This window comes from Danio rerio, chromosome 2 (genome assembly GCF_049306965.1).
Source record: "Danio rerio strain Tuebingen ecotype United States chromosome 2, GRCz12tu, whole genome shotgun sequence".
Lineage (NCBI taxonomy): Eukaryota > Metazoa > Chordata > Actinopteri > Cypriniformes > Danionidae > Danio > Danio rerio.
The window spans coordinates 30,337,585-30,481,763 of record NC_133177.1 but is presented as its reverse complement, the minus strand read 5'-3'; the positions used below and the strand labels follow the sequence as shown (position 1 = coordinate 30,481,763).

General features: G+C 35.7%; 1 protein-coding gene across 3 annotated transcripts; it reads right to left on the bottom strand.

Annotated features, from left to right (window-relative positions):
- Positions 1-46,152: 46,152 nt before the first annotated feature.
- On the bottom strand, positions 46,153-141,874 carry cdh7a (cadherin 7a). Of its 3 annotated transcripts, XM_005163402.5 has the most exons (12): positions 141,474-141,874; positions 131,581-132,041; positions 108,754-109,048; positions 97,041-97,160; positions 93,100-93,267; positions 92,450-92,637; positions 86,384-86,637; positions 84,823-84,959; positions 77,492-77,613; positions 66,520-66,637; positions 66,140-66,391; positions 46,153-47,966 (listed from the first exon to the last, which is right to left on the bottom strand). In XM_005163402.5, exons 2-12 carry the CDS (start codon positions 131,821-131,823, stop codon positions 47,458-47,460), a joined length of 2,406 nt encoding a protein of 801 aa, XP_005163459.1. In that variant the 5' UTR covers positions 131,824-132,041; positions 141,474-141,874; the 3' UTR covers positions 46,153-47,457. The 3 variants fall into 3 exon arrangements, with proteins under 3 accessions (XP_005163459.1, XP_073776113.1, NP_001070916.2); XM_073920012.1 differs by lacking the exon at positions 131,581-132,041; NM_001077448.2 differs by lacking the exon at positions 141,474-141,874 and having other exon boundaries at positions 47,366-47,966; positions 131,581-131,805.
- Between the last annotated feature and the right edge of the window lie 2,305 nt (positions 141,875-144,179).

The following is a 144,179-nucleotide window of genomic DNA, read 5'->3' as shown; positions in this document are numbered from 1 at the left end:
AGCGTATATATTTGAAAAGAAGCAACCATCAGTGAAGAAGAGACAGTTAGCGTGGGAAAACAGCTGCTCAAGTTAATGCCTAATTTCACTTTTTAAGTATTTAAATATTTAAGTATAATAAAATAAGTAATGTAATTTGTACTGTTTGTTTTTTTTTCTAAACTTTTTTTATACATTTATTAGTTTTAAATGATTTAACAGTGCACTTGTGTGCCTTTTTTATTGATCAAGTGATAGAGGTTAATATAACATTTAGAAGGTAAGCAGGACTAAAAATAATTTTTAGAAAGAATAATAATCCCATTAATCTAGTTACATGCATGTCGAAGGTGAATTTAATTTAATTATTTATTAAAAAAGGATAAGCCATTCTCGTACAGTTCTTCTGTGTGTGACTAAAATGTAGGCAATAGCTATGTTTCCATCCAAATATATTACATAAATGTATGTGCAAAACTGGAATATTCCATAAAAGATGCAAATAAAATTCCATCCAACGAGTCAAAGAGAAAAAAATCGTCACTTCCTGATTAAACTGGCACCAAATATTAACAGTAAAAACAGAATTTACAGTGGTAGAAGAAGCTGCGTCAATTAATTCTTTATTTAGCCTAATTAATGTACTTGAGCCTCGATGTCAGAAGACAATGCTGAAACACAATGAACACGTGGGGGCGTCTGAAGCCATGAGACGCGGAGACTCTTGACACGCACCAGACGTTCGGAGGTAATTAATAATATACAATAATACTGAAACAGTTAAGGCATTTTAGAATGACTAAAACAATATTTAAGACGTGTTACAGTGTGCTCAGCCTGCTGGTTTGTTCATTTACACACATTTTCATTATCATATGATCATGATCTTTTTTTTAATGTACATACTGTAATTTGTTCAGTAAAAGTGTTTCCATCGTAGTTTATGCGCACATTTTCTATTGAATAAAAGTTTATCCTACTCAGTTATGCGCGTTTTTTATGCATATTTTAAAAAGTTATGTGCATCATGACGTTTCTATCAATCGTTTTTATTCACGTATCCAAAATGAGCATTAAAATAGGTGGGTGGAAACGTAAGGCTAAGGCGAGAAATACCGCTTCATCTTTAAAAAAGGGGAGGAGACCGACAGAAACTCTGAGTTTAGAGAATAAAACCTGCTTCTGACCAGGTTAGATTCACAGAGTAAGTTACCACAGTAACTGACTCTGAGTTAAAGTTACCTTTATTTCAGAAACAGGCTTGACTTACCCTGCTTTCTCGAGTTTAACAAACCTGCCATTTTGAAACGGAAAACCCAGAGTTTCTTTCATTTCAGGGTTAAAATACTCTGAGTTTTCAGTTAACCTCCTTTCTGAAACACTATTTATTTACAATTGAGGAAAGTTATTATTTTTCCATGCCACACCCCCAGCAATGACGTGACACTGACCAATATTTGATTTTTTATTGTATGATATTTACATGTATATGATATTTAACTCTTCACGTACCTGTGGAAATGAGCGAACTTTTGCAGTTTTTCATGTTCTGTTGTGATTTGCACTTTTTCTTGCCCTCCTCAAGTTAAATGTCACCCATGGGCAAAACTCTTGCAATGGCTTCAATAGAGTTCATGATGTCAAATCCAAACAAATTTTCCAGTCATTGCCTCGAGATTTTCATATGGATTGTTACATGTATAATAGGGTTTTTCAATTTAACAGTAAAATAAGGTCTGTGGTTAGTGATATTTGCACTCGAGCATAATTTACATACACAAAAATGATTGTGTTGTGTATAAATATACTTCTAAAAGCCAACTACTATAATAATGCTTATGGTGTGTTAGTGACATCCAAATATTGCATTTATTTTTTTCATATGAAGAGTTCAGATGCAAAAACCTATAAATGCCATCTGAATTTTTTTTTACTAAAATTAGCATTTTTTGCAAGCTCCAGTGTGTATGTTTAGTAAATCCACTTTTATGGCAATAAATAAATAAATAAACAATAGGTTCTTTGCATGCTTTCAAGTGAAATATATAAAATAGCGGAGGCAGAGAAAAATGCTAATTTTAGAAGAAAATCTCAGATGGCACTCATTTATAATAACTGACTAATTATATCGATGATGACAGTAAATAATATTTGACTAGATAATAATATTAATATAATAATATTTTTCAAGACATTTCTTAAAGCTTAAAGTGATATTTAAAGGCTTAACTAGGTTAAATAAGTTAACTAGGCGGGTTAGGGTAATTAGGCAAGTTTTTGTATAACAATGGTTTTTGATAAAAACTGCTTTTATTCTAGCTGAAATAAGACTTTCTCCAGAAGAAACAATATTATGAGACATACTGTGGAAATGTCCTTTGCTCTGTTAAACATCATTTAGGAAATATTTAAAAATGAAAAAACAAATTCAAAGGGGGCTAATAATTCTGATTTCAACTGTACTACTAAACTTTAGTTGTAAATGTGAATGTTACAAAAATCCATATAAAAACTCGGAGTAATCTTTGGAGAAGTAGCCTTCTGGGTTTTTATGCCATGACTGCATCACCCAGAACTCTTGAATACTTCACTGTGGAGATTATTTATTATTTAAACTTTTTTTTGTCCCTTACCCACATCATTTACTGCATTACTGCTGTTCTTGCTATGCTTGGGCTTGATAGAAAAAAGGAGTTGTATTGGGGTAAATTTTTAACATAATCTGTGGTGACATCACAACATTTGTTTGTTTTTTAAATTTCTTTTTTAGAAATGCAATGAATAAACTGTTAAAAACATGCAGTTCCCAGATTAAAAGTTCACATTGTTTAATATATAATGGACTTGCATACTTCTCACATTTTAGACATTTTATTCAGTAAAATCTGCATTGTAGTATATCAAATCAGAATAAAACAAGTCATAATTGCGCAACTCAAAATATATTTCATATAAATGTTTTATACTTAAAATTTTGACTTTTCTGCAATTCCGAGTTTACCCCAGCTATTTTCATTTTAATTATCAGTAAAAAGCTTAAGATTGATGGCATGTTATATACCCTAACAGTATGCTCTCTGCATAGTGTGTATAAAAATAAAATCTTAATTTAAGAATTAACTCATTCACTCAACTGATTTGTCCAAATACACATTAACTTAATACATCCATACGCATAAATACATTGCACAAAAACTGACATTTACTGTCCAAAGTGTAAGTTGAAATAATAGGTTGATGGTCAGTGTTGGGAAGGTTACTATGGAAATGTAATAGATTACAGATTACAAATTACCCTATTTAAAATGTAATAAGTTACTGTAATTTTCGATTACTTTATAAAAGTAAAGTAACTAATTACATTTGATTACTTTTTGATTACTTTTAATTTTCTAATAAACATTTTCAACTAAATAATTTTCAAGCATTTATACAGAGCAGGAGTGAGCTTACAGTAGCTCTGTTTACTGTTAGAATCTCAAAAGCTTTCATCACTTAAATAAAATTAATTTAATTTATTTAAATTTAAAGTAGAGCCACCACAAAACCAGACCTTATCACAAAAACGTTTACTGTTGTTACAAAATCACAATGTTAGTTAGTTGTGCAGGTGATTTATGTGGCATTTGCAATAAAAAAATACATCTTATTTTTGAAATTTTCATTTTTAAATCGAAGCCACTTAAATCCAAATCAATCACATCTTAGTGATCAATAAAACTGCCAATGAAACATATGAGGCAGAACTGTTCATTTCAATTATTTACTGTAAATAATATGCTGTACCAAACAGAAATAAATTATAGTACATAACAGCAAAAACAAAACAATCCAATAAAACCAGGTGTTACACATTTTAAACAATATTGATCCGCGATCGGTAAATGTAGCTTGTGTGGACACTACTGCGCTACTTCACTAATAAAATAGCTTCGCTACTGTGAAAAGCTATTTGATTTTTTAGCGACGCTACCGTCACGCTACTGAGAAATGTAGTTAAGCTAGCTACACTGGTAATGTGATAACATCACTTTGGCCAGAGGAGTCTGCTGGTGCCCTGAAATTCACAAATCGATAACTTTATAAATCATAATATATCATTAGAAATTAAAGGGTCTGTTTTTATTTCTGTACACTCACGATAACGACAAAAACATTTGCTTTTATAAAACAAAGAAACGCTAGCTTACATACCTGCAGTCACTTCCTCATGCTTTTCAATGGCAAGGAGGATTAAACATGGTGCGCCCATGGCCATTAATTTGATTTAACAGTAGGGGGGACAATAAATATAACATTTCTTATGAGCAATTTTTAAAAGATTTTTTGAAGGAGACACAAATAATACAGCCGAATTGTACTTATATGTCTCCGCAGTTAAAAATGGTTTTATTGTTCATATTACAGCATGGAGACTACATCATTATGGTTATTTTCAAAGTTTTTCTCAGGTTCGATGACAGCAAATTTTTCTTCAAAACTATTTATTGCATTGTTTGTTGTGTTGTTTACACTCAACAGACTGACTGCTGAAGCCGAATAAATGCAGGAAAAGACATTTTCCATACTCATAATAACTAACTGGTTTACATTACACTTGTTAAACTAAGAGATCATATTGTAAATTGGTTAGCCTGTGAGGTTCATCTGCTAAACAGCCACAACTCAGAAAACATTAAAAAAAATTGTTCACCCCTAAAAGAATTGTCCTTATCCCTTCAATGAAGCACAACACCCTTACCTGACACTGTACATCTGACTGACCCTGCTCTGCCTGTTCCTCAATCAGTTCTTTCTCCTCTGCCTGTGATTGATAATGTGACATTAGTATTTTCATAAGCACTCATTCTGAAAGCCAAATTGCTTAATATGTGAACTTTTTGTACTTGGAGTTTTGCTGCAATGAAAAACTATCTTATGTCCATTTTCCTTTTCTCTGTCATTTTATCATTGAGGTAAAGTTGGTTTTATATTTGCACATTCAGTCTCTCATAATATAACCTCAGAAGAGTATTCATTGGAAATTCTAAATAGTAAAATTATATTAGCAGCCAACAACCATCAAAGTACAGCATTGTTTACAGTTAGTGTTAATATTATATTGGTTTACCTAAAGGTTCTATAAAGACGTTGCAACTGATACAAAATACAGCAGCCAGAGTTTTATTGAAATTAAAGACACAAGAACATATCACAGCAGCATTAATAGAATAAATTTTAGGATTCTTTTATTAGTTTATAAGGCACTACACAACATGACACCTTTCATACTTTTCTGACTGCTTATCAAAATATAATCCAAACCGTTTGCTACGCTCTTCTAGCACTCGACTTTTAGAATTTCACTTTGTAAATCTGATGCGATCTGGCGGCACTTCTTTTAGTCACTATGCTGCATTATCTTGGAATTGTCTCCCAAATTAAGTAAAAGAATCCCCCAAAATTTATTTTTAAAAAGCTTAAGAAGCACCTTTTTAAAATTGCGTATGAATTATAAGTTTGTGAAGTTTATGCAATTAATCTATATCGTGTAGGTTTATGTACATATGCATGTACGGTGTGTGTGCATGTAAAGAATATTGTGTGTGATTGTGTAGATGTATGCATATATGTGTGTGCTTTTATCTGAGTATATATTTTGCTTTAATTGTCTAATATACATTATTTTGTATTTGGTTTATTTTACAATGCCTGTTTGTTGTTTGTGAAGTGCCTTGAGTTCCATGTATGTAGGAAAAGTGCTATACAAATAAAATGTATTATTATTATTATTATTAATGTTGTTTTAAAGTCAAACTTGCATGAGATTTCAGTTCAAATATTTAAAGTACCATGGTAAACAATGGTTGGAGCTGTCACTGAATGAATGTGCGAATATAAAACCAACTTTACCTCAATCATTTTATCTAGTCCATGACACTGCAATGCAAGTTTATTTATACTGTAGCACATTTTATACACAATGCTAATTCAAAGTGCTTTACATAAAGAATGAAAAACTATCATAAAAATCATCACAACAATAAAAACAAGGACATTTTATATTTTAAATAAATTTAGTCACCTGAGAACAGAACTGAAATTGATTATACAAAAAATAAAGTGGGGCTAGTTTGGACGTAGCACAGTGCTCATTTAGCAAATCCACAGATAAACAATATGCTAACTGTGGCCGTTAATGTAAAGTTATGCCAAGTCGTCGCAAATGAAACAATGCACTTTGGCGTATTATTTTGCAGTGCGCCACTAACGTAAGCTAAACAAGCATACGATAACTACATGAGTAATTTTAACCGCTAATACAGCAGATTCATGGACATCGGTAATCTGCATTTTTGCCGCAACTAATTTATAAATGATTCTGCATTAACTTTGAAGAGAATCGGTTTATTTAATGTGATTAATACACCATACTTACTCAAATTTAACATTGACCTGTAACCACACACCTAACTTCTGCGTCTGTCTGTCTGTGACTGTGTTGACAGGCTGCGTGTACTTGAGGAGTAAGTGGATCAAACCACTATGAGGAAGCGGGGGTGAACTCTTTCTAAATGCATTTTAAATAATAAATGCGTTTTTTTTTCTACTTAGACAATTATTTTAGGTATACACACATATATTTTTCAAAATAGAGAGTGCGTTTATATATAAATATATATTTATATATTTTATTTGGTGAGGAGGACAATGAACATGTTCCCCCCGGGATTTACGGACGTGGTTGCGCCGCAAATCAAACACATCAGCGGTTGAATAAATGGCCTTAGCAGAAGCCATCGTGCATATCAAAAACAGGCAAAGCAATAGATTAATATTATTCAACATATCACAGAGATTTAAAGAAAATTATTAGATGTAACCCCATTTGTAATTTTTAACATTTTCAAAAGTAACTGTAATTTAATTACATATTTTTCTTAGTAACTGTAACTAATTACTGTTACTTTTATTTTGTAATTAAATTACGTAACGGCGTTACATGTAACTAGTTACTCCCCAACATTGTTGATGGTCCATTTGAGTATTTGTAGATTGTCTGCTTAATATCCAATGCAATCTCACGGCAATTCATAACTATTTGATTTAGTGGCTTATTTCTATGAATTAGTAATATAATAAATGGATAAATAAACAAATAATAATACAAGCAGCAAACCCATCACACCTGTCAAAAGTTTAGCTCGTAAAATATTATCCAATAACAGCTAATAATTGTTTGTCAAAGCTGCATACATTAGTGACAAACTGAACATTCCCTTTGACAAAAGAGACAGAACTGAACCCAAGATAAGAAAATAATTATGTGCTAGCATTTGACAAAATAGTATGACTTTAGAATAATCTTTGAGCTGAAAATAGTGCTCCGGGAATTCAAAACCGTGGGCAAAATATATCGTTTGTGTGTGTGTGTTTTCCCTCAGCGTTCCTCTTTATTGCTCTATGAGTATTTCAACCTCTTGTCCTTGAACAAGAAACTCATCTGCCTCACAGGAACGAAGTGGTTATTGTGAATTCTCCCTTCATACTAACTGTTTAAGGCCACGCATCTTCACTGTTGTGCAGCATGTTTCGCTTCTATTTTCTCTTCTAACCTTGAAGGTCCTTTCTTTGTGATCAAGCTCCAGCATCAACATGTCACTCATCTTTTAGCAACCATATGCTGCTGTACCGCTTAAGGGGAACATGTGAATATTGAGCCTGATTTTTGGATGAAGTTTGCCTTTGAAGTCATGGCAAATATTTGGATTTTAAAGACGTTAAGAGGGTGCCAACACTTTGTTCTTAATTTAAGATGAATGCTGGTACTGAAATACACTATTTATCTTTGAAGTTCCTGTTAAAAAGTGATTGATTCCCAAACAATAACATTTGTCTTTGAAAAATGTCTTGTTATAATTAATCATTCTTTAAATGTGTCTTGTTATTCAAGTGTTTGTCAGCTTTCGGCTTTAGCCCAGCAATCTCTGAAAAAAATAAAATAAATCAAAATATCATGGCGGAGCTTCAAGACAGCATTCCAAAAATATCAAAGTTATGAAGGGAATGTGTGATAGATACAACTATAGATTCAACTAAAGCAAACGCTGCTCTATATCAGTCAGGATAAGCATATGCTGATGGTATGCAGTCAGTTGTGCCTGTCGATCATTTCCTATCCACAGAGCTCAGAAATCCTTCAGATGTCACGGGCTGAGGCTTCAGCACAGAACCATGCAAATACAATATGTATAATTTAATGGCAGTGACTTAAATCAGTATAAACAGGCGTCTTGATGTTTGGGGCGGGTCAAAGAATCTCTCTGCTCTCAGTCGACCAGTGATGCTGTTCAAGAGAGACACCAAAGGCATCTGATTTTTTTTTTTTTTTTTTTTTTTTTTAGACTTGTGTGTGTAAACAGCACTACGGACTTTGATTTCACCTCAAAGCTGCTGTAAACACACACACACACACACACACACTTCTAGCCATACAAACAGATGAAGACCATAACGTTTCTCCTCTTCAACTCCCATGATGCTCTCAGGGTGGCATATTGACAGTTCAATTTGACGCTTCTTTGCTATAGTTAGTGCTGACACTCCCCACACCCCTCGGCTGTCCTAAAACTGATGACAGACCACCTTTGCATGTGGTTGTGCTTGCTTTCAAAAGTGTGCCTTAAGCAAAACCACCTCAAAAACTAAGGTGAAGTAGGTGATTGAAATTTAAAGGGATAACTCACCCAGAATGCCAAATAATGTTGTCATGTAGTCTTTTTTTATGACGAGCATGTTGCAATGCAGTAGGTTTAATTCATTATAAATGTATGTATAATCGACACCCTTGATAGTTAATTGATTATCACCATCTGAATTAGCAGATTTCCTTGTTAAATTTGATTCATAAATTAAATTAGGATTTAAAGGGCACCTAGGTTACCCCTTTATTCAGATTTAATGTAAGGCTTTTGTGTCCTCAGAATGTGTCTGTAAAGTTTCAGCTCAAAACACCCATCAGATTATTTATTATAGCTGTCTGAAGTGTCTGTATTATAGCTGGTAAAACCTGGTTGCTGTTTTTGTACTGGGCTTTTAAGGCTAGTCCTCCCCGCCCACCGTTCCCACGTGCCTGTCAGCAACATGCCTCAATCGTCATTCACTGCTGCCTCAGGAAGCAGATCTCACGTAACATTTGTGAGAAATAATACAGTAAGAGCTTTACCAATGAGAACTTGATGCATTTTTTTGTGGAGTTGCAACAATAAGTCACACACAATGTTATTACAAAGTTCACGCACACACACACAGCGAGGACACACACACATACAGAGAGAGAGACAGTGCGTGTTTAGCTTTGCACTCTTTTTGCACGCATATGTGACAGGATACAGGTTAATATACACTGCTGCATGGATATCTGTTATGTTAATGTAGAAAATAAACCTGATTTAACATCCACAAACCGGGATTAAATCGACTTCTTTTATAATTGTTCTGACACGCGGCTGTGGTGATAAAGTGAGTCTGAAGTAAATCGGTGTAATTTATTACACACATGCACTGTTTTAAAACATTTTAAACACGGAAACTCACTCTTGATCACATTTGATGATGATTGATGATTGTAGCAAACTGAACAGACCTTTAATTTCCGGTTGCTTTGCGCACGTCCTGTCTTGTTGATATGATTAAATGCGTTATTATGGAGACATGTTAATGCGCGCAACTGTCAATTAATATTGGTGCGCGGAGGAACTGCACTTCTACGACAAGTTGCGGTCGATCTGAAAACCGCTCCATTTGGTCCACCATTTTTTATGTCATTAAATTGAACAAAAAAGCTCTGGGTTTGTTTATATCACCCCGATATGACAGTATATTTACTGTACATACACACATGTCTGTCCAAACAGCTTTAAAAGTAGATTTTTCACCATTGGTGCCCTTTCAATTTGATACATTGCATTCACACCAACTGTAAAGCTGCGGTCACACTGCACTTTTCGCTCGAAAGACTTCCATTCTTACACATGCGAATGTGGCAGATCGGAAAATGTGGAGAGCATTTGCTCCAGTAAAGCAAATACTGTAAGTATTTTTATACATTCTCTGTCACCATCAGATGGTAGAATAATGTAACTGACAATCACAGTGCAGCAATTTACTGTTTAAAGTATGTTTATTAAATAAATAATGAAGCAAATGATTGGTCAATTTAGTTATTATGAAAGTCACCAAAAGCAAATGTCTTTGGACTGTGGGGGAAACCGAAGCACCTGGAGGAACTCATGCAAACATTGGGAGAACATGCAAACTCCACACAGAAAGGCCTCCTGGCCCAGTTGAGACTCGAACCAGGGACCTTCTTGTTGTGAAGCCTAATTTCACTGCAATGTAATGTGTATTTATACAGCACATTTATTGAGTAAGGTCATACACCCAAATTGCTTGACAAGGTCTCTTCGCACCACGATCAGTGTGCAGCATCCTCTTAGATGATGTGTGTGCTTTAGCTACAGGACAATGGTGCTAGTGCACTCACCACACACCAGCTGTTGGTGGACTGGAGAGACAGTGATAAAGTCATTTTGGTGGATGGGGATGATTGGGAGGCCATGATCAGTAAGCGCCAACGGAGGGATTTGGCCAGGACACTGGTGTTACACCCCTACTTTTTTATGTTTTTAATGACCACATAGAGCCGGGACTTCGGTTTAACGTCTCATCCAAACGACAATACAAATTAACAGTATAGTGCCCCCTTCACTTTACTGGGGCATTAGGACTTACACAGACTGCAGGATGAACGCCCCCTACTGGCCTCAGTAACACCACAATAAGTAGGCCTCAGGATGATCTCAGCAGTGAAACGAGAGAAAAGAACGGATGCTGATGTACTGGAACTCCCATCTCCGAAATCATTTAAACACATTTTCAGATAGGTGCTATCCTTAAAAATGGACCATATATTTGAAGTATAAACAACTAAATTCTATTCAACATTCTAGTCAAAATACATGATGTGCTCCAGCAGCAGAAGTATTTGTAAAACTGTCGTGAATGTATTCCTCAGCTTGACATTCACTGCAGGCAGAGTGATACACATAGGTGAAAAAGCTGAATCAGCACCAATACCAGTATATAGTATACCAGAATACTAAATAGCTTTCAGGCAATCAGATAAATAAAATACTGATTTGAAGAATTACTGTACACACACACACACAAATTGTTTTTTTGTATAAAAAAGTAAATAGTGCAATACAATTTTCAGATTTATTATGTATTTTTTTGTATTTAATAATATTTAGAAAGGGCTGCACAGTGACTCAGTGAATAGCACAGTCGCCTCACAGCAAGAAAGTCGCTGCTTCGAGTAACATGTTCTCCCCGTGTTCGCGTGGGTTTTCTGCAGGTGCTCTGGTTTCCCCCACAAGTTCAAAGACATGTGCTATAGGTGAGTTGGCTAAACTAAATTGCCCATAGTGTATGTATGTATGTGAATGAGTGTGTATGGATGTTTCCCAGTTCTGGGTTGCAGCTGAAAGGGCATCTGCTGGGTAAAACATATGCTGAATAAGTTGGCGGTTCATTTCACTGTGGCGACCTCTGATTAATAAAGGGACAAACTTTTGTTTTTTATATTTTTAGTTTTTATGGATTTGGAATTTGTTATTTACCCCTGTAACTTTTCCATAAGACCTTTTATTATATTTTTATTACAGCTTTAGTTTTAGTCATGGGTAGCATGGTGGCTCGGTGAATGTCACCGTTGCCTAACAGCAAGAAGGTTATTCTCCAGTCATGGCTGGAGTTTGCATTTTCTTTCGTATAAAATGTTGTTCTACTACCATGTTTCCCAGCATAGGGCTTCACAAATTAGAACAATCACAGAGCTGTGTTGTGGCAGGAATGGTATCCATTGGTAGTACATATTCCAGAGTAATTGGCAATTCATTCTGCTGTGGCAAACCTAGATAAAAAATGAGGACAAATGCTGAATAAAAATGAGTGAGTGAGTGAGTGAGTGAGATTCAATTATGTTTTTTTTTAAAACTAAGTTACATAGATATTTAAGTGTAAACTGGTAATATTCTCTGATTTTACACGATGAGCCGTTCTAAAGTGACTGAAACCCTCCAATCGCAGGATGTTTAGATGAAGGCCAGAGCAATTTCCTTTTCAGCCACAGCAAGAGAAGTTGGTCATTCCAAATCTGTCAATTCTAGAGAATTTCATATTTGCATTGTCACCAACTCATTTAAGTTCACCCAAAAAACCTGGTCGTCCATGAAAGACACATGCACAAGAGGACAGGATAAAGCAGAGAATTTCTATTGGATCAACCCTACTGCAGCTGAATTGCTCTCGAGTTCAGCAATCAACAATAAAGATCTGTCTCCGCAAACAGTGTCTCAATATTTAAACAAATAGACTGAAAGCCACTTACGCAATTATTAAAAATAAATTACTGAAATACTGATTCTGGGCTATTTAACTATTAAAGTATAATGCACACTTGAGGTATTGATGTGGTCATAATGTGAAATGGAGCAAAGCACAAATTTCTATCTACAAAACACTCCATGGTGCTGGTTTCTTACACATCTCATTCATCATCATCATCATCATCAGGCATCCTTTTGTTTTGATTTTTAGTTGTTTTTGCTGTTTAATTTGAAATAATTGAAATCATTCAGCTTGGTAAAAAAGAACTGCAGGAACTTATCAAGACCTGCCAGGAACTACTTTAGCTGTGCGTTTGTGTGAAAATAACCACATACCTCAGATTGTTCATCAGCCAATCAGAATCAAGCGTTTAACAGTGTTTACAAAAAATTTTCTAAGTTTGATCTTTACTGTCATTGGAAGAAATGTAACATGAAACATAAATATATGAATATTATATAACGGTTTGGGATGCATCACATGCATACAAAACATTAACTTTAAAATGTTCAAATGATAACACTATCAAACTCACACCACTGTGCCATAAAAAACTAACCTTTCCTTCACCCCACAGACTCTCTCTCAGAGTTTAACCAGACTTACCTCAGCCCACTTAGAGGGAATTGTGCGCTTTGCCCCGGGACGGAGAGATCCAGCCCTAGGCAGCCCAACCCCCTCACCGCCTGCCACAGGGCTCCACGCACCTGCATGAATGCTTCCTGGGGTAGAGAGCGCTTGGCACGGTCCACTGCAGCCCCGGCCTGTCAATCTCAATTGGGACAGGATCCTCTGCACAGATCATCTGCATGTTTGCTGGCTCCCGACGGCAAGCCTGGAACACCACAGGATGTGACTCAAGTGCCAGGAGGCAGAGAGGAGTAGGTAAACAAGTCAGACACAGAGAGGAGCAGCTAATGAGAGCTGATGTACTGTATGCACTCGCACAGTAGCTGCTATGCATGTGACAAAGAGATTGCACTGAATAATGTGAGGCTTTGGAGTTTGACAAACTGTTAAAAGCTGGTTTGAAAAAAAAAAAAAAACACATTACAATGGTGAGGGGAAATCTTACTGTTAAAATATTCAAACTCTCAAGGTAAAAACTGCTTTGTTCCCATGTTCTGGTTTAAATTCTTTTGTTTAATAAAATGGCTTTTTAATGCAGGCAACTTCAGACTCTATTGGAAATTTCTGTTTAATACAATGTGTCTCTCTTATTTCCTTTTCCTTGTATTTCCAGATGACGTCAAACAATGAGTAAATGACTACCTAAAGATAAGGCTTGTCTTTTTTTTGTTTTTTTTTAAAGCACTAAAGGAAAAAGGTTTGGCAACACTGATCAGCACAGCCTCAATGCTGATATTAATGACATATTGTAATGTATGAGAGCATGTACACTGATGCAAGGTTCCAAACACAGCTTTATTGGGGTAAAACAGGTGCAATCACAAGTATCAGAGGTGAACCAAAAATAGTGATACAATGAACAAGCAACAGATCAAGACAGGTAACAAACACTCATGCTGAATTATATTTTGTTAAAACTGTCCCGCATTTACCTGTATTTAGGGACTAGAAAGATACAAAATTGTACAAAAAAGAAAAGAAAATCTGAAATGAGTACTGAATTGTGTAATATCAATTGTAGATAGACAGCAGCAAAATTAATATGTAAGAACGTTATATGAAAACGTTGACCATTATTTTATTAATCATCTTCTATGAATAAAACAAAAACCACCTTTGGTTGATGAAAAAAACAACAACATTACTATTGCTAATTTCCTGTGCAGGGGTCCTATCTTCGTACGTAGATTACTCATTTAGCTGGATGTGGATATTGACAATTTGACACGATCCAGGATCGTTTCTTTCTTCAAAACTCATTTGAGATTTATTGTCATAGCAACATATAAATAAATAAAACTTATGCAATCTGCACTCTGAAATAAAAGTACAAAGACTGCCACCCGGTGGTTCAAAGAGAAAATTTTTCGATATGATCTCTTAGATACAAACGCATACATGCACAAAATTTGACTTAAAAAAAAAAAAAAGGATAATCATTTATGCAGCCATGCACGTGTTTTGACTTATGCAGTTATTCCTTATGCCGATTAAAAAACTTGAGTAGGCCTAGGCTACTATAATAAAAAAAAAATCTCTAAATACAGAACTAAATACATTGATATGCATTGAAATACATGATGAATACTCTTGACACATAAAAGTGTAAAGCCTGCAGTGTAAAAATCTGCCAAATCATCTTGGATCATTTAAGCGAGGTACGAAGAATGGAACCCAGAACAAATATCTACACAAAAATTAATGTATTTTCAACCAACTCACATTTTTGTCCATCCATGTTGATATTAAATTCATCTAATGTTGCTTGGCATTGTATCTCTGTCTAAAATTGAAGTTACACCTCTATTGACACAAATACAGTCATGTGTAGAGTACTTACTTTTTTATGGCTATTAGGATGTGAAGAGACTTTCAAACAGTACAATAAAAATATTTCTCACACATGAAAAATGCTGGGTTATTTCAACCTTAATTTGGGTCAAATATGGACATACCAAACCATTGGGTTCAGTTTTAAAAATTTTGGAAGTTTATTACAACAAAATTGTAGTGTCTTCTGACAGGACTCTTGTCACTTCGGTCTTGTCTATTCTTGTTTTTGTGGTGGAGTCCAAACAACAGTCCTGTCTTGTCTTAAAGGATGTAGTCGGTTTGAGTTTGGTTGACGTTGATAAAAAGTGTGATTGCTCCTTATTTTAAATTTCTGTACAGAGAAGTTTTATTTTGATCTTCTACTGGTCTTACACAGTCATGCGTGATGCGATTCCACAGGTCAACGTTCACCAAGCTTAAACTTTCAAACGCATCAACGTGTCTGCCACATGCATATGAATGAAAGTCTGAGGCGAAAAGTGAAGTGTGACTATGGCTTTATCTCTTTGTGCCATGAACTCTCCTGTCTATTGTCTAGTCCCTCCCATCTTGTTAATCCATTATTATGCCACAGTCACACTAGTTTAAGCTTGCGAAAATCTGTCGTACAACACTGAGAAAAGGAGCGAGATTAAACAAGATGATTAAACATTTAAAAAAGCGAGCGATTGGTCAATGTTTTAAATTTATGTCCAGAAAGGTCATGTTTTGATCCTTGATTGGTCTTACGCAGTCATGTGATGTGATTTCACAGGTCAGAGTTCACCAAGCTTGAACTTTCCATTGCAGCTTTCTGTGAAACTTGCCTCATGGCCTTGCGTTTTTGGTCTGACACATTCTCGAGCCTATAAATGGAAGTCTATAGGGAGAAAAGTCCAGTGTGACTGCAACTTTAGTTCTGTTTATAATTAATCTGATCACCTGTTATTTTCCCGGGGGAAACCGGAGCACCTGGAGGAAACCCACACGAACACAGGGAGAACATGCAAACTACACACAGAAACGCCAACTGACCCAGTCGAGGCTTGAACCATCGACCTTCTTGCTTTGAGCAACAGCACTACATACTGCACCACTGCATCACCACAATACAATACAATACAATACAATACAATACAGTACAATACAATACCCTTCTTGGCAAGATCAACACAATTTAAGACATACCCACTTCCTATAAGATGATATATTTACATTGATCTAAAGGAGACTCATAAAAATCCAGAGTAATGCTTCTCTCCAAAAAAATAATAAATAAATAAATAAACTTCTCAGAGTTGAATATAAACAAACTTTGAATAATGTGAAATTCTGCCAAGCAAGGCTGTATGTGACGCAAGAGGATTGCAGAAGAGACACAATATCACACAGTCCAGAGACTAGCCACTGTATAAATATTAATCCAGCTGTTTTTCCCTGGGTCCAGCAGGGCCTAGACACGATCACGAATGGTTCTATTCACACCTGCACAAGGTGAGGGTGATGGGATCAGCTTGTGAGAGCCGGTTAGGTGTGAGATGTGCGAATCCACAGGTACAGAGGAGCAAGGCATCGAGATTGCAGCCGAGCGCATCATTCTGGCCACTAAAGAGATTAAAATGCCATATATATGCCATATAGGAGCTATATATTTACTGACGTACGAAATGACCAATATCACGACTCAACCTGCTGTGTCAGGTGTGACTACACAGGTTAAAAAACTATAATTCCCTGTCCGCACCTTTAAAAGCAAATCTTTTGGCCTGCCGGTTTGAGCAAACTCTCTACTCCTAAAATTCCTTCTGTCAGCTTCAGCCTTGGATCCTTTTGATAAAAGGAAAAGCAGCAGCTTCGGTGTGTTTTTGGAGTCTGCCCAAGAAAAAATCTGCAGAGTACAGTAGAATAAACGCTATTTATTTGTGCATTTATTTATTTTCAGCTTAATATTTTATTTCAAGTCACAAAAATGATTTTAGTTTTATGGGTTGAGCGTTTGTTCTTGTAAACTAATAGCCCTAGTTAAAATACCTGTTTTTAAAAGTAGACACATAATATGAAGAATATGCTGTAAAAAAGTTGGGTTGTTCGACGGCACAGTGACTCAGTGGTTACAACTGGTCACCTTGTAGCAAGTAGGTTGCTGGTTCGAGCCCTGGCTGTGTCAGTTTCATTTCTGTGTAGAGTTTGCATGTTCTCCCCATTTTTGTGTGGGTTTCCTCCGGTTGCTCCGGTTTCCCCCACAGTTCAAAGACATGCGGTATAGGTGAATTGAACAAACTAAATTGGCCGCAGTGTATGTGTGTGAATGTAAGAGTGTATGGGTGTTTCCCAGTGATGGGTTGCAGCTGGAAAGGCATCTGCTGTGTAAAACACTGGTGGTTGATTCTGCTTTGGCGACCCCTGCTAAAATAAAGGGACTAAACTGAAAATGAATGAATAAATGAAGTCGGGTTGTTTTATTTCAACTTTGAGTCAAATATGGACTAACAGTTTGTTTAAGTTTTCTAATTTTCTGGGATTTCTAAATTACTTTTAACCCAACTGTTGAATTTGCCCATACATTACCCAAAGTTGGGTTAAAGATTAGAAACATTTTTAATTAACTTTAACAAAAAAATCACTTTATGTCTTTGGTACTATGTAAATATTGAGTAATATCACTGAACTAAATACTTGCATGGTTAAGGTTAAATGTTGGTTAGGGTTAGTTGCATGTAGTTATGCATACTTTACTGTTATTACTATGTACATGGAACAATTGTTACAAGGATACCTTAAAATGAAGTGTTACCAAATCTTTTTCAGCATCAGCTACTTCTATTTATTGTAGTATTTTTTTGTTTTGTTTATTTTTTTGCTGTGATCAACATTATTCCACAAAACAATCCTGGCCCCATAATATTCCTTAAATGTGAAATCGATCCATTTGATACAAGGAAAAGGAACAACCGCTGTGTGATTTTGGACTCTGCCCAAAGAAAAAGCCGCAGAGTCTAGTGGAATTTGCTTGGAATATTAGCTTTTTATGTTTCGGTGTTCAGCCTTAGTGGATGCTTTCCTCTCTCAAGCCCACGAGAGCTGTGAAGAATGCATTGAAGTTTATTATGTAACAGCTCAGAATCTTCAGAGGCCTTTTAGCAGAGACTAAGTTGACCCAACTCAATCTCTCCAACCGTATGAGCAATTGTATTCATTGATCTGATTGTCTTCAAGGGTGTCTTATTTCTTAAAATGATTTGTAAAGTCGCAGAGAGAAAAAGTCTGTTCAGTTCAGGTTAAGTTTCTGTTTCTCCCTTCAAAACAAGTAGAAGGTTTTACTGTATAATTACAGTCAGAGATTGAGTAATCTTAATTAATTCTGTCAAGTATAAGTTTGCTTTTATTCAATCAGAAACAAATGCAGTGTTTTGTCTGGTAAACCTTGAAACCAATCACATGTTGTAAAGGTGCAACATACAGTTAAAGAGCCCCTATAATGGGTTTTTGAAAATGACCTTCCATGCAGTGTAACACTCTAAGTGAAGTGAAATAAGACTTAAATCTGAAAGTGCACCATGTTTAAAACTATTGATTCATCTATAAAAGAGTCGACTCAGAGTGGTTTGAACGAATCGCTGCGGTAACGAGTCTTTAGCCGTGCCGGTGTGACGTTGACACAGAACTCAAGCCCTGCCCATTTGTTGCACGCCCAGACCTAAGAAAATTAAAACCCCTGGCCCCTCCCACAAGCACTGCAGAACAAAGAAGAAGACACTGATTCCGGTTGAATTATGTCGCGATGCTCTGAAGAGTGATTAAAAATTTGTTATTCTCCCTACCCAAAGATGAGGCTATTTATTTTTGCAAAAATACCTCAGCATTGTAGCCTCAGCCTTGTGCTGTGTACCTGTAATTTTTCTGATGAGTGCTTCAGCAATCTACATGCTTACAATGGGGGATTCATTGGCTGTTTGGTAAAGGAAGGATCAGAAAAGACTATTGATGTATGGGACTTTGTCAGAGCTTGACAGGAACTTTACAGTACACAGTTCATGGACCAGTTTCTTCCTCCATTTCACAAGTGTAGGTAAGCGTGATTAAAATGGTTTCCTCCTTGTTTTCTGTAGCTCACAAATTATGTGTTTAGGTGTGTTTTGTTACTTGTAACCACTTGTCCTGTATCTGGTTAACTTTTTTATACTCATATCACATCTAAATCCATGTTGAAAACGCGATGCATGCTGCTTTGTTTATGGATTTAAATGCGTTTGAGAGCTCGCGATCCTCTGCCGCTTGTCATTGGTAGGGCAACCATCAGCTTTTCCTACACTGTTTCTCTCTCTCTCAGGCTGAATGCAGTCCACCGATCTCAACAGACTGGGTCATCATACCAATCAGCACAATTTAGCCTCACACTAAGGAGGGGTTTGCAAACAAATGATTTGCTGAATAAATCATATGGGAGTCATTGGGATACTTAGGTAAAAATAAACGCATATTATAAGACAATGAAAGTGTTTTTGGACCTAGTATGCATATAAGACTGTTGTTGGAGACGTCTAAAACCAAAATATGACCTTTTATTATGCATAATATGGGCTTTTTAAACAGCTCAAGTTTGCTTTTTTTTTTTTTTTGAGTTTATTAATAGTCTCATTTCATCACTGTAAAAAAATTCCTTATTAATTAATTACTGTATGTAGTTTTAAATAAAATTATTACTCCAGCGATTATTGTTTATTTATTAGAGTGATTTCTGAAGGATCATATGATTAAAGACTTGAGTAATGAAGCTGGAAATTCATCTTTAAAATCACTGGAATAAATGATTAAAATAAATTATAAACTACTTTTGAACAGTTATAGTGCAATAACTCTTCACAATTTTTACAGTATTTTTTATTAAATAATTGCAGCCTTAGTAAGCAGGAAAAGCTTATTTTAAACATTTAAAAATCCTACTGACCCCAAACTTTTGACAGGTAGTGTAAGTAAATGCAATATTGCAAAATAATATTACAATTTATTAATGTTGGTTATTTTTAATGGAATATATGCAAATATATCAGAGAAAGCTGAATCATTTGCAATGATTACTTTGATCTTCAATGTCACAAGATGTATCAGAAAAATATTCTGCAATGGTGCTGAAAGGCAAGGGATAAATCACCCAAAAAATACAACTTGCTGTTAATTTCCTTTTCCCCAGGCCATTCAGGATAAATGTGTTTTGTTCTTTGTAGAAAATTATAAATGAGAATTTGTATGGTGGTTTTTTTTTTTGTTTGTTTTTTGTGGAAACTGTGAAACATATTTCAGGATTCTAAGGTGAATAGAAAGTTTTCTGAATAGAAAATAGCCTTTAGTCGAAAGAGAAATCTGTAACTGAAGCCAGTTTATTGTATCCATGCTGAATAAGTTTTCAAAAAAAAAAATCAATGTAGAAACCTACAACAAAATATAGCCTAACAAAAATGTTATAATCTCCATAACATTTACACACACACACATACACACACACACACACACACACACACACACACACACACACACACACACACACACAGGTTGCTTCTAAGAAACTCTGATCTTTAGATCCATACAGCACACACACACAGACTGATAACAGCCTTGACTGTCTCTGCGGGCTGTACTTTTTGTTCATAACACTGAAACTGATGAGGAATCAATTCTCCATGTCAGCAAGAGTTCTTTGTCCTACATCGAATGCCAACAATGTTCCATATGAATGTTGATAGTGGCGACGATGGCTCATCGAGTCCGCTGATGTGATGCAGCGCTCCATACAGAGGACAACTAATGTGGCAGAACTTATGTGGCTCGTGTCTGAACATGTTAGAGCAGCTGTATTTCACCCGGCGTGAGCACAGCCACACGCCTTAAGACCATCTCCCCATGCGCAGATTAACCTGATTATGGCTATTCTATGGCCGTGATAATCCTGTACGGTGGGTTAGGAGGATATAACCGCTCCGGGATGATAAACAGAGCTGCAGTCATTCGACAGCAGGAGCCCATTGGCAGACAATAGGGCGGTGATTGGTGCTACTCAGCATTAGCAGTGAGAAAGCCCTTGAGTATGACAGGCACTAAGAGGAACTGGAGAAAAAAGAAAAAAACTGACAGTGTATATTAAAGTCAATATTCATTCTCACCGAGGGCTAATGAAGGGCCGTTCTCTTTTTTTTCAATAGCCATCCAATCAAAGTGACTTTGCAGAGGGTCTTTTTCTCTCACAATGTCATTCGCACTGCGGATACAAGGTAAGATAGCTATCGAGCTTCAGGAAAAATACGTGCCTTTAGCAACATTTGTTTTTTTGCTGAAATTATATCAATTTCCTACTTACTGTGCACGGAAGGAAGCATGGAAAATAGTGCTTCACTTTTCCACAATTATTTATGTTACAGCCTTATTCCAAAATTGATTCAATTCATTTATTTCCTCAAAATTCTACACACAATGCCCCATAATGACAATGTAAAAAAAGATTTATTTAAATTGTTGCAAATTGAAAAAAAAACTACCTGAAAAATCACATGGTCAGAAGTATTCATAGCCTTTGCTCAATTCTTTGTTGATTTACCTTTGGTAGCAATTACAGCCTCAAGTCTTTTTGAATATGATACCACAAGCTTGGCACACCTTTCATTCCTCTTTGCCGTACCTCTTTAGCTCTATCAGGTTAGATGGGAAGCAACGGTGTACAGCCATTTTTAGACCTCTCCAGAGATGTTCAATAGGATTTAGATTTGGGCTCTGGCTGGGCCACTCAAGGACATTCACCAAACTGTCGTGAAGCCACTTCATTGATATTTTGACAGTTTCCTTTGTCATTGTCCTGCTGGAAGATGAACCGTCGCCTCCGTCGTTTTCTTCAAACGTAAAGCCTAGCATTCAAGTTCAATTTTAGTCTCATCAGACCAGAGAATATTGTTTCTTATGGTCTGAGAGTCCTTCAGATGCCTTTTGGTAAATTCCAGGCAGGGAGTGGCCTCTGTCTGACCACTCTACTATACAGGCCTGCTTTTTGGATTGCTGCATAGATGGTTGTCCTTCTGTAAGATTATCCTCTCTCTACAGAAGAACACTGGAGCTCAGACAGTGTGACCACCGGGTTATTGATCACTGCCCTGACTAAGGTCCTTCTTCCCTGATCACTCAGCTTAAATAGCCGGCTAGCTCTAAGAAGAGTCCTGGTGGTTCCAAACATCTTCCACTTACACATAATGGAGGCTACTTTGCTCATTGAAACTTTCAGAGCAGGCGGAATTTTTTTGTAACCTTCCCCAACCTTGTGCCTTGAGACAATCCTGTCTTGGAGGTCTACAGACAATTCCTTTGTCTTCATGCTTGGTTTATGCTTTAACATGCACTGTCAACCCCGACACCTTATATAGACAGGTCTTTGCCTTTTCAAATCATGTCCAACCAACTGAATTAACCACAGGTGAACTCCAATTAAGCAGCTGAATCTCAAGAATGATTACTGGAAACAGAATTTACCTGAGCTCAAATTAGAACTTCACGGCAAAGGCTGTGAAAACTTATGTACATGTGATTTTTCAGGTGTTATATTTTTTTTATAAATTTGCAACAATTTAAAAAATATTTTTTTTTTTCTTCAGATTGTCATTATTGGGTATTGTGTGTAGAATTTGGAGGAAAAAAAATAATGTAATCCATTTCGGAATAAGACTGTAACATAAAAAAATGTGGAAAAAGTGAGATGCTATGAATACTTTCCAGACCTACTGTATGCATTTCATGTCAGTTTCAAAATGTCCAGTGAGTGACTTTAAAAGGGAAATAACTTTTTTCTGAAATATTCACTCTTAGTTGACTTGGTTTGAGACTTGCATATTCCTAACACTTTACAATATGGTTACATTAGTTCATGTCAGTTAATCAGTGGTGGAAAGAGTACAAAAATCATACTTAAGTAAAAGTACCATTGCTTGCCTAAAAATGTAGTGCATGTAGAGCAAAATTATGTTTTAAATATTACTCAAAGTATAAGTAAAAATTAGACCTTTCAAAAGTACTCAAGAAAAGTGAGTATTATGCTATAAAAAGCTACATTTAATTTGTCGATATGTGTATACATTCTGTCGTGTATTCAGTTATGGCCCAGCAGGCATACAACGTCATAAGATGGTAATATTTATGTTGTGACTAGCAAATATTTATTATAAATATTTCATTTCCCAAATGGAAAACATGCTGGTTCACTAAACAATGCACTCAAAAACAAAATTAATAAATCCCCAAACTCTTTTAAACTTCTCCCAAACACAAGGAAAAAAATATATAATGTCTCAGCTGTTTGATGATGGTGCCCTTTTCTGAACAACAAAAAAAAAAAAAACATTGAGTGCGTTGAAAGTCGTTAATCCACTTTGAACTCACAGTTAATGGATGAATAAATCTTCATGATGGCCTCCAAGAAAAATAGTCCAAGATTAATCAGAAATTATACCATTAAAACATTGAGGAAGTCCTTAAGTTGAGCTTAAAACTCCTGGTTTCTTAACTAATACTTCACAAAATTACTAACAGTTTGAAGTAGCCTCAAAGAACCATGGCTGTTTCTTAATTCCAAGAATGCAGAGAACAGACTTGTGTTTTTGTGGAGACCAGTCTTGCCAGGTGTCGCCGAAAGAACGAACTTGGGAGATCGCAAGAACAGAGAACGAGTCCTGTGAGAAATGGGATGCTGCGTTCTTCCTGATGGTCACATGACCTTCACGAGTTTTTAACTGAAAATCATTTAAACATCACAGCATTCATACAACCATTTATTGTTTTTCCCCTTTTCAGAATATATACTCTGCATAAAAACATTATAAACATATGTTGCACAATATAAATAAAACAGATTTTATTATGAATTTCAGCTAACAAACATCTTTAATTTGTTTATTCCTTTATTAGGATGTCCATGGTCATGTTTATACTCACCGTTTCATTTAGGGAAACTCCTGAGGTAAATAAGTTATATCTCTGAACTTTAATTATAAATATAAAATGTTGCGCTCCATTTTTGACCATTGTTAATTAGATTACTTCACTTTTTGGATTACTTTTACATTAACATTGGATTACTTCAAACCAGCTTTCTTAACTGTAATAATTTATGCAAATTCGTTCTCCTATAAAATTTCCCCAACCTTTCTGAAACCACCATGTGAAATGCAAAAACAATATATATCTTGGAAAAACTAATTAATGCAATGTCTTTATTTTTAATCATGCAGCCCTATACCAGCCACTGAGCAATATGGAGATACACGAAGCAAACATGAAAATGTACTGGTTTAGAATCATTTACTATTATAAAACATTTGAAGGTCATAACAGCAGTACTGAACAAGGGACTGTGCTTATATTCTTCATTCATTCACAATTTTCCCCATAGTAATCCTTTTATAAATGTAATAATATGAGGTAATAGAAGTTATAGGAGTTTTGCTGCATCTAAAACTCATTTCAGCTAAAACTGCAGCAAATTGTACTGCATGTATAGCTACTTTTTCGGAGTTTCTTATTGCAACCTTTAGAAGGAGACATAAATGGCATCAGAGTTGATAGGCTACTCTTTCTCAATTATGCATTTTATCCAACAAATCTGAGAAAAGGTAGCATCACGTTGCCATGCATCTGGTCTGCCGCTGCTGCCCATTCCTAAATATTGTCATCCAGCAGCTTTGAGGGTGATTAAACTCTAAGGGTTTTTGAATTCCTGTAGGAGGCTTCAGTCTGGCCGGCTAATCCATCAGACCAGCCTGGATGAGTTGTGTGGATCTGTGCCCTAATCAGAATGAATGATGCCGCAGTGATCAAGGATGCAGGTCAATCTCTTTCCAAACTTCATTTACATGAAATGTTCCAGCCTCCGGTACGGCATTCAAACGCCTGGCTACAAGCACGGTTTACCAAATATCCTGTGCCCTTGAGATGTTGTCCCTTGTGGATGTAAATGCAAAAGTCAGCAGAAAACACACTGGATCTGTCGAGTTTTAGCAACTGATTATGATACTACATGGTTTCACTAGCATGTAAGCATAAAACAAGGCAAATGTAACCATATTAATGCCATATAAACCTTACAAATGAGAATATTTAAATAAACTAGAAAAGTAAAGTTCGTAGACAAACTTTATTGTATTGTCTTAGGGTGCTTTCACATCTGTAGTTTGCTTCATTTGGTCCCCACCAAGGGTAATAAATGATACATTGTTGCATCTTCTGCCGTCTTTGGGTCGTTTTCACACCACACTGCTGGCTTTGTTCCGAACCAGTTGAAACGAACCAAAGTACACTCATCTGACAAAATACACATCTCTCATTGGCCACGTTTTGTTGAACATATTTCCTAAACTGCTTATTGATTGGTTAGAATTCACGTGCGGGAAAATGCCAATGAACTCCCGCAGGTAAACAAAACCGGCAGACACAAAATGTTGCTTTTTACTATGAAGGGACGACTCCGCTGACTGATTGTATCTGCTTTAGACAAACTATACATTTCGAGAATGAAGCACGGCCGCTGCTGGAAAACAGGGTTTTAATGCATAGCTCTTCACTTCAGGAGGAGGCGTGAATTAATTTAGCTAAATTGCGACATGGTCATCTTACAGAAATATTACCAACGATCCATCAGGTAATGTTTTCCCCTCTCCCTCTCTCTCTGTTGGTAAAGCGCTGTCAACAAATATTTTTCCTCCATATCCCATAATGCACAGTGCATCAGCCTATGGCAGCTACCAACAAAAGTACAGTACTTTTTGCGGTTGGACCTATTGTAGTACGAATCATATTCTCACCACAAACGAACCGCTCCAGGGTTCGTTTCTTATTTAGTCCCCTTTTGGTGCGCACTTGAGTACGATTGCTGCATTCTCACCTGCCCAAACGAACCGCACCAAAAGGGGAAACGAACTCTAGTGCGATATAATCGAACTAAATAAGGCAGGTGTGAAAGCACCCTTAAAGTGTGAAGTAGTTTCAAAGTTTAAATAATTGTAGTTTAAGAAGTTTAAAATAGCTGGCATAAAGGGATAAGTATATATGTTAGCATGTTTCTAGTATGAATTGGCATGTTTCTTGCTAGGCGGTTGTTAGGAGTTCTGAGTGGTTGCTAAGGTGTTGTTAAGTGGTTGCTAGGTGGTTGCTAGGGTGTTCTGAGTGGTTGCTAAGGCATTCCTAGGGTCTTTCGAGTGCTTGCTAAAGTGTTGCTAGGGTGGTTGCTAAGGCATTGCTAGTTGGTTGCTAAGGTATTCTGAGTGGTTGTTAAGGCATTGCTATGGTGTTGCTAGGGTGTTCTGACTGGTTTCTAGACAGTTGCTAAGGCATTGCTAGGAAGTTGGTAAGGTGTTGCTAGGTGGTTGCTAGAGTGTTCTGATTGGTTGCTAGGTGGTTGCTAAGGTATTGCTAGGCAGTTGCTAAGGTATTGCTAGGTGGTTGCTAAAGTGTTGCTAGGTGGTTGCTAAGGTGTTCTAAGTTGTTGCCAGGGTGTTGCTGGGTGGTTGCTAAGATGTTCTGAGTGGTTGCTAGGAAGTTGCTAAGGCATTGCTAGGTGGTTGCTAAGGTGTTGCTAGGTAGTTGCAATGGTGTTCTAGGTTGTTGCTAAAGTGTTGCTAGGGTGGTTACTAAGGCATTGCTAGTTGGTTGCTAGGGTATTCTGAGTGATTGCTAAGGCATTGCTATGGTGTTGCAAGGGTGTTCTGACTGGTTGCTAGAAAGTTGGTAAGATGTTGCTAGGTGGTTGCTAGAGTGTTCTGATTGGTTGCTAGGTGGTTGCTAAGGTATTGCTAGGCAGTTGCTAAGGTGTTGCTGGATGGTTGGTAAGGTGTTCTGAGTGGTTGCTAGGAAGTTGCTAAGGCATTGCTAGGTGGTTGCTTAGGTATTGCTAGTTAGTTGCAATGGTGTTCTAGGTTGTTGCTAAGGTGTTGCTAGAGTATTATGATTGGTTGCTATGTTGTTGCTAAGGCATAGCTAGGCAGATGCTAAGGTTTTGCTAGGCAGTTGCTCTCTCTTTCAAGTCAACTCTTTCTGTAATATTTTTGGACTAAATAAAAATAAAATAATATTCCAAAGTACTGTTGTATGATTTATATTATAGCCTATATTGTATATGCACTAATAAACGAGACAAATGAATGAATGAATTGAATAAATAATTATGGAACTGTCGGGATTGCTTTTACTCAAAAATATCACTAGGTTTTGACATGTTTTATAAAAATAAAATGAGCAACTTTAATCATTTCAGCTATATGCCATTATATGATTCAGTTATACATATGTTTGACATTTATGGGGGCATGTAACATGTTTCTGTGTTTTTGTTTTTTTGTTCTCCGTGATCTTTAATTTAGCCACGTAAATATTTTCTAAACGTCAAGCAATAATTTGCCTACAGCTTGTTAGTTATTTATAAACACAAAAATAATAATAATAATAAAATAATAAAAATACAAAGATAAAAGAGCAGCATTTTGTTAAACACAATAGTCTTTATGCTTTAAATCCTTATGTATATGTGTTGTGTCTTATTCGTTTTTTATTTCACTTGCTGCATTCGTTATTTAATGTTTGAATACTGAAAGAAATAACAGCCATCGCTTAAATTATTATATTTTACCATCAAAATGTGGTATATTTAATATCATTATCAACTTCTGATATAAAAACGCAGTGCAATTTAATTGATTGTTAAAAATGACTTGCTCACTTTTGACAAGGCCTGTCCAAAATGATATTTCTGCCACAATACAAATGCACTATTATTGTTGCATTAGCATTGTTTAATTTTCTGTTAGGTTCAGAGACTTTAAATATATTCTTTATTTCATCTTCAATCATTTTCAATCATCGCGTTTCATTGTGGTCATTTTCCCTCCAAATAAAATTTAGCCAGAGTCGTGCAACATGTGACCTCTAAATAAATAAGGGTGCTGTGACATCTACCTATATTTAGCACCCCTAATTGATATAGAGGCATAACATAGTCACGCGGTTGCTTTCGTTTTTATGAAAATAAAAAAAAAATAGTTTCGGCTATGGTTTAAATTTAATTGAACAAAGGCAGCCGATTACATTGCGTTACCACAACAACTAGTGATGCGTTTTGTGTAATGTTTCAAAGAGCTTTGTCGCATTATGACAGTGGAAAATAAAACCATATCCCTGTTGTCTGGCCCGGTTTGGCATGGAATGGAACGGTGTTTCTTAAAAAACAATTCAGCACGATAGTGGAAAAGTGGCTAGTGTGTTGCTTTCTCAAGCCACCATAATGATACAATTACAAATGTATTATTATCACTTTTCCAAAATGAGTCAGATACTAATACTTATATTTTTGGTACTTGGAAATGTTTTCTTTCTTTTTTTCTTTTCTTTTCTTTTCTTTTCTTTATTTTAAAGTATTTTGGCTCAACTTGTAGATTTAAAAATATAGAAATAAATATTGAGTAAATAATAATTTATTTGCTGTTTTTTATTTTAGTTGCCGTAATTAATTTAGCTAATTATCTTTTTGCAAAATATTAATTTCACTTTTGCTTTAAAAAGGTGTTTACGTATGACATGTTTGCATTTAAATGTTGTTCATATAGTGGATGCAGCAGGTTTTCTTGCTGGAAGTACAGGTTTGTGATTCCGCTACAGATGGAGCACAGAACCAGAGGTGTTACATTGGTGCCATGACCTGGAAAAAAGTGTGGTTCCTTCAGTTCGAAGCCTCAGTTCGTAATTCAGTGGGGCTTACAAAATTTGCAGTACAGTGCAGGTAGAGATCTTTTCACAAACTATGAGTTGGTGCTGGCAGGCTATATTTTAGTTGCAGGAAAAAGAACCCATCAGCTTCTGTATATCAACTGAAGTGGTATCGGCAGCGCTTACATTTTCCTGTGGCTTGTCGACAATATTCTTCACAAGAGAATAGTCCCATTTTGTGTGCCACTTTACTTTTTTTTACATCTCTCTTTGAAGATGCAAAAAGATGTATCGTATAATGACATGCTTTTGATATGAAGTGGCAGCATTTAACAGAAGGAAAGCAAAGAGATCTGGCTGAAGAATGATGACAGAGTATCAAAGCAGATAGAGCACTTAAGTCTCAACTCTAACTGAGAGCCTCTTACAGCTCTCATCAGATGAGCCATGATCTAGATATGACGTTCCTGACTGCTGCCCCCTATAAAAGTTTTCTGCTCGCCAACACAAAACTCTGCAAGTGTGACACACAGCTTGGCGGCCTATCTCCAAAGATAATTGACAGAGTTTAGGAGTTTCGAAAACTTGTCTTGTTCTGCCGATTTAGAGAACTCATTTTCTGAGTGGCAATTTATAGTTGATTTGCGGACACTTAAGAAAGGCATAGAGGTCTGTCTTATCCTAAAGTTGCGGAGCCTGAGGCCTGTCTGTCCTAATCTGCAGATTGAGGTTCTGATAGCTCTATGTGTGTCTGATTGCTCCTGGTTTCCCTCAGGGAAACTGCCCTCCTACAAGCTGTGTCCTCCTGCTCTTGATTGGTTATTTTTTCTCCATAGTTGGTCAAGCACCTTATTTTGATCATAACAATTGAGTGAGAGGAAGAAAAAAAGAAGGTAACCACAAGGCAAAAAAATGGAAGCTGTTCTTTTTCTTCTCAAGTAAACCTGTGAAATTGAAGTGTGTGTTAATAATCTGCTATTTTTAAAGCAGCAATTTGAACTTCTCCCAGCTCTTTGTTGTGCTGTGCTTATGTGAGGTGTGAAATGTGCAAACGTACAGTAGCTATAGTCTTAATAACAGAAACTGAGAGCAGCTTTGGGATTGTTTTGATTTTGATTCATGCTATCAAATATACTTAATATAAAAATGAATAAATAAAAACCGTCAATAACTTTAAAGCACTTCCAGAGACATATGATCTCCTTTTTTATTTATCAAAAAGAAGCAAATATATGCAGTAAAACTGCCAGCTGCTCTCTGAAAAACAGATAACAAAGTCAATAACGGCATATTGTCTCAGCTTTAGAGTGATAAAAATTGCACTATATTTAGGTGCATATAAACAGTATATATAATACATTTATACTATGCTCCATATCAACATGATGTCATCATGCATTTGTTGCAGATTTGCACTTCCAAGATCTTCCATTTTAGCCCATCCCAACAAAACTCTGTTGGACTGAGACTGTGAAAGTCAGTTGTGATCTCATTGTCATGTTAAAGAAACCGGTTTCAGACGATTTAAGTGTTCTGAGCTGGTGCATTATCCTGCCGGGAATAGCCATTACAAGATGTGTGCGCTGTGGTCATAAAAGAATCGACATGTTCAGCAGCAGGCAGACTCAAGTGTTTAAATCAGCTATTGTTACTGAGGTGAATAAAAAATAAATGCCAAACCATCAGAATCAATTGTTGCTAAATGGAAAATTAATTCATACTTTCATGTCACTGGTGTGTTTTCTGCTGCTGTAGCTCATCTTTTTCAAGGTTGGATTTGTTGTGCATAGAGATGCTATTCATTCATTCATTCATTTTTGGTCATGATTATTAGAGTTACTTTTGCTGTTCTATCAGCTCAAACCAACCTGATCATACCCCTCAGACCACTGACTTTTTTCACCCAAATATTTATTTTTATTTTTTTTTGATGATTTTCAGTATATTAAAATATAAAAATATATAAATACTCAGACCAGCCTATCTGGCACCGACAACAAACAATCCTGTACATGACCTTTCATCCACATTCTGATATTCGGTTTGAACTAAAGTAAATAGTCATGATATCTTCATCTCTAAAAGCAGAGTTCCAGCTAGGGCTGTGAGATTAATTAAAATCGAATTGCAATTTTAAAAGTTGCGATTAGCTGTGATATGAAATATATATGTATTATTTAGTTTCCCCTCTCCACAGCAAATGTGTGACTGTCGTCTGTGTGTGATAGTCTTACTAGCCAATTGAGTGAGCACACTTTCGTTCTGCCCAATCAAAATTGCGCAACTGAACTATGCAGGACGCTCAATCTAGTAGCAAGCAACAGCACAGTACAACCTTAGTTGTTTCAGCCATGTTAGTTTGCTGAGTGTTCTGTATTTTTAAAAATAATACGTCTAATAAGCTAAACTATCTCCCTAGTTTGAGATAAACTTGTTTACAGAAAGGTAATGTAATTTTTTTGTGGCTCTCCGTAAAACTTGGTCTCCTAAACATCAGGTCACTTGCACCTAAAGCACTTATCATTAATGAAATAATAACAGAAAACAATCTTAATGCACTCTGTCTCACTGAAACCTGGCTGAAACAAAATGACTATATTAGCTTAAATGAAGCAACTCCTCCAGGATTCTTATATAAACATGAGGCTCGTCAAACTGGTCGTGGTGGTGGAGTTGCATCAATCTTTAGTGATTTCCTTAATATTAAACAGAGAAATGGACTTATGTTTAGCTCCTTTGAAGTATTATCGCTTAATGTTCAGCTTCCAGATACTATGCAAAAACCTATGTTATCTCTCGCTTTAATCACCATATATAGACCCCCAGGACCCTATGTCAAATTTCTAAAAGAATTTTCTGATTTTATTTCTGACTTACTAGTCAAAACTGATAAAATGCTAATTGTAGGTGACTTTAACATCCACATAGATTACGCTAATGATACATTAGGGCTCGCGTTTATGGATTTAATACACTCACTTGGGATAAAGCAAAACGTTGTGGGTCCAACCCATCGCTTAAAGCATACATTCTGTCTTATAGAATCGAGGTTATTGACGTAGACATTATACCACAAAGTGATGATATTACAGATCACTACCTCTTACTATATAAGCTGTGTTTACCTGAAATCAGCAAACCCGCTCCAATACTCCGCCCTAGTAGAACTATTGTTCCGTCAACTAAAGATGAATTTATAAATAACTTACCTGATCTCTCTCTATTTCGTAATGCACCCGCAAACTCAAATGATCTTGATGTAGTGACCAGCAGTACTGATGCCATCTTTACTAGCACACTAAATACTGTGGCACCCATCAAATTAAAAAAGGCTACAGAGATTAAAACTATACCATGGTATAATAGTCATACTCGTGCGCTCAAAACAGCAACCCGCGCCCTGGAACGTAGATGGAAAAAAACTAATTTAGAGGTCTTTAGAATTGCGTACAAAGACAGTATGTCCAGCTATAGGAGGGCTCTAAAATCTGCCAGGACCGAGCACCTGCGCAAACTGATAGAAAATAATCATAACAATCCTAGATTTTTATTTAACACCATCTCTAATTTAGCTAATAATCGGTCATCCTTGGAACAAACTACTCTACCGCAAATTAGTAGTGATGACTTCATGAATTTTTTCAGTAATAAAATAGAAGGCTTTAGACAGAAAATAGGAGATGCCATGCTTATACTCCAAATCCTGTAAATATTTCATTGAATCATAATAATAACCTACACTGCTTCAAAATCATAGAACACGAAGAGTTAGTAAAAATTATAAATAGCTCTAAACCAGCTACGTGTATGCTGGACTCAATTCCAACAAAATTACTGAAAGAGCTGCTACCTGCTATAGGAGAACCTCTTCTTAACATTATCAACTCTTCTTTATCTATAGGCCATGTTCCAAACTCTTACAAGCTAGCTGTTATTAAGCCTATTATTAAGAAACCGCAACTAGACACCAACAACTTAGCTAACTATAGGCCTATTTCAAATCTTCCATTTATGTCTAAAATACTAGAAAAAGTTGTTTCCACTCAATTATGCTCTTTTCTGCAGACGAACAATATTTTTGAAGTGTTTCAGTCAGGTTTCAGGGCTCACCACAGTACAGAAACCGCCTTAGTGAAAATAACCAATGATTTACTCTTAGCTGCTGACCGAGGGTGCGTCTCGCTATTAGTTTTACTCGATCTTAGTGCGGCATTTGATACCATTGACCACAATATCCTCATAAATCGCTTAAAGTCTACAGGTGTCCAGGGACAGGCTCTACAATGGTTTAAGTCATACTTAACTGACCGCTACCAGTTTGTGAATATTAATGGACAGCCTTCACAAGTCAGCCCAGTAAATTATGGGGTGCCTCAAGGATCAGTTTTACGCCCTTTACTGTTTACAATTTACATGCTACCTCTGGGAGACATTATTAGAAGACATGGGATCAGCTTTCACTGCTATGCAGATGATACTCAATTATATATTTCAACTAAACCTGACGAGACGTCTGAACTTTCTAAACTAACTGAGTGTATCAAAGACATCAAAGACTGGATGACCAACAATTTTCTTCTCTTAAACTCCGACAAAACAGAATTATTACTTATTGGGCCTAAATCTTGCACACAGCAGATCTCGCAACTCAATTTACAATTAGAGGGATACAAAGTTAGCTTTAGCTCTACTATAAAAGATCTGGGTGTCATATTAGACAGCAATCTAACTTTTAAAAACCATATATCCCATGTCACAAAAACTGCCTTCTTTCATCTGAGAAATATCGCTAAATTACGAAATATGCTATCCATCTCAGATGCAGAAAAGCTAGTCTATGCTTTTATGACTTCGAGACTGGATTACTGTAATGCTCTATTTGCTGGCTGCCCAGCATCCTCTATTAACAAACTTCAATTAGTACAAAATGCAGCAGCCAGAGTTCTGACCAGGTCTAGAAAATATGATCATATAACCCCAATTTTATCCTCCCTACACTGGCTGCCTGTTAAGTTTCGTATTGAATTTAAAATATTACTTCTCACCTATAAAGCTCTAAATAATCTAGCTCCTGTTTATCTAACCAACCTTCTGTCTCGCTACAAACCAACTCGCTCTTTAAGATCTCAAAATTCAGGGCTTCTGGTAGTACCTAGAATAGCAAAATCAAGTAAAGGAGGTCGAGCCTTCTCTTTCATGGCTCCTACACTCTGGAATAGCCTTCCTGATAACGTCCGAGGCTCAGACACACTCTCCCAGTTCAAAACTAGATTAAAGACCTATCTGTTAAGTAAAGCATACACTCAATGCATCACCTAGCGGGTTCCACACAGGCTTCTGCATCTTGCTTATATACACGATGAACAGCAGCTACGCTAATTATTCTCTTTATTCTCTATTTTCACCTGGGGATACTCATCCCGAGGTCCTCAGATTATGTGGAGTCACTGATTGGATCCAAGACCAGCGACGTGATGATCCCAAGGATTCCATATCCGGGACCAGGCCATATCCTGAGCTGCTGCTGCGCTGATGGTTGTGGGGAGTGGAGAACATGAGTCTGATTCCAGCGACGTTCCAGGGACAGACGAGTCTTCGCTGAGGCCATCTTCCTGCCTAAACCACGGCGAATGAAGCTCTGCACAAGACTTTTGGCCAGCGGAGAAATTAAAATGGTCGTGCCCAACTGGGTCTGGTTCTCTCAAGGTTTTTTTTCTTCACTCCCATCAGGTGAAGTTTTTTTTCCCTCTCCGCTGTCGCCACTGCCTCGCATGGTTCAGGATTGGTAGAGCTACGCATCGATGAATTTGCTCTTCAGTGTTTGAACTCTCAATAATGATTAAATCACACTGAACTGAGCTAAACTGAACTGAACTGAACTTAAACACTAAAACCTGAACCACACTGTTCCAGTTACTGTGACCATTTATATGAAGCTGCTTTGACACAATCTACATTGTAAAAGCGCTATACAAATAAAGCTGAATTGAATTGAATAGAGAAAACGAGTGTTTAATTTCTGAATATTTAAAAACAAATTTGAATAAATGTTTAAGTAGGTTTATATCTTTTCAATTCATTTTTTAACTACTTACTGCAGTTTAGCAGTAAGAAGCTATGAACCAGATTACTGAGCTGAAGCTTGACTACAAAATTAAATCGCAAGTGAAAATGGAAATTGCAATATTTTACAAATATATATATATATATATATATATATATATATATATATATATATATATATATATATATATATATATATTTTTTTTTTTTTTTTTTTTTTTGATACTACTATCCATTATTCCCCAAATCTTACATCCCTAGTTACAGCCATATAATTAGGTGACTGGATTTTTTTTATAATAGATAGATTTATTAGATGTGTACCCAATAAAGTTGCCTCTAAGTGAACATGCTGTACACACTGTACAGTATATGCATTCTTTGTAAATATTCTAACACACATTGCTTTGTTCGAAAATATTATTAACAAAGAAGAGCGGCCAACCACTGCGATCTACAGAGTTCAGTTCATGTACAAAGGTGCACCAGTCAATCATATAATGAGCTCTGCATACACTGACCTGTATAGGAATGTGGCACAAAAGAAACCATTACTGAAAAAGCACCATGTGAAAGCACGTCTGGAGACTGTCAGAAAGCATAATAGAGACTCTGTTGCAAAGTGTAAAAAGGATTTCATGGTCAGATCACACCAAGATAGAGCTTTCCAGCCAAAATTCTTAGCAATGCGTGTGGTGCTAATATAACACTGCCCACACCTCCAAAGCACTATACCTTCAGAGAAGTGTGCTGGTGGTGGTGCATCATGCTGAGAGACTGATTTTTAACAGCAGGATTGGGCATCTTGTTAAAATAAAGAGAACAATAGATGGTGCAAAATGCAGAAAAATACAACACGGAACATGCTGAAATGAATTTGTGAGAGCAGATTTTAGCAGGGAAAAAAAGGTAAAATTAACAACGAAGTACCATAAAAAACAAAACAAAAAAATTGAAATGGACCCATCAAAGCTCTGATCTCACTCCAATTGTAAATCTGTCATGCTACTTGAAAATTGCAGAGCACAAGCACCATCCAACCAATCTGGGCGTAAAAAGAATGAAATAGCACTTGAACTTTGCACATAGCTGTCAAGTGCTGCAAAAGTACCTTTTAAATGTGCTTTTATAAAATATCAAACAGCAAAGTTCCTTCAAAGTTGTTTTTTTAACTTAATTTTTTCCTAATGTATGCTGAAGACTTTTGCAAAGTGAATACTGTACAGCAAATAATCAGAAAGCGCGACAGCGACAGAAAGAAGTCTACTGAGTATGTTGATAGAATTAACACTTCAAAGCGAAGCATCACAGTCATCCCAAGGTCAGCTTAAAGCAAACAGAAGGCAAACTCAGCAACGCAAAGATATGTGCAGGTTACTACATTAAACATACAGAAGCCAAAGAGTCAACACTCAACCCAGGGCTCAGCTTAGAGGACAAACCCCCACGAATGTCAATAAAGGACTTGAAAACAAGAAGTCATCACCAGACAGCTCCGCATTTGGCCGCAGTTAGATGTGCCTGATTGTGAATACAGATCTAAAGCTTGCTCTTTAAAATTATTGATCAGAACACCATTAGAGGATCCCTTAAAGGCTATGCCCTGCACATCTCTCTTATTATTTTGTTACACATCCCCTTTTTAAAAATAAAATAAAATAATGTATGAGTTTTAAACTCATCCCAGGTCACAGATGTTTTCATAACATTTCTGAATCCTTCGCTAGCCTCTTGCTTAGTTTAAAACAGCCATTGCTTGCATAATTATCCAAGCTCTTTTAATGAGTTTTCCACTGGCTTGAAGCGGTAATTGGATTTTTCTTGGAGCAATCTTGTTAAATGCATAAAATCGTATATTTAATTTAGAGAGGAAATCGATGGCGAAGTGAGTGTCGTTGGCAGGGCTTGTGCCGTTCTGGACATGCAACCGGTGCCGCTGAGGAGAGGAAGGTAATATATTAACACGCACACTAACATCTCGTTACTGTAATGAAAGCTGTAAATCCAAAGCATGAGTTTTATAAGTGTTTCATGGGAACCCTATAAGCAAGAATCGAGTATTCTGTTGTGTTAGGGGCGACTTTATTAATGTTGTTAATTTTCTAAATGGACCGCAATTTTTCATGGAAAGCCTGAAGCTGTCATATTTTAGTCAAACAAGAACGGACGTTTCTAATCAATATTGCCGAGCTCCGTCTCTGACATTTGTGTCTGTCAAACTGATTTAAAATCAGAGCGGGCAGTGAGTTGGAAAGCTGAGGTGGTTTGACTCACCGCTGAAAGTGCTGTGTGAAGATGACGTGCTGATAGCTGTACTCTTTCAGGTCCGAGCTACCTTAAAAGACAGAAGCCTGATTTAACTCAATTTGCCATGAGATGGTCAGTTGCGATGCTTATCCAGGCTCTCTGTGATTTAGTTTGGGCCACCCAATCAAATTAGAGACATAATTGTTTTAGAGGGAGAGATGAAAAATGCTGCAGAGTAAATATACAAGCATTGTAAATGATGAATGAAAACGCTGTTTATCCAATCAAAGTTCTCCTGCTGTAAAACGGCCACTGATTGGTCTTCAGTCATCACCTCTACCCGCTAAACTCACCCACCTTACCTGAGATCCAGTTTCTATTGGTTGAATTTAATCACAGTTATTCTATTGGATCCAAAGCAGCGTTTACTCACACTGCTATATTTTGGTTTGTTTGAATTGAGAAGACATTGTATGTAACTTATTATGGTTCTCTAATATTTGGCAATCCAAAAAGTAGCGCAGAAGGCTGTATCATCTACACTCCATATAACATACTTTTCAACATTGGCATGTGAAAATAAGGGATACCTCCCAATTACATATGATAAAATTGTGCTGTTCAATTTTAAATAAACAGTTAAAAGTTATATTTATTATTATTATTATTATTAATAATAACTTATCCAGCACGTTTTTGCGCAGCGGATGCCCTTCCAGCCACAAACCATCTCTGGGAAACATCCACACACACACATACCCACACACTTATACGGACAATTTAGCCTACCCAATTTACCTGTTCCACATGTCTTTGGACTGTGGGGTAAACCGGAGCACCCAGAGGAAGCCTATAGTGCCTATAGGGAGAATCGACTCTTAAATGTTTACTGCCACCTTTTATAGAAAAATTACAAATAGGGGAGAAATACAGGGAAATACCTTTACAGGATAATAGTGGGATATCATTTTAAAATACAGGAGAATACTGGGAAAAACCAGAGGGTTGACAGATATGATATACTTTTTACATTAGCTTGACCCTGTTTGGTCTCCAACTGAAACGTGTTTGAAAGCTGAGACCTTTTCTTGCTTCATTTTCAATAAAGATATACATTTTAGCTGCACTTTTAGACAGAGTAAAAACAAAGTATCGTCACTTTTATATGTCAAAGTTTGCATCTCAAGTTTTTAAAATAATGTCCTGTAGTTTCACTCATTTTAACATGATGCAACGTAAGTGTCTTTCTAAATTAGCATCTTTAGTATTCATTTTAGAGTTGTTGGTATTTAATACTGTGGGTATTAATATTTTTTCATGTAAGGCATGTGCACGTGTGTATGTTTTAGATATTATGGATTGGCAATGCATTATGAAATCTATAGTTTTATATTAGTCATATAACATTTGCTTTTTATGTGACAGCAACAATACAAAAGAACTGAATATTGTTTGATTATTATGTTTATCAATTCACAGATTGCTGTCAGTTTATATAATTTTCACACTTTCTCCAACAAAAAGTTGCAATGAGACAAGTTATGCTGTCTGTTTATGTGACATTCAGCATTAAGCCCATATGATTACCCTGCAATATATATTGCTAATGTTTTAGTATGTTGTATTTATCTATTCAGTTTTCTCATTTGCAGTGCTTCGGGTTATACAACTGTAAACAAGAGCAAAAATAAAACATTGTATCATCTTAATTCACTTTAGCTAAAATCATTTAGGATGCTTTCACACCTAGACTTTTGTTTTGGAACCTGTCTCGTTTGCTCAATTAGCGCAGTTCATTTGGCACATGTGAAACCAGCAATCGAGCTCTAATCCGCACGAAATCAATCGCTCCGAGTTCGCTTGAATAAAGTGGTCTCGACTCGATTGAAACAAACTCTGGAGCGGGTCGATTTGAGTGAGAAAGCGATACGATCCGAACCTGTTTATATCTCAGTGTTTTATGGAAATGTGATAGGCATACGGCTATATGAAGAGAGAATTATGAGTAGGGCGGGAGGTCATTCCAAACATCTCAAGTCTACCGGAAGTTTCAGGAGTCTCCCGCAAATGCACAGAGACTCCCGAATGCCCATAAATAAGTAATAATCTCCCGGAAATCGCGCGTCTCCCTCCCTGGTCCTCAAATACGTCGCGCACCCTTCTCATCCCTCCCCACCGCATCCCTCCTCGCTCGTCAGACACGTCGCGTGCACCAAGAGCAAAAAGCAACAATGTAACAATTGTGATCCCTGTTTCGGAACAACTGAATTGATCACAGGTGTGAAAGCACCCTTAGTTTACTTCATCAAAATGTATTACTGACAAAAAGCTGAAACACTATTATCTTAGGTTGGATTTATGTAGACTTCAAGCTTTAATAAAAATGTTAAAGTTTCATCATTGCTGAATAATGGGATGGGCACTAATGCAGTCTTTAGGCCCGGGGGTGTCCTAACCTTTTGTATGAAGGACCAAAAACCAAATATCATTCAGAGCTGTGGGCCAAAGATAAATACACCAAAGTATTTTACATAAAGGTTGACATGGGTAATTTCCTAATTTATTTCATTTAAAAATGAATAGAAAACATCTCTTTTATTCATATTAACCAATTCAGTATAATTGTTTAATTATAGCTGATAAACTTAAAAAATTACATTTAGAACAAGTTCAATGCTGAATACACTAGTCAAGCAGAATCTGTCTTTGCCTTGATTTGCTCACCAAAGTTTCTGCATTGTCCTCTAGGCGTTGGGCGACAGTGTATACATGTAAAACTAAATTACGGCATTTAAACTGAAACATTTAATTTCAGCTTATTTGTAGCTTCAAATTAAAACAAATAATTAAAAGAGTTACATAAAAAAGTATGAAAGGTTACATTAAATCTAAATGAAAATCTTGAAAACATTCCCACCAATATCTCTCTCTTCTCAGATGGGAAGGTTACTATGGGCCAGCTTTGGCCTGCAGGCCCTAGTTTGGGCATCTCTGCTTTAGGCCCTGCTAAAACTGTTTCAAAAGAACAACAATCACTATGTTCATCAAGAAATGTAATGGCATATTTCAGAACAGCATGACAAATTAGATTAATCAACTGAGGAGAACTTAAGCACTACTTTTGAGGTGTTCAAATAATTGTTAAATCATGTTAATTTCTAGAAAAAAAGTCATTGAACTAAGCGTGTCATTATCACACTTGAAATAAGCTCGCTCTGTACTCACTGAAACAACATCTATCATTTTATTAAAAAGTGAACTTCTTTACAAACACAGACATGTCCCTCTGCACACCAGGTCTTTGAGAGGAAGCAGCTGAATATCGGGTCATTGATTGTCTGCTACACTAAAGATATAGCTTCTCCGCCTGTTAAGGCCACTAAGACAACCAGGCATTCACTCAAATGAATGTGAAGCCATTAGGAAAAGACATAACTCACTGTGAAGTAAATAAAAAAGAAACAGAGGACAGGATGAGCCCGCTTTCTATTCAGAGCTGCTCTTATAATTATTCTGAATAAATAATGAAGATCTACTTGAGAAGCAGTGAATGAATGATTTTCCCCCTTTTCAAAAGGGCACCAGTATGTTTTATTAAGCTCCGTTGGTTTTGCTAGCCGCTTATAACAAGCCCAGCATTCCTCTCATGTGCTTATGAGATCATTTCCTAATAACGTCTGTAATCCTGAACCAAACAACGACCAGTTCGCTAAAGTAAACAGAATCAAAGTCATGAAAAGAAAATGCGACATTGATTTTCAGTCCTTTTGATATATGTGTTATGGAGTCTCATGTCTGTAAAAAGAACAATGATGGGGTGACCCTATCCTCCTTTGTTTGCATTATCTGCTCGCTGCAGTGACTTGCTTAATTAAAACTGTATTTATTATTACTTAGTGCCAAGTCAAACGAGATTTCAATTGCCCTTTTAGTTTTCATTTAGCGAGCCAGTTAACAAATAATTGCATTTGCTTTCTGATAGCAGCTTCCCTCTAATGATCACAGACAGTATTCTCAGTCTTTATTACCCTTAGTCAGATAAACAAACAAAATGACAAGTTATCACTTGCGCTGAAAGCCAAATCCATTATCAGCAGCGTAAAATGATCACTTTATAAGTACATGGAGTGGACAAAATGTCCCACTCAATTCCATCCAAACTTATACGGGTAGCTCCCAAAAATGCAGTAATTATTTTTTATTATTTTTTGGTAAATCACCATTTTTTAAGTAAAATAATTTATATTTATGTAGTAGGAAGTAGTCTGATATTTGAGAAAATATAAGGGATCAACAACTTAATTCTTTCATTGTTTTTTTTTTTTGTACCAAAATGTACATCCAATGGTGTGACAGAAAAAAAAAACGAAACTACTCTTTATACAGTTTTTTACAGTCGTTAGCCACAAATTTCAGTACCCTGATGTCCATTTTCAATTCTAGACACAAAACCAAAGCAGTCACTACTTGTAACACAGACTCTCTAGTGTTCAAACTCTGCTTGCTGTGTTAATTTCTTTAGACTAGCTCTGCATTTGCACATAATCCTTTTATCATACAAATACTATAGGAACATAACATTAGATCAAGAGCACACACAATGCACATCATTTCATTCATTCATTCATTTTCTTTTCGGCTTAGTCCCTTTATTAATCTGTGGTCGCCACAGCAGAATGAATTGCCAACTTATCCAGCACATATTTTATGCAAGGGATGCCCTTCCAGCTGCAACCCATCACTGGAAAACACAACATTTCAATAAACTATTATTACTTAATCATTAAATAATGCTGTTTAAAATATATGATACAGTTTTCATTATGGTTTATACATAACCTAGCAAGCACACACCATCATAAGACGTTAATATTAATAATATTACGTTAGACTTAGATCATGACCTCGGGTGACCAAAATTCATCGTCTAGCCAGCGTCTAAGGACAACAATATTTTAATGTCCAATAATGACATCAAATTACGTTGATATTTGGTTGATATTAGGTTGTGTTGGAAAATGAATCCAACGTCTGATAGATGTCACAGTGGTAACATCCACACAACATCAAGGTGTAACTCGATTAGACATTGATATTTGGTTGATTTTAGGTTGATTTTAGTTTGGACATTGAACATTGCCTTTGTCTAAACAAATCCAACATCCCCATGATGTTGGGGTATATGTCAATATGACAGGGAAGTGTAGAGGGACAGTGGAATCACTCAACTAAAGTGTTTATTCATTCAATCATAATGTAGGTTTACTGTTAAAATAATAAAAATAAAATAAATAAATAAACAGAATAGTAAAGTTAACAAAAGGACTTTTCACTGCACAACCCCATATGAAAAGCAGATATATGGCATGATATGGCAACATATGCAAATTACTTGTTATTTGGATTTCTGTTTACATTTTATATGGAAACCTATATATATATATATATATATATATATATATATATATATATATATATATATATATATATATATATATATATATATATATATATATATATATTTTTTTTTTTTATAAATAAACTAGTGTCACAGTAACTAGTGTATGTAATTTGCATATATTTCCTTACATCAGATTTCTATTTTGGGGTCTGTGTTTTCATCAGTCCGGTCTTGTGGATTTGGCCACAGGTTCTCCTCCACATCAATGGAATATCAAAGGAATCCGGGCCTGACATTGGTCTGCTGATTGAACTTTTTTTTTTTTAAATGTCCACCCCAACCCTAACCCTAAACCCAGCCATCACAGGACTGTAAAAATATTCATTATTGTTATACAGCGTAATAAAAATCTAGACTTTACTGAGAAACAGTTGGGGTTGGATGCCACACTTTTCTTTTCTGCAAATATTTTCTCTTGTTTTTAAATATAGTCAAGAAGGTAGGAGTAGCTTTTGTATTTTTATTTCAGTCATTTTATTAAGTGTATTTAGTTTAATTTGGGTTTTTAGGTAGGGGATATGTTTTTGTTTATTTTAATTGTTTCTGTGGGTCCTTTCCAACGTATTTAGCTTCACATTTTGGGTGTTTAAAAAAGAAGAAGAAAAAAAAAGAAGACAAACTAATGAACCTGACTCCAAGGGTTCTTAAAGGTGACTTTTATTTGTATAGTGTTTTTTATATTTTGTCCTTGACCCCTAGACCAGGGTCGTAACACAAATGTCTAAATCTTTTAGCAACTATGCAATGTTTGACTATGAAAATGCAACATCCCGTCAACAAGCCATATATTTAACATACTGAGCCTTTGCAGCTATTTGAAAGCAGACATTGTTTGGGCATTGAGATTCAATCTCCAAACGTTTATGCCTTCAGAAAAAACAGTTTACAGCCTCCATCCGGGTGCCAGAATTTGTTGGGGAAGAAACCAAAATGGAACATGTTTCATGACTCAGAACAGATCACAGCTATCTCACACTGCGATAGCGCAGGCCAGGCTGCAACAGGCGTTCGTGGAAGGACTGCCATTCTAACACGTCAAGCTGTGTTCGATTCCAACAGCGAGACTATAGGCTCAGTTTGAACTCCATCACTGGAGGGATCTAACTAGCCAGAGTGAGACAATTTATGGGCTAAGCTTGTGTGTCGTCGCACCAGCTCAGACGCAAGATCGTATTTCTGGATGTATGCTTGTGTTCACTAACTGAATCATCAATCTCCTTTTTCGGAGGCTAATTTAGCTGAAGCCTTTTAAATGCTCTGACAAGCTTTGTGTCATTCATCAAACTCAAGGCCCCGTTGGCTCACTCCGCTAGCCTTGATTACACATCATTTCTGTTAGCAAATCTCCCTGTTCCACAAACAAAAGCAGCCAGTAGATCTCTGGATCAAAATATGCACCGTAGAGCTGACATTGTGATATTTTAACTATATATATTGCGATATGAATATAATTTCACAATATTACGTAAGTAACTCTTTTTGGAAAGCATTCATCATGTTACATTGATTGAAAAGAGTTTGTAGGAGAATCCATCTGCATAAAATATGAAAAATTATACAAAACATAAAACATTTAATAAGTTAAACCACACTAAATGATAGACGAAAGATACTTTTTTTTTTTTTTGAGTTGAGTAGAGACATTAAATAGCCAAATGTAAAAAAAAAAAAAACACTGCAAAGTCTACACAAAACAAAAAAATAAAAAATAATAATTGTGTCTAATTATTTATACAAAGTGGCAAAATGTAGAGTTTCCGGAACCCAAATGGTTTGACAGGCCTTAAAGAGAAAGTGAAGCACTCAATTAATGTAACCATTTAGCAGAAAATAATATATTTTAATAAAGTTTTTCGTGCAAGGGCGCTGCCATCTTATAATATGGCTGTGTCTGACGTCATGGGGTTGCTTCCATTCCCTCAGATAAACAGATAAAGTGGAAGTCATAGACTGAACACGGACACTAGAAAGCTTAATTTAACCCAATGTGTGAAGTTGTCGACGTGGAACCCATTGTGAAGTTTAATAGTGTGGAGTTGGGGTGGTGGATGGATGCTGAAGTCAGCGAAACAGAGATATGACGTGTTTGGCTATTTATAGGGGTTTGGTCTTGAGCTGATTGGATAATAGAATGATTGTCTGTAATGAATAAATTTACATCCTTCATACATCTTGAGAGATTGAGTTAATTGACTTGATAAGAGAATATGCCTTGACATGATGCACAAAGACGTGACTTAGTAAAGTCCCACCTACAACTTCACACATTGGGTTAAATTAGGCTTTCCAGTTTCCATGTTCAGTCCATTGCTGCATCCCAATTTGCATACTTATACTATGCCATAAAAGTATGTACTTTTTTTGTGAAAGAAAAAAAAAAAAAAAAAAAAAAAATATATATATATATATATATATATATATATATATATATATATGTATATATATATATATATGTATATATATATATATATATATATATATATATATATATATATATGTATATATATATATATATATATATATATATATATATATATATATATGTATATATGTATATATATATATATATATGTATATATATATATATGTATATATATATATATATATATGTATATATATATATATATATATGTATATATATATATATATATATATATATATATGTATATATATGTATATATATATATATATATATACATATATATATATATATATATATATATATATATATATATATATATATATATATATATACATATATACATGTATATATGTATACTTTTGTGTGTAACAGAGGAGTATGCAAACTTTGGGACATACTACGACCTCGTTAACAGATTATTACAGTATGTTGCTTAGTTATGAGCCCTGTCAATCATCCACACATCATTCACATTTCTTTCATATTTAATGTACTACCTTAATGGAGAAGCAGCAACAGGATAATCTCCCATTTACAAGTCTTGTAATGCAGAGAAATTTTCTCAGGTCTTTGGATAATTTTGCATTCAGGCATTAATGTCCAAATATGTCTATATATAAAAGTCAGTATTGTTGTTGCAGATGAAATATAACACAGAAAACGCGATTTAAATATTATCCAGTTGGATAGACATTAATTTATGGGCACACAAACATCTTTACCAAAGCCTCTCTACTTAACGGTTGGTCTCGCGAATGCACCATGTTTGTAGTTTATTTACACAATGTACTGTGAGCAATATTATCGATTAGAGTATGGACGGTTCTACACTTAAAATTTTTTACCAGAAATAGTAAACCATCCAGGAACTTTTTTTTAACAAACTATGATTTGGGACATACTAATTCTATTTTCAAATTCTATTTAGGACAGATAGTATATGAATTTGGACGAAGCACATTATTTCCACTGTAACTGTTCAGCTGAGGGAACGGAACTAACCCTGTCACGTCAGACACATTGACATTCCAAGATGGCAGCACCCTTGCGTTGAAAGTTGTAGTAAAACATGCTGTTTTCTTCTAAATGGTAACATTAATCGAGTTTGTTTAATGTTTTCATTAAAGTGCAAATCAATGTAAAAAATAATGTAAACTTGACCAAGTGCTTCACTTCCTCTTTAAAAACACATCCAGATAACAATATTTAACACTATTCGAGTTAATGTTGCAACTGTGGATCCTGTTTAATTATAACCTCAATTTGACACTGGAGATCCTGCGATGTGCAGATTTGCATGTTGCTGTATCGATGCTGAAATGGAATATCGTGCAGCCCCAGTTTGAATGAATGAAAGCAGTCAAATAATGGCCACGCTGTGTGCTGCAATTCGTGTGCTTTATTACAAAAACCTGTACAAAATGTCTTTCCAGCTTCAGGATTGAGCATGTGTTACTGTCATTTCATTTCGTTACAATTCAAAAATCATGATAATAACCTGTCGGACAACAGCTAACATTGAATATACTGTAGTAGTAGTAAGGTCTGCGTTGTCCGTATGTTATCCACACGTCCCCGGATATTGTTTAGGATAATGTCTTTACATTCTTTTTTCCCCATTACCAGACTCATATCGACAACAGGCCTGCTTTAAAACAAACAGCTCTCACAAGATACTCAGCAAGGACCACTGCGAAAAGAAAAGAAAAGCAAAAAAACTGTACACGGGACAGCATTGAGCACTACAAAAACATTTCGGCGCTTTGAGCTTCTCCGCTGAGGCTGAGGTTTTGGAGAGAGGAATAGGCTTAATACAAAAGACTCCCCTTCAAACGCTCGCTGTCATAAGGGTTCTCTCTACAAACTTACAAAATAACATCTCAAAATAACTCAGGTTGACAGCTTCAACTGAAAGGCAAGTACTATACATTTTCAATGATTAAATCCACTCCGGCCTGTCCTGCTCGATACATCAAAGTCTATTCACTACGAGTGTGACTTGTATTTTGGTCGGCGTAACTGCAGGATACTTCAGAAGTTGTGATAGCTAAGCACCTTGGCCCATATTTTCTGCACCGAACTAAGATGTGAAGCTATGCATAAAGGATATTTTACAAAGCAACAGTTGCAGTTCCTCACTAGCCAATGCTTTCGAAAAAAAATAATATATCGGTGTTCTCGCTTGCTGAATTCGTATTGATTTCCTTTGAGTCATAGAAACATCTGATAGAACAGAAACATTGATCTTTCGAGCATTGCTGCTGTATGGCCAGCCGGATGGCACTGTTCTCATTTATAACCATGGGGAGATCGCTTCAAATGTCTCGTCGAAACAATTGGTATTCCTGGGACCCGCTCACGTGGCCCAGCATCCCACCGTCCATTATTCTCTTGGGCCTGAACATCGCTCTTCAGACCCTTAAAACCACACCCCACACAAGTCCACACTTGGCGTCTAACTGCAATTTAAATAGAAGTGCTTCTGACTCCGATCTCCTCCGTCTATTCTTTATCAAAACTGCTGCTCTCTGCAGATATATCTCCCATACTATGTGCATTTAATGTTCCCTTTTTTTTTTTTTGCTCCCCTCTTCTGTCAAGCATCAGTGAGTCAGTGGTATTCTCTTGATCATTGTTCATTTCCATTATGTCCTTGATTGAGCAGACCTTGGCAGAATTGTAATCCCAGCTAGGAGGAGAATATATTGCTGCTGTCTCCGTGGCCGTACAGGTCAGCTAGCTTCCTGAATCGAGGCCCCCAGTCGCTCAAATAGTCATAGTTCTGCTCTGAGTCTGTGCTCAGGGAGTCCAGGGAGCTGAGGGACTCGGCCACCGAGCCGCTGCCCTCGAAAGCGTACGTCTGCAGGGAGTCGTAAGGCGGTGCGGAAGGATCCACGTCAGCGTCCTTCAGGCGGTCCCATATAAACTCCCTGAAGATCCCGTTGTCTGGGGTGATTTTGTAAGGGGGAGGCCGGGAGCAGTAAAGGGTAGGCACCTCTGGGGTGACGTCTCGTCGGGCTTTGCTGTCCCGCACTACATTGAGATTTCGCAGAGCCACCATGTCAAAGGCCTCTGTGTCTTCCTCGCCCCCGCCTTCGTCGTCGTAGCGCACAATGTTCTCCCGCACGTCCCGGTCTTCATCCAGGATCAGAGGTTCCTTCTTCCTCCTCCTCATTGTCACGATCAGCAGCACCAGAACTGCAAATAACAAGACAGAAGAAACATATGGTGCTAGGATGAGCAAAACTTTTTTTTTTTAAAGTTCATACTTTTTATTAAACAGGAGACAAACAAACAGTAAATACATTTATAATCTCAACAGGATGTCTGTTTTAAATAAATAATGAACAAATGCAAAATGGTTTCCATAAATATATCAAACTCTGTATCTTGTAACTTTAAACTTTAAAATTATGAGAAACTAAAGACTGGAGTATTGACTGCTGAGAAATAAGCTTTGCTATTACTAAAATACATGTAGTTTCACTATTCTTTCTCAATAGGTTTAACAATGAACAAATATTAATGAATCAATTAATTGATAATGAAATAACATTATTTACATTTACAGAATTTATAGCAAGATACTAAATTCCTATTTCATTACAGGAATTTATTATACTAACGGGGGCAATACCTGCTTGTACAGTATACATATGCTGTACAGAAGCAGTGTACATCAGTACTTTCTGTTTGTCCTCCCAGACCTGAGCAGACCTCAGTTGGTTTTAGCTGTTTCTCTGGATTTAAGCCTAATACTAAGGCTAAAATATATTTTGAATTAATTCACAGAATTCATCCCACAAAAAAATATTTCCACAAAAGTTTTAAACTGATATTGAGTTAGAATATAGTTTTTTTGAAAGCTTTAATGAAACTATTTCACATTTATTTTGGTGTTGCCAATATTCTTAACTTTTTTGGATTAATGTTGAATCATTTATTGCTCATAATATTTTAAAATAATTTTCCTTATCTTATAAACATGTGGTTTTGGGTTATTATAAGGATTGCTCTTTAAAAGATGCTTTATTTTTTGCTTTTTTATTTTATGCTTTTATTATAAACTTTATTTTATTATTATGTACATTTCACATACATTAATCCAAGTTTGACAAAAGCAAATTCTCTTCATGGTGCTAGAAAAAGAGATTCATATGTATATAAAAGTGATTTTGAAGTCTAAAATTAGTAAAAGCAATTATAACAATTAATATATGCTCCTCCTTTAATATGTTTGCATAAAAATGGTTTGTATATATGCATGTTCTGAGGTAAAAGTGAATTTAATAACTCTTGTTAATAACTAAAATTGGAAAAAAATGTGTGTAATATATTTATATGTAATTTGATAATTAACTACCCTCTACTCTTTTTTTTAAATTAAATTAAATTTCTCATTTAATTCTTCTTGTTAAGGAATGTAAGGTGATTTTGTTGTATAATAACACTGTACTTGCTGGTTCTTGTTTATAAAGCAAAAAAAAAAAAAAAAGGGAAATTTCACAAATTAATTTCGAGAGGAGCACATGATATGATTGATCGTGGCTGGTTTCCCATCCATAATCATTTTAGTAATGCCAGTTTGATTAATCCAAACGAACTATAAATAGCCCGTCTAATATTACTCCCTTATCAGTGATTTTTGAAGAATCCCCGCATCCACCCCATCTCCCCCTTTGCCTCCTTTACCAGCTTTTGAGAACTACCTGATCTCAGACCCCCTTACATGCTAACTGACCAGGCGGAAGACGGGCTCAATTCTCTCTGAGCTCAGGGTTCTCTCCTGGGTCAGTATGCCAAGCCTGCTATTATTATCAAGCAATATCTATGTGTGAACTCTTAAAAATGACATTTTAACAAATTAAAATAGAAAAGCATTTATGCCCGCTATTTTTCTTTTTTTTCTGTTGTTTTGGTGAAATAAAGATGTCTTGATGATCGTGAGAGAAAAATCTTTTTTAACATTTAAACTATTGCTTGTACTTTGTTGGAAACCCACAATCATACATTAGCCAAGAGAGCTTATATAAGAAAATACAAGCAATTACAAAAAAACAACAGCAAATAAAAAAAAAAGATCTTTATCAGCACACATGCTGCAAATCATAATGCAAACACATAAAAAATGTGCTGCATTTTCCCACAATGCAAACAAATTAATATAATGCGCTGCGTTTTCTCACAAACCTCAAATATTTAGGAAAACATGCAGCATTTTCACACAACACCTGCAAATAAAAACTAACACAACAAAAATATTTCAAGGGGACATAAAAACGTGACAGCAGATGCTGCAAAGTGTTTATTGTGTCGTGACTGTTGCTCAGTGAAGTTGTAGGTGATCTTTGAAAGGTGAGTTTTTTGTTTGTTTATTTTAACATCCTAATTCCTTTGTCTTTTGTATTTAATTAGCCTAAATAACCAAGACCCAAATAGCCAGGTCAGTCACATTTAAAGGTCCCCTTGAAAAACGTTTGTATTTTTCCGTTCTATTTGAAAGTGTTGTGAGAAACACAGCACATTTTATTAATTTGTTTGCATTGTGAGGATTTGGTGTTTTTTGGAATTGTATGTGTTTTTTTAAATGGCCGAATGTTGAGATCTCTTGGCCATCATACAATTATGTATACAAAATAACAAAAAAAAAATTAATATGAAAAGTTCAGATGCAAAAACCTCTAAGTGCCATCTGTAATTTCCAACAAAAATGATTTTTTTTTCTCAGCCTCCTTTGTATATACTAAGCTATTTAGCTTTAAAGTCTATAAAACAGACCTTATTATTTTCCATAAAAGTGATATAAGTGAACCTACACACAAGAGCCTGATAATAATGCTTATTTTAGAAGAAGATTTCAGACGCCATTTAAAGGTTTTTGCATCTGAACCCTTCATATGTACATATATAATTTAGTCAAGTCGAGCTTCTTTGTCATCCCGCTATATGTGTGGACATACAGAGGAACGAAATGTCACGTCTCGCAAGACAACAGTGCTACATAAATTAATCATAAATACAAACACAACGCTGGACATAAGAGCTATTTTAAAAACCTATGCATAACTAACATATACTATAAGATACTTAACTATACACATAAGACAGGCTATACAAGTACCTTTACATGTCCTGCAAGATATTGTTTACTTAACAACTCTATAATTACATACTATTCTGTAAGGTTATATGTATATTTTTGCATAGTTTTATATCTTATAGCTAGACCCACATGGAATCTGCACGCACAGAATTCCACAAAGTTCCGCAGATTTTTAGCCCATCATTGATTCTGTTAATTTGATTGTGTAAATGTGTGTAAATTCATATTCATTCAGTTTTTAATTTAATTTTAATATTATTGACTAATATGAAAATATTCATATGATTTATTTACATGCAATTTTTAAAGTAATATTTTTTTTGTCTTTTAGTAGATATATTATATGAGACTTGCTTTGTAAACATTAAATACATGTTAAAAGGGTATTACTTTTTATTTCATTTATTGAGGTTTTAGTTATGATAGTCCCAAAATAATTCTGCATAAATTCACAGATTTTTACCAAAATTCTGTGCAGAAATAGCAAAAAATGCCTGCAGATTCCGTCTGGCCCCTACTTATAGCTACTGCTATTCAACTTTGTATAATAAGAGTAACATTACTTAGCATTTATTTAAATAATTTACATTTTTAATCATGAGAGTGGATTTCATTAGCCAAGGGGAGGTGAGATGAGTGGGGAGGTGGAATCACAAGTCAGATTTGAGCTTTAACTGGGAAAGAAAATAAAAGAGAAAACAACATTCCCCACCACTCCTCTGACATCTTAAGTGCTTTTATTCCAAGTTCTGTCTGTTTCCACCAGACCGTTGGGGTGAAAATAGCTGCACAGTGCTGTTTACAACTTGTGCAAATAGTCATTACGATTAAACAATTTGCTAACAATATGAACAAGAAACCCCTTTTATACGAGAGTAGAGTGTTTAATAAATTGCTTCATTACAGATTCATGCCCTTGCCACCGTAAACAACAATTCCAAGAAAAAATCAAGCACCAGGAAAGATTTAGAGGCACCAGAGCCTTAACACACACACGCTTGCACATCTCAAGCAGTCCATTTACCTCCCGTGCAAGATAAGCAAAGACATAAGAGGTGTAAAATCAGATAAAGCTCGACCGTGACTGTATCTCGACAATATTTATGACACCAGGCCAAAATATTACTCTCTCGCTCTTTCACACCGTCTAGAACGATTCAGCCTCAAGGCCATACCACTTTAAGGTACAACGTGAAAGATAAGCCGAATTATCTTCTGCGGTTCAATTAGGCCAGATCTGGTACATTAGTTCTATCAATAAGTTCATCAGATTGGGCTGTAGTGATTTTAATAACGTCGCTGACAAATCCTGAACAGGAGGTGTTTCATCATCCGAGGTGTTTAAAGAGCACTACAGTGTGATTTAATCTCATCCTTGGTGTTTGTTTACAACTGTTATTAACTGTACGGACCCACACATGCTCGGCACTTTTTGTCTTCTCACACTTAGCTCCGTCATGTGTGAACATATGCAAACAGACAGAGATAAACACGCAGATGCACCACGAGCCAGATTTAGGGCAGGATGTATGCTGTAAATATGAGGCTTTAACAGCCACTTGCTTCCCTCTTTCTCCAACCCAAGCTGCTTATTCGGGAAAGGCCAGCGTTAAATCCTTTTAATGAGTGCAGCATATGCCTACTGTACGTGCAAAATAAGACTGGATTATGTGTCAGTCAGAAAATATCACCCTGCCCTGAAAGCGCAGACCCCTGTATACGGCACATCAAAACTATCAACGGAAGGCAAGACTGCACCGTTGCACAAAAGTCGAACGTCTTAGCGATTCAAGTCAGGGATCAAATAATGCACAGAAAAAGATGGCGTGAAACAGAGTGAGTCAATATATAAAAAAAGAGAAAAGGAAAATGCGTAGCGAGAAATAAATAACATAACAAGACACATGCGCCAAAAAAAAGTGAAATAAATCCATTTTTTGTGCTGTGTGGAATCCGAAAACCAATCCTCCGTGTTAGCGCTCTCAGACCCATGAATGCGAGGGATCTTACAGTACAGCCACAACACAGTCCTCCCACGGGAGTCTATATCTCTCTCTCTCTTTTAGTGTAGATAGCGCATATGTGTATTTGGCTGCCAATACCCAACTCGAGGGGGAGGGAAGGGAGCAGATAAAGTAGGGAGAGAGAAAGAGGAGGTGTAAATGGGAGCAGGCTGAAGTGAGAGAGAGAAAGATAGAGTGGAGGGAAAAGGGAGGCAAACGTCTAATGATCCATCCTTCAGGCCTGCCACAGCGAGTGTGAAATATGGTGCCAAAGTCTCATACTTCATCCTCAGGCCTAGTGTCGTTCGCAGGGGCAGACAAGCTGGGCGAGTGGGCTGGCGAGGCAGAGGCTGCACGTGTGGAGTCATAATCACACACACACACACATATATATAAACAGACACCATGATGTAAACAAAAGCAGAGCCAATATCGACCTTAAATTCAAGAGCGACAGCATTATTGGGTGCCAACAAAGAAAATGCTACAAAGCTAAAAATGAAGGAATGAGAAAATGGTGCCATTATTTACTCAAACCTGAGTGGTGATTCTCTGAAACAAAACACAAAGAAAGTTTTTTTTGCAGAATAGTGAAAAATATATAATAAAATGTTCACCTTACAGCTAAATTAATTTACTGGATTGACAACAGCACTTGAAAAAGGGATTTTAAGCAGTGTGTACAGTAAGTAAACTCTCTTTCTCTATGTGCGGTAAAAGAAAAAACACAAAAAGAGGATTTATATATTGACTTATAGTGTTGACAGATTTTACTAGAATAAAACAGCAAATAATAATAAGCTCAAATTCTCTACATTTAGTCATTTATCATAGGGGTTCCCAAAATTTTCAGCCCGCTACCAACTTTCAGCCCGCTTACCAGACTTGCGACCCCCAATATATATATTTTATATATATATATACATATATATATATATATATATATATATATATATATATATATATATATATATATATATATATATATATATAAAATAAATTAAAAAAATACATATATGTATGTATGTATATATATATATATATATATATATATATATATATATATATATATATATATATATATAATTAATATATATATATATAATTAATATATATATATATATATATATATATATATATATATATATATATATATATATATATATATATACATACATATATACATATGGTTATAAATATATAAACTGTGCACATATACCAGTAGGCCCAACTTTGTTCGTCATTTATTTTGGAAAACACCTTGTTCTCCTTGTTCTCAAAGATCTCCTTGTTCAGTTGTGGCTTGTGTTTATGTTTAATGTACATGAGTGCAGTAAAGATGTCAGAAAGTTTGACCTGGTGCCAAAAAATCAATCTGCTGCATATGACGCTACTGCTGTGTATTTATTAAAACGCAATCACCCCAGGGGTCATGTAATGACATGGGACGCTGACAACGGAGGTGCAGATCCAAATGCAGGGTTTATTCAAGAATGGTCAAACTGATGTATACAGGAAACCCAAAGTCGTGGTCATTAAACAGGCGAATGGTCAGTACAGACAGCAAGCAACGTAAACAAACAAAACAAAGCAATGGTCAAAGCAAGGCAAGGGAAAGGCGTCGTAATGTCACAGTACAGTTAAACAAGACTCAGCAACTAGTGTGTGTGTCTGTGCTGCTTATAAAGTACATGTAATCAGTTCTGAACAGCTTTAGCTGTGTGTTAGCAATCAGCAGGAAAACCGGAACAGGTGTAAGTGTGTGGTGAATGACAGGATTTGTAGTCCTTATGTTGACAGATTTGTAGTCCTGAGTGAAAGTGAATAATTCCCAATGATCTCTGATCCCAATGAAGTCTGGATCTCTGGCGATTGTGACAAGTCTAAAAAAATTTGAAAGGTTAATTATTATTGTTTATTATTAACATGCTAACAATGTTACTATTAACTACTAATTGTTATTTAGTAGGTTATGGATAAAATATGGTAATTCTAATAGTTTAATTAAATGAAATAGATTTTTGAAAACAAGTTTTTCCAAGTATTACAAACTATTACAAACTTTTTATAGGAATATAAGTAGTTATTTTTATTTGTTAAAAAAAGTGCAAGATATGATTTTTGAAGCCGCAGTTATGTGATTACCATGACTTATATATAATCCTAACGCAGTCTTAAGTCTTAACTGTTACAGACTGCGCCCACTTTAAGGCTTGATTTACCCTCTCTGCAGTTTTGACACAAGATGGATGTTCAACGGGAGCAGCAGATCAATTTAACATTATCCTCAATTTGCAGTAATTGGATTGAGAAAACAATCCGTCATCCAGAATCAATTAAACAACAAGTGGGATATTTTGTGGGGGCCTCGTTCTCATCGACCTCTTAAAAACGAGGCAGCGACTGCTAGATTATGCTCTGCCCTTCATTCTCTTTGGCTCGCTCCCTCCCTCTCCGTCTCTCATGCGTTCCCTCCACATATCTCAACCATTGCCAATAGCCCAGGGCAGTGAAGACTAATCAAGATATACTGGCGATATGCGGATCTATCTGGCTGTTGACATTTATGCCGTTGCCCAACACAAGTTGTTTGTGCTTTATGACACCTGTCTGTCCCTCTGTTTTCACAGTAGTAACATTATCTGCGAAATAAAATGTGATATATTCCAGGCTGACGCAAGACCACACTACATCGCCTTAAGGGCCCTCATAAGTATTACTGACTGCCGTCCACTTGGACCGTCGGAGGCCATAGGGAAAGACGAGGTGCCCTGCAATCGCTGGAGCAGAGATTGAAAAGATGATGTCACTGTTGCGAGTGTGACCCGTGGACATGAATGTATCAGAGCGCCTCAGGCTTACCTGACCTCTCTGTATTCCTCCACCTAAGACTGGAATAATGAGCACAAGGTTTCCTTTAGAACAACTAGAGCGACACAGAGGCTGTCATCATGTGAAATGCGCTTTGCAAATCCTTTAGATTACTTTATGCAAACACTGATAAATAGCACTGGATTTACCGCTGCTTGGGAACTTCATATCAAATATTTTATGAACCTTTATCAGTGTTTTGGGCTTGACAGAGGTGTTGTAATGACACTAGGCAAGCATAGAATGAGGGGTTCAGCTGAAAATCTATCATCGTTTATTTGCCCTGTGCCTTTCTAAACTTGCATGAGTGCTTTTCTCCTGTGCAATTATTTACAGCAGTACATCCAAGGTGCTCCTTTCCATACACTGTAAGTCAATGGAGGTAGAATTTTAAGAGAATAATAACATTTTAATCTATAAAATATAGCAAAGGGCTTCAGAATCATGCATAGATGTTGACATTTTTGGTCATTTTCTTGATGGTGCCTGGTCAACGTACACTTTTAGTGAAATGAAACAAGACAGAATCCTTTGTGAATAAATAGAAATGTCAAAAAAAAGTGCAGGAAAATTTTAAATAAATAAAAAAATAAATAAGTAAATAAATATAAAATGATCTGGAAAATGCGGAATCTATGTATTCTATCAGAAGGTACAGATATGGCCAAAAATATGGCCAGAAATGCATGTTTTTTCATGGTCAGTGCTGCAATTTGTCATGCGCAGTCACGCGCTATACTGCAGCAGCAAAGGCCGCCTTTTCCTTTAAAAAAAAAAAAACATTTTGTGCTTTACGCAATATCTATTAGGTGGCGCATAGAACAACCGCATTTCCATTGTTGGGTCAGTGCGAGCGAACACCCCAAAATCAAACAACCTGTGAGTTTCCGAAAACCATTGCTGGTCAACTAAGGTCCCAAGTTCCATCCTTATAATAAATAAATACAAGGGAAAGAAAAAAAACATAGCTACTGGACATTTTAAGATATTGCATTAAACATCTTATAGGCTAAGGGGTCTTTTTTTTTTTTTTTTTTTTTTTTTTTTTGCTTAAGATCATGCTTTTTTTTTTTTTTTTTTTTTTCATTACCTTTTAAATTTAAAGATGTTTCATAAAATAATAAAGTAGTTTTAATTTAATAAGTGATAATTCTTTGCTGCATTCTCCTTGATGTTTTAATAAAAATCTTGACACCACCTTAAAGACACAACTGCCAGTAACTTTCAGTGGGTGTTTTTGTCACATTTAAAAGTTGTGTTTGTGCATGAAATGTGCACATTTAGATGCACATGTGTGTGAAAGAGACCGGGTAAAAGAGTGCTCGATTCACAGCTCTATCAATGCCATGAGCGGCTAGGTTTTGGAGATAATAAATACATATTTGTTTTCAAATACACTGTAAAACCTAAAGAGTTAAGGTAACTATTTGAGGAAATTGATTGCAACAAACCCATTAAGTTCAAATTCTAATCCTAATGAGTACTGTGAACTTAATTTGAGTAAAAGAAGCAATTGAGCACAGTAAAACCCAATGAATGAAGAGAACTCAAACCAGTACTGTAAACCCAATAGGATAAGGCAACTCAGACTGTTTGAGGAAACCGATAATCTATATGAGTACTGTGAACTTACTTTTACATTTAAGTAGAAGTAATGAGGAAATTAACTCATTACCTTCAACACTGAGTTTAAGACTCTTTTAAAATGAGTAGAATTAACTTTCAGTAAATTGTTGGGCTTTACAGTCAATAAATATAACAGAATAACAAAACTTTACAAATTACGTATCCACTTTTGTAGGCTCAACACAATTTCATAGATCTAGAACTTGCCTAAGCTATATTAAAATAATTCAAATAATTACAAATATTGGATATTATTAAAAAATTAAATAAATAAAATTAATTAAAACAAAAAAAGCTATAATAATTTAGGTATAAACAGTATAGTATAAATACTATTATAAAAAAATAAATTTTACAAAGGCCTATCTGAAATATATATATATATATTTGAAAAACAATAAACAACGGAGGAGTTTTGAAATATTATTTATAAAGTATTTGAATACAATAATGTAAATGAAACTGTTTATTAATTAATTTATTTATTTATTTTGCGCATGAGTGAAACCATCAGAAACTACCTCAATTTTCTTTTCCTTAATTCAGTCCTGCACTGCTTAACAAACAGATTGGGATAAAATTGCACATAAAACATTTAAGTTCTATGTCCTCAAAAAGTTCTTATATTTTTATATTATGTGGCAAACTTTTAAATTTCTATTTTAAATGTAGAGTTTTGTTAGAAGGATATTTAATATTTTAAATCGCAATTATTTTGCTTTGGGGAGAAAGCAATATATGGAAAGACAAAAAAAAAAAAAAAAAGGGTGTCTCTTGTGCAATTAATTAGGGAAGATATTATCAAAGCCAATTAAATAGTTCTTATGATTTCTTTTCATCGTGAATCATAGATGCCAATACTGAATCTTTAATGCTGGCTGGACACCAAATTGTGTTTTCTTAACGGAAAGAATTTTTCTGAGCGGAAAATTCACCTGAGCAGAAAACGTCCCAAAAGTAAACTAGAGCAAGTGACTTGGTGCTGATGTTTGGTGTGCTCCCAGCATAAGAGTGAATATGAAAAAGATCAGTGTTAACATTCTTAAAATGTATTTGTGTTCAACAGAACACACATACACAAATAAAAAAAAGTGGTGGAACAACATGAGGCTGTGTAAATAATGACAGTACTTTTATATCTGGGTGAACAATTCCTCTAATGGAGAAACTTGCTAGATAAAAAAAGACAAAAGGCTCAAAGCTGACATGTCCTTGTGTATCATTCAATGCCTGGCATGTTTAGTTGTGCGCTGCTTTGATAACTAAAGGAACAGCAGGCAAAGAGCTTGTTGATTCATTACTCCGAAAAAAGATAAAAGCAGAAAAAGCAGCTTCTTTTCCCTCCGCAGTGCCATCCTCCTCCGTCTCCTCCTCCCCTCAACCATGAGTGAGCAGTCTTGAGCCCCTGGGGCCGGACTCTCTTTGCCAAAAATAACTGCAATGCTCAGATCAGGGAGCGCAGTGGTCTAATCCAGCTCGTGGAGTTTGGAGGAAGGAGAACCCGGCATTCACACGAGACTGCAAACCACAGGAACGACTATTTGACATCGGTTACAGCTGTTATTTGAGCTCACATTCAGATTATAAGTACTTAAACACAGCACACAATCAACACAAAGACATATGGGCAACAAGCTGTGCTGAAGATGGGATTTCTCAAAGGTTCCTCAAAGTGAACCTGAGGAAAGACAGCAATGAAGAAAAAAATCATGCTAATAATGGGTTTCCTTGTATTCCCGAGAATGTCCTTCTGTTCAAATGTTTAATACTTTTACTTAGCAAGCATACATTAAATTGATCAGTGACAGTAAAGGCATTTATAATGCTATTTCAAATAAATCGCCACTTTGAAATTATTAGGTTCTGTTTGCATTCTGAGTGGTTTTGAATTATTGAGTTTAACTCCTTGGAAAAAAAAAAATTGGCTCACACTTGCATTGGATAATATACTGATACAACGCTGATAAAAAGTAATAGGCAATTAAAATAATAATGATAGCCGATGAATAAATGGTCGACCAGGTGGTTACAATGCTTGTTAAAAAGTTAAAGGTTTAGAATCAAGCAGTATGCAACTAAACTATGACAAAAAAATCTCATACAGAAACTTATAATTAGGTGATCGAATGTTTCCTAGTTATCAAACAATCACAAAAATATTGAGCAGAACATCTGTTTTTTAGCTTTGATATTAATAAGAATAGTTTCTGAATAGCAAATCAGCACATTAGAATTATTTTTGAAGGATCGCATGAGACCAGGAGTAATGACACTGAAAATTCAGTTTGTCATCACAGTAATAGGTATCCCTCTTTTCTGGTGCTGCCTTTATGACATTTTGTTGGTATTACAGTATGTTACATTGCAACAATATGCCAACTAATTCACAGTAGAGTGTTAGTAAACTGTTAGGTTAGGGTAAGATTAAGTTAACATGTACTTGCAAAGTTGTAAATAGTTATAAAGCTGTATTTAGTCAGAATAATGTCTGTAGGTGTAGTATTAGCAGAGAGAAGACAGTCTGCTAATACTCTAATAAGAATAAGATGGCAAGTAATAAAAATAACTTATAGCTAACAAAATGTGCAAAAGGGAACATACAAATAAAGTGATACCCAGAAATGGATTAAATTATATTATTATTATTATTATTATTAATTTATTTTTTTATGAAAAGGTTACACTTTATTTTTAGGTGACATTATTTTAAGTTAGATGTAACTTCAATGTAACAATTAATTTAATGTAATTACTACAACAAGTGAATGGAACATGTATAACTATGTCACATTGTGGGCCCTATCATATAGAAGTGCAATAAGATGCAAAGATGTGTTTGGCGCGATTTATTGCTATATTTGCGCTAGGTTGTTAAAAATAGCAAAATTATCCGCGCCACTTTGTGGACTCATAGGTGTGAGTCCACAAACTAAAATAGACCGCACAATTTACAGCCGAAAAGCTGAGAGCCTTAGTTTTGCGCCTTAAATGCTTATACATTGCTTAATACACAGGATATACAACAATGCACAAATATTTTTACAAATGAAAAGAATTAAAGGGTAAAAGAGTTATAAAAATAACTTTTTTTTTTTTCAAAAAAATAAAAACCATTGCCTCTATGCCTTTTTCATGTCGGAGGGCTTTTTTTAGTTTATTCATGACAATTTGCATTTGTGTAGTCATAATTATTATCAGGGGTTTTTATTATATGCATATTTATATTTATTTTATTAAAAACAAGCTTAGATTTGTCCACCTGTCGGGTTTTGGACCACATGGGGCATAGGACGTGTGTTTGGATATAACTCAGCATTTTTAACCACACTTTATTGTTATTGTTCATTTATTCATTTGCTGGAAATTAAAACTGAATTTAGAAATAGTTTTAAAACAAATTTTTGAGCTTAACAAATGAACTTTGGATGTCTGATGGATGTCTTGAGATTAGTGCGTACAACACTGTTTCCTTATCCATGAAAGTAAAGGAGTAAAGTAAAAAGAAAGTAAAAAGGCCGAATGGAGGAGGCTCATTCTTTATCCTCATGCTGCAGATGCTCTGTTTAACTCTTTTCTCGCTAGTGAAGCGTTCAGTTTTTCCACTTACAAAGTCCGCCATGTAAATAGCAAATGCACCATGGCCTGATGCAACTGACTCTTAAAGAGGATAGGAGACGAGACTCTGATTGGTTTAATGTGCGCTAAGCACAAAACACACCCATAACTCATTAAGAGAATAAGTACAACCCTGTTAGACCATGCACAGCAATGCAAACCATACTTTACCATCCTTAAAATAGCAAAAGTAAATTCGGACACACCCTTAATGCTTTTGCGCCCTGCGCTTTAGACTTTGCACCTAGATCATTAAAAAAGAGCCCCCAGTTTTACTCACATTATGTAAAAGAGTTACCATTTAAAATACACACTGATGTTTTAAAATGCAGAAATAGTTCAAAACATAATTTAGGGTACTCATCTTGTTTGTTAACTAAAACAAACATTTGTTGTACATATCAAACATTTGATCAGAAACATAAGCATTCCTCAACCTCTAATAAAGTGTTTTTTGTTTGTTTGTTTTAAGCATAAACCTCCGCACATTTAGTTAGATTTACAATCAAAACCAGCTGGAAAAGCAATTTGCCAATAGGATAAAAATATAAACTCTCAAATCAAGTCTTATTGCATCGTGCAATTTTGCTTCTCCATGCTTGACATTTTCTCCAATGAAAAATAAATTATTTTTGAAGCAATTTTATGTATGTGCTTCAAGTCATGTGTGAGAACAGCAGAGATGATCCCATTCTTCGGAAACATGAAATTGAAGCATATTGCACTCGGCTTCACTGTGGCGCATTATTTCAGATCTATCGTTTAGTAGTAACGTCTCTATGGAGATGAAAATGAACTAGTTCACACTTAGATGTAATAGCACCAAGGAGGCGGAAAGAGCTTTCTTGGTTGCTTATTTGTCATCTCTGCACTCAACAAAAAAAGAAAGAGCGAATAATCAAACAATGGAAATGACTAGAGCTCAGCTCGAAATGTGTGTACACATACAAATTCCCTTCTTGTCACAATAACAAGGCTCTTCATTTAAAAAAAGGACAACATCTGTCCACAAATAGAGCTGTGTCCATGGACGGATCTTGCCAGCGCAGCCAGACACACAACCTATCAATGGCATAATCAAGAAATCAATCAAACCATCAGGCCTGCATTCACTCCCTTAGCGCGGTCTTCAAGTTAACAAATCAACACAAAGACACACCAGTCAACCAATCAGACCAGCTGAATGGTGCATATTGGGTGGAGGTCACTCATCAAACAATCAGCTAATAAGCCGCAAAATAATAAGCAATCATATAGACCAGCAGCCTCCCTGGAGAGGGTAAACAAGTCAATTGTGGCCAAGCAGACCACTCGGCGCAAGCCACGTCCCAACTGTTAGAGCCGCGGTGCCAGCATTTTGAAAGCAATGCCAGTCTGACTGTGTGCTAAATGTCAGTACGGGGGAGGTGGAAATGCAACAGAGCTCTTAAAAATGGCTTGGAAAACAATAACAGAATTTGGACAAATATCCTTTGATTGGAAGCCGCTTTGGAAAGCACTCTACATAAAAATGGAGAGGCATTCATGAAGGCAACATGAAATCCAAACCGAGCTGATGTTCCTTATTGATGAATGACACTTGTCGTTATCTCATTGTTGTCTTAAATAAATATATTAAAAAACACCAGCATTTAAAGGAATAGTTCAACCAAAAAGGAAAATTTACTCACTATTTAGTGCTGTTTTTAACCATTGACTTTCATACAAAACAAATACTATGGAAGTCAATGGTTACATGTTTTCTCAGGCTTTCCTTAAACTATCTTATTTAATCAAGATTAATATATTTAGACAAATTACAAACTAGGGGTGCTCCGATCAGGATACTTGCAGCCGATACCGAGTACTGATTCCCTGTCATAGTGATCGTCCAATACCGAGTGATTCTGATGCTTTAAGCTTTATAATGCATTAAGCACATTTTCCCTCTAAGTATGAGTCTTAGGAGATATCTTGCCTTACCTAAGAGAATAAATTAAGGATGCTGCATATAATACCTTAAACATGTCTCATAACCTTTTAGGTGTGAACATGTCATAGGCTTTAGACACTATGATATTGGTGATAGCTCCACTCCCGTCACAGCAGCTCAAAACACTGGAAATACAATGGGTGCACTTGCAATAAAGAGTCCATCGCTCATGTGAGTCGCACCAATAGACTATAAACAGGTCGCACCGCATCTGTAAATATTTTATTTCAGGTGTTGCGATCGCTCACACCCCCTGGCATCATTTACCTCTTCACGTGTTGTGGCTGCTGTAGGCTACGCATAATATCCGAGAGCGCATAATGTGATTATCAGCCGATACCTTCGGCCAATTGATCGTAGCATTCCTAGTAACAACAGTATCATTACAGTTTTTAAAAAGTTATTTTATATTTTAATATCTTTTATGACTTAATTGGTTTAGATTTTACCTTTCCTGAGCATTATAAATGTTAAATATGCTTCATATTTTTTATCATATAAATGCTAATTAAAGGCTGTCTCAGGCGAGAACTCTGAGTTCAAAGATATTTGAGCCCAGGGCTCCTGCCTGGTCAAGGGGGTCTGAGATCAGGTAGTTCTCGAAAGCTCCCTCTTGTAAAGGAGGAAAAGGGGGAGATGGGGTGGATGGGGGGATTCTTCAAAAACGAAGATGAGGGAAGTAGGTGAAATTGGCTATTTATTGCAGGTTTGGATTAATCTGATTGGTTTATCAACGATTGCAGTTGAGAGACCAGCCATGATCAATTATATAACAAGCTCCTCTAGAAATTAGTTTATAAAACTTCACTTAAGGCACTCTTGTTAAAATTCAACATGTATTTCATTCCTCTCTTTCACTCACTGACCAAATATGTTTAACAAAAGTGTATATGATTACATTTTCCCATTTTATTAAAATGTATGTTTCTCAAGCAATTTTCTTCTCTTCAGTCAGTTTCACCCTGCCTCTTTTCACATAAAAGCCATTTGCGCGATGATCTGACCAGACACTGGTTCAGCAAATAGTCTGTGTTTTCATTAGAAATGTTCAGCAGGTAAACAACAAAAATCAGCAGTGTGTAAAATTCACTGGTTGAAAATTAACAAGAGCTTGTGGCAAAGAAAAAAAACTATTAAACAAACTATTATGGCAATCACAATTAAAATGAAATGAGGAAATTAATAAAGTATGTCCGTTTCCAGCATTACATTAGGATCTGCACATATTGCATCAGATAGCCTTTATACACTTTGTAATGACCAATCAGATACAAGTCTGTTGAGCTTTTGATCACAGTAGCCAATCAGAGGTGTTTTAGATTAGTCACCGTTGAAAGCACTGAGTTTGTATAAAACACAAATGAGTTTTTTTAAGTGTTCACCAATGTAAGACATATATTTTCCAGCTTCATATAGATTATAATGGAAGCTTTTGCATAACTTACTATAAAGAAATGGATCAACATATTTTGTAGAATTTTTGCCTGTATTGCTAGATTGTGGGATGGTATTTTAATATTCTTTTAATATTTTATGATACAACATTAATCATTCAATATTCTATTAATCACAGAGAACACTCTATTCTCTCCACATTTCATTTTCCAGACACTTTCTTATCAACACTCCATACTTCTGGGAAAAAAAAAATTCAATGTGCAGTTCTTTTTGTGCTTCATGCAGGTGAGTGAGTTCTTCAAACCACCTGTACATGACACACTCCTTTTCCTCTCCATTTGCACCAGACACCCAGTGTTGGGCAAGCTACTTGAAAAATGAAATGAGCTAAGCTATTAACTACCTTACTTAAAATGTAGCTTAACTACACTAAAAGCTACCCTCTGGGAAATGTAGCAAACTAAGCTAAAAGCTACTTGGCAAAAGTTGCTTAGCTACATCTTAGCTATTTTTGCAATTTTCATTTTTAAATCGAAGCAACTTAAATCCAAGTCAGTTCTGTCTTAGTGATAAATAAAACTGTCAATGAAACATATAAGGGCACTGTTATTCAGTTTATTTATTTACTGCAAATAATATTCTCCAAACAGAAACAAATAAAAGTATCTAACAGCAAAAAAAAAAAGAAAAGAAAATCCAATAAAACCAGGTGTTACACACTTAAAATACTATAGTAAACTGTATAAACTCCTCTCCTTCAGTCATCTTTCCATCAAACAAGTTTCTCATGTTAGTCTAATTGGTTGGTGATGTCACAGACTAGAGCGAGAGGTGGCAGTAATGCACCAACAAAAAGTTTGTTGTTGACCACCGTAAAACAGATAGAAGAAGAAATCATCCTTCTCTCCGTCATATGGATTTACTATCAGCTAGACACTGACCTCACAGCTCCGTAAAATCAGTGCTGTCACTTATTTATTTAACGGTCTAATGGTAAATGTAGCTTGTGTGGATGCTACTGCGCTACTTGACTAAAAATATAGCTTTGCTACTAAAAAGCTATTTGATTTAGAAAGTAGCCATGCTACTGCCACATTACCAAGAAATGTAGTTAAGCTAGCATTAACCTGTAGCGACGCTACTGCCCAACACTGCAGAAACCTTTTTATAAGAACCCCAAACTTCTTGGAAAACATTGTGCAATTCTGAGTGTGCTTGTGGACTTGAAAAAAATAAATAAACTAACTTAGAATTATCGTAACATTTATATACTTCTTTTCTCTGATTTGAAGTGCTACTTTTATCCTCATTTCTAAGCCGCGTTGGATAAATGCGTCTGTTAAATGAATGAATGTAAATAATTAAGCAATTAGTTAAATTTAAATCCCTGACAAAATGTGTTGATATATAAATAAAAACAATTAAACATAAAAGGCAACTCAGATACAATTAAAAAGCTAATTATATAATACGTTTTAATTATTATTATTATTATTATTAATAATAATAATAATAATAATAATAAAAAAATAATAATAATAATCATAATCATCATCATCATCATCATATGGCGGTTAATTCCGCTGTGGCGACCCCGGATTAATAAAGGGACTAATAATAATAATAATAAAATAATAATAATAATAATAATAAAATAATAATAATAAAAAAAATTTCCCCAAAATCAATTACAAGGCCAATTATAAGAAAATAGGAAAATTATATTTCTATCCTGACATTTTTGTGTATGTGCTCAAGAAGTTTAAAGGTATGTTTTTCCTACCAAGCAGGGTGATGATGCAGGCAAGGATGGCGATGAGTGCTCCGGTGCTGAGTCCTGCTGACAGCATGAAGGCCTCTGTGCCACACGACTGGGGCGTCCCATCAGGGTCGCAGTCACACACTCTAATAGACAGCGTGTTAGTGCTGCTGAGGGCAGGAGTCCCGCTGTCCACTATCAACACCGGCAGTCGATACATAGACTGATCCCTCCTCTGAAAACCACTCCGCTTCGTCAGAACAGAAGCAGTATTGTCTGCAGACAGAAAGATGAGGATCATGTAAAAAAAAAGAAGGAAAAATTATTATGAATAGCTTTTTCATGAACAAGAACAGGAGCTGAGTTTCAAGGATACTATAAACTGTCTCAATGAAATTGCATACCTTTATTGTCTCGGAGAGTGAAGTTCATGTTCCCAGCTGTCTCTGCGGTGAGGGAGAAGAAGAAGCGGTGCCCGCTGGGTGGTTCATCTTTATCCACAGCACTTATGGTTTCAATGACCTAAGACAGCGTCCAAGAGGGAGTAAAGAACAGCAAGATGAATACTCCTGTTCCTGCCTTACTACAGACAAAATAATCTGCAGCTTTCTGGCTGAAAACACTCCCCTAGTCACACCTTTACAATTATTATTTTAGATTATATCAGTAAATCTGAATGTTTTGTTAATTAGATTAATTGAGTGCTTGATATTTTGATAAACAAGTGATAATTGTTTTTATTTTCTCAGAAAGTCTTTATAGATAGACAACTAAAGACATGACACTATAGTGGCATGTTGAATCAGTAAATAAGCCAATTAATTATGAGTAATAAAGACAATATAAACATTATTTCTGTTTGACTGAACGTACACTCTACGATAATATACAAACTCCTTTAAATAGCAGTTTCTATACCTTTCAATATGTGACTTTTACAGTTTTGTTGGTGTGAATTAATTTATTAAATCTGAATCACTCTTGACACATGGCTTACGGAGTTTTGTAATGTATTACACGTGGAAAAGATTAGATATAAGATTGCAGACAAACCAAAGACATTTAAAAAAAATTTGGAAGCCCTTTTTTGAATGTCTGAATGACCAATGATAACTGACTGGTGTGGAAGATTTCATGAAGCATAGCAATATGTGCAAAATACAATTTTTCATATTTGTGTATGTACAACACAGGTATTTATATTTCCAAAAACTCTTTTCCATTTTTGTCTTTTTATTTATTTATTTATTTATTTATTTATTTATTTATTTATTTATTTATTTATTTATTTATTTATTTGTTTGTTTGTTTGTTTGTTTGTTTGTTTGTTTGTTTGTTTGTTTGTTTGTTTGTTTGTTTGTTTATTTATTTGTCATTCAAATTTTTTTTTTTTTCAGGTTAGTCCCTTTATTGATCCAGGGTCGCCACAGCAGAATGCACCGCCAACTTATCCAGCACGTTTTTATGCAGCGGATGCCCTTCCAGCCGCAACCCATCTCTGGGAAATGTTTATTTATTTATTTATTTATTTGTTTGTTTGTTTGTTTGTTTGTTTGTTTGTTTGTCTGTCTATTGAACTGATGTTTTTGACAGTATAATATGGAATAATATGGAAACAATAATATGGAAACACATTACTCTACAATTACGCATAATTATCCATTTCTAAGCAAAAACTATTCTGACCTTTTAAGTAATTTTACTAAGTATTACTACTTATTTAGCACATCATAGTAACCCAAAAATTATTACAGATGTAAAGTTTTTTTTTTTTCCTTCAGTTTACACAAATGCATCCAGTTCTGTTTTTGGTGGTTGTTTTACAAGTCTGTTTTTCAGCATCTCTCGATCATCTCTCCATGAAAGAAACAACCCCCATATACTGTAATTAACATATAATAAATTGAATATTGAATCAACAGCTATCTTATAACGGCATAATACACCCCAAAAAAGTGGGAAGGTTATTGGTTAGCAGAAAACAGCAACTATTAGCAAGTATTCCTAATAAAATGACACCAAACTTCAAAAAGAGAAAGAAGTAGAGAAGAGAAGCCAATGCTTTTCTTCAGAAGATATGCAGATGTGAATGCACAGTGGCTTTTGGAGGCGCGAGACGTTCTTTCACAGCCACTCAAGAAAGTAATAATACTGCATCACTTTGATGGCGGAAGGTTGCAACGGAATCATGGCCATTAAATTTGCAATGTTATCAGAAAAAAACTATCCACTGGTTTGTCCAATTATAACGTCCCATGACACACATTTTTGTTATCACATGATGTTAAAACAAAATCACATGACTTTTGTGATGCATATGCTGGAAATTTGTTAGTTAATGTGTTACCATTGTAGTTTATGAACATTTACTGTTCATTCATTCATTTATTTTTGTTTTAGACAGTGGATGCCCTTCCAACTGCAACCCAGTACTGGAAAATGCCTATACACACTCCTTCACACACATACACACACATTCACACTCTACGGCTAATTTAGTTTATTCAGTTCACCCATAGCGCATGTCTTTGGTCTGTGGGGGAAACCCGAACACCGGAAGGAAACACCCTTCAGCTTAGACTCTATTTCAGAGGTCACATTTATTGTTATCGGATAAAAGATTTATCCTACCATTTTTAAAATCTATGTGCACATTGGCATTTCCATTAAGGATTTTTTTATTTAATATCCCAAAATGTGCATACAATAGGTGGATGGGAACAAATCTAATAGGATCCACAGTGCGCAAAACTAATGATTAAAAAAAAAAGAAAAAAATGTTATGGAAGTCAAAAGCTTCTGTCAAATTTCCAGCATTCTTCAATAGTGTGTTCAACACACTAAAGAAACTCAATGGTAAACTCAACTGTAGTCCTTTACTTTTTCAACTCTCTACCATCAGCTATATTCAAGGTTGTGAACTTGGATGAGGAAAAAAAAAAACACAATTCCCAAGTTTAAATCGTGCTGAAAACAACATCAGGAGGATAGACCAAGCCAGTAAGCTATCTGTGAGAGATGATGCTCATACGGTATCCAGGGATTTAGCAAGTAGAGGGCCATCCTAGTCTAAATCTGCACAGAAACCCCCCAAAGCTGGGCAAAGTGCTGCGTTTTAGAGATGAATATCAGGGTGACCCATCAGGTGGTACGCTAAGAAGATTCTCCTGACACACTGTTGTGGCCTAATCTGCGGGCTTTGGCTGGGTTAAATACTGTGTGCACAGCTCTTCCCATGTGTCAGGCTGCAGTCAGCACAAACTCAATCTGCTTGAAAAATCTCCTAAAACCACACGCACAGGCCGAATGCAGTCGCTAACACACTCTTCTGTATCTTTTCTCCTTTCGTCCGAGGAATATGACCTTGTGCTGTTCAGCGCTTTAATTCCGCTCTCATTTATTTTTATTTAACGCCGCCCCCCATTTACGCTAAGTGAGTATTTGGCAATGGGAGCTCTGACGGATTTATCATTTATCTGTAAATATTTTTGAAACCGTAAAACGTTGCGCCATTAAAAAGCTGCATAAAAGACATAAGCAGTGCAGGATGCTTCCTCTGCGCGGAGCGTTGATTACAGTAAACTGTGACAAAATTAATTACAGATAGTCCATTAAGGCAAATGCAAAGTGTATTGATAAAGTCATTGAGGCAACGGGTTCATTTAAAATGAATAAGAACGTCTTGCCAAGGCAAAGCAGGCAAAACAAAATCCTGATTTTGCATTAACTGACTGAGGAGATATGGAAAAAGGGTATGATTGAAAAAAAAATAACACAAAGTGTTTAACCAAGAAGTGCATTTTATGAACAATATGGGTGATTTAAACCCTTTCCGCACTACATGTAAAATGTCTGGAGGGCATATCTCGGTCCCTCCTGACTTTACAAAAGAGAAAATCTTCACCATAGTGAGACCGCCCGTGGAGAGTTAGCTTTAAAACAGCAGTCTGTCAGGCTGCCACTGCTGACCATGTCTCTGAGGCATAAAGAAACAAGACATACTACAGACAACCTTAAAGAGATCTTTTTTAAATATTCCCCTTAGAAAACACTCTCACTCCTCGTGATCTAATCTGCTAAATCACCTGTAACAAATCATCTGGCTCATTTAGAGACCGCTGCCTCAATTCATATTAAGCTTCTATTAAATTCAAAAAGTCATATTGGGAACAAAAGAGAAACCAAGGGCACGGGGAAAAAAGAGCTTTGCATTAGGAAACGAAGGTGAAGACATACGTTTGGTGCATGTGACCCCATTACAGGCACTTGTTGGATGGGGATCTGGGGACCTTTTTCAGCAAGCCATCTGTTTTAGAGTCGGATTCAATGATGGGGAATGTTCCCTCTCAAAGCACGTACATAGGGGAAGTGTGATTATAATCGGCTAGTCATCCAGAAACTGACTTTTATCAAGATTTGAATTCATTTTCTTAAAGTTTTACATTTTTTGAGGACATGCTTTCACTAATAAAACAATACGTGAATTCATGAGAGGTTAACAATGCACGTTAACATTTTTAAAGTGTATAAATAATACAGGGTGAAACGGTGGCGCAGTGGGTAGCACAATCGCCTCAAAAGCAAGAGGGATGCTGGTTTGAGTCCCAGCTGGGTTAGTTGGCATTTCTGTGTAGAGTTTGCATGTACTTTCTGTTCACGTGGGTTTCCTCCAGGTGCTCTGGTTTACCCCACAGTCCAAAAACGGGGTGTAGGTGAATGGAATAAGATATATTGGCCGTAGTGTATATGTGTGTAAGTCTGTTTCTCAGTGTTGAGGTGCAGCTGGAAGGGCATCTGCTGCATAAAAACACATGCTGGATAAGTTGGCGGTTCATTCTGCTGTGGCGTCCCCTGATTAATAAAGGGACTAAGCCAAAAAGAAAATGAATTAATAAATAATACAATTAAAGGGTTAGTTCACCCAAAAAAATCTTAATTATTTTATTAATTACTCTCATGTCGTTCCAATCCTCTGAGAGCTTCAATAAATTTTTGGTGAAATCTGAGAGCTCTCTCATCCTCCATAGACAGCACTGGTCACAAGACATTCAAATTCAAGAAGAGGCACCAAAAATATTGTCAAAATATTCCATGTCACCTCAGTTGATCGACTATAATCATATGAAGCTTCAAGAACACTTTTCTGCGGCATGTTTACAATGCTTGTGTGTTAGGGGCCGATTACACCGAACAAACATTTCCGTTTTAAGAACGTGAGGCGCACCACACTACCTTTTTTGTTGACAAGAAAAGAAAAAGTGCTGTGTGCTTTTTATGTCGCTATGCAATGACTGAATCATCTGTGTATTATGCGAGAGTGTTGCTTTTGATATTGGTATCATTTCAACGTGAGGTGGGCAGGGCGCATAAGCAGCACGCAAAACGTTCGGGGATGTTAATAAATCATTCAAAAAAGGCGCCTCTCAATGCTACGTGTGATCAGCGCCTTAACCCTTTAACAGGCATCATAACCACCTGGTTGACCTTTTTTCCATAGGTTACCATTATCATATAGGTTATCATAATATTTATCAGATTTTTTTTAAGTAGTGCACATTAACCCTTTAATTAAATTAACCCTTGGATTAAATAATATACTGACACAACTGTGATAAATATGACATGAAGCGACGGAAAAGACATAGGTGAGCAGAGTTGTATTTACAGTTCTTGAAGCTTTGTATGATTATAGTTAAACCACTGATGTGACTTAATGTTTTGAAAATGTTTTTAGTTCCTATGAATTGAACTAACTCTTTAAGTAAGGAATAATGCACATCCAGCCAGTTATCAGAACCATGATACAAAGCTTAAATGGTAATTGCTATCAACCAGTAACTAATTACACAGCATTTTACAGAGTTTTCTTCTTTTAAATTAGGTTGTTTATGTAAGCAGCATATTGTGACCTATAGTTCCATTTTAAATGAAGTGTCTACTAGCTAGCATAAAATGAATAACAGTGTTGTGCTGCACGTGTCATCATGAAGTTACGTGTGACCTGGTTTACCAAATAAAATACAGATTTGTATAAGTGCCATAGATGGTCCCTCACCCACTAAATTTTCAATATTTACAATTACACATTTTTCATATACACATTTGGAGCATGATTTACAGTCTATTTGTGACTTAAATAAGCCTATCATAAATAATCCGACCTTCCTGTTTTAAAAAGAAAAGCTGGCTTGCGTTATTTTCAGTGTCTTGCAGTGAGCGCTGCATCTTTATGACACTGTCCCAAGTTAAAAATAGCAGAACTACTAAAAATGTATCTTGAGACCCCTACATCCTGGCTCATTACATTGCACTACTTGATTTTAAGAGGTCTATGTCTGATCAGGATGAGGCAAACACAAAACCAAGCTAGGTTTTCAGACCATTTGTAGACTATGTAATCCTTGTTTGGAATGATGTAATTTTTTTTTTTTTTTTTACAACAGCTGAGAATGTATGAAAAAAGTGTAAGGATTTAATTTGCACTCAAAACCTGTTTTCATTTGCTCTTGAAACCTGGCAACAGGTTTACCGTCCAACTATATGCAACAATTCATTCTCCCCCCAGGTGGTTCTGAGGAGTTCATTCAAATTCAAGAGCTCCATACAGTCTGTTTCAAAGGGGCCGGTTTCTTGATGGAGCAGGTGTGAAGCACTAAATACACAAATGTGCAGATGAGGTGTATGAAAACAACAAAGTGGATATACACTGGCAGATAACAATGGAACAACGGGCTTAAAAAAGCCCATTTCGCCTCAGACGCAAGCAGACAAACAGCATTTGCGTCTATTTTGCAAGGCACTGAAGTGACAAAGAACGTAAAAGTGCCATCACTGTTTGTTGAGGATGTGCCTCGCAGCAAACCTTCTGTCTGATCAAAATTCCTCACCTAACAGCTCCAAACGCCTCATTCGCAGGCTTTGACTTTTAGATTTGGTCTCCAAAAGCACTTCAGGATGTCTGAGAGCGTCTGTTCTGCAGGTATTTCGGTTTAAGGGCCGCGATAAGGACAGAGCCATCGTGCTGAGAATCACAGGAGAGATCTGTGCTATCGAGACAGCGTTTGACTATCACTGTTGCATCGCTCAAGTGCTCCCACGGCTGAAGATGTGGAAGAGAAGGCGATTCACAAGGGGAACTAAATCATTACGAAAACATACAGGCGCTTTCATCTTTATTCAGAGAAAGAGAGGCCGTTCTACTGTTCCTCGGAGAGGCTGCAAAGTAATTTAGCCTCTAATATGAGAGAGAGCTCTGAAAGTTAGAAGTGATGGAAGTCTGGGGTGTCCAAAACACATAGAGAGTGATCTAAGGGGACTTTGGTAATGCGTTTCAAGGCTGAGATAGCATTTGCGAAAAGAGCCCACCAGCACCTTTTTTGTACTTAGGCAAAACAAACACGGTTTCCTGTGACTCTGGGACACAGGCAGGCCAGGACTAATTGTTATGGCCCAGACAATCATGCTACTACAGGGGATTGTATCTCATGCTCTGTAAACCCTGTAGCCTTGTTCTGCTCGCTCTTTGTTTTGAGAGCTCTTGTGGGAGGGATTATTTTTTTTCTTAAGGAAAGGAAAAACATCCTTCATTATTCTTTCACTGCTCCCAAAAGACCTGATAAGATCAGGTCCATTTCTGATACACTAATAAAAAACAGCATTGTAATTGAATGAGTAGGAATGTCAAAACAACCCTGCCAGTGCTCGACTATTAACTCTTCTATAAACACACCATCTGTTACCAGGCGTTAGGATGTAAATGAAACATTTTCATTTGCCAAGAGTTTCTAAGGAAGCTTATTTATTGTTTAGGACGATTTATATAAACCTACATAATGAAAGTGTGAGAAAATTCCAATTAAGAATTCATATTTTGAGATAAAACATAAGAAACAATCACAGGTTTTGAGAGTAGTCATAAATTCAAAATAATCAGAAAAGTCACAGTCAAAATAGTCAGACCTAGTTGAACCATGATAATGTATGTGAAGTCCTGACTGGCTCCATTTACATGGACATCAGTGATCAGATTATTTGCCTTAATCTGAATAAGACAATGATATGATTAAGGTTATATCAGTTGCTTTTTGAATGTTCCTTTCATGATCCCATTTTACATGTTGTAGCACATCATTCGATGAACGTCATTGTGTTACCGAAGTTTCATGTAATTTTGGGTGTTTCATTTTTAATTTGTTGACTTTAACTGTAGTTTGACACTTTCACTTTTATTTAGGAATTATATATAGAAGTCTGTACTACACTTTTATAATGTGACTAAAAACGGAACGCTCCACATCTTAATTTGATTTCTGTTCAGTTTGATTATGACTTTAGTCAGATTAAGGTATTCAAACATTGCTGTTTAACATGGTAGACTCTTAATAAGAGAATTATCTTAATTGTATTAAAATCAAATTATTAGTGTCCATGTAAACGTACTCACCGTGAGATGGTCAATATAAAAAGCAAAAGTATGAGAAATTAGGTCACAATTGTTTGTTGAAATACAAAATTAGTTGCAAATATGAAGTTACAAATGTAAGATAAAGTTTCAGTTACTTTAGGAACTCATTTATTAAAATAATATAACAATTATATAAAAAAACTGATTCCTGTGAAATATGAAGGTGCATTTACAAGGTAATTATGATGTAATTAGGAAGTTGTAATTATGATAACTATGATATCTGAAGTAGAAATTAATAAATAAATTTGCAGATATGAAACCCTACATTATGAGATCTGAAAGTACAGTTAAGTGCTTTTTCTTGGTCACTTTACAATAAGGTTCATTAGTTAATGTTACTTAATGCATTTACTAACATGAACAAACAATAAACAATACATTTACTAAAGTATTTTTTCATGTTAGTTAACATTAGTTAATTAAAATACAGATGTTCATTGTGAGTTCATGTTAACTCACGGTGCATTAACTAATGTTAACAAGCATGAGTTTGGATATTAATAATGCATTAGTAAATGTTCAATTATGATTAATAAATGATGTACAAGTGTTGTTCATGATTAGTTCATGTTAGTAAATGCATTAACTAATGAACCTTATTGTAAAGTGTTACCTTTCTTTTCAAGTCATATTTTTTCTTTAATCTAAAGTGCACTATAATATATGATTATATGATCGTGACAGCATATTTATAATGGGATATTTTACTCCCCAAAGTTACCTTATCTTTTATTCCCCCTCAAGTGGTTTTAAGCTTTTATATTATACTATTCTCATTATTTTATGTTCACATTCATTTTTATACGTCAATGGGTTCCAGCAACAAACATTTTGCAAAATATCTTCTTTTGTGTTCAACAGAAGAAGGAAACACAAATAGGTTTTGAATAGAAGGGTGAGTAAATTATAAGAGAATTTTCATTTTTGTGTGTACTATCCGTTTATCCGTAATATTCTAGTAGAAAATAACAACATAAAAATGCCATCCCATGTAGGTTTAGAAGAGGTACAGTGGTAATGCAGCGGATGCTCCCAGAAGGAAATGCACCTCTAGTTAAGTAGAATCAGTCATGTTTTCACCACAGTGTTGTTCCTCTGACATTACCCAGTGCTTTCTAAATCAATGGTGCATCATGTCACAAATTTTCTGGCTTTTATCATTCCCATTAGGACAGAACAAAGTCTTTCTCTGTGCACTCCTAGTGAGAGTTTAGTATGTGGCATCCGTAATGCCCTTTATACCACATTCATCTTAGTAATGACGTTCTGACAAACACTGGAATATGAATGTGACAGAGAATGTGTTTGAATCAGGGCATGTTGCTGACTCGAAAATGAGGAATGCGTTGCTTTGCTTGTGTTTGTGCTCTGCAATTGCCTGCTGCAGGACCTCACATTTGGCTACTTGACACAATGCCACGCTCCCCAACAAACCAATTTCATGCCACAGTCACCTCTGTCTCATTTGCATCGGTGTAAAGCTTTTTCTGCATGAGCGCACAATGTTTTGATCCCCTGATTAGAGTGATCTGCAGCAGAAAGCCACCAGAATCCCATGTTATCATTTTGTCCATCTGCGGCTCTCTCTGCTCTTTACTGGCTATGGATCAGTACTGATCATTTCTGGATGAGGCTCTGATTAAGGATATCAAAACACTGCGTATACATTTAAATTAAAGGAAGATAAAAGACGATGTATTATATCCTTGGTTTAAAGGAGCTTAAATGTGCAGAGGACCCAAAAATTAAAATTGGCTGGTAATTTTCTTTCATGTCATTCATTTTCTTTTTCTTCAATAGAACACTTTAAAGAAGATTTTTAGCTGAACATGTGATTTGTACAATTAAAGTCAATGGCTACTGACACTTTACTAGTCAAGAAACATATAAAGGCAAAACAAAAGTAATTCATATAGCTCCTGACAATACATCTTTTCCGAGGACTGAAGGCCAATAACTTGCATTTTATTAATCTCAAATCATCAAAAAGAAAGAAAAACGTGTCACAATCACCAGCGATCTAATCTAATCATGCAGATCGCTGGTAGACACGTAGATCACTATGGACTACAAATCCTACATTACATGGACTACAAGTTCCAGTCATACACACAATGATGGTTTGTTCTGTAGACCATCGAAAAAAATTGCTTAAAGGGGCTAATAATTTTGACTTTAAAATTTAAAAAAAAAAATTCAAAACAGCTTTTTCTCTAGCCGAAATAAACCAAAAAAAAGACTTTCTATAGAAGAAAAAAAAAACATCATTTGGGAAATATAAAAAAAAAATAAATAAATAAAGGGGGCTATTAATTCTGACTTTAACTGTATATACACAGCACACACAAACACTTAATTGCTGAGTCTTGTTTTTAACCTGTAACTACCACAAAGCATTTCTTCTTTGCCGTGTTTGATCCTCTGCTTTGTTTATTGATTTTGATGTTAGCCGCCTGAACTGACCTCTTTGTCTGTTTTTGACTTCTCTTTTAGATTGCCCGCATAATACTGCTTGCTCCTGTGATCAACCCTTGCCAGTCGGACCTTTCCTTGTATTATAAAGACACTGCTATTGGATCCTCACCTTCGTTGTTACATCCGTATTGTTACAGAAAGTAACAATAATAAAAAAAGAAAAACTGATATCTAAATTTTATTTTAAAACCATTTTTTATTTTTTTGGCTGAATTACTCTTTTAACCTACAACACAGTACAGACAGTACCTAATATTAATGAACTACATGATGAATCCATTTCTCTTGAATTGCTTTCAAAATTGGTTCACAGAAAATTTATGCTGAGAAGTTAATGATATTTTTTGTTTATCGCACTACATGAAATCAAGTTTTAAACACATTTTTTTATAAAAACCTTTCTTGAAATAAAATAAAAAGCCACAACACAGTACCTGTCCTGGTCCAACGCTTTCACACAGGAACGTCTCGTATTCTATGGCAAAGACTGGTGCGTTGTCATTAATGTCCATAACTGTAATCAGAGCCACTCCTTTCCCCACCTGTGATGGATCCACTAAAATCACAGAAAAGAGAAAAAGAAAATGAATGCATGGGGGCTAATATATGGAAGAAGAAAAAACATGAGGACACAAACACATTTGTTTCAATATGTTTCATTTATTTAAATGTGTTGCATTATTTAATAGGTTACATTCATTTAAATATGTTCCATGTCATCTTTCTGGCCGCAGTCACCGTTGGTTTGCTCACTGGAGGCATTAAATCATCATTTTCTTTAATTTAGCATTGAAATTATTTGTATTATGAAAAGACATGCTGTGAAAAGTGTTGCTGTGAATTGGTTAAAAATTATCATTTAAATAAAACCTTGAAAAAAACTCAAATTAATAATACAAAAAAGAAAAAAAAGTTTAAGATACCATATTATGCTTTTTACAAAATTAATTAGAATTTATACTTTATTTTAATGTTGTACTGTATATTGCTTTTTACAATTCAATTTCCTGTTTCTGCTGCAGTGTTTTAAAGCACAAAGTCCAATACAAAGATAATTCTTTTCTATATTATTTTTATTGGGCAGCGCAGTGTTTATAGCGCTGTCGTCTGACATCAAAAAGGTCACTGGTTTGAGCCTCGGCTGGGTCAGTTGACATTTCTGTGTGGAGTTTTCATGTTCTCCCCATGTTCACGTGGATTTCCTCCGGGTGCTCCGGTTTCCCCCACAAGTCCAAAGACATGCGCTATAGGTGAATTGGGCTAAAAATGGTCAGATATGTATATGTGTGAATGAGAGTGTATTGACGTTTTCCAGTGATGGGTTTTAGCTAAAGGCTTGATTAATAAAGGGACTAAGCCAAAAAGAAAATAAATGAATGAATGATTATTATAATTTTCTTTAACAAACAGAGTTACGACCCAATAGTTAATGTCTTTTTTTTAATGAGGTCAGCAGTTAAGTTTGTCCTTAATTTACCCAAATATGCACTGTTTTTGAATTCCATCCATACCCTCAATTAATTAATTCATACCCTTGACAAAGAGCTTGATAAATTTGCTGCGTTGTGTTAGCAGTACTGTATGTAGTCAAAATACTCAAGAGATGCACGGATCTAATATACTAGTAGACATACGATTTATTACAAAACTGTTAACATTCACATTCATATTCAATATTATGCACTCTTTTAATGCAAAAATTTGAAACACATGCAGATGTTTGTTTAATACTGCTGAAGTAAAGCCTCATTCACACTAAGAGTGACTCCCAGCGGCAAAGCAACAAGCGATCATTTATTTGATCATTTATTTTATTTGAGCAAGCGACTTCTAGCAATCTCCATCTATGTAAGCAAAAGCAACTGATGGTGACCAAATGGATGTGTCCAGTGATGAAACAAAGTTGAGAATCCTTCAACTTTATGCAAATGAAGAGCAACTTTCTTGAGTGACAGCTAATGAGAGCACTAGTAAAGCTCAAGTGATCAGCTCGCTCAGAGGCTGGTTGTATTCTCCACACACTGTAGACCTAAACAGACCTGCGATTGCAACAGGTTGCCACCCAGAGCGACAGACAGCTACAAAGTCCCTGCTAGTGTGAATGGGGCATAACACATTCTGCAAGGTTCAAGGCTCCACCCTTTCCAAAAAAAAGGGTGGGGAACAGCAAAGCGCAATATGACAATTATTAGTATTAAAATGCCCAATGCTCATCATGTATCAACATGTAATAAAGGTAGAAAATGGATTGTGGGAGGATGCTGTAGCAGTTGTCGCATGAGTGAGCGAATCAGTCGTTTAACTACTCTTTAGTTGTGATTGACAAGATTAGATGAACATGAACCTCCTGAACTTTTCTTTAGAGCTTCACTTAAAAATTCCCATTGATGTTCTTACAAGTGATTGCAAATGTGCTCCTCAAAGTGTAGCTGCCTAAACTTTGCTCACTTGCTCCGTTTTATGCTGAAAAACAAGCAATTACATCAGAAGCTGGAGTTACATTAGCAATTTGACCCTCTGTAAACATAAAGAGATGAAGCCGCGGAGAAAATCTTTAGACGTGAAAGTCACCACTATTGATGTACTGTAGCAGAAAAACCATAGAATTAGCTGCCTTTTTTATAGTTGTTGTTGTTGCTCACTGTTTCCATGCGTGCCGAGAGTCATAAAAAGGACTCCATGAAATTTACTGCTGCAATACATGCAATGGAATTTTATGTGACTTTGAATCAAATTTGAGCTGTCAAAATAAACAGCTCAAGCGCAATATCATCCCATTTGTCAGCAATCAGATCCAAAACAGGCCTTTATAGTGCGACTCGGGTGCATACGCGTCTTAAGCATCAATCTGTTTCATGCTTTGGGTCTACTTTTAGCAAATAAGGTGATATTTTCAGCCAGCAGGAATGATGCACTTGGCAATCAACAAATTAACAGACTGCACAAGGGCGTGGGGTTATTTTTGTTGTGTAACTATGCGATGTAGATATCTCAAATGGTGTTGGCGCTTAAGCACAAGCCAACAGCAAACACCTGTTGAGGGCACACAGCCTCTAGTCAACCAGAACAGACGCATCTGTTGGTATCCTCTGAGTGGGCCGACTGCTGTTTGCTAGTACATCGACTGCATGCTCACAATGCACTACAAAAACCAATTAAGAGCATTTCAGTGGTGCGCTAATCGACAAAATCTCGACACGTTTTTGCAAGCTGTCCTGTCATTACGAGCTTTCCATTATTTTGGCAGCGGTGATGATATCTGGGGGCACCGAGGAGGACGAAATGCGGTCATGGTCTTCAGCCAAATGAGTTGATGGAGAGCAAAAATAAATCTATTCTGCAGGTGTGAACACGCACTAGCAGTCGGCTGGAAAAATGCTGGCTCATTCGAAGTTGATTTCCATTGAAAAACGCTGTGATTTATTGTACGCACCGCACTAGTTTGACTATTTACGTGGCTAGCAGAATTCAGCCCAACTGCCTAATCTGGTTTGGGGAAAACGCATATCCCAACAAAACCGCTCTAGTAAATATATGACTCACGCCTCCCAGTATCTTCAGCTGAAGATATATAGAGCCCATCTGCCTCCGCTGCCATACACACCTGCACGAAACATGCTGAGTCGCAGGCGGGGACAGAGAAACACAGCTAATTCATCTATTAATTTGACTTTTTAGAGGATGAGGGATCTACTGTGAATTAAATCCAGGCAGACTGCCATCGCCGGATAACTGGCTTTACAATGCTCTGAACAATAAAACGGGTGATAAGTTACCTCAGCGTCCATGGCATGGACAGTGGCTGTTAAGCACATTGTGGTGGCGGTGGCTGTAATGTCACAACTGACGCCCCTGGGCACAGGCTCATAATTCGCCATGTTAAGTGCAGTCACAAATGTAACAGCGCTGCACTTTTTTTTTTTTTGACCAATGAATTTCAAAGACCTTTCAAAAAGACCTTGTGGGTCCTTTGTGTTTACTACCTAATGTTTTAGGGAATTATTTAAGAACTCATTTCAGATTTATTGTAGATTAATTGTAGCAAGTGTGAGATGGTAATTATTTTAATGTAATGGAGAATTATGCATAAATGGCTGATGTTACAAGCAGGGATGGGCAAAAACACAACAACAAATACCTCCATTTTAAGCATATCAAAATAAACTGCAAAATACAGCAGCCACAAAATGTATCAAAATTAAAATACTGTTTTCAAGGGAGCATGAAATGTCTTCGCAATAGGCCTATTCAATAAATCCCTTCTCTGCACTTCATTCACCTCTACTGTACATGAGGAGGTATTCATAATATTGTAACTTGTGTTTCTTTTTGATTTTAGTATAGATTTTGTACAGATTACATACAGAAAGTACTGTCTTGAACAAGATTTCTTTGATCACCATACTGTAAAACCCAAAAAGTTAAGGTAACTCAAACCATTTGAGGAAACCAATTGCAACCCTTGGTTTATTTAACAAATCTACACATGTCTTTCATGTGTTTCCCTAATTGTTTAGCACTCAATAAAAGTTTTTGGTGTAAATGATTTTTACACTTCCATTCTACAATGATTATTTACAATTCTAAAACATCTAATGAAATTTCTATATTTTTGCAATACAATTTTTATTGCAATCAATCAACCAATCAATCAATCAATCAATCAATCAATCAATCAATCAATCAATCAATCAATCAATCAATCAATCAATCAATCAATCAATCAATCAATCAATCAATCAATCAATCAGTCAATCAATCAATCAATCAATCAATCAATCAATCAAGCAAGCAAGCAATCAATCAATCAATCAATCAATCAAGCAATTTAGTAAATAAATAGCATTAACACAACTCTTTTTTTGTGTGTGTGTGCCAATATTGAGCAGTCCTACAGCAATAAGTTGTAAGACTTTATTTCGATGGTATTTTAAGGTATATTATATAACAGATTTCTTATTGAGTTATTGAGGCCTAAGATACAAGGAGATTATTTTATCATATTTCTATGCTTTGCAATCAATCAATCAATCAATCCATCCATCCATCCATCCATCCATCCATCCATCCATCCATCCATCCATCCATCCATCCATCCATCCATCCATCCATCCATCCATCCATCAATCAATCAATCAATCAATCAATCAATCAATCAATCAATCAATCAATCAATCAATCAATCAATCAATCAATTTAGTACATAAATAAGATTATCATAACATTTCTATTGTGCAGTCCTATACAAATAATTGGTAACACTTTATTTTGATTGTCCTTATTGCACATTTTGTTGACTAAAAGTTGCATTGCAACTACATGCCAGTTACTTCTCATTTGAGCATTTGTAGACTGTCGGCTAAATATCTGCTGATACTGCCCCTTCAACATTTAACTGACTATAAGAAACTTACACTAACCCTAACCACAACCTAACAGTCCACTTATAATCTATTGAGAATTAGTCGGCATGTAGAACGTGGGCAATGTAACTTAAATTCAACAAAATGCGTTAAAGGGACCATCAAAATAAAGTGATAACCAATAATTTTCTGAATTAACAATTTCTTTATAATACAGTCAGTTCTCCTGACTGACGGCTATTTATGTCACCAAACCGCACATTAATATAGATTATACAATCTCATTTATGGTCATTAGACAACAGCTTTGAAGTGAATTTGCACACATAGTAATTTTAGCCTGATTGAACCTTTCAAATGTGGCTGCACTTAAAATTTAAAATATCCATTTTCCAAAAATTGAAATTTGCTACTTTATGATTTTCAGGGCCATTAACACCTTTCCCGACATCTGCTAAAGACAAATGACTTTGAGGCTACCTTTTGTTAGCTAGCAATCCCCTGTCTCATTCTTACAGACAAATAGAAGAGGACATTTCAATCTTCTCTGCCAAAAGCCATTTCAGAGACGGTAGATGCCTCTGACAATGACTGATCGTCTATGAGGACGAACCTACAAACTTTGGTAAAGTGCATCCACGTTTATGGATATGGGTTAAAAAATGTAGCCACATGATGGATATTATTCCCCTCCATCACTCAAGTCAATATGGTTATGGCTGTCTGTGCGAGGACTGCGGGGGATCTGTGAAAACAGATGCACTTGAGTGAAGGTCACGGTGAAAATCAGCATCAGAAGTTGGGTGGGAGAGGAAGCTGCGGTTCTGGCCATCGGCTACAATCAGGACGGGACTCCATCAAACTACACGCTTTCTGGAGGTGCCAATGGACAGCGGTCACCTCAGCGGTGCAGCATCTGTTTCCAACCTGGCGAGAGCACTCGCATTCGCACACTCTAAACGCTTAAACTATATCTGCCATACAGCAAGACAATCATATGCACACAGGACCCAGTTTTAATAGCCTTTCTTAAGAATGTATATATTTTATGTGGTATTGTCACTGTCTGTTTATAACAATGTGATTATATGAGATGGTCTATTGTTTCTAGCAATGACTCACTTCAGCACTTATTTACAGTGGCTGCCAAACTTTCTGTGAGCTCATCTAGCATTCAGGAGCAAACCATGATAATATTAAACACAAATATTTTAGTCTTTTTCCTTTGGATTACTGGAATACCACCACCACCACCAACAGCAACAACAACAACAACAACGACTACTACTACTACTACTACTACTACTACTACTACTAATAATAATAATAATAATAATATGATGATGATGATGATGATGGTGATGTTAACAATAACAATGCTTCTTGTTTGCTTGTTTGCTTGATTTGAATGCCAAATTTGTACTTCCTGCATATATTTAAATACAATAAAATAAAACAATAAAAGAATAATGAAATAAATAATGAAATAAAATAATAAAACAAAATAACAAAATAAAATAAAATAAAAGATAAAATAAAATAAATAATAATAAAAACATTAAATTAAATTAAATACTAAAACAAAATAAAATACCCTAACATATCAAAATAAAATAACAAAATAAAATAAAATAAAATAAAATAAAATAATGAAACAAAAAAATACAATGAATAATGAAACAAAATTACAAAATAAAATAAATTAATAAAATAAAATAACAATATAAAATAAATAATTGTATTAATTATTATTATTATTATTATTATTATTATTATTATTATTATTATTATTATTATTATTATTATTATTACTCTGTTAATTAATTAATTAACAGAGTATTAATCAAAACTATGATTCAAGATTGACATGTATCTTTTTAATGTGTGTGAAGTTACTGGATAATGGATGGGGGTGCTGACCTAAAAAAGGTTTCGAAACCATTGGATTTAAATATTGATCACTCCAGAGCAGGGCTAACCGTCAAGCGGCCTTGGGATAATGATATTCATTGGGAAATTAAAGGCTCCAATTTTATGAAGGATTTTATCCAAATAGAATTTAACTTAAGAAAAAATTAAACACAGCTGCTGTAAAAAAAAAAGAAAAGAAAAGAAAGTAAAGCAATCTGAGAAGTATCTTTCAATAAAAGTGGCTGTCTGAATGGCTCCATTATCAAGTTCACATCAAGCAGTGTCAATTTCCATAATACCCAGACCTTGTTCAGAGACCATAAACATAAATCAGGCCAGCTTCATATTTTGTGTTTCATTCATTGTTTCAGCCAAGATAGATAATTACTCTCAGTGTGACCTTCACAAAATTTCATAAGACCTTCAAACTATAACAGCAACCATATAAATTAGCTCCATAATTGCACACAAACTAATCGGAGGTCACTCACTGCTTTCAATAGCCAAGATGGTGATGTTATGAACGGCGTTTGCTTCTCTGTCTAATGGCTTTGCAGTGCTGATGACTCCTGTTGTTGACTCGATGTTGAAAAACCTCTCCAAGTCTGTATTTCTGTCGATTGAATACCTAAAAAAAAAAGTTTTAATGAATTTCAGGCTTTGACTTTTAAATGAATTCTATAGATATGACCTAAAGCCACAGCCCCAACAGCGATCATTATTTTCTGCGGCTCATAGGCACAGAACTACTTAATTATGAGCATTTGTCTTCCAGCACAAAACACCTGAGCCTCACAACTCATTTACAGTCAGCATTTGCATCCACTCCCACATAAACAAATGCAGTCATTTCATGCAATAATAACAGCACTAATGATGTGCATATGTGTTATCTTTTACAAAAATGTGTGGTTATGCGATATCAGTGAAATCAGATAGCATTTGACCCAGTTAAATGCGTACATGTAGCTGTGCTAAAGACACAGTGCAAAAACATTTCCTTTATTTGCATGTGGAAAATGTGATTTATTTTTGGGTTATACTTTATTTTAAGTGTCCTTGTTATGATGTAACTACACTGTAAAAGAATCCCAGAATTGCACATCGTTACTGAAATTTTTTCACAGTAAATTACATTAGTATTACTTTAAAGGATTTTACTGTGAATTTTTTTGTTTTCAGACTTTTATTGTGAAATTAAGGCAGGGATCATGATTACAGCAAATTACTGTAAAAAAGGCTATATCTTCTGCACGTTAGTTATAGGAATTCCAATACTCTTTAATTTATTCAACATAAAAACTAACACACATGTATTTTGGTACAGGCACTTTTTTTTGTGATATTTAGAAATCTTTACAGAATTATTCTTATTATGAACTACCTCACAGTAATTTATTGTAAATTTAATCTAGTATCTTCATTTAACTACTGAGTAATATTAATTAACTACATGTATAAATACATGAATAAATACAATAATAAATAAATGGAACTTGTGTAATAAGGACACTTATACACAATAAAGCGTTACACTTTTTATTTAAATGACATGTTAATTAATAATAATGAATTTTTATTCTAATTTTCTAGTGAAAAAATATAATATAATATAATATAATATTATATAATATAATATAATATAATATAATATAATATAATATAATATAATATAATATAATATAATATAATATAATATAATATAATATAATATAATCAGAAGTAAAATTAAAGACATTTCTGATCAAATAAATGTATCCCTGGTGAGCAAAAAGAGACTTATTAAATAACAAGTCCCCAACTTTAGAATTCATTTTGCACAAATAAGTGGGATAAGATCTCTATCCGTAGACATATTAGAGCACAAAAGGAAAATGCAATCCAGCTAAAGACTATAGTGATATTATCTCAACACAAAAACCAGGTCTTATATTTTTATTAAGGTTTAAAGCTTTAATTAAAAACTGCTGTAGTCTTTCTCGAGATGTAATCTAGCCTTCATAAAAACATTATCGCTACGGTGTAAAGTGATTCCATTAGGTCATGGCCTACCTAATGGGGCTGTTGGTGGTGTCTGGGTCCATAGCAGAGACGGTTCCTATCATCGTTCCCACTTTAGCAGCTTCAGAGACGACCATTTTACTGAGCGGAGAGGAGAAGACAGGAGGCTCATCTACATTCTCCACAGTCAGTCTCACCATTGCCGTATCGCTGAACGGTCCTTGAGACAAGAACCGTGGGTCTATGTTCCTGTTGGATGCCTCAATTTTGAGAGTGTAGCTTGACTTTGTTTCAAAGTCAAGATTCTGAGGTAAAAAGCACAAAAGGAGGGAGAGAGAGATGAGAAAAAGGAATGAAGAAATCGTTTTGAACTTACAAATAAGGGCAGAGAATATGTGGTAACTCTGAAACACAGTTTGAAATCGAATCGCGTGATGCGCGTGCGTATATAATGCATCCAAAAACACTTTGATTCTCTTCTTTTAACTCTCATATTTCATTGAAGTATTGCTATCGATTGACAGGATAGAAAAGAACAGTGTCAAAGCTGTACATTGATTTTAAGACAGAGATACATGATGCTGAAAATGTCTTGTGGAATACTTTCTCATATAGTAATTTATCACCGCTGTCTGCTGTAATATGCAGTGCATTGAAAACTACCTTCCGAGCCTCCTTCATATCACTGACAATACATAACTTCCCTGAGGGTGAGACAAAGCCAGATCCAGCACTTGTGAGCGTTTAACTGTGGCTTTAAAATGAGAAGTCAGAGGCAGTTTACTGGCAGGTATATCCTACAGTACATATCGTTTCCCTGGAAACCATAGTGAAAATACTTAACACTACACAGTATTTACAACATACAGGTTTGCTGAGAGATTGCATTGGTTGAAATTGTATATGTTATGCAAAACCTTTGATATAAATATTTTAATCTCAGTTTTCTGTTTGAATGTCAAGGGATAAAACCAAAGCGAAAGTGTTAAAAAAAAATCCATATAGTTCAAAAAGATGCAAAAGTCTGATGTGCACAAACATATTCACACATATTTATTTATGACTACACTGTAAAAACAAAATCTGTCATTTTACGATAGGGTGCCAGAAATAAAACGCAAAATAATGGCTGTTGAATTACAGAAATGTACCTTAGAATAGGGGACATTAAATTGCAGACATTTACCATAGATTAAAGAAATATAAATTGCAGTAATTTACCTAAGAATAACGGAAAAAAACATAAAATAACGGCTGTCAAATTTCAGAAATTTACTGTAGAATAGCAGACATTAAATTACAGAAATTTACTGTAAAACAACAGCTGTCAAATTACAGAAATTTACCGAAGAATATCGGACATTAAATTACAGAAATTTACCTTAGAATAACGGACGTTAAATTACAGAAATTTACTGTAGAATAGCGGACATTTAATTACAAAAACTTACCTTAAAATAATAACTGTCAATTTACAGAAATTTACCGTAGAATATCGGACATTAAATTACAAAATTTTACCTTAGAATAACAAATGTTAAATTACAGAAATGTACAGTAGAATAGCAGACATTAAATTACAGAAATTTACAGTAAAATAACGGCTGTCAAATTACAGAAATTTACTGTAGATTAACAGAATATAAATTACAGAAATTTACCTTAGAATAATGGACATTAAATTACAGAAATTTACCGTAGAACAGCAGACATTAAATTACAGAAATTTACTGTAAAATAACGGCTGTCAAATCACAGAAATTTACCAAAGAATAACGGACATTAAATTACAGAAATTTACCTTAGAATAACGGACGTTAAATTACAGAAATTTACTGTAGAATAGCGGACATTTAATTACAAAAACTTACCTTAAAATAATAACTGTCAATTTACAGAAATTTACCGTAGAATATCGGACATTAAATTACAAAATTTTACCTTAGAATAACAAATGTTAAATTACAGAAATGTACAGTAGAATAGCAGACATTAAATTACAGAAATTTACAGTAAAATAACGGCTGTCAAATTACAGAAATTTACTGTAGATTAACAGAATATAAATTACAGAAATTTACCTTAGAATAATGGACATTAAATTACAGAAATTTACCGTAGAACAGCAGACATTAAATTACAGAAATTTACTGTAAAATAACGGCTGTCAAATCACAGAAATTTACCAAAGAATAACGGACATTAAATTACAGAAATTTACCTTAGAATAACGGATGCTAAATTACAGAAATTTACTGGAGATTAGCGGACATTAAATTACAAAAACTTACCTTAAAATAATGACTGTCAATTTACAGAAATTTACCATAGAATATCGGACATTAAACTACAAAATCTTACCTTAGAATAACAGATGTTAAATTACAGAAATTTACGGTAAAATAGCAGACATTATATTGCAGAAATTTTACGTAAAATAACGGCTGTCAAATTACAGAAATTTACCGCAGAAAAACAGACATTCAATTACAGAAATTTACCTAAAAATAACGAATGTTAAATTACAGAAATTTACCTTACAATGTTTCAGCTGCATGAAATAGAAGCTATTTCTAAAATGTAAATTCCAGGTGTTGATTAGGACAAAATCTCCTTTTAATATGGAAAATGTTCCTTCTATTGCCACTGCTTTTATTTAAAACATGACTAAAATCAGCCTTTAGGCTCAATAGTAAGGCTCTCGCCTGTTGGTGTTGTCGATCTGGAAACCTGCGCTTGCATGTGTTTTAAACGAGGAGAGCAATGTCTAGTTCAACTACTTGGTGTCAAACTTACATACTGCACCTTTAAGTTAATCTGGTTAACTAGGCAAGTTAGGTTATTTAGAAAAGTCTTTGGATAACAGGGAATAGTTCTGTCACTAATCAAAATTAATACATTTACATCTACTAATATTGATACTACTACATAATCTATATGATCAATTAAGTCAAATCAATCCAGTCCAAAAATAATAGTTTCTCCAGAAGAAAAAAAAAAATCTATAAAAAGGAACTACTGTGAACATTTTATATGTTCTGTTAATTCTCACTTGCGGGAAATATATGCTTGCAGGAAAAAAGACTCAACTCCCTCCCAGCTCTACCTCCTCTACTCCCACCCCTAGCTACTATAAACACAAAGTAAAGACTCCTTCTAACCCCCTCCCCCAGCCCTTGAACATTGCATATCCCATACTTCAATCCACTCTTTTCTGATCTTTTGCACAACTACATATTACCCTACTTTTTCTAGATATTTTGGTGTTCTATACTGAAATGTCATATTTTGTATTGATAATTCATTTTGTCTTACTCTCAGTAGGGTTACTTATCTTAGTTAACACTGCTATGGGTTTCAGCAGTGACTGACCTACATGGTAATACAGGTTGAAGAACATGTTGGCAAGATATGCTTGAGTAAAAACACATTGACACTATGATGGTAAAAAAAGAAACACTGGAGCTGGGTCAGAATTTAAACTTGAGACCAAAAATAACACCGAAATGAATATAAATGTCCTTCCTATTCAAGGAATGGGTACAAAAAATCCCTGCAAATCAGAGTTTCTTCCTTTATAACATATGGTAAACAAGCAAGGGAGTCGGAAAGGTGTAAGGTGGGTCAAAGTATTTGAGGAGCATGATTGCCTTTGGGAAGAAAGTGTTCTTGGGTCTGGTGGATCAGGAATGTTTGCTCCTGAGGCTTCTCCCAGAAGGAAGCAGGGCAGAAAAAAAAGCTGAAGGCCAAAGCATTGTCCTTCACGCTGTTTCTGACTTTCTTTAGACACTGCTTGGGGGAAGTAACACGCTGAGCAGCCTGCACTGTAGGGGCTTCCAGCGAGAGGAAAAACAGTTTCCAAACACTGTTGAATTTCCTGAAGTCAACAATTATCTCTTTTGTCTTGTTGACATTAAGAGATAGTTGTTGACTCCGCAACATTTTTCTTGGTCTCTCATCTCCTCTCTGCATGCCATCACATCATTGTTGTTGATGAGCCTTAGCACTGCGATGTCATCTCTAAAGTTGATGATATGGTTGCCGGGGTGCCTGGCAACCAGGCTCAGAATCAACAGTGAAAACAATAGAAAGCTGAGGACATGGCCCTGGGGGACACCAGTAGTCAGGGTGACAATTTGTGTGGTCTGGTCATGGCTCCTGACTGCCGGAGGTCTGTTTGTCCAGTAAAAAAAGGATCAAACATATTGCAACTCGTAGATTTAATTCAAGAAGCTTCCTATCCATTTTCATTCATTTATGCAGGCCTGGATTGGCTAATTGGAAGGACCGGGAGAAATCCGTTTTTTTTTTTTTGGCGCAAGGGCCGGTGTCCTTGTACGTAGCTGCCTATACACAGGTGTTACACTTTTTATTTATTTATTTATTTATTTATTTATTTATTTATTTATTTATTTATTTATTTTACCATAGCCTCACGCCTCACTCATGTATTCATTTTTTTTTTTTTTTTTTTTTACCACAACTCCACTCTTTTTATTTATTTTCTCGCAGCCCCATGAGCAGGCCCCGTAATGTTACCAAGCACCAGTTATGAGCCTAACACACCAATGGGCAGGTAGGATTGTCATTGAGGGCATATAAGAATTCAAATAAGTGTTATTAATGAATATTACACTTCCTCATTGAAAAATTTCCTGAAACAATAAATGAAATCAGATGATTCACTTTATTAATAAATCTGACTTGATTAAAAAGCTAAAAAAAGGGATAAAAAGATGGAGCCATCACTAGAAAATGATATTGTGGTTAAAAAAGTCTGGCAGATAACTGTGCAATTCTATTTTTATTCTTTATTTGTGTTTAAGGATATTAAGCACATGGATGAACAATTTTGCACACAATATATATTCAGATGTTGCAGAAAAGGACATTGTTATGTTTAAGAATAGTGTTGGAGAAGTACCCTTTAATGTTCTAAAATTAAAAAAAAAATACTTGAAGTTATAAAGCAACTATTTCATCAAAAAAGTCATGATAGTGTCATTAGAGAAAGTTCAATATATTTTATTGACATACATCATATTTGTATTTATTTGATTTTTATTTTTCATTTCAAAGTTTGGATAAATATGAGCACTAATTCAACAGATTCTGATACTGTTACACATTACATTGTATTAACTGTTCAGATAAATCTTCACTATGAAGCAACACTTAGGCTACTGTATTTGCACTGAATTGAAAAAGATGTTATTTAAATATAGTCAGTCGTTAACTAAAGTGGGCGGTCTAAGGCTTGAAACTCCAAGGCTGAAAAGGGGTCCCACTCCGGCCCTGCATTGATTAATTTTTGTTTTAACTTAGTCCCTTTATTAAATAAGGGGTCGCCACAGCAGAATGACCTCCAACTTATCCAGCATACCTTTTACGCAGCTGATGCTCTTCCAGCTGCAACCCAACACCAGGAAACACCTATACATTCTGACATTTTCACACATACCTTACGGCCAATTTAGCTTACCCAATTCACCTATACCACATGTCTTTGGACTGTGGGGGAAACCGGAGAACCCAGAGGAAACCCATGCGAACATGGGGAGAACATGCAAACTCCACACTAAAATGTTAACTGACCCAATCGGGGTTCAAACCAGAGACTTTCTTGCTGTGAGGCGATCTTGCTACCCACTGCACCACCGTGCTGCCCCTATATGCATTTTATAATAAAAATTTTAAATATCAAATCAATCATCTCACTGTTATTCAGAATGGATAGTTTTGCCTGTAAGCGAAATGTCAGAGGTCAAGTGCAGGTGGGCTGGAGGTTGTTATAAGGGTCACGACCAGTCGATAACAGCGCTTCATAACTATGGATGTAAGAGCAGAGTACACTAACCATTAGGACTTGTTAACATCGAATTCTTACAGTACGTGCTTTAACTTTGTCAAAACCTCAAAGCTGTCTCATATTTGAGATGATCCCAGTGGTTGTTAGATCAACCTCTGACAGCATCAGAAGATACACGCATTTCACATCTACCACATTTTCTTATCGCGCTCCCTTCGCAGGCATGAAAAATTTATCGCCTTCGCTTATTTGCAGTCATAGCAATGAGGCTGAAAGTACATATAAGGTTCAGGCTGTCTCTGGCCTACCTTCTGCAGAGTTATGACTCCTTCCTGGGTATCTTTGTCTGTTGTGACCCTGAACACCCCAAGGCCGTCGCCCTCTATAATTCTGTAGTCCATCTCAGCATTTGGTCCGATGTCAGAATCCAAGGCTTTTATCTTGGCCACCACCGACGCCACAGGCAGGGATTCAGGCACAGCAAACTGATAGGATTCTGCAAAAGAGGCCCGGCAAACACACACGGGTTATTGATGATGCTATTTCTCTTTTTTTCCTTTCTTATCACCCAGCTGTTAGCACCAGGTCTGAGCTAATAATGTATCTCTGCTCCGTAGCAGGTAAGCCACTCTATAGATATAGCAAGCAAGGGGATAGTCTAAGCTTCACACACTCCCTGATGGCGGGGAGAGATTCACACAGCTAAAAATAGAACTCTGGCAATGATCTTAAAAAAAAAATCCTCTATTATAAAATGAAGATTGTTCAGTTCTATTCGGAAGATCATCTACCTGATAATTACGCAGCGACTACACAGAGCGCTTGATCTCTATAATACAAGATCAGCCTGAGTCATTAAACAGCTCAGATAGTTTGCTTGCAATTTAAAAGGAGAGACAGCATGCGTTAATGATGGATCGGGTCTGCGACTGCTTTATAGCTGGTAGTAGAATCATACTCCGTGAAAAGCGGGGAGGGTTGTCATTAACGTCCGTCAGAGTGACCGTCACCGACGTAGTTCCTGAGAGTCCTCCCATCTGGCCAACCATGTCTTTGGCCTGGATTACTAGAAGATATTGGTCCCGTGCTTCTCGGTCCATGTTGGGCAGAGCTGTCCGCACAATTCCTGCATAGAAATCAGGTTTTAATAACTGCAGTTGATTAAAATTAATGAAATATGCACCGTTAATGATGTATGTTAATTAAGAGTTGGCTATAACTTGTGAATCAAAGGTGTTTTTTGGTTATGCTTTTTAGTTAGCATTATGAGATCATGATCTTTAAATTGTACTCTATATTATTGTTTTATAATAATTGCAATAATTTAATAAATTTTATTTGATAATTTTTATTGTATACACACACACACACACACATATTGTATATACTGTATGTGATCTAAAGTTTGTTCCTCTCCAGTTTGAAAATATGTCTATACAAATCTGACTTAAAAAATTCTGTCAGTAAAAAAATCTTTATTTCCTTACGCCAGGGGTCTCAAACTCGCGGCCCGCGGGCCATTTGCGGCCCTCAGTGCAATATTTTGTGGCCCGCGCCGACCGCTGTACTCTGACAGAATCAGCGGAGCGGGGAGAGAGAGCGATCCCCGCTCCGCTGATTCTATCCGTACACAGCGCGCTTGTCACTCAATGCGCGTTGTCGCGCGCGTTTTGATCAGCTGTGTTGTCGCGCGCGTACTCGAGCGGTGTTGTCGCGCACGTACTCAAGAGCGGAGTTATCGCGCGCCTACTGAAGGGCGGGACCGAGGGTGTGTCGCGTCGCGGGGGCACTTTTGTTCATTTTGGAAGGGCACTTACTATGCAAGACTAAAAAGGGCATGTGCTCTGCACAGGTTGAGCTCTATGTGTGCACGTGCCTGCCCTGCATCTAATATATATTATAGGTAGATACAGACTGGTACAGACTGATGTGACTGGAGTGGGGTGGGGGTGTTTTATTTATACATATATACGCCTTTTTTTAGGTGAGGGAATGGAAGTTTCGAGTGAGTTCCCCCACTTTTTTCCCTAGGACTTCAATAAGTCAAAGTACAGGTCTAGACTTAATGATGATCATCTTCAAGCCATACTGAGGGTCTCAACTGCTTCCGCTCTAAAGCCAAATGTGGTTCAGATTTGTGAGAAGAAGCGCTGTCAAGTCTCTGGCAGCAAGAAGTAGGCAAAAGATGCCATGTTCAGAAGAACTGTTCATAATCTTCACTCAATGTTCTATTAATGTTCAGGACACTTCATGTTCAGAAGAAATAATTAAAACTGTTAATAATGACATTTGAGGCATTTTTTTTTGTGAAATTCCTTGCGCGGCCCAGCCTCACCCAGACTTCGCCTCCTGCGGCCCCCAGGTAAATTGAGTTTGAGACCCCTGCCTTACGCTTTTTCTCTTTACTCAACTTTAAAAACATCAGCTGCACTGACCTAAAATTATTTGTCAGTAGTAAAAAAAAAAAAAAACATTTAGTTGAGTTAACATGAGACTATAATTCGTTTTCTAGAGAGATGAACTACTCTGTAACAAAACTTTTTCAGTTGTGCCAACTGAATATTTTTTTGTCTGCAGAACTAGAGTGCCTGAGTTTGGGTGAACAAAAAAAAAATAAATAAATAAAATAAATAAAACATATTCCTCATTTTCACCAGAGTGCCATGTGTCGATGCACTAACCACTACCCATTGGCACTGACATCTCCTCAACTTTTAAAAACATCAGTTGCACTAACCTAAAATGTCTGATGTTGAGTGAACAAAAAACTCTTTTGGAAATTGGTACTAAAAATTGCAGAAACAGGAAGGCATGCTTCACATGTGAAGCATTACAAACTATTTGCCCTTGTTTGTCCTGCCATGTTTTGATGCTTGTCTTGTTTACCTTTATTGTTGTTTTGCCTCCTGTCTTGTTTCTAATTATGTATCTAATAAATGTTTTGTTAACATTTGTTTCTGTTGTAGTTGTTTATTTAATTTTTTATTTATTTATTTTTTATTTTTTGTATTATTGACAAATAATTTTAGGTCAGTGCAGCTGATAAGCTCAAAAGTTAAGTGAACAAGAAAAAGCGAAAGTATTTTTTTTTTCTTTTTTCTGGTTTAAATTTTTTACAGCGTGTCTTAAATGTCAGATGTTCAATATTCAAGTCAAGAAATAAAAATTAAAGCAACATTTAAATAGCAAATAATATTCAGTTTTATTAAATTGCAATTGTTAATAATTCAAAGTAACACCATTCAAATTCAGATTGTTTCTGCATATTTTAAGTTCAATAATATTTAAACTACACTGAACTGAACTAAACTGAACTTCAACTCTGAAAACTGAACTGACACAGTTTCAATTTATTAGAACATCTAGGTTAAGCTGCTATGACACAATCTACACATTAAAAGCGCTATAAAAATAAAAATGAATCAAATTGAAAACTAAAAATCCAGAACCCATAATGCAATCCAACAAAATCCAACAAAAATCACTTGTCAAGTCATTGTGTTAATGCAAACTGTTCATTTTAGCATGAAGATTTTTTTGTTCTTGTTGTTAGTATTTCATCATTCATTACCTTTCATAAACCCTTTTTAGATTAGATAAATAAAAAAGGTACACTCAGGACCTTCAGGACAAAAATGTCTCCATTTTAACCCCTCAAAACTCTCATATTTCATCCCAGTTACATTTAAAAAATAAGACATACATTTGTGGTTAACGGGCTTCAGTTTTGTTGGCTTTATTAATTGATTTGGTTGTTTTTTAAATGTAAATGTATGTTATTTAGGCACTTTTTCCAGGTTTGGTCTGTGGAGCAAGTTTTTTAATTATTTATTTTACAATGAAAGACTGTAAGCCACATCTCTGTCAGTTAAGGTGAATTTTTCAGCAGACGTTTTTGTCCTTATTAAATTAACACACAGAGGTTAAACTTTTCAGCATCAGCAGCTGTCTGAGCAGAGATCAAGTCACCGCAATGCAATTTAACTGTAGATAAATGCAAGGCACACGGTGTGTAATAAACACCTGTGATTCGCAAAATTTCACTTTTTTTCCCTGAGTGTGGGTGTAATGATAACATCTTACTTGCCTGTAAGGGCTGTGAAAAAAGCATCTAGATTACATTATTGATCACTTCCCTTCAGCATTATAGGGAGACGGAATGTGCATCAATTAAAACAGGATTACCATTTAGTAATCTAAATAGCAAGGACCTTTTCCAGATCTGTTAGGCCATATCATAATGGATCTCTCATCGAAAAGTCAAATTCACCGAAGCCCGTGCAGGACTGTAAATCAATTTCCACTCCAAGTCACTGTTAGTTTTAGAATTATCATTGCTTGGCACACTTGAGAGTGATTAAATAGTACCCACTTCCTTTTTGTGCAGCAAAAGCTATGATAAATCCCAATCGATAAGAGCTGCTATTTGCTATATCTGGCTTCATTTTCTTGCACATGTTGTGGTGGCGTCTCTAAAATTAGCCATGTACTTTAAAAGAAAAAGGAGGGGGAAAAAAGTTTAATCAAGGTTTGTAATTTACCCAGTTGATTGAGTCCATATGTGGAAATGACCTCAGTTACAGCTAGAGTGCTGATTACATTAAGGATTTCATTCCCTGTAATCAGGTGGTAATGTGTGCCAGTAACTTCATCACAAGTCCTATCAACTTTTTTTCTGTTTTTATAAGTGAGTGAATCAAAACAGTGGTCTCTTGACGTTTTCTTGTTTCCATTACAGGAATCTGTCACTACCGCATCATAGACTTTACTTAAGTGACAATTGAAAGAATGTGATGGGTTTCTTTTTTAAAGACTTGAAGCTGAATCATGAAGCAAATATTCTAAATATTCTACTGACAATATACAAAGAAATAAATATCAATTTATAACGTTGTGTACCTGTTTTTGGTTCCACAGAGAAGTATGGTTGTCCCTCAAGGATGCTGTACACAACTCTGGCGCTGTTTCCATATGTGGGGTCATCTGCGTCAGTCGCCTTAACCTCAACCACAGATGTGCCTGGAACAAATTATCCACCCAATTTGGTCAAAATAGTAACGGCCATACACTGGAATCACAAGCACTGAGCCTCACTTGATTACAGCACTGAAATCTGATGCAGCTCATCACAGAAACATGAACAAGCTCAAAGGAAAAATGAAAAGAAACATAAGGAGCTCTGTAATCACATGAGTGTCTGTGGTTTTGTTTTAAGCAAATTAAGGATTTGAAGGAAATAATTTATGCTCACCAAGCTGGCTTTTATTTATTGAATAGTTATGATAGTAAAAATAATGAAATATTAAAGTATTACATATTAAATTATGATAATGCATAACGCATTATTACAAATTGTTCTTTTTGAAAATATAAAAAATTGCAAATGTGAATTTTCAGTATCATTACTGCAGTATTTTTTGAGTAATTCTTAAAAACATTTTTTTTTACAATTTTTAATGTAAAATGTTACCATTTTTTATAAAGGCCTGACAATATCCAATTTTTAAGTATCTTTGCATTTAGAGCTTTTTTTTTTTTTTTTTTTTTTAGATTGAATCAGGGTTATTTAACCAGATATTGATATTTTAACTCTTAAAATAATATTAGACCTTTAAAAATAATAATTATGAAATAAGATAATAAACACTTGCCCCAGTGAAAATCAACTGTGCCCCAGTAAAAGCTTTGAGGGCAAACTCACACTAGATACAGTTGCCTTGAACCATGCTGAATGGCAATATCCCCCTCCCCTCTCCCTCAACGACCTGCATTCACACTGCATTTTGCCTTCTGAACCTGAACATGCTTATGTCATCAATGTTGCGACCGTTCAGTTTAACAGGAAGACAAGTGCTCTCGCTTAGCACTGTGGACATTGCTTTTGTATTATTTTTAGTCATTTAGGATGCAGTGACACACAGTAAAACACTTTGCCAAATAGATCCACAACTTTTGACACTCTAAATTATCATAAAAGTCATCATGCAAAGAGTTTGCGTTTTTAATAAACTATGACAGTTTGTGTTCTTTGAAAAGTAAGAATGATTGTTAAATCCATATGAAACAGTCCCTTGAAAGTGACGTCGCGTCTTCAGTTTCGAGATCAGGCACACTTTGCATTCACAGTACAAGAGTACCACGCCAAAGCCCAACCAAACTGCACTCTGGCACACCTCTTTCAACCTGGCCGACCAACTGAACTGTGGCTTGGAGTACTCACACTTGTCAAATGATGCCTGGGCATGGTTCGGATAGCATAGCATGAGTAGACCCTGAGATACGATTTACTTGATTTACTTTATTGGATTTACTTTACGATTTACTTGCTTAATAGAGCTTTGTTTCTAGCAACACCCCTGGGTTTGGTTTACTTTTATGGGCTATATGACAATATAATTGATGACTTTGCAACAAAAAAGGTAAGAAAGGTTTAGATGTAGTGAAATATTAGTACATTTTCAGTTTGTTTGTATGGTGTCTCAATTGTTTGTTTGAGACCATTACTTGTGTTCCAAAGGGAGTAATAAAAAGTCAACCACACAGTGTCTCGTTTATTTTTCAAGGGGAAGGGGGGTTGTAACAGGGTGGTTCACCCAGGGTGCCATTTAAACTAGAACCGCCAGTGGTTGAGTGTAAAATAATTTACCAAAATGTGTAATAATAAAGACTAATCTTGCCTTTCAAAAGCATGTGATACGCTGTCAGTTCCCGAAACAAGGCATCTGCTGCAGATCAATAGCATGAAGTTCATTAGAGCGTTTTGTAAGTAATTACATTTAATAAAAAGATCCACAGTGGCTTCCGCAGTGACAAAAATCTTTCATTTCCATTGTGCGCCAATTTCCCCAGAAATTATGATTACGGCGCCTTGAACACATGGGATGGAAACGCTCCTTTATCTGTAAATTATTTTCACAATTGTTTTCCACATTTCTTGCATAAATTAACAACGCACCTCAAATAGACGCATATCTTGTGCTGGCTTCTGCAGTATTTTGTATTCTTGTGCCTGTCTTGATTACAGAGTACTGAGCTGGTGTTGCCTCAGTTCTCATTAAGCCATGCATCCTTGCAAAAAGCCCAGAAGGAGCAAACAAATCTAATCTAAAGCCAAACACAAACTTTAAACACTTTATGGGGCCTTGCATTTGCTTTTTTCCTTATCTTATCTAGGCTTTTTGTTGTTTCTGCTAATTTGCATAATGACAGAAACTGGACATTTGTAATGAATACTGTTTAATACATCCCTTTTCATTCAGTCGCCATGTTTACAGGCTGCCAGTTCAGGAAAGTCAAGTGCTTACTTTTTTTTCCGGAAAAAAAACAATTTCAAAGCTCACAATATAGGCTGAAATCAAGATAAATTTTGCCTTTCTGAAACAAAAACTTTCTTTTTAGTGCAACGTCCTGTAAGTTTGTGTGGATGCAGCTTGATTTTTAGAGCACTGAACTGTATTATAGAAGTGCAGCGACCATGGGTTTGATCCCAGAGAATTGATGGATGATTGACCTGTCGCCTTTTTTTTTTTTTTGTCTTTCAGTGTCGTGTGATCTCTTGAATTTTAGAATTTGATGATTTTGTGCTGCATAATATATTGATTTAAGCCACAGTACTTAAAGTATTCTTGGGATAAATACTGTAAAGTTTTAAAGTCAGTTTACTTTGGTTATTGTATGTAATTATGTATAACTCCTATTGCCCTTTCTCTACTGTGTTATGTAGAGCTGGGCAATATGACAACAATCTAATTTCACAATATGAGTAATAATCACATATCCTGATAATTATATACAATTGAAGTCAGAATTATTAGCCCCTCTGAATTATTAGCCCCCCAGTTTATTTTTCCCCCCAATTTCTGTTTAACGGAGAGAAGATTTTTTTCAACACATTTCCAAACAAAATAGTTTTAATTACTCATCTCTAGTAACTGATTTATTTTATCTTTGCCATGATGACAGTTCATAATATTTGACTAGATGTTTTTTAAGACACTTCTATACAGCATAAATGACATTTAAAAGCTTAACTAGGTTAATTAGGGGAACTTTGCAGGTTAGGGTAATTAGGCAATTTATTGTATAACGACGGTTTGTTGTGTAGACTAATGGGAAAAGTATAGCTTAAAGGAGCTAATAATTTTGACCTTAAAATGGCTTTTAAAAAATGTATAACTGCTTTTATTCGGAACGAAATAAAACAAATAAGACTTTTTCCAGAAGAAAAGAATATTATTATACATACTGTGAAAATTTCCTTGCTTATAAATAAAAATAAAAATAATTCAAAGGGTGCTAATAATTCTGACTTCAACTGTATTTTCTGATTTAGTACGATTTCTGTATGTTCAGTCAAATAATACTTCATATATATTGATCACAATTAAAGAACTATTTCTGTTTTAATATACTCAGAAATGTACTCATTCATATGTGATCATACTTATCATTTTATATTAAACCTCAGGGCAAATGTCTGATTAAAAATAAGTAGAAATGTGGTGGGGAAAGGACTTTGGTACATTTATTTAGGTTTTGTCCTGTTCTTTCTGAGTTTTGCTCCAACATTTTTTTATTGTTTTCCAGTGCGTATGAAACCAATATCCAACCTGACTACAATTTGGCGATTTTTGGATATTCGAATATAATGGACACCTTTCCCATTAGCAAGCCCTGATGGTTGGCAAGATTACAGCTAAAAAGATGATCTTACTTAAAAGGAAATCTCCAAAGCCACCCTGTTTAAAGAGATGGTCAAACAAATTGCATTATGTCATTCAAACAAAACAATTGTGTCTTGAAACTTAAAAAAAAAGAAAAAGAAAAAAAAACAGCTGTAACCACATGGAGACTCATCTTAAGACTCTTGGCAATTTAGAAATCTTTATCTTTATCTCTAACCTATATATTCATTACACTTGCTTTGTAAAAATGTGAATATTGTCATTTTATGTTTACATGTTTATGCACGTGTTGTGTGTATGTATGTATATATATATATATATATATATATATATATATATATATATATATATATATATATATATATATATATATATATATATATATATATATATATATATATATGTATGTATACAATATGTATTGTACTGTTTTTGTTTAATATTTTTATTGTATAAATAACAATAATAAAAAAATTAATAAATGTAAAATAAAACAAAGTATTTCAAAAATAGGAAGAAATATAAAATAAATATTATCCATTCATTCATTTTCCTTCGGCTTCGTCAGGGATTGCCACAGCAGAATAAACTACCAAAACATATTTCAAAAACTAATTATTACAGGTCCAGAATAAAAGACAATTTAAAAAATACAGCTAAAAAAATACCAAAAGCACACATTTTACTTTCAAGATTACAACTTTCTCATGATGCATGTTTCTGTCTGTATCCCTGTAATAGTGTATAATATTGCACTTATTTAAATTATGAAAAAGTGTTACTGTAAGCAATGTATTTTGTGACACCCCAAAATATATGATAGAGCATAATATGAAACAATATGCACAGCCCTACAGTAATGTGTATCATGTAAAATATAGTACAGTGATTTTTACAGCAAATGTCCTTCAAGTCGTTGGTTACATCATTACATATTAATATCTTTCAAAAAAACCTGTTAGTGTCGATTCCATAATCATTTATTCTGTTGAACTGGAGCACAAAGGAAGTTTAGTGAAGCTTTGCGGCTTGCTGATATTTCCCAGATTTTATTTAAACTGTAAAACGGCTAATGGAAAGTGCCAGGCCTTCATTTGAGCACAATTTACGGGCCCGCTCCAGACTGCTGTGTTCCTCAGAAAAATGCAGATTATCATTAAATGCGTTTGCTTGTAAAAAACTAAAGCTGACATTTGGGGACAGGCCCAGATGTTGTCATATTGGTAACAAGCATCTGGAGGCCCAGCTGAGTGTACAAAAACGCAGCGCCATGGCAACACCACACCGCAGGGACCGAGGCCAAATGAGTGTTACTCTTTATCAGATGGTACGATGTGATTTCATCTCATATAGGTAACCTTGTACCTCTGCAGAATCATTTAAGGCTCTTTAGATTCAACATGCTGATACATTTAAAGGCAGTTAAGAAGACCAGCGTATGGTCAGTCTTTAAATACTCATCATATCAAAACCGCTATGTGTTAAAGTGATTGGATGGGAGTATAAAAGCATATGCTGTTAATTTCCATTCAGCTCCATGCTGATGTCTGGAATAAGCGGAAGTGTGTATGTTGGGTTGTGGTCCTTAAAAGCCACAGCCATAACACCCTGCAACTTAAGACCGGTTACTTACTAAAGCTAAGCAAGGTTGAGCCTGGTTAGTATCTGGATTGGAGTCCACATGGGAAAACTAGGTTGCTTTTGAAAGTCCCATGACACTCCTCGTAAAGAGCAAGGGTGTATCCCTGGAGTCCTGGCCAAATTCCCTCCATCAGCCCTCATCCATCATAGCCTCCCATCAACCGAATTGGCTCTATCACTGTCTCTCCACTCCACCAATAGCTAGTGTGTGGTGAGCGCACTGGCGCTGTTGTCCTATGGCTGCCGTTGCGTAATCAAAGTGGATGCTGCACACTGGTGGAGGTGTGGAGAGATGCCCCCTCAAGATTGTTAAGTTTTTTTGCTTGTATGGCCATACACAATGTGCTATATAAATACACACACATTACAGTACATTACATTTACTTTACATTACATTTACATGCTCGTAAACAATTTCTATGGAATCTATGGGGTTAATGTTGGGGATTTGTTGATTATAGTAACAAAATGCAGACAGAACAAATTAAAATAATCTACAAGACACAATTAAATGATTTTTTTCTTGGAGTCTTTTCTCACCTATTAAAACTGACAACTTGAGTAGAGATTTGATATTGTGGCAGAAAAAGTTTCTTACTCAAAAGTTTTTAAGACACTATGTGGTTGTTTGTTAGTTATAGTTATGCTGCCAAACTACAGCTTAATCACAATATCACACTAACAGCACTGTAGTATGCCATTTTAGGCTCTAGATTCAACATGCTGATCCATTTTAAGGCAGTTAAGGAGACTGGAGTATGGTCAGCCTTTAAACAAACATCATATCAACACAGCCATGTGTTAAAGTGATTGAATGGAAGTATAAAAGCATATGCTGTGATTTTCCATTCAGTTTCATGCTAACATGGAACAAGAGAGAGGTGTGTATGTAAAGTTTTGCTCCTCACACTATCAATCTTTATGGCATTTATGGGGTTAATATCGATGAGTTCCCAAATATAGTAGATTAATACAGACAAAAGTCTATTAATACATTGGCTGCATCTGAATTTGCATACTTCCATACTATATATTACGCTAAAATCAGTATGTGAGCCAAGTAGTATGTCCGAATTCATAGAATTAAAAAAAACGTGAGAAGTACTCAGATGTCCTACTACTTCCAGCAAGATTCTGAAGTGTCCATCTGATGGACGCTTTCTCATGATGCACTACGAGAGAATTCACAAATGGGAGTGAAGCGACTCAACTGACATAAGTAGATCACTTGATCAAGACAAAATGGCGGATGTTGTATGTTCGATTAATACTACTCGCATTCATACTGCACAGAACAAACTTCTAATGGTAGTGCATTTAAATTCAAATGCAGTATCTACTGAGTAGTAGACAATTTCAGACACAACCATTGAATTTGTACACTACATAACACAATGAAACAATCCAAATATTAGTTTTTAAGTGAAAATTTCAAACTTTTAAAACTAACAACTAGAATTGAGATTTGACATCATGGCAAAAGTAACATTTTTACACAAAAGTTTTTAAAGGTGACATCAGATGCCCATTTTACACACGCTGAAATGAATCTTTAGGGTCTTAATGAAAAGTCTATAACTTAAGCTGTTTAACTTAATATCTCTTTAAATGTTCTTGAGCTAATGACCTTCTCTGAGGCTAAAGGATCAAGGCTGTGTTTTATCCTAACGATCCATTCTTGAGGAGCAGTTAAACCAGTGAAAAAAAACACACTCAAACAGTGCCCAACCAACTCAATTTGCTGCTGACTATCATCAGTATGACTGACATGGAGTATTTGAAGCTGTTTACACATTATGATGACAAAATGTGAGATTTCGCCAGGCCATCTCCCAAGCGTAATACTTGTGTATAATTTATCATGCTTGACATTGCAGTCTGTCATTATCAATAAAAAATGTATTCAAACAGACATCTATAGATATGAAAAGTGGTGTATTTAACAAATGCTTAGCTGGTGTGAACACCAAGGCACCACAGTAATAAACTAGTTATATTAATAAAAATAAAATAGTAATAAAAGCAATATTAGTAATATTAACACAGTAATAAAATAGTAATAAAAGCAATATTAGTAATATTAATACTGTAATAAAATAGTAATAAAAGCAATATTAGTAATATTTATACAGTAATAAAATAGTAATAAATGCTAATGCACATAAAGGATGTTGATACAACTATAAACATGAGTGAACTAAAGCTAGTGTTTTGGTAACAATATACAACCATCTCACTACTTTAGAGCTTTTACAATGTACATTGTGTCAAAGCAACTTAACATAGAAGTTTTAGTAAACTGAAATTGTGTAAGTCCAGTTTTTAGATTTGAAGTTCAGTTTAGTTCAGTTCAGTGTGCTGTAATTTTCACTGCTGAAACTCCAAACACTAATGCCTAGTTCAGACTGCGTGATTTTAGCCCCGATTTTGGCTCGCCGACAGGTTTTGAGAAATCGCCGACAAATGCCTGAAATCACAGGCAAATTGCTGCTCATGCACGTGAGTGACAATCACACAGTATGAACGATCAAAGACGCGATCTGAGAGAATCGCCGATGAGTCGCCGATGCCTGTGAGATATTTGGCATGCTAAATATCTGGAGCTGTCGGCGATTGAAATCATGCCGTGTAAATTGAGTTTTGATTGAAAATAACATCAGCGATCGCCTACAGCCAATGAGAGAGCAGCTTTCATTTGTGTGTGTGTGCGTGTTTACCTGCTGCAGGCCAGCGGGAGGCTGGGGGAGAAGCTAAAAGCGCTCTTTTTTCGGTTAATTTGAACCCACGAAATGGAGAAAAAACTAGTGGAGGTTTGACAGGACTCAGGAGCAACCGTGTCTGTTTGACGTTTCATACAGAAAGAAATTAGTTTATTATCAACGTTGAGGAGAAATGGCTAATTACCTTTAAACCCAGGTGAGCAAACATGTACATGTTCTACCCCATTAAAGGCTTCTTTCTCATTATGTAGTTAATAACAAAAGATATACTACGTGTTTTTGGCTGTGAGACGTAGTTTGGACGAAGTTGTCGGCGATTCTTCCTATAGTAAAGTCATGCAATGTGAATGTCCATGTCGCCGAACCATCTTGCAGTGTAAACAAAGCAGTGACGAAACGCTAGCCCAGATAGTCATGCAGTGTGAAAACATCTGTGACACGACTACTGTGAAAATCATGCAGTCTGAACTCGGCATAAAGAGCAAATCCATCGATGCACAGCACCACAAATCCCAAACCAAGCAAGCCAGTGGTGACCGTGATAGTTTGATGTGATTTATCATCAATTTGGCCAAGGTTGTAAAGCAGTTTGGGCAAAAGAAAACTCCACACACAAGAACATTTCTGGGAAATTCCTTACATATCTAAATCTAACTCATCTCACTGTTGCTGATTCTATGAAATGACACCTGTGAGCCTCTACATTTAAAAGCAGAGCAGACTGCATGCCAGGATTGCTTTATTGTAGAGTGAAATGAAAAGCACCATCGTTAGCCACTTTGCTTACTGTTTAGAAAAACAGGTGGGAAAGGGTGGAGTTCATAGTTTGCTCAGAGGCAGACATATATGAAGAAGTAGCTGGTTACGTTTAAACAAAAATTCAAAAAGGTCCATTTTGGCACATAAAAATATCTTTGTGTTTTTTTTTTTTTTTAAACAAGCTACATTATTTATTTTCAACTCGTCTGAGCTGTCAGGCAAAACACAAACCTATTTAAACATAAAAATCTACAAAATTGGTCAATTTAATCTGATGTTACCTTTAAGAAACTCTGTGGTTGATTTTTATTAGATTGATTTTATTAGACCTAACTGTTATTTTAAGAGTTCACACTTAGATATTGCTTGGCGCTATTAGCAGGTTTGGCATGCTGTCCCGCAAGAGAACCCTACGCTCGGAGATAAGTGAGCCCAGGGCTCTGGCTTGGTCAATAAGCATATAAGGGGGTCTAAGATCAGGTCTCGAGATCTCACCCTGGTAAAAGGAGGAAAAGGGGGAGATGGGGTGGAGGGAGGGATTCCTCCAAATCGAAGATATTTATCGAAGATTATTACAAATCGAAGATTATTGCTGATTACAGATGAAAGAACAGCCGCGGTCAATCATATCACGTGCTTCTCTTGAAAGTAGTTTGTAAAACTTCAATTAAATGCAGTAGCACACCCATGGCCCACTTCAGAAATCATTTTAGGATCTGTAGATTCAACATGCTGATACATTTATAGGCAGTTAAGAAGACTGGCATATGGTCAGTCTTTAAACACAAATTATACCGAAATCACTTTGTTTGGGACTGATTGGATGGGAGTATAAAAGCATATGCTGTGAATTTCCATTCGGCCTCATGCTGACGTCTGGCATGAAAGAGAGGTGTCTGGGTTAGGTTGTGGTCCTCACACTTGCAAACAATCTCCTGTTTCTTAATTACCAAATTAAATTAATCATTTTCTCGTTAATCAAATCCATTCATCACCGGTTGACTGCTAATGAATTTAAATGGATCTATAAAGCAGTCATTGAGGACAAGGGTCGCTTGCATTCACAGAGGCTAATGGTTTTGTTCACGCCGTTGGACAGACAGTGGCAGCCAGCATGTTAATTGCTCTTATAAAAAAGCATGTCAATGCTTGCGTGATTGTCAGCTACTACGCTCTGCGTGGCTGAACTGACAAACAAGTGCCCTGTACTGGGACGTTCATTATGTATATCACTGCTCTTAGGTGATCCTCGATATCTAAACAAATACGTGACACAATTACGAATAACTGTCATGAAAAGGGTGAAAAACAAAATGGGTGCTAAGGATGTACCAATATGTAAACTCTAAATGCTGAAGAGATACTGTACTCATCGTCATTAATGACTGAAGATAAATGAATCAGCCATTATTACACTAATTTGTCCAAATGGTTAGTAATAAATAAAACAATAAAAAATATTAAAATCAATGATTTTAAAGAGCTCAAGAGAGTTTAGGTTTGAAGGCTTTATAAGGTATGAACATTGAATAATCATTGTATTGTTTGTGTTTTAAAAAATAGTAAAACGTGTTTACAATAATGATAACTAAAATTAATTACAAGCAATTCATTTCCTTGGGTTATAACTGTCAAACCTTTTCAATAATAACTCATGTTTAGTAGTAATTACAGATAAGTTAGCCATTAGCACACAATTAGAAATGCTAAGTCAATTGTTTTAAAAACTTTCCGAGCTTGACAGCATTTTAATGTACAGCATGAAATAGGTATATTCATTTTAAGATTCATAAAAGATGAATTTCGCATCTATTGTTATTATTGTTTGTAAAAAAATTTTGGCTAGATTATTTTCAGATGAATTATATAATTTACTATACTATTTTATTTTCATAAATTAGAAAACGTAAAATTTATTATTACAGAATGTGTAAGTAAATTGTATTATTATATTATAATTATTATTATTATTATCATTATTTTTATTATTATTAATAATAATAATAATATTAGTATATACATTATTATGTTTTATTAGTATACACATTATTATTATTAATAATAATATTATTATTATTAGCTGTATGCAAAAATGTAAATTCAAATTAAAATTGGCAAAAGAAATGTATGCAGAATATCCAAAATTATCTAATAATAAAAACACTAAATAAATAAATAAATAAATAAATAAATAAATACGTAAATAAATAAATAAATAAATAAATAAATAAATAAATAAATAAATAAATAAATAAATAAATAAATAAATAAATAAATAAGCCGGTCCAAAAACAACACAGTTGCAAAATAAATTAAGACATGATTTTTGGAGAATAAACAATGGCACAAACAAAAATAAATTGACTGGCAAACTGTAGTAAATAAAATCACATGATTAATATAAATACTCATCATATAAATTCTGTGTGTGAAAGGGAAACACCTACAAATGTATATTTAGAGAGGATCAGTCCACAAAAATCAATCATACACTATAACAAATGCTATGGTTCTGCTTAATCAATCTGTGTTGAAACAACAAGAAGAAATTCAATTATAGTATTAGTTTTTTTTAAATGCAAGTAGATTGGACATAAAACAATTTAGTTGTCCCTCAAAAAACTCAAGAATTGTGTTGTTTCAGCTCATTTTAAATAAACAGTTTTATGACAAACATAATTTCTTCAGTGTTTATATATATATATATATATCCAAGAGTATATAATATATCTAAGAGTGTTTTCATTGACAAAATAACATTCCTAATAACAATTTCTGTACGCTAAGAGCAAATAAAAAAGCACTTACCAACAGGAGACATTTCTGGCACTTGTGCATTATAAGGACCATCCAGGAACTTGGGCTCATTGTCATTAATATCCTGGACTTTGATAACAAATTCCGACTCTGGTTCGACTGGGAGATTGGTTGCGCGGTCTCTGGCCTGAGCTCGCAGTGTGTAGTAGGCTTGCTCCTCTCGATCCAGACGCTTCGTAGCATGTATGTCGCCTGTGTTCTCATCGATGGTGAAAATGGAAGTTGCACCTTCACCATTGAGCACATATTTTACTTTGCCCTCACCTTTGTCCACATCAGAATGAAGCTACGGGGGAAAGAAAAAAGGAGAAAAGAGTCATTCAGATCTATTATCCTTGTAATGGGGTCTAGTTAGAGTAGTCAGTAATTGTGTTTACTCATGAGAAAGTACTTCTGCAGTGGTTTAAATAATAAATGGGCATAAACCATCTCCGGCAGATTTGTGTATGCCAACAAAATAAAAAGAACAGGCTGAATAAATGTCAAAACTTGCAAGATATTCCTCCTAACACATCTCAGAAGGAAAGGATGGGTGGAAAATAAAATAAAATAAAATAAAAAAATCTATCTTTCCTTGTTATACAGAATATAGCTTGAGGTGCTGAAGCTGTGAGTCACTGTACCTATCCAACTACAAAAATATATATATATTGGAAAGAAACATGAACAGCAGTGATGAAATTCCATGGTATTTGGAGGTCAGTTGCCTTGTCCTGAATGTTTAGTCAGATTTACGATACAACAGTTGTTCTGTGAGAAGCCGGATAATTATATGTGGTTTGTGGTTCATATTTACCATTGTGCGTCTGCAACACACATCTGTAATAAACCATTAAAAACCGGCCAATTTAATTCACAGTCCAGAAATCCTTATTATGAGCCTCTTTCTCATGCTGTTACCGTTTTTATGGCAACCGACTTGGTATTTCCGTCACCAGCAGTGAATGATTTTATTTACTTGTTTATTTCTTGAAAGACTTTATTTCAGCTCTCTGGGGGATTATAAGCCAAGTCCTTTATATAAATCTAACGTTTCTGGTCTTCAAATCCACATTTCTCAAGAGATTTCTTTGACTTTGGAACAATGCTTTCATGTACAGGATCTTGCCGGTATGAAAAGGCAACTTGTTTGCTTCATTTAAGCAGCCCTGTCGTATTATAAGTCTTTATGATGTTGTTTTTCACAGATACACTGAGAATGATTGGCTGGTGTGTCAAAACGGCATTGCTTTCATGGGACACAGTGAACCCACGACTGAATTTAGGAAGCTGCCATGCAGTGTTCTTGTGGCGTGACGTGCTATATTTCATCTACAACCATTATTCTAATGATTTTATATAACGCATGCAGTTTATGATCACATTTTAACCGAGTCTCTATATGAAATTGTACGTTTAATTCATTTGTCACACCACAGGACTGCAAAAAAAAAAAATAAATAAATAAAAAAGCTCCCATCTAGTCACATCTGGTTTAGGTTGCAGTTTACTTGCCAATAAAGCAGTGCTGCTCCACGTATGATCTCAGTTAATCAAAAATTACAATGGTTTCAGTGCAGGAACCGAGTGTGCTAATGACATTTGAGGCTAATTAATCAAACTAAATGTGTGTTTGGATGTCAGTGTTGGCAATTCTCCAAGGCCAACTCCCAGTCTGATGACTGTTGTGTGGCTCGGCTGTGCATTTCTTTTTTTCTTTTTTCAGATGTTTATTCTGACCATAATTCAGCCTGATGATGACTGCAGATCATTAGATTATGTGTGCTCAGCTATATCGCTCCGGCTCACAAGCTCATCTGAAATCATTACAATAAACATATGTACAGTATATATCTTTGCATCTGAATAAAGCTGTCAAATTGTTTACCGTTCTAAGAAGCAACAAAAACTGCTGACTGACTTTCATGTGGTTATAAGTGTTGACCTCCTTATAATTAGTCTAATTTCATGTAAACAAAAATGGCACAGTGGCTCAGTGCTTAGCACTGTCACCTCGCAGCAAGAAGGTCGCTGGTTCGAGTACCGGCCAGGTCATTGGTCAGTACTGTGTGGATTTTGCATGTTCTCCCTGTGATGGTGTGGGTTTTCCTCTGGGTGCTCTGGTTTACCCCACAGTCCAAAGGTATTCACTAGGTAAATTGGATTAACTATATTGGCAGTGTAAATGAGTGTGTATAGGTGTGTCCCAGTACTGAATCGTGGCTGGAAGGGCATCCACTGCGTAAAATATGCTGTAATAGTAGGCAGTAAGTCTGGCCGATAAAATCAGTATCGATATTTATTGACCGAACAATATAGTCAATATCAACAAAAAAGTTTGTAGAGTTTTTGAGTATTAAAACTATTTGCATTGGTAAATATATTTGAGTTTTTTGAGTATCAAACTGTTTATCCTTTTAATGTTGGTAAATTATAATAAAGTGGTTAAATAAAAAAAAAAGAATCCTAATATTCCTAAATGGATTGTTAAAAATAATTAACAATATCGAATGATATAAAACATGCTATTTTGATTTTTTTTTTTTTTTTTGCAATATCGTCCAGCCCTAGTGGTTCATTCCACTGTGGAGAGCCCTGATGAATAAGGCATTAAGCTGAAGGAAAATGAATGAATAATGTAAACACAAATTTGGTTGTTTTATTCTATAAAAAGAATAAATTTATAGTGTTTTATAGTGTTTTATACACTATAATAAATTATAATGTATAATTAAACTATAATTAAAAATGAATAATAGGCTTTGTGGAAATATACACTACTGATATGAGTTAAATTAATGTTTTTATTTACAAACAATGCATAAAATGCATCAAAAGAAATGACAATAGTTACACTAAATCCTATTTTAAATTAATTTAGTGCTACAGTAAATGGAGTTTAAGTATTATGACTGTCATTGTTTCCACACAATTAATGTATAGCAGAACAATTTTTAGCATTTAAATCTAATGATAACAAATCTCAAGACACAAGTCAAATATCGATAACATGTCGATAATAGGGTATATGCACAGCAAGTGTTTCTTCCCATACCAATAAATTTCTGGTGACTTTTTAAAATTTTATACGATTCTTTTTATAGCATTGGCATTGTATTGTAATTACAATATATATTGTTAAATAGACTTCAGCATTTGTTTTAGATAAAAATGCCTTTTACACACACTAGCGATCAAGATCAGAAGTCTAGCACAAAACTTGAAAATACTGGGGTAAAATAAATGTTCATATTTTAATGACTTAATTTAATAAAGTGCCTCTTATAGCGTATATCAGGGGTCACCAATCTTGTTCCTGGAGTTCCGGTCCTCTGCAGGGTTTAGCTCCAACTTGCCTTAACACACCTGCCTGGGTGTTTCAAGTATACTGTATCTAGTAAGACCTTGATTAGCTTGTTCAGGTGTGTTTGATTAGGGTTGAAGCTAGGACACGGGTCCTTTAAGAACAAGTTTGGTGATCCCTGGCATATATCAATCAGGCAGTGAAGATCGTTGATTTTTAAAGAAAACAGACCTCAAACACATCAATTTTGTAACGGCATACAGTTCACCGGAAGCGTTTGACCCAGGCTACTGAAAAAAGTCCTTCTGCATAATTCTGCATATACCCTATTAAAATCAGCTTAAATATATAAATGTCAATATTTACAGTGTAGACTTAAGTTAATGCATCTCTTTAAGAAATGTTGGAAAATTGTTTGGGACAATGAATGTTTTAATTCTAAAGTTTTATGAGAATTGTGCCCTCAATCAGGGGGAAAGGATTCTGAATGATCCAACTCATCTTTTATTTCCACATTATGAACGGCTTCCCTCTGGTAGGGAGATATAGGGTCCCTAAGTGTAGGTTGAATCGATATAAGAAATCCTTTGTACCTGTTTCAGTGGGTTTATTTAACAAGAGTCTATCTTAATTAGCTTTATAATTATTGTAACTATTGTATTTTGTATTGTTTTATTGTTTGTTTTATGGAACGTCTGCAGCAATATGGTGATGCCCATAAAAAATTCCCGTCAAGGACAATGAAGTTTATTACTATTACAGCTACTAACTAACTAACTAACTAACTAACTAACTAACTAACTAACTAACTAACTAACTAAATGAAACATGCATGCATTACATACATACATACATACATACTGTACATATACATACATAATTAGCATCCTACAATAAGACCCTCTCAAAGTTGCTCTTTCAACAAGAAATTTGCAGGAAAAAAAGCAACATAAATTGAGACTTAAAATGACTCTGGAGTGTCTGTGCCAAGTACTTCAATCAGTATTATCCATGTTCTTTGAGAGCTCATTGTACAGTACAGTATATGCGTTTGTGTGTGTGGTGTGAAGAACATGTAAATCTCTCTCCTATACAGTAATGAAGTGCTGGGGTCGCCACTTGATTCAGTCCTCTATCTCTCGGCCCTTGGCTTTATTTCAGTTCAGAGAGAGAGATGAAAAAGAAGCAAGAAGTGAAGAGAAGGAGGGATGGAAAGGTGCATATTAATGGGCTTCCAAGAACAAGAGGCTAAAATGGGAACAAGAGGAAGGAAGAAGCAAGCCCGAGGAAGAAAAACCACAGGAGGAAGTCTTGGGACGTGCGCTCACCTTTTCTCTGTCAACCTTTAGTAAGACCCGCCGGCAGTTTGGCCATCCCTAACGAACTATCGGGCTGAGTCATGCCATGTCTGACTCTGTAAATCAGCAGTGTGGGCTGTTGTTGACGTGGATGATAGCACAACGCAACGTTTCCTTCATCTGGACCTGAACCAGTCTCACACTGCCAACGCAATCCAGCACAATAAAGAAGATAAATGAAGACTGTCATTACATCCCTGTCATCTGTCTCTGGCAAACCAGCGAGCCCAATTACGTTGCGAGATTACAAACGCTGCCTGTTTTACACACAGCTAATTTATGTTCATCTGTCTCCTTCTTGGATCCTGCAGGGGTGCCCTTAATATGGCGCTCCCTCTCTTAACCGCTCTCAAATATGGAAAGATAATGTATGTGGCGAACGTGGAAGTGTCTTGCCTGCCAGAGCTCATCAATTACTTTGCTCACAATCCCACCTAATGAGTGACTTTCAAACTGAAACGAACTCCATAACGCATAACACAATTGATATGGGTGCCGTTGCTTGAGTGATCAGCTCTGCCAAGGCGTTCAGTCTGATTTGGTGTAATTTCTCCACAGAGATTCAGAAACTGTGACTGAAATTGCACAGCAAGATATATTACAGATGGTGCCTTCATTAATTAACTATATTTACTCAATCAAACCACTGAACATGCTTGTTGTCTGTAAATTAAGCACAGCAAAGTAAGAACATTATAGAGATATGGTGCAATTAGTAGTCTTACACAGGACAATTACTGTACCATTGTATTATTTGACAATTCTCATTTGCATAAAAATGTGCAGTACATTCAATTTAAGCATTGATTACCAGTGTTGGGAGTAACGCAAGTTACGTAATGATATTAGATTTCTAAGTAATGAGTAAAGCAACGCACTACTTTAAAAAAAGTAAGTTAATAATATTTCAGTTAATTAAAAAAAATATATATTTATATATATTGAACACGAGTTACTATTTACTTTAATTAATTTGAATTAAAATTAACCTTGAATTTCGCACTCATTGTAAGAATTTTCTCCCTGCAGAAATAAACAGAAACCAAGATGGCAGAGTCTTACATTTCTAAGCTGAAAGTATTCTCATTATTCCTAATGTATGGAAGAAAAGTAAAAGGGTATCATCTCAATGCTTATTTTACTTCACTAATAAGACAAAAAGTACAAAAGGATCAAACAAATTGCTTGAAGATTGAAGATAACATTAGCTGTGTCTCATTTCAGAGGTTACATCCTCCGAAGGATGCGTTCTAAGTGTGCTGTTTCATTACGGTACTATGAAGGCTGTCTCATATCAAAAAAAATTTGAAGGCTCCTTCAAACGCAGCCTCAAAATGCATCCTTCGTTTCCAAGGTAATGAAGGACACAACCGGTGGATCATTCGCAGCCTCAAACATCTCAAGATTCATTGCACGCTTATATTGGCAGGGCGTTTTTAAAAGAAAACTCCGGTTTAAATGTATAAATCAGGTTTATTTGACTTGGATATCTAAACATGTTAAAAAACAAAAAGAGTATGAAATGTCACAACAGACAACAGGTATTTATGTATTGTATGCACATTCTGCATTTCACTTTATATTAATAGTTCACCCAAAAACAAAAATTGCCAAATATGTTAGTCATCCTCAAACCATCCTTCGTTTATATGGCTCTCTTTTTTCACAGCCAGAGTAATTTGGAATTTTTATCTCGACTCTTGCATGCTGCAAATTGGTGTTGCATAGTGGGTTTCATTTTAAATCTTTTAAAAGCACATAAATCCATCCTCAAACTAATACATACAGTACCAGGGGTTAATGCGTATGAAGGTGATCAAAATGCTATTGTAACAGAAATATTTCTTGTTTTTAAGAGATAAATTCCAATAACTGACTTTCTTCGGCGACCAAACACATGCACATACTTCGAATGTCATCACTTAATTGAATGGCCATTATCAGCTGATAGATATGGGCCAGTAGATATGCGCATACTGGTATGCTCAGAAGGCTGTTATTATCCATCCACATGGTTAATTAGCTATAGAGAAGGCTCCAGATTCAGATCTGTTTTTACATAACTGTGACGATTGGGTTTAGGGTTGGGGTGAGGGTAGACGTTAATAAAATACAATTAATGGGAAATTTAATAAATAATATGAGTAATTCATGTTTATTTTCGGCCACAGCCGAATGTGATCTATAGCTGATTAACCATGTGGATTGATGATAACAGCCTTCTGAGTCTACTAGTAGGTGTGGAAAAACCCTACCGGCCTATATCTATCAGCTGATAACTACTGATAACGTCCATTAGATCGAGTGATAACAAACAATTTCGCTGATACAGGTTACGAGTGACTGACATATATGAAATTCTTGTGCTTTTGGAAGTTTCAAAATAAAAGCTATTATACAACACCATTATACAGCATGGGTACAATTTAAAACTACAAACAGCAAATTAAAACTTCTAACAGCAAAACGTTATTTAAAAATTATACCACTCATATAAATTACTCATTTAACGGTTATTGCATAATAAAAACTAGGTACGATCCCTAATTCTACCACTGAACTTAAACCTAACCAACCAGCAAGCATTTTTTTTAAGATGTCTAATAGATGTCTAATAGATGACTAAACATAGTCGTCTTGGCTAAAACAAGGCTATATTTAGGCTGTCAGTGAAAATGTATGACTTCAAGGAATAGGCCAAAACTACACTAGTCATCAAAAAACAGAAATGAATGAATACATATATAAAGTCTGTCTAATCTGTCCATTTGACGACTAGTCAGGTTTTGGGCTGTTCTTGGATGTCTATTAGATTACAGCCCAGGTTTAGCCTTGTTTTAGCCAAGCTGTCTATGTTTAAATGTCTATTAGACATCGATTAAACACAAAATTGTTTGCTGGGCAGTGTAGTTACCTTATAATCATACTTTATACCATTCAACTTTTGAATTTGAAAATAAGGGACAATACATTTTGGCAAGGACAAATTAAATAATGATGCTAAATAATTGATTAAGAAGTGGGTGTAATGTATATTTTCCACCACAACAAAGCAGTCACAGACCTACACTGTATTTAGGCCAAGCACAGCCACAAACGACAATGCTTATTATTTATCATAAAAACGATCACAGTATCATATAATAGCATTTTACTATATATAGATCATAACCTGCCTACCTACAGTGTTTCTAAATAACACAACGGTATTATGCAAGTCCTGTGGTAAATTATGACAAAATAAGTCTGAATGGGAACAACAGACCTACTTCATGTTCACGTTTCTAGTCGTATTAACTTCAAGTGCTGGATCAAACAACCTTCATACTTTCCGTCATTTCCTAGAGGAGAGGGTAACCTATTTTTGCAGTGATAGCATGATTAGCATTGCTCTTTGAGGATGACTGCGCTCTGTTTCAGGCTGATGAACAGGGGAAACTCCCACCACATCAAGGTTAGCACAGTGACTCAGCATCTAGTTTGTTTAAAAACCATCTACAAGTTTTCCACATGGCTGCTGGTTAGCATTAGACTATTACAATTAGCTTTCGTGCTTCATTAGCAGCACAATTCTAAAGCTTAGAGATTAAAGCCGAACTGATTAGACGCATTAAAATACCATTATCTATTCTGTTTCATAACATTTTGTTGGGGAATAAATACTACAGTTTTCGTTTATTTACGTAGTATCAGATTTTCATTTAGTATGAATGAAAACATTTTGAGACAATTTAGTCTTTTTGAAATCTTTGTAAGTACTTCTGTGAGTGCTAGGGAAAGTTGTAGGAAGGTAATGCCTCAGGGCGGGAAGATTCTTCACTGTTTTATTCATATCTTTGTCACCTTAGATTTACCACTAAAACTTTAAGCACAAAAAAACAGCACTTCCTTTTGTCTGCCGAGAATGCATTAAAGACGCAAAGGATGTGAGCTGTTATTCTGAGACAAGCGGCAATGGGAAATGTTTTATACTATAATAGGTGTGAACAGAAACGTGCAAAGTATAAATATCAGCAGCGCTACAGACAGCAACTAAATGGCTGTATTTTGCAACAAAGTTTTGTTAGAGGTCACACTGATGCTACTGGAAAGTTCTGTTGATTACAGTATGTGCTGCCATGTGTGTTGCACATGAGAAACATCAAACACTCTAAAAGCAATAGTGTGTGGAAACAAATTAACTGATCAAGTGACTGAAATATGACATCCATTCATTCATTCATTCATTCATTCATTCATTCATTCATTTATTAATTTTCTTTTTGGCTTAGTCCATTTTTTAATCAGGGCTCGCCACAGTGGAATGAACCACCAATTTATCCAGCATATGTTTTACGAATCGGATACTTTCCCAACTGTGTATGGATGTTTCCCAACACTGGCAAACATCCATACACAAACACACTCATACACTACAGAAAATTTAGTTGATTCAATTCACCTATAGCGCATGTCTTTGAACTGTGGGGGAAAGCGGAGCACCTGGAGAAAACCCACGCGAACACAGGGAGAACATGCAAATTCCCCACAGAAATGCCAACCGACCCAGCCAGGGCTCGAACAAGTGACCTTCTTGCTTTGAGATGATCGTCCTACCCACTGTGCCACTGTGACACCATATGACATCTAAAAAGGATTTTTTGCTCTTATAGACATCATCCGTACTCTCTTTGTAAATAGAAGACAAAAATGGGCACTGACATTTGTTCCATCATTAATATAAAAAAATTACAATTGATTTCCAGTAGCCTATTGACAATAACTAAAGATGTTACTATTAGAATGTACAGTCACTGCCTTTTTTATTAGGTACACCTGTCTAACTGCTCGTTAATACTAATTTCTAATCAGTCAATCCCATGGCAGCAACTCAATATATTTAGGCATGTAGACATGGTCAAGACGATCTGCTGTAGTTCAAACCAAGCATCAGAATGGGAAAGAAAGGGGGATCTAAGTGACTTTGAGCGTGGCATGGCTGTTGGTGCCAGATGGGCTGATCTAAGTATTTCAGAAACTGCTGATCTACTTGGATTTTAATGCACAACCATCTCTAGGGTTTACAGAGAATTGTTTGAAAAAGAGAAGATATCTAGTGTGTCTTGATTTCTGCTGCGACATTCGAATGCTATCAGAATTTGAAATCATGAACATGAAAGCATGGATCCATCCTGCCTTGTATCAACAGTTCAGGATGGTTCTAGTGTAAGGGTGTGGGGAAGATTTTCTTAACACACTTTGGGTTTTGGGTCAACGCCATTGCCTACCTGAGTAATGTTGCTGACAATGACCATCCCTTTATGACCACAATGTACCCATCTTCTGATGGCTAATTTCAGCAGGATAATGTGCCATGTCATAAAGTGCAAATCACCTCAAACTGGTTTCTTGAACATGGCAATGAGTTCACTGTACTCAAATTGCCACCACAGTCACCAGATCTTTATCCAATAGACCAGCCTTGGGATGTGGTAGAGTGGGAGATTTGCATCATCGATGTGCAGCGGGCCAATCTGCAGCATTATGTTATCGTGTCAATATGAACCAAAATCTCTGAGGAATATTTCTAGTACCTTGTTGAAGCTATGCCACAAAGGATTAAGACAGTTCTTAAGGCCAAGGGGGTCCAACCCGGCACTAGTAAGGTGTACCTAATAAAATGGTTAGTGAGTGTATATTGTATTGTGTATAATTATTTTCTCTTCTGTTTGAGTTTTAAAATTCTTACAGATGTCATTTTGCCAATAATATAATAATACATCAGTATATCAAATGATCTACATTCCAACCTAAAGTCTTATTCTTTACTGTGAGACATTTATGACAAATTATTGTAAGCAACTAGTCTGGATTATTACATCAATAATCAATAAACTATTGGTACACATTTAGATTAAAAAACAATAACCAAGCATCCCAACTCTGTTTTGATTTACAAACCTTCAGCGTAATGTAGAAAACTAAGGCATGTTTCAAGTTTGTCAGCTATTATTAATCGCTGTGTAAGCACATAAGCATATACCCACACGGACTCATTAAAGCGACAATTGCCTCAGAGATACCCTTGGCTCACCGTTTAAAGGTGAAAGAAACCTACAGTAGCTTGGCATTCTGGGGCCGTTCATACGTCAATGCTTTTAGTTTGCAACATCTAGTGGCTAACGACAGAAGCGGGACATGCATTGTCTACCCTGTTCCAAGCTCAGGTGATATAACGCTTTCCTTTGCTTTTAAAACCATCTTACCACCCAGGGTAATCAAGAGCCGGTCTAAAAATCGGGCCCATAATAAAGGCAAATGTCTGAATATGTGAGGAAAGGCGGTCATTTGTACTTGATAGCTTTTTACAGACTGGATCTATTTGCCTGTGCCTTTCAATACGCTCTCGTGGTGTGGGATTCTTCCCCCTGTTGTAATATTTCACCTGAATCAACACCTGCAGAGTGCTATATAAATGCAAATGGTATTTTATTGTGTTGGGGAGCTGCTCCTCGCAGAGGAAGTGTGAGCCACATCTCGGCCTTATTGTGGAGGATTCCTTATTCCCCATCATTAGATTCAGTGGTGTCAGCTCATATCACTCTCCATATGAGAAAGACTCTGAAGGATTCTATTAAAAAGCACCTCTGTGACTAGACACCCTCAATGCCCTCAGCCTTAATTATCTGAAAAGACACGATTCACTTTCTTCGCCGTCTCCATTTGTGGGTGAACCAGTTCTTGCCGCGTGCAAGGTTGGCACCGGAGCCGGGCCGTGACTGCCAACCCGATGACTTTCATCTGCGCTGATGACAAATGGCCATGGCATAGACCAGTACAGACTGGAAGCAGATGAAAAGCGGCCCATCTTCTCCCGCACTGCGTTTAATTACCCAGCATATGTTAGAAATCACTCCAAAGAGGATTTGGGGAACGCTTGTTGATCCGCAACATGAAAAGAGCTCTTTCTCTTCTGTTTCATTTTGTTTAATTCAGTTTGCGCAAATCATTGATGTGGTGGGAGGGCGGCCACGACGGAGGGCGCGTTTAATCTGCTTGGCCTGGCTGACGAAAAGCTTTCCGGTGGCCAGAAGTGAGAGAAGTGTGAAGATCTCTCATCCTCGCCGCGGGGTTATGCCGGTACTCCTGGTCTGCTTCTCATTAAGCGCACATTTAGAAGGTGAGCTACAAGTTGTTTTTGGCAGGCTAGGAAAAAGGAAATGCAAATGAAATGTGACGAAAGTCCGCTTGGGAACTCTCCCCCTGTCCTATTACACAGACTTCACCATCAAAGGTTCCCCCCCTCCACCAAATTAAGGCTGGATTCAAAGCCTTTTCCTCTGGTGCACTCAACGGATATAGGCAGAATATGATCGGACTTTAAACGGCCAGCTGAGGGATTCAAACCGACGGGTCCTGCACATCTTATGAAACTCAAAAATGAGAATGGGAGGGCAACAAGTAGCTGAGAGGCTTCAGAACAGTATAGCGTGTAATCATAGATGCATGTCCGCAATTCCAAACCGGAGACGAGATTTTTAATTACAAAGTATAAGCCCAGGTAACTTATTGCGATGGAACTATTAATGACATCGGACACTTGTTTATGCTTATTCCGAAGTGAACTCGCCTGGAAGTGCTGTAATGAATGTGTACTTTCAATGGAGACACTGGGGTCATTTCTAATAATTGTTGATATTACTGAACTCCCCCCGGAGACACGGATATGCATTATTCATCACGCTCTCTTTGACATCCCTCGCGTTTGAGCATTTTATTCAAGCTGGACCTATCATATCCATATTCATCAGCCTGCAAAGAGGTCACCATGGGCAATAATCCCAGTCACTGATGGTACGATATCAAGATGGCAAAGACATATTCATTAAATTCATTCTGGTATAATTTTGCAGATAATAACGGGTGAGAAGATTGGACTGCTGAATGTCCGACCGCTTGCTTGGTTACGAATAAGCTGCTGTGCACGCTTCTCTGCCCTTTCCAGAAAGTAAGAAAAAAAAACTTGTTTTTCAGAGTGAGAGACAATCGATAAGTATAAAACCAAGAGCAGAAAATGTTATTTCAAGTGTTAATTATAGACGGAAATTAAAAGTTTCTTATGTTTCTTGTAGAAGCCAAGAAAAAACTAAGATGTAAATTACAAAACTGTTTTTGATGGAGATGGGTAATGTGAAAATTGCTTCACAAGGTTCATCGCTTTAACTCTTTTAGGAAGCATTAAAGTCCTCAATCAGCCTGGAGTCTCAACATCAAATCTCTGCCTGCAAAGTCTGTTTGTCTCATTTATATAAGCACACAACATCTTTCAACTTCCTGCATGAACAGAAAAAAAATGTTTTTTATGAGTATCATCAAGCTAGCTTGTGGGTGACAGACTTTATTCTTAGTTCTCATTTAGGAAATGGTTGAAAGGTCAAAAGACACAACTTACTCTTACCTTTTAACTTCTAAATTCTTTTAAAATTTGTCAATGCACAATCTTAAAAAGCTCTATTGATGATCAGTAAAAGCTTTTTGGTTGAAACTTTATGCTTATCTGTTCACCGTAAAATGTCATGAATGCAACAAAAGTCTCTTTAAGACAAGCAATTTCACTCAGATCACACTCACATCAAATTCTCCAAAACTGTTTGCCAAGCTTATAATTACATTACATATATGGAATCACCAATGAAATTAAACAACAACTGCCTCATAAGTTTCATTTCTAAATGTTCGTATGAAACAAAATCAGCATTTTTTCTGGTTGCCCGAGCTAATGTGTATGCACACCATAAAGGTACGAGATCACATCACCAACCTTATTTATGGCCATTCTACACATAATCATCCACTAAATAATGCTTTGTCAGATCGTGCTGGTCTACCAGTAATTCACAACTTGGTCTTGATGACAAATCTCCTCCAGAAATAGCAGGGACTCTTTGTTTATAAGAGTGTGGGGGTTGGAGTAGCTGCCGTCATGTGATATGTTTTTTACAGGACTCGTGTTCATTTTATACAGATTAAAAAATCAAAAATAATCAGATTAGAAAACCAAATAAAAAAACATTGTTTTTTAAGTGTATTTGGTCAATTTAAAAGTAGAGATTTTAAGCTTTATTTGGATATATTTCTGTCTGTGAAGCAAGCATTTGCTGGGATTTCTGTGTGTTTGTTGACCACAAAAAAAATAATAATAATAAATAAATAAAATAAAAACTGTTGTAAAAGCACACGTCTGGTCCGTGCTTCTGTCCCGGAGAAATGTGAGTTTATAATGATTAATGATTAGCTCCTGTACTAATAGGCTTTAATCGCCATATTGACAATTACACTATCCTCATTCAAAACTATATTAGTGACATGTCTTGTGTATTCTGTAAACGAATTACCGGTTTGTAAACATTCAAGAAATATTTTATATTTTTATATAAATTATTTGCAAGAAATAATGTTCCATGATTACCAGATTAAAAACTTTGTAATGCTAAAAACCGAGGTTCTGCCAAGCCAAAGACAAGGAAAGAAGACGGAGCTTTACAAGGCTTGGGCAATCATCAACAAACAAAACAACTGCTATCTAACAACGAATTGCACCTGTACGGTAGAGTATGTAAACTTACATTCTTACATTTCATTCTAAGCACTCAGTGTCCACAGTTTAATTTATCATATTTAACTGTTTTTGCTGAAATCATTGCTGCAATCAAAAACGAGTAATGTGTATAATTCAGCATAGCCTGAACTTACTTAATATGAAATGAGAACTGCAGAGTGGACCATTTTTAATTAGGTCCTCACTCCAATCAGCTCCCTTTTAGCCAAAGACAAAGACGTTGGCATTAAAAGCAGTGTGGTGTACGGTAAAAGTTAAGTTTTCTATTTTTTAACATTTTGAATTTGGCACACCGCACAACACGACATGTTTGCTATTGAAACTGTTGTTTTTTTTGCAACCGGGAACCCGTGTGACGTCATGAGTGACGTAGGTTGGTAATTCCTCTACAGTCTTTGATACAACATATATTTTACCATATCCAAATATAAAAAATATCAAATCACTTTCCTTTTCTCTGTGATATATGCTCAACTATGCTTATGTTAAAAATAGGAAACTGTAATATTTCATATTTGATTTTTCAGAATTCCTTGTTTAACTTAACATCCAAATCAATTGTTTGAATTTAATAGACTGTGTATAAAGTTATAAATGTCTTTACTGCTTAAACTTTGATGTGCTGTCGGCTATTTATCACCCAAATCACCCAAAGATTCTGATAGTTGATCCTTTTGAGATTCTGAGATCAAAGCGGATGGTAATTTTGTCTCGTTTGCTACATATTCCACAATAATAAAATAAAGTAAGATTAATAAATCAATATGTTAATGTAAAATGAAATATAAGCCTCCCTTTTCCCTGCATATCCATATAAGCCTCGGCTCATATCTCTATTGTTTTGGTGTTGATACCATGAAAAGAGACCCAGGCATGAAAAGAAAGAGAATACGAAAACGGTCTATAAGCTCACATGGTCATTTGTTTTGTGAGGACTCTGCCTTTTATGTCTGTATTATGCTACCCTTATCTTGATGAATAAGACCATCTTTCATGCTCACTAATGATCAAAGGATGAATGTCTGCATGAAAGCCAAGAAAACAGAATAAGCAGTTGGCCAATGACCATCATAAAGAATACATTCAGCACTTCAGACGTGAAATGTGAAAATGAAACCAAGAGGAAAAATGTTATTGCTCAGAGGTTGCTCTATCATGGTTTGATGGAGTTCTGCTTCAACAGCTTTTGTCTTAGATGTTTCTCCTAACACTTCTTAAAAAAAAATTATTTATCATGATGACTTAGCAGATGATGATGACTTACCAAGAGTATAGAGCTGCATAATTAATTGTTAAATATTTGTGATCTCAATTCAAATCCATGCAGTCTTGATTCAGTACTGTCTAATAAATGTTTGAAATGTGCAATCACATTAGAACATTCAAATATGTGTTTGACCCTGAAAGTGGTATTGTTATTTATGATTATAAAACAGCTTCAGGATTTTTGTGTTTCAAAAAGTGAAATTGTAATAGATTCAGGACCAAGTTCAGATATACGGATTTCAATGACAGCAGTTAAAAAAAGATTAAACTGCTTTTTTTTTTTAAAAAGAAGAGACATATCAGGCGATATTAGTCTTAATTACATTGTTGTGCAAAATCAATTACACGGTAGTGAATGTTAAAGATTGCATTTTATTCTTTTTTGTATCTCTTCTAGGGAGTCCTGGTAGAAGAGAAAAAAATGAATTAATATTCAATTAATAATTTAGGAGATTCATTAAATTATGCTCATTCATCCAGTAATGACACATGTGAGGTCTTTATTAGTGAGTCATTGAATTGTATGGCATTACTTTTTGGTGAAGGAATGATTTCATGATGTCAAAATCCATATTGAGCTGCCTCAAAGTATGCCATGGGCTTTTATTAAGTTTGTTTTTAAATAAATGAGTAAAATAAGGTCTTTGGTGAACAAAAATTTCACAATAATTAATATTTTTTTGCTGAAGGAATGATTTCATGATGTCAAAATCTAAATTGAGTTGCCTCAAAATTATGCCATGGGCTTTTATTTATTTATTTTATTTATTTTTTTTTTATAAAAGAGTAAAATAGGTCTTTGTAAACAAAAATTCAACAACACTTAATATTGTTTGCTGAAGGAATTTTGTAATGTCAAAATCCAAATTGAGTTGCTATGGTGTTTTTTTGTTTTGTTTTTTTTTTACGTTTTTTGTTTTTAATAAATGAATAAAGCAAGGTCGTTTGGTAAACAAACAACATTCAACAATACTTTATATCTTTTTTGGTGAAGGAATGATTTCATGATTTTAAGATCCAAATTGAGTTGCCTCATAATTATGCCATGGGCTTTTATTAAGGTTTTATTTTAAATGAATGAGTAAAACAGGGTCTGTGGTAAACAAAACTCAACAATTCTCAACAGTTTGTTTTTTGCACAGCATAAACTGCACACACTCATACCCCCAAGAATTTTCAAATGTTATGGAAGCTTGTTTCTGTCCCAGAATAAAAATGAAAAAGGCTATTTTCATTGCAATTGTTCCTACTGTTACTCAATTCTTACAAATGTGATTGTATATATGTTTATAAATAAGTAAGAATTTAAAGTAAAAAACTTAAACTTATTTTTTAAGTTTAAACTTAAACACCTTTTTACTCATAATTCAGATACGAGTTAATATTTAACAGTTTTGTATTAATTCTGAATTCTGAAACATGAGTTTTATAAAATGGACACAACTTCAAATTTCACATTTTTGATATGCATTTAATTTACATTAAAGAGCAAAACATTAAAGTACTGTTAAGTTTACCACAGATGTTATTTTAAAATAAAAAATAAGAAAGGAAAATCTTGTAGGAACCCACAGTGATTAATTTTCCCAGGTTTGATATCATTCATGCGCAGCTCCGTTTAGAATCATGGGAGCAATTAAATTTCTTTTTTTAAACGAAAAAAAATAAAATAATTCTTAATATTGTAGGAATCATGTATCTCTAGTACAGGGCTATGCAATTAGGGCTGTGTTCTCATGAGAACAATATGAAAAGTAGAAAACCAAAGTAAAAGACTAGATGTAATGTCTAGCAGTGAGAACAGTAAGAAACATCTTAAAGATTCAAGAGCAGAGCCCGCCATACCATCTAAGAAGTGTGGAAGAATGAGGATGATTTAGAGATTTTCATTTCAAATCTAATGTAACCTTGTGTTTTATTGTTAAAAGGTAATTGAAATGAAATGATTCAATTAAATACTGTAACTCAGATAATCAGATTAAGTTTAAATGTACTTACTGTCACCTGATGAAAGCAGAGATTTTGGTGTGCAAATCAAGGCCGAGGCATATTCTGCTTGAGAAGTGTATCATTGAATCATTGAATTCCGCTGTTTACTGTTATGTTTTAATTGCATTAATTTATTTAATTCAATTCACATCTCATTTATATAGTGTTTTAAACTGTAAACTGTGTCAAAGCAGCTTAACATAGGCCTTCTAGTAACTGAAGGTTACTAGAAACTGCATCAGTCCAGTTTCTGGGTTGAAGTTCAGTTTAATCCAGTTCACTGTGGTTATCATTTTAAAAAAATACACAGCATTAGTTAATACAATTTAAAGTAATGCTTTTTCATTTATTTATCTTTAAATATTATGAAACAAATTAGGAAATTAACCATGGCAAATTTAATGTAATACAGTTTGGTATATTTACCTTCAGCTCACGGCTCACAATGATGCTTGGTTTTAGGCCCTTTATATGAAAAAGACACCCCTGCTGTAGAGATTTAATTTTGGACTTTTCTTATAAGAAGCTGGAGAGAAAGGCCACCTCTTACTGTACATTACTCCACTGATCATCATTCAGAGCGGGGGAAACATTTGTGTTCAGTCACTTCTCTTTTGCCCGGATCCCTCCGGCTAGAGTGAATTGGAGATGAGCCAAAATCTAATAAGGTTCAACCTGGCTGTCAGAGTTTGAGTGTGTGTGATAGTGTGTGTCTATGTGTCTGTGTGTGATATAGTGGCTGAGAGATAATGTATTGTAAAAGCCAAGCATAGTAGAGCAGGTGGCATGTTGGAGTATCTGGCTCATTATCTTTAAAACGGAAAGTGTTTGGCTGCCATTGCATTTAGCAATGAGCTAACTACTTACAAGGCTCTGAATATAAAGCAATCAGAGTGCTAGCAGACTGAAGCCACTGCTTAAAAATGCTTTCTTTTATGCCTGTTTTTTTTTCCTTTTTGTGTGGTACATCTACTGTAACTCTGGACTATAAAATCCACATCATATCAAAGAGGTTTGATCAAGCACTACATGTGATATTCATTAAACACACAACCATGTGCATGCCAAAGAGTTCTGATCAAACAATGCATCAGATATTCATAAGCCATACGCTCATCTATAGGCTTGCATTAATATGAGGGAAAGTGATGGCTAAAACACTTTAAAAGCCGGAGCTTTGATGTAACAACGTATGTCAACCTCCATTCTCAAACGCTTTTATTTAAAATGTTGGAAAATGAACATTAGCTAAGCTTTTAAAACTGCCTGAGAGTATTGCTATAGCATATTATTGAATGCAATGTGCACGTGTAGGACATATGTATAGAAAGAGCATCTGTTCTTCACATGCGCTTCATTAAGGAGTGTGATTGACACATCCTCAAAAAAGGTACTTTTATACCTCATCATGACAGAGACATGAGGCATGTGAAGGTTTCTGTAATTTTACTAAGCCATAATGAGCTTTCTAATTGGCAGATGCAGTGCTGTTATTTTAAAACATCAGCTCAGCAAATGTGGCAATCAAAAGTTGTTGAACTATATATTCAAGAATTTATTAGAATTTTAATGACATTTTTCTGCCTCTCTCTCTCTCTCTCTTTCTCTGCAATCAACAGTAGCTTTTCAGTTCCAATTTCAATAATTGCTTTTTTTTATAGTACTAAAGAAGAACATTTGAGTATATTTCTATAGCACATACTGTATGTCAAACAATCAAAGAAAATTGGATTTCTCATAGTATATATTTAAAATGAAAATGACAGGTACAGATTGTAAAAGGTATTGTTAATTATTACAAGCAAGAGTCTGTATTAGAAGGCCTCCATATGCCAAAACTATAGACCAGGGGTCTCAAACTCAAATTGGCGAGGAGCCTTTTTAGTGAGTGACAATTTATTAAAGAGCCATTTTAACATTTAAGCATTAGAAAAAAGTGGAAACCTGACATAATTGATGCATCTTAGAATAACAGACATGACGTTTATATTTCAAGCATTACTTGCCATTAGTGATAATGCAAATCGGCACGTTTATCGTTTTACACATCAGCTGCTGAAATATATCTGTGATTGTTGTGTGTATAGCTGAGCGCTAGACACACATTCAGCCATTTTTTTTTACAGACTATATGCAGTCAGAACTCTAGCTTTTTGTTTATTGTTGAACACATTGAAGAGGGAGTTTAAATTGCTATGAAATACTACAAATAATAAGCATTATTAGAAAGCCGATTGGACTTTACTTGCAATTGTTCTTTTAAACATCTTTCTTTTTTTTTTATAAAACTATAACAAATAAGGGGAAAGTATGAACATATTCACATTTACATCAACTAGAAGTACAATTTTACTAATGTGTATAGTTTTTATGCAAATCTTAATAAGCATATGAAGAAAATCTATTAAATGAGACCATTTGAATCAAATATTAGCAAAATTATCATATTTGCTACACCACCAGCATGAGGTGTAAGCCATGAAGACGTGTTTGTACAAGAAAATACAAGTGGTATAAAACTGGAAATAATCAAACGGCCCTTGAATATTTACAAAAATAGAGCTTTAGTAAAAATAGAACACTTACACTTATTTAACGTTTAAATCAGCCAGAGAAATAAAACGCATGTGTGTTATTCTCAACCATACACTGAGAGAAAATGAAAGTAAAACTAATCTGAATACAGTACTATAAATATCGACTAGGTGGCGGGTCAAAACCATAAATTGCTAGATGCAACTGCACAACAATGATAGTGGTTTAAAAATATATGTTTTGGCGGGCTGAATCACATAAATTTTTGACGTCAGTTGCTGGCCGGAGGGAGGAAAAGGAGAAGGGGCCGTAAATGGCCTGCGGGCCGGAAGTTTGAGACCCCAGCTATAGACAAAAGCTAGTCATGCTTAATTAGTGCTCCAGGGTTAGCAGAAATGACAATCATGTGCAGCTGAGACACAAGACCTTACGGACACTCCAGAGAAATAAGTATCCGTGACTGGACAGCTCTACTGGCTTCTGGGGATCCAAAGTACATTATCTTAATAAACATGTCAGCTCAGTTAACAGGAAGCCACTGGATATACCTAGAAAGAGTAGTATCCATTTTGGTTTCTTTCTTTCTTTCTTTCTTTCTTTCTTTCTTTCTTTCTTTCTTTCTTTCTTTCTTTCTTTCTTTCTTTTTTTTCTTTCTTTCTTTCATTAATTTATGTAGGCCTACTTATTTGTATGTATGTTTGTACTTTCATTTTAGTTGTCTTTTAATTTTTTTTATTAACTTTCCAAAATGAATCCTCATTTCACTTAACAAGTTTACAATGATAATAAAGCTTGTTAACAAGTTTTTAATGATTAATAGAGGAATTATAACGCTTTCTTTCATTATTTATCTTTAATTACAAGTAGCAGGGTATTTACAGCTACTGTATATTTCTGTTCATTCGCATCCTGTCCCTTTGTGCCCCCTGGCGGCATAATTGCAAACTGCGGTTGTACCAAAAAATATGTGTTAGTGTGGCGGCAGTGCCACTCGCGATGGTAATGCTCCTTTTAAAATGTCACCCACTGTATATTTAAAATAAATATGACAATTTGTGAATTATTAATTATTATTATTATAAACAAGAGCCTGTATTAGGATGCCTCCATATGCCAAGACTATACAAAAAAGCTAGTCATGCTTAATTAGTGTTCTGGGGTTAGCAGAAATGACAATCATGTACAGTCGAGGCTCAAGACCTTACAGACACTCCAGAGAAATAAGTCTCCGTGACTGGACAGCTCTACTGGCTTCTGGGCATCCAAAGTACATCTAAAAAAACATGTCAGCTCAGTTATCAGGAAGCCACTGAATGCGATCTAGGACCCCATTTACACCTAGAACAAGTAGTATTCATTTTGGGGGATTTATTTGACATATTTTTGCAGCAAAGATGAAACAAAATAAACAACAGTGACAATGTAAAAAATATAAAAACATTTATAGACCATTTTAAAGGATGTCAAGAAAAACAATGGTCCCAACATATTTCTTGTTTTACATTTTTATTCCTATAGCTTTCAAGAATCCAAAAAGAGACAGATATTGATAAATAAGGTTATAAAAGCTGTTTTAACATTAAGTAATAGTTAAGTTGCCTCTTGTTATAGCTGGAAATAGCTTGATAACAAGCAGGAAATGTTAATGGGCCAATGACATGACCACATTCAAATGGTTTATATATTTAAATTTAATAAATAAATGCAACTCAACCAAGCATGGTTCTCTGCAATACCCAATACTGATTAGTCAGCTGCAACATTCTGAAGTGTGTTATTTGCTGTTAACAACTGTCAATATTCCAATATCTATACCAAAACTAAGTACTTTGATATAGTTATTGTGTTCAGAAGTGGAATAATGCACATCCAGCTAGTTGTTCTCAACAAATTTGTTACACTGTGATTCTGATTAGTCAGTTGCAAAATTCCATGCTATGTTATACCCATATAACAACCACTAAAACTAATAACACAGTCTTATCTAGGTACTTTAAATCATCTTGACCATCAATTAATCATTTCACATACAGATGCATACATCCACATTAATACACTGCTGTTTGGTACTATTCTGTGAGCGAATAACATATAGGTTGGCGTATACTCTATTTAGACACTTTAATTTACTTTAATTTTCCTTTAATTAAAGAATTATTAAATGATTACATGTCAGAACAAAGTTTGCTGTCTATATTTTAGATTTTGTGGCAAGTAGCCATGTAATAAGCAAGAAAATGTGCATCCAGGCGGTTGTTTTCACTGAATAAAGCCCTTCAGGCTTATATAACAACTGCCGATAAGCCTGCCGGGCTTTATTCTGCAATAACAACCTTCTGAATATATTTTATCCCATACAGTACATAAAGATTTCTGTTGGGGTTTATTCTATGATCAAAACCAGCTGGGTGTACATTGTTTACTTAATATTACAAGCCAAAACTTTTGAGTTTATGTGACTACCAGAAATAAACAGCAATGCTTGTTTGACCACTTTTGATCAAATCAATCTTGGTTGCACTTTGTTTTACAGTACATGCACTTAATGTTCATGCACTTAATACAAATAAGTACTTGGTTATATAAAGACACTACAAGGGTTAAGGTTTGGTTCAGGGGTAAGAATAAAGATAGAGTACCTACAGTAGTTATTATCCAGCTTATGTAATGACTATGGTAATACATAGCGTGTATATAAAAAACAAGAGATTGTAATACCAGGAATGACCTCAGTGCTCTTAAGAGGGTACATGCAAAATATCAAAGCCACTTGAATATATTTTTCCTACCTTGCCAACATAAAGAGGTTCATCTCCAGTGTACTCCTCTAGGACAAAGAATTGGTTCCACACCCAGTTGCGCTTATGTCTTTGAAGGGATGTGCCCACAGAATCTCTGAGGGGCCTCAGGGAAACAGAACGGAGCGGGACAGAATTCAAAGTCATCCCCCCACAGCCCACATCCCGCTGGGCCAACAGCAGTATAGTCATTACAGCCAGTCCAGTCCACACTGCAGAGCCAATCTGCATCATTTGTTGAAAGGATGAAAGTAAAAAAAAAGGAAACAAAAAAAATACACTCCTCCGTACTGAACGGACTGCAGAGATCTTAAGGTGAATAGTTGGCTCCTTGGAAATGATGCACCACCCTCAGCACTGGCACGGGCAGCCAGACAGACCAGACCGTCTGACCGGTGATTGATGGGAGAGACCACAGGAATGAACGATGATTGTAGTTGAAGCCCTCAAACCTGCGGTGAGAACAGACATCAGGGAGAGAGGATGAAGAAAATCAGGGAGAGAGAGAGAGAAAGAGTCAGGAAAATATACAAAAAAGTGTGTCTGTCAGCACAGATGCTGGCTTGATTTACTGTCATTCTTTTTAGAATAGCGGCTCGCATTTGAACCACAGATTAAGACAACATGACTTCTGGCATTTCAGAGGTTGCCGTGTGAGATGCAGGTGCAGGCTGGACGCAACAGGTGAGCAAAATGGACATTCAGCTCTTTCCTCTGGATGGGTATTTGACAGCACTGCTGAAAGTGGAGCACATTAATCTTTAGGGCTGAAGGGAAACGGGATGGGAGGGGGAAACAGACAGAGGAAGAGGGATGGTGCTCCAATGCAAAGATTTGGAAAAATAAAGCAAATATGTACCATCTCAAGTCCTAGCAAAGGAAAGAGTTGCTCTATTATCATACTCAGACAGAATATGGGTCAATGTCAAATATAAGACTGGCTAAAAGTCTAGTTTAAAACATGCTTAATTTGCATTCAAGCTGGTTTCAAATGTTTTTTAGGAAATATTCAAGAAATAATTGGCTTGAAGACTTATTTCGCCATTGAAGGGCACCTAATTTACCCCCTTTGCAAGATTTAAGATAAGTCTTTTATTTCTCTATTTCTTTCAGCTCAAAACACCCATTAGACTATTTATTCTACCTTTAAGAATATTGGAATATTTTGCTCTGAACAAAATGTAGCTGTTTTTGTGCTGTTCCCATGTGCCTGAGTGGGCCTCAAACTCCACCTCTGCTGCGTCAATTTGTTAGAAATACTAAGAACTTTGCCAATGATTATTGGATGTATTGGTTGTGAAGTTAATTCAAACCTTTCAGCAATGATGAGTCACACACATTAGCCTCTTTCACACATACAGACCTTTCCGAAAAATTACCAGCAATTATTCGGAAAGGTCTGTGTGTGTGAACAGGCCCTTTTTGAAAATACTTGTAAATTTGTTCCGGCAATGATAAAGTGGTGTGATAAAGTAAAGACACATAAGGTAAAGTAAAGTACAAACATGCAGTGTAAAAATGTTTTAAAACTTCATCACATTTGATAATGTTTGATGATCACAGAGAGCTGAACAAATCAAATCCTAATTGCTTTGCCCATGTCCTGTCTTGTTGATATGATTATACGTGTTGTTACAGAGACATGTTAATACGCGGCTGTCAATCAATTCAGTGGGCGGGGAAAATCCTGTCACGTTGCAGTGGGCCTCAAAATGAGTGGGATTTGGATCCTATTTTAACAACAGAAAAAATGATAATAATAATTCATTAAATTTATATAGCGTTTTTCTAGACACTTAAAGCACTTTACACATAGAGGGAATCTCCTCATCCACTACCAGTGCGCAGCATCCACCTGGATGACGCGACGGAAGCCATTTTGTGCCAGATCGCACACCACACACCAGCTGATTGGTGGAGAGGAGACAGAGTGATGAAGCCAATCCGCTTGTTAAGTGTGACGTCACGCGGAGCGGCTTCCGGGTCGAAGCTCTCTATTGAACTGAATGGGGAGATTCATGAAATGGTAATAATAATTGTTTACAAAGCGATTTAATACTTTCGAAAGTCACGATCGCAATATATATGTCCATGCCTAAAATTCGATGGCCAGAAAGTGATTCATTGTTTTATAAATTGTTAAAATTTTGGTATTTGTTCTGCAGCAAGCCCAGAGAATGTTGTGTACACTATATCTTTATGTAAAATTAACTTTAATGCGTGATAGGAATAAAAAGTGATCATAAACGAATGATTTCTCCACTCAAGTGAATGGCGGCTTGGACCCGAAAACAGTATTACATACGTCACTAACACGTCATCACTTAACAAGCGGATTATGATATGGGGAGGGTTAGGGGGCCATGGTGGACAGAAGCCAGTGGGCAGATTTGGCCAGGATGCAGGGGTTAAACCCCTACTCTTTTTCGAAGGACATCCTGGGATTTTTAATGACCACAGAGAGTCAGGACCTCGGTTTAACGTCTCATCCGAAAGACAGCGAAAAAAAAAAAAAATGATTGTGTTTATATCTCCCCAATATGACTGTGGACACACTATACAGTACCTACACACAGTTTTGTCCAAACAAAGTAAAATGTACATCTTTAATGTGAATATATACATCTTCAACTTTTTTCAATGAGGCTTTTTTCTTTTACTATTATGTCTAAAAAAAAGTTATAACTTATAAATGCTGTCCAACTGTACCCATATTTTGAGTTACACACCAAAATATGTTTTTCATAGAAAGATTAAGATATATGCACCCACATTAATGAAGTATAGACAATATTTTATCATATTTTACTTGATGGTTAGACTTTTTAATCAGTCATCATTTTCCTCGTATCTTAAAAATGTATTCAAAGTCAAATGAAACCAGCATGAATGTAAAATGAATGTTTTAAACTAGATTTCCTTGCAGCAGGCTGGTTGAATGAATATTATGCATTTTTAATGTTTTTTTTTTTTTTTTTTTGAGCATCGCGTCACTGACCCACAGATTGTCATTATCATATTTCACAAGTAGCCTATGTTGAATAATTCAGCTATTCTTTATTTACCATTCTCTTTCTAATCCAATCTGACTTAAGGTACTTCAGCATTGTGTGAAACTCATCTTGGGGTTGGTTAAGCACTTTTCTCAGGAGCACAATGGCAGTGGTTTGTGAATAGCCCCATCTGGGGTTTAAACCTACAACCTCCAGCTTAAGAGCGTCTACTAAGAACTACAATGATGGACATCACCGTAAAAGAGTGTTATGTAAGTGACACTGGATTTTTATGGCGTATAAAAAAACCTCTCATGCTCCAAATTGCAATGGAGAACTACAATTTAAAAGTGTGCACTCTAAGTTGAAGTGACAAAATTCCAGGCACAAATTTCTCCTAAGGGGTCCCTGGAGCTTCTCGGTCCGAGAGAGCCTTTTAGGTGTTTCTAACATCCTTTTAAAGTCAAACACTTACAAGTCTGGAAAAAAACAGTTCAAAAGGGATTTGGATAGAGCACATCTACGCTCTCTAGAGAAATCTGTCCTTCCAGCAGTTCAAACCCACAGCAGCAGGATTCACACCCCAACAGCTTATTTTGATGTTGAAGAGGATGTTGAAATCTCCACGGAAATCTCACGTTGTCCGAGAAAAGATTAGATCTATCCTATGTTTTACAGGCAAAACAGTGCCCATTTTGAGTTTTTCGAGCACTTACCAATTCGTAATTAATCACAGCATGCGCATTAGACTCATTACGCTGTTTCTCGCAGGTTCAGTTGGGCTTCAAACAGTGTCGCCATTTGAAAGTGTTACGCATTAATGTTGATGGCAAGGTAAGCTTAAATTGAAGTCGTTAAATACAAAAGTGACATTAAAGCTATACCCTATGACAGATGCTGTAACTAAGAACACATTTGAAACTCCAGCTCTGAAGGTGAACAGAAGAGTAAATCACAAAGCATCCCTCAGGGAATCCATTCCCTCCTTGTATTATCTCCAAGCTAAAAAAGTACCAGCGTAGTTGGAGGAGAACAGAGCGTCTTGCGCTTTGCTTCAGAAGACCACAGTGCCAGGACCCCTCAGTGGGGAAAAGTCACATCTAAAGCCCGTAATCTCTATCGTAAGCTTCACTTTATAGGGGAATTACAAGTGCTTAGTGACTGATTAGATCTCTGTGTGTTTGACTGAGTAGATTCAATAAAAAAAGTTTTCAAAAATGGCTGACGTGTATCAAGAAAACACAGTTATGCAGAAATAATCCTCTATAACGTCTCAATTATCTCCGACCTCCAATGGTTTCATTGAAGTGCTACATGACACCACTGCAAAATAAAAAAGAGCTTCGAGTCTGGAATGCTTAAAGCGTAGCGCAAGCTAATAAAGAGAGCTGGAAGGTGATATGGATCATTTATCAAGCTTGCATTAAAACAAAGCAAACAAGGACATAGGAAACGACTGCTGGGGGTTTTTAATGCTGTGCGTCTGAAGCAATATCTCAGGACATGTTTGCATGACAGGGCATTTCTCAAATGGAGCCAGACTGCTAACTGCACAACATGCAGTTAAGAAGAAATGCATTCTGATTTTTTTCTGAAAATAATGTGTGGCCAGCTCGTCACAGACTCTGGTAATTGTTTTGCAACATCAACTTACAGAACAGAAATGAATTAACAGTGAACTGGCTTGAGCTGTATAATCATATCAACATCTATTGCCTTCTTTAGAGATGTTTATACAGTAGCTGAATGTAACTTGTTTCATAATTGATTCACTTTCTAGTTGCTTTGCATTTTTCTCATATAAGAGATTTTGAAAATCTTAGAGCATTACGCCGGCTACAAGGTGAATCACAATATTAAAGCTTTGATACAAAGTACAAAGTATGAAATCATGTATAAAATAGTATAAAGTAAAAAAAAGACAAAGGTACAACACTGTGTACTCAAAGATACCGTGAAAAATTTAAACATATCTATTTTTTGATGTTAGTTTCAGACTGCTAGTTTTAAAGATATCTTTACTCACCCAGCCACTTTATTAGGTACACCTTTTCAACTGCTAGTTAACGCAAACTTCTAATCAGCCAATCACATGGCAGCAACTTAATGCATTTAGGCATGTCGACATGGTCCAGACGATCTGCTGCATTTTAAACCGAGCATCAGAATGAGGTTGTTGGAGCCAAATGGGCTGATCTAAGCATTTCAGAAACTGTAGATCTACTAGGATTTTCATGTTTACAGAGAATGGTCAGGAAAAAAAAGAAAATATCCAGTAAGCAGTAGTTCTGTGGGTGCAAATGCCTTACTGATGTAAGAGATCAGAAGAGAATGATTAGAGCTGATAGAAAGGTAACAGTAACTCAAATAACCAGTTATTACAACCGAGGTATGCAGAAGAGCATTTCTGAACACACAACACGTCCAACCATGAGACTGATGAGCTACAGCAGCAGAAGACCACACAGGGTGCAACTCCTGTCAGCTAAGAACAGAAAACTGAGGCTACACTGTGCACAGGCTCACTAAAATTGGACAATAGAAGACTGGAAAAATGTTTGCTGTTCTGATGAGTCTCGATTTCTTTGGCTTCCACAATCACCAGATCTCAATACAATAGAGCACCTCTGTGATGTAGGGATGTGGGATCATGGATGTGCAGCTGACAAATCTGCAGCAACTGTGTGATGCTATCAAGTCAGTATGGAGCAAAATCACTAAGGAATATTTCCAGTACCTTGTTGAATCTATGCCACAAATAATTGAGGCAGTTCTGAAGGCAAAAAAAGGTCCAATTCGGTTCTAGTGAGGTGTACCTAATAAAGTGGCCGTTGAGTGTATTAGCTAATGTGCTCCAAAACAGTGACAAAATTCACATTTAGAAGATATAAAACAAATATAAACATGTAAAGCTTGCATTTTGTCACTTCTGCCTAAATCGATCAATGATTTTTTTTTCCACTTCACCTCATATTACATTTTCTCTTCAAATTTTGACAATGTGTCTGAGCTCAACTGCTCTCACTGCAGAGCTGTGATAAAATGAAGAGCTATTGGTTGTTTTGTTTAAACGGGCAGGAGCTACTCTATGTCTCATTATCTCTACAGTTTTAAAATTTGATACGTCAAACATCAAATAAAAAATGCACATTTCAAAGCATTTCACGGGAGTTGGAAAATGTAGTTTACCACCACAGATTTCAGTTCAAATAAATTTATTGTTAAAATATTCTGCGATAAAGAAAACTTCAGCAAAAACATGTGCAACCAAATCTGTATACAATGTCTGTTTTTAAAGATTATGATAAAATTATGAAGAATACAAAAAAAAAAAATATTGTTTTATTTTTGGAACTGGACTGTTTAGAATGTCACCGGGGTAACATTTTATTTTGATGTTCCACTTGAGAATAAGTCAACTGTCTGCTTAATATCTGTTGATACTGCTCCTTCAACAGACATTTAACTAATTGTAAGAAACTTTGCACAGACATGTCAACTTACACTAACCCTAAACCCAACTCTAACCCCAATTTAACCGTCTACTTATAACTTATTGAGAATTAGTTGACATGTAGATGCAATGTAACTTAATTTAACAAACGGACCATCAAAATAAAGTGTGACCGTTAACGTTTATAAAGTTGGCATTAAGTAAACAATGATCAATTATCTTTTATACTGCTGCTTTAGAGCTGAAGTATATTTCATAATTGACAGATTTTTATAACATTAACAATGTGAATTGTTTTTTTATTAACGTGAAGCTGATTTAAAAAAAGTTCTATATAGTATTAAGACAAATAAATGACTATACTGTATACATATATGATTGAGTTTGCATTCTTTGCGAGTCTTTTTTGGTTAAACAAACATTTTCTTAAGATTATAAACTCAGATAGCAAAATAACAGATCCTGACCAAAAAAAAAAAAACTATTACTGTACTTTACAAAGCGACTATATGCCACTACTCACGAGTGTACTATATTTGTTCCAGCCCCCCACATACATCTTTCTTCCCCGCCCGAATCTGCTCGCTGTTGAGCTTGGCTGAGACCCCGGACTTTGTGTTCGGCACAGATCGCCCAAATGGTCTGGGACAGAATGATGAAGTCTCATTAGCCCCCCATGCCATCTGACGAGAGGAGCTTAGTCTTGAGCGCAGACCGCCCTGTGAGAGAGCGCCCACAGCCACAGTCAGAGACTCGGCTCCAAAAACCCATCTCTGCACTCTCTCTAGTCACAGCCACCCTGCGGTGCACGAGCGATTGTGGCACTCACTAGGGACAGTATGCTCGAACACAGAGCAAAGCAAGGCTCCTGGCATCTGGACATCATACACGGCCCAATGCGGACTGGTAGCATATGGCCTTCTTATTATGGCTGCCCTTCACTGTGTAGACACTTGAGGGTGACTATGACAAGATTACGCTAGGATCCGGGCTAGATATGGCAGCTTATGAGCCTGCCAGAAGAAAATTTATCATAAATAATACACATTAAAAGGTGATTTTCTAGCAGAGTTCCATTACACGCTTCACAAAAAGAGACTGTTTATGTCATTTTCTTTGTAAACTTGCAAATAAAATTTACTGTTACAAAGGTACTGCTATAAATGCCAAAAATAAAAGGTTTATGCATGTGCTTTCCAATGTGATTTTCACAGAAAAATGAAGAGATAATACATTTTAGACACTTTTTTTCTTTAAACTAGTGTAAAATGTCATTTTTGTGATAGATAGAAAAAATAATAATTAACCATGGTTATCAATTTTATAATCTTTGAAAAAATTAAAATTAAAAAACAAGCTTAAAAAGCATAAAAAACTGAAAGAGAGAATTGGGTGCTTTGAATTACTGGACAGTATTAATCATCTTCTAAGAACAAAAAGAACCATGAGCTCACATGCGCCCTCTTCAATGCAGCAGAGCTACTGTCTGCCTCACCTCATGTCATTTCAGTGCGGCTGTATGTCAGATTCTAGCAATATATAAGTGATATTCATAAATTGACATACATTGACTATCATATGGAAAGTGAGGACATATAATAAAAATGCTTATTATGTATAAAAACATTTTAATGAAGCATTACATTGGTAGCATACACTGAGTAAGCAAAAGCCACCTGATAAAGTCAGTTTACAAGTGATTGCACAATCTGACGTGTGCCTACGCTGTATTGAACAGGAAATAAGCAAAATACAGCAATTTTGAATAAAAAAATTGTTTAAAATATTTTGAATTGTACAGAAATTTAATTTATTGCACATTCTGTATCTCAAATATTTATTGGACAAATATTTATTTTATCAGCACACATCTAATGATAGCGATGAGGATGATGAGTCCCCGGCCTCACCTAACCGCACATCCCTGATAGATAGATGATAGATAGATAGATAGATAGATAGATAGATAGATAGATAGATAGATAGATAGATAGATAGATAGATAGATAGATAGATAGATAGATAGATAGATATATTTTGGTCTCAATTTCAGTCTTCAAACTTCAAATTAGCACCTTGAGTTCAGTGTTAATTGCTGATTCTTTGTAGATAAACGTGAAATTTGTGATTTACAGGGATTTTGTGTGTGTGTGTGTGCTTTGTTTTGTTTTAAATTGTTTTGTTTTTTAGTGTACAACATTAGGCTACTTGGCAAAACCCCAAATAACACAAAGAAAAATATAATTAACCATGGTTCTCAATTTTATAATCTTTCAAAAAAAAAAAAAAAAAAAAAAAAACAGGCTGCACCATAAAAAATGAAAAAGAAAGAAATAATGGGGTGCCCCGAATTACTGGACAATATTGTTAGTCCAAGTCGTCTTCCCTGACAGCCCTGTTTATGCATGGCCACAAACTTAAGCACAGCAAATTGGCAACAACCAGATGTTAAGTCAAAAAAAGCTGTAAGTAACAGCAGAAGAACGACTGAGCATATCCTGCAAATAATACGAAGAATAACTCCATACTAAACACACATTCACGCTCACAAATCCACAATTAATTGTTGGATGCAAGCCACATCAAGTTGGCCCTAGAGTTCACTCAAAGCGCCACCTAGCGGCCTGCTGCTTCGCATTGCAGGCGAAGTTTCCTCCACTACGAGCCTCGGTGCTGCTGTTGGCATTGCAGTGGCGTCCTGACAGGGAGGTATATTTGATATCGACACGAATGTGTGAGGAACATCTGCACCTCTGTGCCTTGTGATACCAGCTCTCTTGTTTCCCCTTTTTTTGGCACAGCACGACACAGAAAATTACAAAAACAAACCCTCTGACTGACATTGAGATATTGTCACATCAAAACTAATTCATAGTCACACTACAGACGACAGTATTTGCATCACAAATGCGACTCTCTGGCAACGTACCAACTATTGCTCTTAGGACTGAGAAATTGTACTTCGTAGCAACTCGATTAATATGCTGACTGCCAGACCTTAACTTTTGAACATCACAGATGATCCCAAGGGAAAAGCGCTGAATATTAAAGCATCACAGGGAGCGAGAGAAACTTTGAGAAGCGGCTCTTAAAATCTTGGTGCTGCTGACCACACTGTTTGGCAATATTTGAAAATGCAAAGCGCGTGAATATGTTTAATAATATTACATCGAATGGGGGTTCCATTAGCAATTTAGTTGACATTTCACATGTGTTCCATAATAGTATATACTTTGATTACACGTAATCAATAAAATGTTTTTTTTTTTAAGGATGAATAAACTCACACAAAAATCAAGCAATATCTTTTACTTAACTTTAAGAATGCTTTCAGCGTTCATTTCTAGCTTCGTAACGCATGTAAACGGACGCGACACATACAGTACACTCAGCCGGTATTATTGCACCTCACCAAACACTGCATAAATCAGACTCACCTTTATCTCTTGTCCTTCTCGTGCCTATAAATTGTAAATGTTCATGAGAAAACGCAGGAAAGGATTCCGTCACGTCTCCGCCGCTCTAGACGCGCTCTTCCCGAATGAGTGAAGGAAACATATTCAGGAGCATCCTTGCACTACAGGCGTCTTTCCCTCCGTTCCGCTCAATCTCTGCGCTGCTCGCTCACACTCCGCGCGTCTACAATAAGCCCTATTGAGAAGCCACAGCTGCAGCGAACCTCAGCCAGGGGAGAGCACTGTGGAGAGACTCACAAAGGGACCACAACACTGTCGGCCATCCGTGAAGCATGCCTCGGGAGCCTCCGTCTCCACAAACTCTGGGAAAACAGTGCGTAACGCGCAACTTATTGTCTCTGGTGAAAGTGGCTGACAAAATGGACAAGTCTCAGTTAGTTCGCTACAGGAGCATCGCTCAGCGGGGAAACGTTGCGCTGAGGGGAGGTGCCGATGTCAGTCAGCGTATCCAAGGTGCCGTGGTGATTGTAGGATTCAAGGGGGGCCACTGAGGGGCCAAAGTGTGCAAAGAAGGACCGAATTAAAATCTCGTCGCTAAGATATTGTGTTCATGAAATGTGGACTCATGAATGTACGCCTGTTGTAGTTCTTTGTGTTTTTTCCAGAAGGACGAGCTTAACTTAATGAACACTTTGGATATGGTTAAATATGTTTTATGTGAATTTTCATCACCTTATCATTGAGCAAAAGTTTGCAACAAAAATATTAACATAAACACGTAATTAAATTAGCGATTTCAATTATTGCACTGGATATGCTGATTTGAAAGCCATGAAGTGCAATAATGTAATTAAATTATACATAAACCCACACATACACAGAAAACAAGAGGCTGTTTGAGAATATATTCTCTGTTTCTTTGAATGTACTGGATTTAATATTTGACTTATGAGGCTATATAAAGTTAACATTTCTTGCAAACTTCAGTTATTATTTGTTTTTCTATAGCTGTATATATGTGTTGTAGAGATAAGCGAGCTGGTACATTTGCTATTTTTATTCAGATGCAAACTGCATTTAACCTCCCAGGGTCTGACCAAGTAAGGCATTATATTCGAACAGTCATACCAAGTTTTGTTGACAAACCAAATCTAGCACATATATGAGCAGTGTTTAATGGCAAATCCAAGCTCTAGACATCCAGTTTCACGCTGTAGTGTTTTTTTTTTTTTTTTTTTTTTTTCATTTAGATGTATGTACAAAATATAAAAGTGATCTGGTCCAATGAATTTGATGAGGAAGTGCTTAATGAAACTTGAAATTAATGTCTTGGAAGGGTGCATGGTTGTTCAATAAATACAAGGCACAGGTTAGTACAATTTAAAGTAATTCATCGGATGTATTAGTCAAAAACAAATCTAAAAAAGTTTTGGTTTTGTTCTAAACTTTAATTTCTGGAAATATATTTTTGATTTCTTTTTTTTGTTTGTTTTTCAAAAGGAGGTTTGTGCGAGACCATTGTCTTGCAATTCTTGGATATTCTGAGACATTAAACACTTCTTTCAAAGTCCCAGCAATATCTGCTTTTGATGGGCCTAACTCTTGCAATACTTTTAAACTGGAAAACTTCTGACCCTCCCTCTTTCAAAGAGAAGATGGGTGAATTGTTTCAAATCATTCAGAGAGGATAAGATTCTTGGAAACAAAATCTCAAACACCAACTTCAAACCATAACCTTTTCTGGATTTCCTCCATACTGATTAGTACTATGCCAACAATTTATTGGAGCAATTGATTATACTCTGATAATTACATTTAAACATTATGATTGCTTTAATTGGTAATATCCCCATTTGTTCGTTATTTATTCACGTTAATGTATTTTTATTTTCTGATTTATCGTTGCTATACTTATACCAGTCTATTTTCTTTGCACTGTTTTTTTTTTATTTATTTGAAAAAGAAAAAAGCTTAAATGAAATATACATTTAAAAAAAAAAAGAAAGCTGAGGTAATAATTAGTACACACAGCATATAAGTCAGTGCTGTTGCTTGGTTTTCTCTGTACCTCTTTTCTTTTTTGATCATGAAACCATCATTATGATGCTTTAGAAGCCTGTCTGAAATCATTTTTCATACTGAATATACTATCTGATGAGTGAATGACTGAACTTTCAGATACAGCATGTTTCACTGTTTGTATCAGTCGGCTTGTCAGTGTTCATGGTGTTCAGTGTGTGTGGTGCTGAGAGGAAGCAGTTTTGCCTGGAGTGAGGAGCCAGGTTTTGAAAGTCGAAGCCACTGCATTTTCTCCCTCGCAGCAGAAGCAGAGCTGAATCATTTTTCATGTAGTGAGGAAGAGTGGCTGAGTTGTTTGAAAAAGTTTAAATTGGTTGCATTTCTATTGCTCGAAATGGTTTCTCTTATGGAAAATGTGGAGTGGAGTTGAAGTAGGACACTGAACCAAAAAATAGACAATCAACCCTCATCATGCCACTCACATCTACAAGATTCAGCTTGGCTTTGGGTCTATACATTAGTCAATCCTTGTGTTTTAGGTGTATGTGAGGGTCCTTGTGCGGTGGGCCTGACATAGATTTCATTATCAAAGCAGCATGTGCATATCTTTTGTGATTTTTTTTTTTATTATTACCATGTTCACAAGTTGTCAGCAACACTCACCCTGGCCTTAGTTTTACAGCCTAAAAAAATCAGACAGACTAAACA

What these genes read in the sequence shown, in the direction of transcription:
- cdh7a (XM_005163402.5), bottom strand. Translation starts at nt 131,823, where the DNA reads ATGATGCAGATTGGCTCTGCAGTGTGGACTGGACTGGCTGTAATGACT. An exon ending in GCCAGAAATGTCTCCTGTTG is followed by an intron (nt 97,161 to 108,753) that starts GTAAGTGCTTTT and finishes AATTTGTTCCAG; the next exon opens with GCACATCTGTGGTTGAGGTT. An exon ending in CATCTTGGCTATTGAAAGCA is followed by an intron (nt 77,614 to 84,822) that starts GTGAGTGACCTC and finishes CTGTGATTTTAG; the next exon opens with TGGATCCATCACAGGTGGGG.